The sequence below is a fragment of the Amblyomma maculatum genome, chromosome 6, assembly GCF_055883805.1.
Source record: "Amblyomma maculatum isolate TAMU_Amacu chromosome 6, ASM5588380v1, whole genome shotgun sequence".
Classification (NCBI taxonomy): domain Eukaryota; kingdom Metazoa; phylum Arthropoda; class Arachnida; order Ixodida; family Ixodidae; genus Amblyomma; species Amblyomma maculatum.
This window is the reverse complement of record NC_139349.1, coordinates 43,600,066-43,744,244: the sequence shown is the minus strand read 5'-3', so window position 1 is coordinate 43,744,244 and position 144,179 is coordinate 43,600,066. Positions and strand designations below refer to the sequence as shown.

The window sequence follows — 144,179 nt, the reverse complement described above, 5'->3', positions numbered from 1 at the left end:
CTCTCTGAAGTTTGTTAATGAGCTGCTATGTAAGAGGCAAACAAATTGGAATATTATATTTGATACTTAATCATTCTATCCTTAAGCTAATACTATAGTCCTAAGTGGTGAACCTACAAGTCGTCGTCTGATCAAAAACAACCGTCTTAAAGCGGATGACACAATACTGCTGTTAAGTGACTCCCATTTGAAAACAGAGGGTGCACCAACGGTTCGCGTCTTTCTTGAAGACTCCTAATCACCCCCTTATTTTTTATCATGCAGCAGATATTGTACGCGCATGTCAAGATGTGAAATTATCTACAATTCTGCTACAATTATCAGCTTCCATTTTGCCCATTCGGTACATAAAATGCATATTTAGGCGCAAATGTTTTGTACTTAGAGCGACCTATATATGAACGTCACCGTTTAAGACAGTGAGTTTAATTGCTTTTATTTGCTTAGGTTGAGGCAATACATGACATTTTAAGATGGTGCAACTGGGAACACCTCCTCAGTACATTTCCTCTTAATGACACTACACCACGCGCAAAGTGCATAAGGTATTTTGTGAATATGTGGCACTAAAAATAAAGCGCAAAGAAAATTAAGGCAGAATGACTTCCTTTCGATTACGTCTATAAAAGGCTGCTGTTAGCGAAGCATTAATGAATGAGACGCAGGCTAGTCGACGCTTAAAAATTCCCCTTAAAGTTCATGCTTAAAACAGAGCTTGCGTATAGAAGTGAACGAGTGCCAAGTAGTGTCAAATTTTAATCTCCGTTCCCGCGCAGGAGATCATAGCTTCAGGCGTACAAGCAACCAGCGCTTTGGTAGCTACCATAGGAATAACTGTTCGTAAAAAAAAAAATAATAATAATAACCTTCTTTCGCTAAAGTCTAACACCTTTCACAACACCTTAGCACACGCTCGTTTTCAAGCCGTTTAAATATTCAGACCCAGTTTGGAAGTGCGTGCAGTGTTTTAAACCTTAAGCTTTAAGGATTATGCGTTTCTTTAGTGCCCTGTTTACGGTTTTAAGGCGGAAAGAGGCGCACTGCACGGCGTTGTCTCTGTCTTCATACACGCATCGAACGACTAGAAATGGTTTTAAAGTCTGCTTTCTTTTTGTAGCGTTTTGCATTCTTCATTTCTTTGATTTTTTTTTGTTCTATCACCATTCAATCATAACATAGCAACTACTTCTTTATCGTCTTTTTAATGGCGAATGCTAAAGAATACATGACGTAACGTTTATGCTTTAGGCTGCGATGGGAGGCAATTAAAAGCAAGCTAGCAGCCAATAGTTAAAACTTGCAATGAACATTTTAGCGAATGGCTGTATTTGACGAAAAGTTGAAATAACAACCCTAATAAAATGGGAAGCAAGAAAAGTAAAATTTAGTGGGAAGAGAAGCAAAACTGTAAGCTCCATTAAACAGCGTCTTCAGGTAAATGCTGAGCTCGAAAATGAGGTTAATTCACCTAAGTGCTGCAGATGTTCCAGAGCTGAGTAGAACGATTTCGTGGCAGTGTTTGTGCAAGACCTTTTTTGAGCTTGCTGCCGTACATGTAAAATTCTCCTTGGAGCTTATTTTAGCTCTAAAACAGTTTAGACGTAGGGATGTCAAAATAGAAAAGGAAACATGATATTTAGAAAGCCGTCAAAAATTCATAATAGGCATCAGAGAACATCATTAAAGCGTTGCAAACAATTGAAAAGCTCAGCGACTTCTTGCACTTCAGTACTCAGTCTCTGCGGAATGTCCATCTATAGTATAAAACGGTATTTCCGATCGAGTGAGATCGCGATTTGATTCCAGCTACAATAGCGCAGTTGCGAACACATGCAACATACTGCCCAAGTAGAACCGCGTTATCACCTTGTCGCCACCTGGAAAGCAGCTGTAAAAGTAAGCAATTTCAGATGACTACAAATACTCGCGGGAACACTTCGGGTTACGCGCTTTCTTCTGCACAAAGTGCGCCGAAATCAGCGCAAGCGGTCGGCCGTTTTCGCGCTTTTATTTGCTCCACGGCTTCTCCAAAATGGTCTGCTCCGAAACAGCGGTGGCCTGCGAAACGACAACGCAAACACGAACATTGCGCCGCGTTGAACGGTGCCGAAAACAAGCTTGGCCAGCCCTCTTCCTGCAAATGGACGGACGCGCCGCGCGATCAAGCTAGAGAGAGGGCGAGAGAGAGAGAGAAAGCAATACAGACGAAAAGTAATATTGTGCGAGCGCCGGCTGAAGAGGAAGCCGAAGGGGGCGCGTCGCATTGTTTGCTGTCGGAAGCGCGCAGTCACGTTAAAGAGCGGACACGATGCAGTCGACGACTCTGACTGATGGCCTGCCAAAAACGTGCCCCTCGCGGGCGGCACGTAGGCCTCGTTGGCCGGCGTTAATGCTCACTCGGCTTCAGCGTCGGTGGTGCGGCTGCTGTCCACGATGCTGCCGTCGGTTCTCTTTCGCTGCCGAGCTCACACCGAAGTAGTAGTATTAGTAGTATAGTGGTACAACCTACGACTATACTACTAGTCGGCCGTAAAGCTCATCTCCAAAACCCTCTTCCCTGCAACCCACTCTACTGGGCTCATTTTAACCTTCCACTCATTCCTGGCTTCTTTGACATCGTCCTTCTCTTCCGACAATCGGCCCTGGAGATCCAAACGGAAATTGCTTCTGCCTTTCATTAAACGCGGTCGCCATTAAGCATCGGGACGCCGGAGCTTGGTGATATAAGGAGTCTGCATAGCTTTCCTTCTTTCATTCCGACACTCTCCTACTTCGCTTCCTTCACTGGACTTCGTGGGATTGCTTAGTACTTTACTTAGTTCATTTTCACCCACGCATTCACAAATTCAACCGCGGATGGAAGTTAGGGTGCACGAATCTTGTCCTGTTTCTGCTGAAAGGAGCGCGAGCCCGTGGTGATAAAGCTCTTCCGTAGAAGCAACAATGTTTCATATTTAGCAGCTCCTCACACTCTCCATCTATCTTCAGCACACTTCCTTTCTTTCATCAACCTTTTTTTTTTTTCGCTAAAGCACGCAGTGAGATGTGTGCGAGAGAAGAGGGGATGCTGCAGCAGTTCTATGAGCCGCTTTTTGAAACGAGGAACAGCCGAGGTTTCACAATCGGGCGCCGCTTCTATATAATAATGACGTCTTTCGATGAGACGCGCAGAGGTCGCTAGAAGGGGGGAAAATGAGAAAGTCGTGCTCGTCAGAAGACGTAACGTGACTACCGTGTTTTTCTACCGTGTTTCGATGTTTGCATAGTCTGTATCACCGTAGCGGTTACCCGCGCAAAGCTTCGGGAGTTTAATTCACCCTTCCACTTCCCACTTCGCTCGCTTAGGTCTTCCGTTTCTGATATAATGTTTACTGTTGCAACAAATTCGCTCCTGGCTTCCACATTCACTGATAAAATTAGTAATATCCATAACTACTATGGAGTGCTTGCAGATTGAAGTCTAACAGCATTATAGAGTTCACCATTTGCTGACCAAAACTTAGAACATGAATTGTATTCCTCGAACAGGCAGTCATTTCGTGCCATGATATTTTAAAACAAGACAGCTAATGCCAGAAGTTCACGACCGATATTTCGTCCAGTATTTCCCTCTTTCCAGTTTAGTGATCTAGAATTGTTTTGCCGCATAAGTATTTTTTACACATGATTTTTCTTTTTTCCATGCTAGCATGTAAGAAAATGCGCTAAGCCCTGTGCTCAAAACTTCGCGCACGCACATTTTCGTCTAGTTCAAATAAAACAAGGTATGAAATTACAGTTTCATTGTTCGCCACGTGCGGCTTCAGATGGGCCAGTCGATAGTAAATCGCGCTATGGAGAATGCCGCCATCGCCGCAATTCTACAAACTGAAAACAATAAAGGCGTCTCTACAGTGGAAAAAACGAAGAGCAGACAAATAGACCCCCAGACTGCAGAAAATATCGCAGTGAAAAGCGCTCGAATAACGCAATAACGATTGTTCATACGCGACAGGACGGAGCAAATTCTGACGTCGTTCAGTGTCTGGCATTCATATTTACTTGCTACGTTCCCATGCAAGTGGACGCGTCCAGCAGTGCGGCGAAAAAAGAAAGAAATTATATTTACGCAATAAACGCTTTCAAAGCTGGATTCAACCAGGGAAAAAAAAAATGATTGCGAAAGAACAGACGGCGGAACAACAACAACGGCACAAAAAAATATGACGCGCCGAAACAAGGCAAGCGTGAATTCCCTTTGCAGCCGCGTCGTGCTTTTTATTAGGCAACGAAAGATGCAGCGGCAACGGCAGTGCCAGGCCAGCCACCGCGTTTCTAGTGTAGCGTGGTGACGGCGGCACGCACACACAGAGAGACAAAAACGATAGGGCCCAGCGTGTCCTGCGTACACTCGGTCGCGTGGTGTAGAGAGTAGTACAGCGAGGAGACGGAAATAGCCCCGGCACAACGAACAGAGGCGGCTGTCTTCGGTTTCCTTGTCTCACGGCGCCCGCTTCAGCGGCGTTTGGTCGCTCTTTTTGCCCGACCTCGCGTGTTTCTGGCGCGCAGGGGTGGAAGAAGATCGTTCGGATGGCTGAGGAAGCGCGGAGACCTCACGCTCGGGCCTCGAAGAGAATGCGGGGGTCGCGAATACAAGAGCCCGTGACTGGCAACGAACATCGGTGCAAAATAAAATAAAACAAACGGAAGAAAATGGTTCGCTGGGTAGAGAACGAAAATATTTCCCTTGCTGTCTCAACGATTGAACCTATGCGCAGCAGCGGCATCCGGGGGATCAGCAGGCACACGGTTGTCTTTATCCCGGGCAGCGGTTTACTTGAATTCTTACACGATTTGCTTCGCCATTTTTTGCCCGAGACGATTGCTTTCGGCTTTTCGTCGTCTTTTGTCTGCGCTCGCAGGGTCATTTTCTATCTCCACTTTTTTGACTCTTGGCCCGAAGGCGCCTCGTTCAGACCCCGGCGTGCGATTTCATCTTCCGTCCCTTTCGCCGCGTTCTCAGCGTTTTGTTTCGTGTTTGTCAGACGTGCGTGCGCGTGCCAAACCCTGCCTCCATCTCTATTCCAGTTCCTCCCTCTTGTTCTGCCGCGGTGGCGGCGGGAGGCATTGCTCGCAGTCCACCGCACCCGTTTGTTCCTTCGTCGATGCCGCCGCCTTCGCCGCCCTTGGCCCTGTTAGATGGCGCTTTCCTATTTTGGCAGCTCTTTTCCTACCTCATCCTCCGCCATCACCCCGTCAAGGGCTTGTAAGGCCCCTTGTCGTGGGGAAAACGTATCACTAGCGATATTTCAGCCGCCGCACGGCAGGGGCGCGTCAAGCGATTGCCGGCGCCCTCCTGTCTGTCGGCTGTTAGCATCTCCATTCTTTCTTTCCTCTTTTCTGTTTTTCACCTCGAATGTCTTCTCCACCCCGCACTTGGGTTCTGTTTTATAGCCTAGCGATCGGCGGCCGGCTCTTTTTTGCGTGCACGTTGACAGCGCGTCGGCCACAGTGACGTTTGCTCGAAATGCATTCTTTGCGCTGAAGGCTCAGCGATGTCGCCTTTACGTTCATTGGCTGGATTCAGAATTAGAGCTGTTGCGAATCGTCGTGCTAGTAGTGCGTTGCACAAGATTAGGGCCGTCGCAACAGCGACAGCTGAGGAAAGAAAGTGGGCCGAAGACGTGGAGCAGGAAAATCAAGGGAAAACTGTATTTACATATTTACAGCATTGAAGGGTTAAAAAACGCAAATTCTGAGCTGAGATGGCTGCACAGGGAGCCTCTCAGGAAGCCTCTTCGGAATCTCTCTCGATGCGAGTGTTGGGCGCTTTTAATAGCCTGTCTAGTCGTTTTCTCGCCCTTTTTTTCGCCGAGTCATAGAAACTTGATTTTGGTCACCGCCTTAGGGTGGGGTCAAGAACGCTCCTTGGTTTGCTTTTTCATCTGACCGGGGTGTTGCATTCAATCACACCGCCCCTCTCTCCATCGTCTTCCTTGACCGAGTCACAGGGCTAAAACTCTCGAAAGTTCCTTCTCCCCAGGCCCACCTCTTCGCCGAGAAGTTGGCGCGCAGTGTTTTAACACTATAGCTGGCTTTTTGCTAATTAGGCACCGATGATCCAAGGGTGGTTCAGAGCCTCGTTTCAAGGGCCTCCTGAAGGCAAATACCTCCGGAACAAACAACGCCGAAGAAAGATAAGAGCGCGAGCGACTGACACTGACTTTCCTCATTGTGGGGCAGCAGGCGTTGCGCGATACTTTCACGGCTGTGCAGCCTAGTTCTAGGACCGTTTCTGCAGCGTTGGGTGCTGCCTAATAGGAGCCAGCTGAGGCCGGGACACACATGATAATAATCACACTGTAGCAAAGGAGCATGGACGAATGCAGTCGGCCAAGCTTGGTGTCCGCGGGAATGTTTCGGGCGTAGCTGCTATTTCCATGGTGGTCGCATGAGAGCCAGTACGCGGAGACGCCCTATTTTAGCATTATGATCCCGAGAAAGATCATAGTAGCATAATCCCTCATTGCCATCTTGGGTTGACTGAACTGAAACTTCCTTGGCGGGGACAGACATCAGGGGGGGGGGGGGGGGGGGGATTCAAGACACAAAAGGGCTCCGCGACAGTGGTACAGATTTTTTCGCCCGATAGCTTGTGTGTGTCTACACGAATTGCAGACAAGAAACCGGTTACTCTGCACGACATCCTTGCTGTTACTTGCGCCTGCGTGGAACCTGCTTGGAATTTAGAGGTTATAGGTTATAAATTTTCCAACTTATTCAAAATCTAAGTGTGAATGCTTTGCATGTCATTGTTATCAAGCGGCAGATAACTGTTTTCACTGTTTCTGGCGGTTTAACAGCCTATAGCGAGGCTTATTATAAAAGAATGCGTGGCTATCAGCAGCTAATTGCTTTTGTAAATGCATCACAGGGCTTCAAAAGGGAAATATTGCTCAATCATACCCTTTAACGAACCGCCTAAGGCATGATTCTCTGCAGCTATATCTTAAGGCCCCTTTTCCTGCCCTGTAAACATCGTGCGAGTGCATAATATTGCAAAGTGGGCTTACGCAAACCTACGCTGAAATGCCTTGGTTCTTTGGTACGTTGCAAAACAGAGCGTTTGCGAGGACGTAGATGCCAGACTTCAATGCGATCAAGGACCCATATTCCACTCTATAAACACCAGAAATCATTAATGTTTAATACGGCAAACGGCTGGAAGCGCAGCGAATAATTGAGCAGAGATTAACAGTGCGACAATCCGTAGGTACATCTTCACAGCATTGTCAATTATTCAACTCCCTCTACTTGATCCTGAGCTATCCGCGGCGTTTAATGAGTGCGATCCGATTGCATTATTTGATATCAAACCTCGATGAATTTGCTTAATGTATATTTTCTCTTTATGAACCCAGAGATGCAATATTGACGGCAAGATTCTGCTGATCGCATGAGATTTTCTGTTCGTTAACGACAATTCTTCATTGAATAAATTGATATGATGTTGATTTGATAAAACAGCAGCGTTAAGACCTTACTCGCTGTCGTTCAATACGCACCTACCCACGCGATTTCTCCAGCATGACCCTCACGAAAAAGATCATCCGGGTCTCTGTCATCGTTCCTTGGAGTGAGGCCAACTTTCCTCGGAGGAGAAAATCGTCGGTATTCGAAAGTGTACGAATACACTGAAACAGGCTATTATCGATATCCTATACCACGTTAACGACAGAAGCGTCATCGATTCTTCGTGAGCTTTCCGGAATGCCATAGGTAGCTTGTATTTCTGAACGCTTTCTTGTTTTGCTTATCGCGTGCATATATATGATCGAGTTCTCAAAAAGTGCAAAATATGTGATGACAGTTTCGATATTCTTTACGTTTTTCTTGACTTTCACAACTTCCATGACGGCTACAGACGAAGAAAATGGAAATAACCAGATAAAATGATAGATGGTGTTCGTCTCGTTGACTTGAGCTATGGCTCGGTCTCCATCGCTTGAAAGCGATTATCAAGCACTATAGCCTTTCGCTTACTGCTTTGAACAGGCTGTACACTTTTACTAAGCACTACAAAAAATGAAAATTCTCGCTTTTTTGCTGACACTGTTCGAGAAAAGTTCTCTTCAGATGCTGAAATGACAAAAGTAAATACGAAAATTTTGTTACATCTTATTTTAATAATTTCTTGATTACAGAAAAACACGTCAATACATCACAATATTTTAAATGCACGGTAGAAGCAACCTGGTTTAAAATTTTGATGTGCATGTCTGGTTCCTTTACAGATGGTCCAGAAATGTTAGTTTCTGTTCGATTAACGACATTGTTTCTTATTAATGTAACATGAAATCCGCCACTTCTGATGAATATTATTTTGCCACATACCTTAATTTTACATTTTATTTGAAGAAGTTCCGTACAATATAGTATGCTGTAAAGAGTTGCTCTATTATATAGACTAGCATGAAACGTTATTACAAATATAATGCCGGCTGCAGCGGCCTCTTTTTATGGAGGCGAAGAGCAAGGAGCCCGTGTTGTTTGCGATGTCGGCGCACTTTAATGATCCCCAGGTGTTCGAAATTTATGGAGTCCTCCCCTATGGCGTCCTTCATAGCCTGAAATGGTTTGGAACGTTAAACCCCAGAAACCAAACGAAACCAAATGTAATGCATCAGAGTTCATAGCATTCAATGTCTGCCATTCTATCTTCAGACAACCAAAAAACGCGATCTTAAAACTTGAGAGGACGTTTTTACAGTCTAGTTGGCGCACTACTGGACTTTGATTTTAGGGTATACGGACAAGCGAATGTAGGAACGAGGTTTCTTAACGTTATTCCATTTATTACGCGTCTCCATAGCATGAGTCGCTTTGGGACGTTTTAGCCTATAAACCAAACCATTTATTAGCCGCAATGTCCTGTCGGCTTCGTTTCTTCTTGTTCTTCTATGTCAGCGCCAAAAGCAAAGCCCAGTGAACGTCAAGAAGAGAAAAAAAGAATTCTGATAATGCTACTACTGATGCAGCTGGCTAAGTTTAGAAAAATGAAAACCTTGACTGTACTCACAGTTTTAAAGCAGCGGTATCAGAGTTGAATGAGAGTCACAGGATGTTGGCATCAAAGCTCTTCAACGTTCTTCCAGAATCTCCAACAAATGTGTAATTTCCCCTACGAGTACGCGAAAAATGAAGGTAGCCGAAACACATTCGTAAAGACAAAAACAAACTAAGGGTGTGTTAAAGTTCGGAATTTTCAGACAGCGAATTGAGCAACGTTTGATTCGATTCTCTCAACTAATCAAATATATCGGTATTAAATATATAAAAAAAAATAAAATTCTATGCCTAGCTTTTATACTTTTCTAGTAATAGAGGCAAAGTTCGAATGAGGCAAGTGTTAGGCTTTTTGAACAAATATTGTTTGTGAATTTTACTGCATATAAGCCCCTAAAGTTGCGCAATGTTATACAGCTCACCAAGATTAAGGAAACAATGCTTTCATGCTAGATGACCATGATGCTGTCTATTTGATCAATATAGAATTGGTATTAGTTTGTTCGCTGCCGTCACTGTAGCATAGAGTGATACTTACGTTCGTGTAAAATGACGATCATCAAGACTGATTCCATATTGCGTATTACGTGTTGGAGATCACAGTTGCGTTGTTCAAAAGCTAAAGCTTTAATTTCTTAACTTGTCATGTGGCCGCCAGTGCTCAGTTTGGTAGCATTATTATTCTCTTCGTACGTTATTTCCCTAAGTAGCAAATAAATACAGAAACATTCGATTCGATTCGCATTCTATTCTGGTTTTAACTAGAATATTCGTCTTCCGCAACAATTCCCCTAGCCCTAGAATAAGCACGATCAATGGCTCAATGTCTAGTTCCCGTCGAGTGAAGTGTATATTTAAATCAAACATTCAGCTATAATGAGGTCTGGCTGCTACCAGGCCTCATTATGCAGAAAAGCAGACTGAAGCTTCATCATGCGTTTATATTATTGCCGTTCCGAGGTCCACTCTAACATGAGCGGAAATGATGGTGTGCGAGAGAGGTTAGCCGCTAATAATAAAAACAGCAGCAATTGCCGAAAAGGGCCGCCACAAAGAAGCTACAAACACCGTGTAGCGTTTAATCCCTTCATGAATATTACATACGCCCAGACACCGTTTCCGCAAAGCCGTAAAAAGAAAAATTGTTTCCTTCGCCCCGATTACTACACGAAGTGAGCTTACGAAGGAAAATGATGGCTTGTACCTCGTTATTCTGGAGGTGTCTTCTAGTTTGTGGTTCCATGTCTTCCCTTTAACCTAATCAAACTTCCGTTTGCATAGTTTTTTCTGCACTCATTGACTCCGTCCTGTTTCAGTTCTTTATGATCTTATATTTCAGAGAAAATCTACTTTTACCCCGTTTCTGTCATGATGCGATTTAACTGCTTTTGCCAGGAAGCATTATTATTCCCTCACTGCAAGGCTCATTAAGATTTGAAAGCCGTAATTACAAATTAGTGGGTGCGCTTCATTAAATTAGCGGTTAGTTGCAACCTGAGGAGCATCATAAAGCGAACCTAGAAAAGCTAAAAATATTGAAGAAATGCAACATGCCCTTTTCAAAAGCCAATATTTTTGTCTATATCTTGTTTAGTTTTATATAAAATCTCCGGATAGCTTCAAGTGAAACTTGACTCTTCGTGCCACAGGGGTTTAATACGCGTAATTTGACATGTGTACGCATATTCATCTGTTCTGCGCTTGCTTCTAAAGGGAGCAAAACGTGTTGATCGAGAAATAAAATTGATTGCTTTCGTTTTTGCGTAAGTAAATACGGGCATAATAAAGGATTTAGTGAGCCATCACCTCACACAAATGCGCAAATTTGCGCTTCAATGTTTTCAGGGGTTTTGCACAGTATTACTTTATTCAAGAGTGGTCGTTATGCTGTCTATCGGCGTTTTGTAATGTTCGCAAGTCGCTTTTAAATTTACGAATTTCGTTTTCAGTTCACACACTTTTAAAACAGACTCCCCCTAGACGAAACTTGAATTTCGATAGCTGTTGTGTTTGAGATAAAACAAGAATATTGACTTTCCTTGTGATATTCCTTCCCTGAACTGCTTAGGACAAAAACGGTTTCTGAAAGGACTAAGTATATTTGAGGGATTGGCTATTAATTCGTGTGTACCTCGTGCAAGGACAAGACGCAGCTCGATAGAGACGCTGGTATTTGCGCATAAGCTTGTTTGTTGTCTGATTCGTACGTTACAGCACTGTTGCTCCCTGTTTTAGAATTCGCCAGAACATTTGAGTAGCTGCATCCAGAAATCGTATTATAAGCACAGCTTTTGTTTTTATTTTATTCTCTCCCCATGCACTGTATTCTATTCTCATTTTCTGGACATGGTCTGCGGACCCATTTTAAGACGGCTTACCGTAATGCTATATTCGAACTGTTCAAGTTGCCTTGTTTCTTCATTGGTACGATACTGGGCCGTATCCCCTCAATATCTGCTTCGCTCGAGCTACAGCGCTCAGTAATGAATACGAAGTTTTTTTGAGAATGGTAGCGTTTCTTGTACCGCATCCCTTGAGTTCTTTCTTATTCCCATTTTGACTTTCATACTAGCGTACTACCGCTCAAAAGTGAATGTAAATGTTGGAAGGCTGTTTTAAACAAGATTTTATATTTAGGCCCAGGTTGGTAATAGCAAGGCATTATTTCCGCACCGAATGAAAACTTTGTGCTCGAGGCGTGTGCTTTTAAGTTATTTCTGTTCAGTTTTCTTTCCCCCTTGTAGACACGCAGGAATAGTAAATTGCAAGGCAAACTAACAGAGACCCACCTTTGAACACCAACTTTATGAGCGCACATAGAGCAGGTAGGACCAGGTAACCGCGTTTGCAGTCAGTATACAAATTAAGGACGGTTCCTAATTTTATTGACACAGCTTTCTTTCGCGAGGCATTCATCAGACGGCATTAGGACCCATGGAGGTGGCTTCCTGAATGGCGTGCTTTGGAGGCTTCTGACATGATTGATTGCAAATGGCGGCGGCTAATCTATTTTCGGGGTGGCAGTCGGCAGCGTCTTTAGCCGGTCTCCGGTTTCCCGTTTCGATACGCGCCGTCCGATTGTTGGCGGAACGTTCGATTCGCGCGCACTGCATTAGCGAGGAGAGTTCCGCGCTATCTCTTCCCACTTTTCTATCTGCCTTCCTTCTGCTCAGGGATTCTCCCGCTCTTATTGCGCACTCTGTTACTGCCTTTGATTTTCTAAGTCTGTCTTTTGCGGCACCTACAGATCTTAGTTTTCTCTTTTAAACCGCTTCGTAAAGCTCGACCGATCCTTAACAGCGGCAGCTGCTTCCTCCTAAATAACATTCCGTGCATCGGATTCGGTGCCCGGAAGGCGCAAGTGGCAGCGCCGCATTTCTCTTCCCCGTACATCGCTTCGGGGCCATTCAATTTCGTGACCCGACTGATGACGCTCTCATTGGCGGTGCGCGCGCAGAGGATTGCCGTCCGCACAGAAGTGCGATCGTAATCTGAAGCCTGCGGGAGCACAAATACCCTCGATCGGAACCCATTTGAGGAAGACATTTACAACACTCTTTCAAGATAAGGACTGCTCTGGCTCATTGTTTTCTGGCGCTCCCCTTTTGTTGCGTTTTGGGGAAGCGACTCTTTAGGTGTTTTCTTTTCCCTTTCGAGCCTCGGTTTTCCACGAACTGTCGCATTGCATATATGAGAAAGTTCAACGTATCTGCAATCGATTCTCTTTTGTTTGAGCGCATACAGCTGTCGACGTCAGGCCTGAATGCCACAAAATATCCTAACTTAAAGGTACTATCTTCGTGATATGCTCGGGAATATAAATTATACGTGCGGCTCACACCAGTGTTCACTGGAGTCTGATAACATTTGCGACAAAGTTTACTGCATCTCGATGACCTCTGCCAGGACATTTGCTTATGATTGTGCCTTCACTGTACAGCTAAGTTAGTTCACATGCAACAAGGTTTCTTTTGTAATTGAGAGGCTCATTCGACAAAGCCTAACTAAACGGCTATTAAATGTAAACTGCTTCCTCTTCTAACTTGGAAAGTTGACTTCGCCAGGTTTGCGTGCATGCGTAAAAAAATGTTCGTTCTAACGTAACTCCACTGCGAATATGTTGGATATGTGTATTTCACTTAAATTTTTTGCATTCGGTTTCTTCATCTGGAGAACGGGAGCTCTAATCCTAAGCTATAACTTGGGCCAGCGACAAAGAACATCTGTGTATGCTGTGTGATGTTCACGATCATACAAAATCATTTCGCTAGTGGAGTAGATGGCAAAACAACATGGAGTTTCTCTACCTGTTTAATTTGCAGCCGGACCAGTCCTAATTGGAGTAGTGCATATTTCAGCACGCGTTCTCTAAATCGGAGTTATATTAACAGGTTCGATTATTTACGGAAGTGACGGTTTTCTATTTACGATGTGTCAACGCGCTTTTTCGTTTCACCTCATATGGTACCAATTTTTGATCATCTCCTTTATATTCCTCGACTGCACTTTGTTTCTCAAACACAAGAGAAAAAGAAATAATGAACGAAAGAAGAGGTTGCGCAACATGTGTTGAAGAAGGATAACACGCAAGGAATTCGAATGATAAACACAACAGTTTAGGACCTTAGAAGGAATAAACCATTTGTTGTCCACTTTACCTTAGACGCGGCATCCTTTTTCAGTCGTGGTGTTGATTTTGTTTACTTCGCATAAGAAATAATAAACGCTGTGCTTCATGGATTTTGTTGACATCGGTATTCAACTTCAACATTAAAACAATAGCGACCATTTTTTTTTTCGACCATTTGCTTGGCAAAAATCAAAGAAAGCGGTGCACAACTCGCGTAACCAAATTTCAGCATGTCGGGGGAGGAAGAAAATCCCTCTGCCTTTAAAAGCCCAGCTCGTGTATATGGTGCCATCCTGGTACAATATAACTACATACCATATAAACATATACATTACCTGGAGGACACTTAGTGTCCTTGCGCGAAATAAATAGGGATAGTTATTTTGTGAGAACAAACTTCGTTGTAAATTAGGTTTTACAATTACAGGATTTAGAAGCTCTCCTAACGTGGCATATGAAAAAAGAAATAGCTGCATTACTGTGCACAAACACGAAATGTCGCTTATAACAGCTCCGTGTGAAACAAGCAGAATACGTTTGCCTGATTTTATCAGGATGTTCAACATGGACAAATATGTATAGGGGCAAAAATAAAGAAAGAAGAAGACTGGAGGTTTAGGGATTGCGTGGACAAATGTGCAACAAAATAAAGCTTCTTCAGTGAGTATTATATCCATCCAGCCAGCGTAATGAATGGACGCGATGAGCGTGCTTTTGGCAGTGACGGCACAGCAATAACACGCGTCCGCCAAAGACAGTGAACATACACATCGGACATATATCTCACCTATAATGCCCTCGCTGGAGCCGGCCGACACGTGGACATGGAAGAGCAGTCGCATCGCCGCCCCCGCCGCCAGCACCGTCCACGTACAGAGAAACGACATCGACATATCCAGCCGATAAGTTGGCGTGGCCACTGCGCGTCAAGGCGCCAACCACGCGCTGACAGCGAGCAGAGCGCGCGAGGCTGTCACTACGGGGCACGGTCTTCGGAGCGCCGCAGTTGGGAGAAGGCAGCCGTCAACACATGTGACGGGGAAGGTCCTCCGCCTCTGGTCATGGTTGAGCGTAGAAACGCCACAGAACGTCACTCACGTCACTTGGTTTCTGCCTTTTTGGTTCCTATTACCACCGCGCTTGAGGTGGACAATCCTAATCGTTCAATCGCGAAGGAGGATGTCAACAAAGGGCTTTTCTCACCGCCCGTAGTCCTGAGATGATCACACGGCTTCACTTCATTCCCACTCGACAATTCCTCAGAGATTGATCACTGGTGTTTGGAAAGGTGGTCCAGCCCACATCAAAGCAGTGAACCCACCGGTTTCCACTGAAAGGGAGATTCCACGGGTTACAAGCAGACACAAATCAGCACAGCCGTCGCACACGCACACTGCTTTCAAAGCTCGCGGCTCCGAAGTGGAGCGGGCGAAATGAACGCGAGTCCCGGGAGGAAGGGAGAACGGGAGGTGGGCGCAACTCCGATGCAGCGGCTGCGCTGCCACAGCGGCCCGGACGGAGCAGTCACGCTCAAAGAGAGCGCCGCGGCGACGACGACCCGGAGCCAACTTTGCGGAGCGCGAGGCGCATCGCAAAACGGCGTGGCGTAGCGCGACGGCTTCTTCGCGCAGGCGCCGCGGGTTCTCTGGACGAGTTCGACTCCGGCTGGGGCCTTTTAGCGCCCGCTCAAATGTTTGCGCCGCTGCCGCCTCCACTGCTCCGGGGCCTCGCCGCGAGCAGCGCCGCCGAGTCCTGCGGTGGCAGCCGAAAACCCGGTGAGCGGTGCGAGCCGCGTGCGTGGAGCGGCATCGGTTTCCTGACTTGCGGCTGTCGCTTTTTTTGCGATTAAAGTACCACCGTTCCTGGATCCTAATAATTACATAAGGATAGCTTCTGCCGCATCGTAGTTTTCGGTACTTCGCCTAATAGCGATGCACGAGACACAGATACAGCTGGGGAAGCGTAAAACAGAACTGGAATTGTGCGGTTTCGTAATAGGAATCTACAACGAATCAAGCGTTTCCCCTTCCATGATATCTGCCTTCAATAGCTTAATACATTCTGGTGTAATTTAGTGTAATTAAATATTACTTCATGAGGCCCTTTATTTGTGACATAGAGATGACAGAGGTGTGTAGTACACGGGAAGGCCGCTGCTTTTACGCTCCTAAACGATATTCAGATTCAAATATTGAACTCTTTAGGGCTAACTAGTGCAGAGTTAGCCCAGATGTGAAACCGGACTAAATTTCGTCCTGATGAAGCAACTGCTTCTCTGAGCCCTTTTGCGAACATGTCTATGACGGATGCTTCATTAACACTTCATTTTGGGCGATTTGGTTTATTTTAATAGTTCATTAAAAAAAAAAAAGCAGCGCTTGTGTCTCATTGTTCACCTATCTTTTGTGGTTGTGAATGTTAGCGAGGTTTCAGATTTTCCTATAGTTTGCGCAGGAAATCGGCATAGCTTAAATTCTTCTCATGAGAATACCAGAAAACGAAAACATACTTTGCCGCCCGGGTACTATAAAACAGAAATGGAACTTAAAAGGAATAGAAGGGTTCTAAACTATATTTTTGAAAATACTTTGTGGCCACTTATTTTGTTGTCTCCAACAATCATATTTGCTCCATAGCAGGAGCTTTACCAATGAAAAGAAAACAGACGGACTGAGCAGATAAACAATTCGCACGCTTCAGGTTTGTGAACAAAATTTATGCATATGAAGATGCCTGGCCCTTGTTGGGTGACGGGTTGCTTTGATCATATTCGGAATAAAAGCGATCCGACCATAGGGATCCGACAAAGAGTCTTAGCGACCGCTTTCCAACAGCGGGGTCCGCGCCTTGCATATATATGCTCATCCCTATCAGGGCTTCGAAACCGCTCTCCCGAAAGCGCTCTCTCCCTAACGGGTGTTTCCCCGCAATAGCAATGTTTTCTGTCGCTGGTATGTTTTACTAGAACAACACTATGTAAATTGCCTTGGCAATTTTAGTGCCGCGGTTGAAATTCTTTCAAGTATACGTGGCTTGCATCCATGGGAGTTGCTTTAGACCTTGCAACAGTTGGCCCAATGATTTGATGCAGACGTGATCTTTCTTTTTTGCATTCACTCTGTGTTTCGTCATACTGTATTACTGCTTTAATCTAATCGTCCAGATGACAACAGCCTACACCAGGCCCGTACATCTGAATATTTTTCCCTCCGCTGCTTTCTGCTATTAATACTGCTAGTTGATGTAGAGAAAAGTGGTGATGATGAATCCTTTATATTTTTCCGATGTGCTTTCACGCTACTTCAATTGCAACAGTTCAATACGGGCGCCATCGAACCTCATTTTTTTTATTTATTTTCCTTAACACTATTCCTACTTCAGGAATCCTAGTTTCGCAGTGAGTGAAAGCTGGTGTTTCGATATGTTCTTTAAAATGTGCCAAAAGTAGCAGCCATTATACCCACGGTGTATTATCCCTCACGCTGGTGGTCCTCCAGACATCCTTTGCATTTTTTTTTTCCGTGGACGCGGTCAATTCTTGCAGTGCATTTCTTTCCGTTAGTTGCGTATGCAGTGATTAAAATGACCTTCTTAATTCTTTACAAAAAGCCTCGCTTACAAATGCGTTATGTAACTTCGACTGTGGTCTATTGTAGCTCCCCTCTACAATGCATTTTCTGAAAACTTTATGCTCAGTTCTAGGATCTCTGTCTGATGCTGTTTTCCTCACTCCCACAAACATCGTCTTTGAATCACTCGTTAGTGTTGGTCTGGTTTTGTTTGTGGGGTTAAATGTGCCAAAATCTACTCAGGCCAAAACAGCCTGGGGTCTAGAAGAAAGCTCCAGAAATGTCGGCCACCTGGAGTTTTGGGGACCACAGCATACGGGCGATTTGCGTTTCGCCTCCAGCTAGAAGTGGCAACCGTGACAACGATTCGAACCTGCATCCTTGGGTGTATCTGCCGAGAACCCTAACCCTTGCTCAACCACGGCGCGGAATTCATTAACTTTTTCTTTCTGTGTCTCCGCTCGCAATAAAGTAGTTTTTGTTTTTCTTACGGCGAAATACGTAAGAAGCTTTTCCGCCAAACGTTTTTGCTCACATTTCCATGCTCCCAAGAGCAAGTGTGCTTGGGATTTCGATCGCTTTTAAAGGCACCGCCAACCGGCTTCGGGCTGACCGTAAGGTGGCGCCGCCGGGTGTGCGGCCAAGAAACTCCCTGACACCGACAGTAAACCAGGAGCGCGCCTGGCGCGATAGCAATCTTAGAACGAATGTGCTGCATCAACTGCTCAACCGTGATCGCGCATTTCGAATTGGTCGCTATTAAAGAAGATAGGCAGTATCTGGCAGTGTCCGCCAAAATCGTTCCAGTTTTACAACTGAATTCATGATGTGCATGATTTAATAAGTATTTTATAACCTGCAGTGAAAAAATACCACACGGTCTTTCGAAAATCGACAAAATGTTTCGTTGTTCTGCAGCAACAAAAAATTTCCTTCTACTATTAGAGCAGTTATTTTTTTTAGTATGGTAGCAGGGGGGGGGGGGGGGGGGAGGGGTTCGGAAGCGCGATATTAGAGCAAGTTACGCTGTTAAAACAGAATTGAAGGCTGCTATTATAGGGTAATAAACATACTGCAAAAATAGTGTGTTGACCATGAAAAATGTCGGTTGGGTTAGTTAATGTTTTAGTCAATGTACATGTTCTGTACCTGAACTTATGTTTATTAAAGAACTACAATCACGTCAATGCCGCTGAGCCTTTTCGATCCTGTTGCCAGCAAAAACAATGAAGCCACGCTTTAGTCATGGTGCGTGATTGCGTGCGTGCGCGCGCGCTCGTAAGGACCAGCCGAATGCAAAAGAATCTTATAGTCCGCTGTTATTTGTACTTATAAAATGAGGCTTCCAAAAACACCACATGGCTGCAGTCTTTGTACGCTGCCAATTTTTCTCAGATAACAGAGGTTCTACAAATCTGCGCATCTAAAAGTTGGGTACTTCACAATTCAGTCTTAATGAGTGAAAAAAGAATGCCATGCCTAAGAAATTGCGAGCAGTGCTGACGGCAATATATGGAAAAATGAAATGACTAAAATCTAATGCGGACACATACGCTGAAGGATCAGAGGTCTATAGAAAAGAGCTTCTGCATAAAAACTCGCGCGCTTACAATTTGTGTTCGTGATCCCACAAAACTGACAAGTACAAACTGCAATCTGCACGGATAATCATCGGTGGCGAATGAGAGATTTAAAAGAGAGCGTGACTGTATTAAAACTCCTGGCGTAAAGTTACCAAGGCTGTTGTAATTCATGAGGTCTACTTCTTGCATCTCGTCACGTCTCACAGCAGAGCTAAGCGCCTGCAGCTTAGCATCAAGCTGCAGACTTCTTTTTTTTTTTTTTTTTTTTTTTTCTGCCAAGGTTATCGGCCAAACTCAACACTGAATGTTTCCGCCCGTTCCATGCTGGGACTTCTTTGGTTAACTCCATATTGATTGCAAATTTTCTTGCTTTCCTCGCTAAGCTTACCGTACTTCGATGCCTAAAGTTATAAATGACTGACTTGCGTGTGGGGAAATTAAAAAGTAAAGATTCATTATTGGACGTTAGGCATATATTTTAGTTTTGAGGCGTTGTATTCATGTGCTCTAATTGTGTTACTAGTGCATGTTAGGACCCATCTTGAAAAAAAATTGATTGATAAGAAGACCGCAGAGCCACAATAGACGGAAGCTTTATTAGGTTGCATACAACAAGAACAAGAGCACCTTAATGTATAACGCTGAGAAAGGGCAAGGCACAGAACCGAAGCAAACAATACGAGCCCATAGTCTCTTGCTTTTAATCCTGCACTCGTCTTGTCTTTATCTGTATGCCTCGTGTCCTGCTCAGTATGCCTGAGTAGAATTTCGTGCAACTATCCTTTCTCGCAGTGTATACACTCGTGGAGCACAATCAATAATGTAATATCATTGAATAAAAGTTAAGACAACTCTATTCATAATAATAAATTTACACGCGGCCAAATATTAGTTATTAGGATAAAATGTTTGTCGAATATAACGAACAGCCAGTAAAGCAACTTTCCTTCTAAAGCGTTCGTCGAGTTTTTAAAAAAGAACACTTGGTTTGGCGCAAGGGGGACGTAAAATCAACTCAACATGAAACAGATGTATCCTGTACTTAGGGTTGCGCATGGGATCAAACCGTGCGCATGACACGGTTAGTAAAATACGCTTACTCTTCGCTTCAGTAAGATCTCTTCAGATGGCAAGAGCAGAAGCAGGTACTGCAAGTTAGAGTACAGAAACGTGCACGTGGATAAGCCGTCTTCCAGCATAAGCGCAATAAAAAAGTGAAGTTTCTGGTCAAATTTCAACTCCAATATTGTATGGTACAAAGACAAGTGCGTGCTTATACCACTCTGCGAAGACTTACTCAATCGCACCTCGGAATCCAGTGAACACCATGCAGGACAAACCATCGCTATTGTTTCCCTTTTTTAGATTGCAACAGGCCCATAACAAATGCGAAGAACATTGTAAGCATTGACTGGGTTCGAAAGCGTGAGCATCACATGCGACATATGTCTAACGCTATTAGCCACAGGGGGAAGGGGAGGGAGTGGCATGCCCTCCCAAAGCTGAAGAAAAAGAAAAAGGAATAGGTCTCCACAGGCAGCTGGCGAAAACCTGTCCGCAGAGTGGAGCTGCGAAAGTGTACCACGAATCTGATCGAAAAAGTCGGCCTTTAAAGCAGTTCACAAAGTTATTTTGTAAAGCTTCTTATATATCATGTAGGGGGTGCTTTTTTTATGATCATTGTTGCTTTAATTTCTGAAAGCTCTTTCGATCAGAAATCCCTCAAACACCTGCCGAGCCGCCTCTATGTTTACAAAATATCAACTTCGGACAATAGCTCGGGCCGGAGGATTTCAGCACGGAATGATAATGCCGCAGCGCCCAAAGAGCGTGTTAGTGCGTTGTACTTTCATTATTTTCTTCTTTACCTGAACTTTCTTATCACCGGAAGTACCAGAAGCGCCCCAAGACACATAGCCGAAAGAGTGCACCGGGCTGCTTCTTAGCTCAGAAAGTTTTGCTTCTAACTGAAGAGTCTTTCATTTATTCTATAAGGCTACTTTCACCTTTAAACCCTCCCAAAACCCCTGCGACACTGGTCTGTGCGAGTGTCATCCCTGGCGTCGTTTCGAGATCAGCCCGAAGGGGAGGCTCCAGTCCCATGAGACGGAAAAGTCGGGTCCAGGATGCGTTAACGTGGATTTATCACCGTTGCCGACTCCACGCTCATCTCTGGGCCCGCGCTGAGATGGCGTTATTTTACTCGGTTTAGTTTCTCTCGGCCTGAGGTTAATCTGCTGAAGGGTGTGTGCTTGGCTGTTTTGGATATCCCATGTTTTCCACTGTTTCTCAGGATGAAACGATTTCTTCGTGAATATGCCGGAGAAATAAAAGTTGTCTACTATTCTCAATTTTATTATTTCAAAAACTATATCCACACATTCGTAAACTATCCTTTCGATTGTCCTTCGAAAAAAAAAATTAAAAATAATAAACAGGAGCTATATACCAGAGAAGTTCACCAGAGAACATAGTTGTTTTGACACTTGTGTTCTTTCTTGTCAGTATATACATTGCGAACAACTTTACTAATAAGGCAAATGGTCCGTGTAAAACAGATTTATAAACAAAGCCCGTGGGTTATTATACCGGCAGAACTGAAACGAGTGTGGTCACTGATAGGCAAGAAAGAGTCAAGAAAGGTACGTGGTACTGAAAGTTAGGGTCCTGCGGCCCGCAATACAGCAGCTTCTTGTCGTGGGAGTGATCACTTTTCAGCTAGATGCATAAATTTTAAAACCGAGCCTTTTGCTCATTGAGCACAACCTGAGTTAATTGAACATATTGTGCTCATGAGCAGAACCTGCTCATGAGCACAACCTGGTTGGTTGAGCACCTACGTCGGCAGCCGTATGTTGTTGGAACGAAAATTCAGCAACGGCCGCACATTAACGCTTAATCGCTCGTCAAAGACTCTGCACAGTTGAGGTTAATTACGCTTCTTACACAGTGGCGAGTGCCGTATCGTACCTGCTGTATCGCTTGCACCATATATTGAATACTCAGAATCTATACCTAAGCTCACAAAATGTCTTCTTACAATAACGATGCGAAGTACTGCAGGCATATATCTCCTGGCCCATTTAAATTAGCTCTTCAGGGCGACAAAAAATAGGCTGTTAATGTAATTATATCGTTTCTCTAGACTGTGCACGTTTTTAAGAGTAATCCTCATTGAAATTTTACTGTAGTTCAATAAAAAGAAGGTATTAAACGGCGGGATTTATCACCTATCAAAACGATTTGCCAAGTATTAAGCCCATAGTAAGCGATGCTGATTTTTTTGTTTGCTCGCTATTACCAGAGCATTGCTATCAAATATATTCTCACACTGAAAACAAGCGCCTGGTTTGACTCACTGTACTCCACCGCTGCCTTAAAAGCTTTTCCCTATCAACCTTTTTGTTTCAGTACCACTGCTGATATCCTGAAAGAAATTCTGGTCGTATTTTCTTCTTGGTGATGACTACACTCAGAAAGCCTAAGCAGTTATCTCGAGACCGTCATCATCGAAGATGAAGAACTCGTTCCCGTTCTGAAGTGTAGTTCTTTAGTTTCTTTTTCGATTACTTTCCCCCTCTTATGTTTTCCCCGGTGGTAAATTTTATCACACTTATTGTTGCAGGGCACTTTGCCTCACCTATCAGCAACTTTGACAAGCTATTTCGCAGTTCAATTATTTCAATCTGCAGAAAGAATTTTCTCCTACTTTCACAGGAAATGAGGTAGAGCACTGAATATTTCGTGCTTACGTACAAGCTGTGTACTAAATACGAATTTATGAATTAATTGTTACGCAAGTTGATATGATCACAGCGCACTACGAGGAGTGGAAGTAGTCTTTGTAGCACCGGAATAGCTACAAAAATCAAGCTAGAAGTTGGTTGTTCCTGAGTCAGAATAAAAAAAAATGCTGACGATTACGTTATTTTCTAATGCGAACTTTGAGCGCAGCTCTTCACCTGTTTCACCTTTTCGATAGACAATATTTCGAGCAAGACACTTATGTACAATTGCAGACTTTTTTTAATTGTTCACACTTATTCCTTCAAGAAACACTCCACTAACAGTTCTTGGCTGTCATGAAAGAAGCTTTGTGGTCGGAGAAATGAAGAGAGCATTTGAGTTGTCGGGAGGTTGCGGGAGGCAGCGCGTGGACCCATAGGAACGTTGCGCGACGAACAGATAGCAGCGACTGACTGATGCCACTGACGCCGTGGAGCGAGTGAAGAGAACGTGACTCTGCGTTTCGGCTTGGGATGCACGCACCGTGATCCGCTGATAGCGAACCGGCGTTTTGGCAACCAGAGAGCACCCTCGCCGCCATGCAGGAAGAGGAGGGGAGGGGGGTATAAGCATCCGCGTACGGGGAAACGCGCAGCACGTGTGGTCGGCGTCACGCAGGAAGAGGGAGGCTGAGCTGGACTGAGCTGAGAGGCCACCTGCGCCACGCGTGACGTCACACGCGGCACCGACGAAAGGTCAGGTGACGGACTCGGCAGTGGCTACCTGCGCCGTGCGTGACGTCACTCGTGCTCCGACATACGCGGTGTTGACTAGCTTAGTGAAGCTTTTCACTTCGAAACTGCGTCTTAATTCTGGCTCCAGCGGCGGCTTCGTCCTTGGCTACAAACATTTGTTAAGTTAGTTCCCTTAGCTGTGCCCCAGTCCGCATAAATTAGACTTGCAGATGCTTAAATGAGAGAATCGGGGAGTAAATAAATAACGATTGCTGCTTCTAGATAAATAGGCATACAATACCGAGATAGCGAAAGTTGTATGGAACAGGGCCTTTTCTTTCAGTATACAGCAATTCTGCACTGATGCACGTAGAAGACCACCAGAAAGGTCACTGATGGTGGAGAGGCCCAGGATGCTATCGGTGTTGCTAAACGACTATTAGTGTGCTTTTTAGGGAACAGCGAGCATGTAACTGTTCTTTCAAGATTGTCGGTTATCGTGCTGACTCTTTCGGCTGACACTCTGGTTTGAGCATTTTTTGTATTTATTTGGTCATTTTCGCTTCTTTTTTTGCGTGAGGTTCTTTGGCGCTGTTGAGAAGGGTGTGACATAACGCATTGTATTTGGTGTTTTATGCCAAATAAACCACTCTACGAGGTTTAACCGGCTAACTGTGTCTGTGTATATCGCCAAACTGGCCCAAGATGGCAGCGCCTACTCGGGCTTCGCTATTACGATGGGAGGATGAGAGCAAAATCCAGCCTTCCAGGACTCTTGGATCGCGAGATTGGCATGTTGCACTTGGCAGCGCAGGCACGTTCGTACGGAGTGGTTGAAGCGGCACTTTATGCGCTTATGGAAACTTGAGCAACTTACATCATGCACCATCCCACTCAAGAGCTTTCCTCAGGCAATTGATCGCGGCAAGAGTGTGACAGCTTAAAATACATATACTATCTACCGTAATATATTGGTGATTGCGCACGTTATACTAGCCTTATTCACGTTAACGCACAAAAATTTGTTTTCTGCTTGCGCTTACTTGTCTTACTGTGTATATGCAACCCCTTTCAATTGTGACAGAAACCTTGCAGCCAACGCTTTGTGGAATCCACTCTGTGGATCCTTTTTCTTCTTTAAGCCCATTGATCGATTAGAAGCTGATTGTGGTCAATATCCACCCAGGTCCCTCCTCAGAGTGCTTCAAGAATAATTGACCTGCTGCAGAAATCTTTGACAACACACTACTTTAAAAAGGATGAAGCATTCGCCGTGCATCCGAGGTAGCTCTGTCATAAATTAGTACTGGTCGCTATTCCTTTTTGATCAGCCCTTGCAGAGAGCGAGGCATTTTCCAGGCACCAAAAAAATTGTGGCTTTAACCGTACTGGTATATAGTGCCTACCGTCGCAAGCGGCATCGTAGCAGAAGGAATATGATTTAGTGAGGTTTTCTTTCGGGTTAATTGGTTCGTTTTTAAAAAACGAAACAACTGCGTAAATCAAGAAGGACAAAAGGCAAAACAATGAATTCAACCCCAGGGGTGCAGAAGTGATTTGTCACGGAATACTTATATCTGAGATTAAGATGAGATTAAGAAGTTCGCAGGGGTCAAGTGGATGCAGCTAGCACAGAACCGGGTTAAGTGGAGAAATATGGGAGAGGCCTTCGCCCTGCAGTGGGTATAATCAGGCTGATGATGATGATGATGATGATGATGATGATGATGATGATGATGATGACTTATATCTAGCTTCTACCTGGCAATACCAGTGACGATGGAGCATATAATAGTGCAGCTGGCGCGCACTATTGAGTACGATGCTCGACATGTTGCTCAGTAGTCCACTTTTCCGAAGAACCACGTTTTGTGAGCAAAGGAAAGGCTGGTGGATTTTATCAGCAACAATGTACAGCAATTTTATTGTAGATGTTCTACTAATGAAAAATTACAGTTTATCCCCACAACGCTTTTCTATGAGCCCTATAATTCGAAGCGTAAAAAGGATACTTATGGCAATGTGGGAGGATAAGGGGGGGATGAAGGGGAAGGGGAGGGGGCGTTAGGCTCTCAAGCTGCGAACTTGCTAGGAGTGGGGCCGTAATCGAGAGTTTAGAATCAATTTAGACAGCTTGAAGCTTATTAGAGCGCAGTGAAGTCCTACACTGTAAGGGTGCGCCTGTATTTGGCATCCATAAAATCCCAGTCTCTCCTGCCTAGTTTAGAAAAGACGTGATAAAGTGGCTTTCAGAACCGAATGCAGTTCAGTTTCGCTGCGTATGATTGCGTAAATGACTGCGAAAAAGTTTCAGGAAGTTTTCCTCTCCCGTGAATATGCAGCGAGCGAATTGAGTGGAGGAAGTCACAGTTCACTTTATTCTTGTATTGCAGAACGCAGCGTTGCGATTTCAGGTGCGCAATGTCGAGTACTGCTTGTGCATAGCCAGTCATGCAGCGTGTGACTAATGAGGATTCCCTGTGTAGTTCGCGTGCACACTCAACTTTGCTACGTTTGCTCAACACATTCTCGGTGCTTGCCACTTGGAAGTTTATTCAAATATACTCGCAATCACTGAAGCGCACCTTCGTGCATGCACATAAGCATCAATGCGTATGTGTATGTGACACGCAAACTTCGTGGACACAGGAATTCGAAGTCGTTGGGCTCACATTTTTAAAAATACAGCAGGTCTTTTGAGCCTTCTTTAAGCGTGAAACATATTCGCTCACAAAGCCAGTCGGTCGCATCTTTCAGCTTTGAAACTGGCTTGGTGAGCCTTCTTTTCTTCTATGTTTGCGTGTGCTGCGTTAAGAATTCCACCAAAAAGACCGACTGTGTTGTGTAAAGTATAGCTGCTAAAACGGGGGACACTTTGACACGTGCCTAGCACGGTTTCGCAACGTTTTCCAGTGCACTGACAAGAGCGGCGAAGTAAGCAGTGTCTGGTGGCAAATACAGCGATAAAGCGAAGAACGAACGGCTTGTTTCTTCACTCGAGCGTTAGATCACACGCATAGGTACTCCCCTTTCCCCCCTAACCTTAGTCTGGCACTCGCCGGAAGCTTTTAGTAATTTTTTTTTTTTAAGCCGCTACCGCGCTCAAGAGATATCAAGAGCTGCAAGTGGGGTTCATATGCTTGCCAGAAGGTACATTTCGTAAGTCTTCGTAAGGGGATTTTCCGAGCTTTCCTCTACCTTCAAAGATTGCGCGTCTGCTATCGCTAATACTCGCTTGATGGCGTAAGTTAATGGATAATTACCTGCGATTGTAGTCGTTGGAGAGTTACAGTTCCTGAGCATTTTTTTTCCCCTGTTCGCTGATTCGCAATTTGGTGAAGGGCCGCGGTAAAGATGACCGTAATACTGTGTCTAAGGCTTCACTTCGGTAGGGTCTATTTACAAATTGTTTATTGCACTCTGAAACGTAAAACCGCTCTCACTCCTGGCCTCTTTGGCGCTTGCAAAAAGTATTCTTTTATTTATTTCGTGTCGTAGCTCCCACAAATTACACTTCATAGACGAGCCTGATGCGACTTTTTAGATAACTTGTCTCATATGTACCATTTGGCTTAGGCGTACCTAGACACTTTTCAACTCAGGTGTTGGCAGCTGAATTATGCAGCCAACATGTTTGTGCCGTTTCATAGAATAGGTAGATGTCCTATTCACGCCTTACACGAAGCGTTGTTTTTGCTCACATGTGGCACAGGCATATTGCTACATCCAAGTACAGGAGACTTGGGAAATATTATAGGAGCAATTTGAAATGAATCCCCATATTCTATTTCGTTATTCATGAAGTCAACTGATGTGACGGCATGCAATCCGAAATGCAGAAAGCGGTCACTCATGAAAATTGTAACGCAGCGAATTTCCCCGTCGATGATCGCTTTTGTCGCTCCCTGCACGCGCCGGTTGCCATTGACAGCGATATCCAGCCAACGGCTGAGTCTGGACCCGAACGATCGTATGGCCCTGTCGCTTCCGATAGAATGAATGAATGAATGAAGCCTTTATTGAAAGGAAGGGATGGCTCTCGACCGCTCTTTGGGTTCTTGGGGAGTTAGGAGGGATGGGAGTGTAACTTCGTCTTAACAGTTCTTTAAGCTGTTGCTTGTTGCTTGCCATGCGGCCGATCTTCGCGCTGTAAGTCGACCTCTCTCACTCTACTCGAAGCAGGCCGCTCTCACTGTCGTATGTAGCAATGGAGTGTTGTGTTTCGGTGCTTGATATAACCTGACCTGCTAATGTGGGCATGTCGTCGTGTGGAATATGCGTAATTTTGTTTCTTCCTCGTGAAAACGGTGGACATTGCCATATAAGATGTTCTAGGTCTGCTGTACACTGTTCCTGACAGTGCGTGCATATGTTGTGTTTGAGTGTTTCGTGTCTTCGGAGAAACGACTTGTCAAGTATGTGCGGTGTGTAAGCAGCGTTTGTTATTACTTTGTTGAGAAATATCTCTTGTGGTCGAGTGAGCCCTTTCGTGTCCTCAAACACCGGCGTTGGTGTCGCTTCATGTAGTCTAAGTTTACTGTCGTGTTTTATTTTGGTGCGTACATAGTGCATCATCGATCTGCCAGGGGAGCCTTTAGTGAGCATTGTTTGGTAAGGATTTAAGTCTATCGGTTTAGGCATGGAGTTGGGGTGTGGGGAATTGTACGTTTCAGCAAGCCCACCCGCTTGCGCGGCGGCCGCTTGCGCGGCTGCGTTTCCCCCGTCCGTGCCAGTATGTCCCAGTGTCCATATAATTTGAATTTCTATTCCAACTTCCCGCATTCCCTTCAGCCTCTTTCTGATGTCCTTGGCCACTGCGTCGTCTGTAGTTGATGCCGTCAGCTCTGCAATCGCTGCATATGATTTGGTTAAAATTCGATATCCATTGAAGTTTTCTTTTCTGGCTGCAGCGGTCGTAATGGTATTTATGGCTCCCCATATGGCAAGCAACTCGTAGTGTAAAATTGCTCCTCCAGGTAGGTGGCACGTGTGCTGTCCGTTGTGCTGAGGCGCTGGCACACACACCCATGCCACACTCACCCTTTCATTTCTAATTGCAGTGTCAGTGTAGATGTCTATTGTATTGAGTGGTCTTGTGAGGGCAGTTCTCTGTGCTCAAAGTTGCCTAGCTGCCCCATTCCGCCTACTAATAGGTCGTTGTGGCCTTAGTGCGATTACCGGCGCCTCCCACGGGGGTGAAGTGTCTGTCCCCAGGGGCCTCGGAGCAATGTTGATTCGGTTGTCCCATGCCATGATCTGCTGCCCTTGGGTCGTGTTTTCCAGTCGGGATCGCATTCCTATTTTTGCTTCTCATATAATGTCTTGTATGGGTGGTATGCTGACCAGCTTAAGCAGCTCTTCATTACTCGTGTGCTTAGGAAGCCCAGTAATGGTGCGAAGAGTGGCCCTGTGTAGCTTTTCGATGTCTTTAACGTCGCGATTAGAAAACTCATAGACAGGTGCCCCGTACAGAATCCTGCCGACAGCAACCGCTCTAGACAGTGTTTGGCACGATTTTTGCCGGGCTCCACCGTATTTGTTTGAAATCCGGCGAATCATATGCAACATCGGGGTCCAGTTACGTTGCAATGTACGAATCCATTTACGAGATACTTAAAAATCTCAGCTACGTGAAATAACAAATGTGACCAATGCGAGAACGTCAAATGGATACGAAATGAGAAATGATCGAATACATCAGTCAAATATATGTTTAATTTGCACTGCTGTGGACAATTTCTGAGTTGTACTTAACACTCAAAATAAGCGCCGGAATTTCAAATGTTCGATTCGCCTTACTTATTCGCTGCGAGAATGGACAGAAAAATGGTAGGGGTATAACGTAGTTTAAGCGAGCAGGAGACATGAAAAAGTTTGTGCACAGGTGGAGTTGATGTAGAGGATGTGCAATGGGCAGCGAAAGAGTATGTTGCAGTTTCAGTCGGATTGGGCAATGTGTAATCTTAACGCTTCACTTTTAAACAAGGAGGACTTTGCTTAACGAGTGAAGACAGCTTTGAACTGTTATTTCACAATGAGTGTTATTTGCAGCTTGGGATTCGTTTTAGCAAGAAGTTGCTGGCATAGCAATTGAGATTATGTGATGGGTGTTATTTCAAATACGGTGTAGAAAAACTGCAACTTCAGAGCTTTTATAATTTTTGCGAACTTTATTGCGAATCTCCTGGTTTGTACAAAACGGAAATTTCTATCGTAAAGTGCTCCATCCAAAAGATTTTTGCCGGAGGCTTTTAGACAGCAAATGTTTGATCGCATAGATACAGTGGTTTGTAATCTAAGCCGAGTAGATAAGTGTTGCTTGACGAGCGTAGCTACGCTGCTAACCAACGAGTCTCGGAATTCCATTTTGGCGGTGCCTTGCTCAAAAATTGAGACGTAATAGTAACCGAGTTTACAGATTACTACACCTCTCTGGTTTTTATTCTATAGCTACAAGATCTCCTTAAGATTTTCAGGCAGAGCGCTTTGCGTCTATGTTTAAATTGTTTTCGGAGTATGGATGCATGGCTGTAAGTTCTGAATTAACCTTAACTTAACTGGAAGAGGCAATGACGTGGTTCTCGCTTTCTCGGCATGTGATGGTCTTCGGGCGAAGTTTTCAAGGCCTTTGAATTTGTTTTAGCTATCTCTTACGCCGAAGATTTGATATTGATATTCATGTTGAATTTTTGCGCCACAGTCATTTTCAAATAGTCCTATTGTGTTAACTTCATACGATGATGCGGACAAATTACGATTTGTAGACGACTAAAGACACATCACACTTTGAAATATTCACTATTAGATTTTCGCTAAATACATCTCAAATAGGCTACAACTTCCACTGTCTTCTTTGATTGCAACTCATCACACATGTTGTCTGAGTATTCCGTCGATACAGTTTAATCTACATGTGGACGTACGGTTTTCCAGCATCGCAGTGACGCTCACGAGCCATTTACACCGCTGCATATCAGTGGTTTTTTTCTTCTATTTTAGATCATATCCAACTTGATTCATTACTTTCTACTGAGATACGCTTTTTTTTACAAAGAAGGCTCCACGCTCTTCCTTGTACATGACTTTGGCAACCATTTTCAACCGGACCCTCCCAAAAACAAAGGTGCCCACTGTTTCCACTCTTGTTCGCTCTGTACTTGAAACCACATTGTATAAATGTTATAAACCGCAAAACAGCCAGTAGTTTTCATATAATGGGTTACGAACATAAGATAGTAGCTTACGCAAATGAAATCGCGCTTTTCTGGGCTAGCCAAACGTACTTGAGGTTATTTGTTTATTAGACTTTGACGCGGTCTTAGGTGCTCAGATTAATCGTCCCGCGAGTTGTGGTCTCCGACTTGGTATGAGGGTATCGACACCTGGTGAATATGTTGGTGTGGCAAGAACAGTTAGGCCACCCGAGTGCATCGATACCCCTTTGACTGTCTACGAGCATAGTACGCATTACTTGAAAGATCGTACGTCACCTCTTCAGAGCTACGCTCAGAATTTTATTCCCCATGATCTGTCTCTTTTTGGTACGGCGAACGCATGTGACCTTTTCGTCAAGAAAATTTGTTACGTACTCCAAATAATTGACTTTATATCCGGAGTTTATGAAGCGTACATAACCTTCATCGGCCTGTAAGCGCTGGTGGCTTTGGTTGAGCCTGCATGTGTGCCCGATAGAAAATTTTATATTTCATGTTCTTACATGACACTTTCCTCCCAATAGTAGGTGCATTTTTGCAAGTAAATTTGGCTCACATTCTACCCAAAATCATTGCCTCTTGGGGTGTTTGTGATCGTCCGTATTTATGGGGCGTAATGCGTGAGGTGTACTTGTCTACTCGGTTATGCAAAGGTGAAGTCTTTGAGTTTATGGGGCACTTTGATGAAAATAATCATTTTATTTCACAACATTCGATAGTTTCAGTTGTTTAAAAAAACACATGAAGAGTCCAAAAAAAAAGCCGATATTGCGCTTTATTTTTGGGGGCCCGGCGATTTTAGTTCACTTTCTTCCCAAGCGCAATTCAAGCTGCGCCCTGGGAAAAGGTAGCGAATAGAAATTATGAGAATTTCAAGGTTATTTCGAGCCCCATTTCTTTTTAGTGCGATTAAGCGCCGTCTAATGGCCAAAATGTGCAGTGCTAGGACGAAAATTGAATATAATAGCTCACTTCAGAAAGCGTAAATGAAGCATAACTGGAAGTCAGCACTGAAGCGCGACAGGTATACGCGTTTTTTTGTTCCAGATCTCTTGGTGTTCATACACACTTCACGTGTGTGGCTGAGCAATGCCAAAATGGTCGTTAAAGGTGGCTTTACTAAAGCAAGCGTGCGTAGCAGCAGTCAACTGTAATAGCATACCGGTTGTGAAATCTATCAAAAACAACAAAGCATAGGAGTAATATATAGATGATTAATGCTCGTTCTCACGAAGCCCTGAAACGAACGATTCAAGCGTGCACTTGCTACACATGTTGGTATGCACGCGAGCTCCTGAATGTAGATTTGCTTACGTTTAATTTTTTTTTTTTCAGCTCGAGCGGTGCCCTTTCATCACTCTTCTTTTCTCTAAAATTTGCGAAGTCCTCTCTGCGCGTTTGGAGCAAGTGAAAGCGCATGAGGCTAAATAACGGGCAGTGGCATCTTGAAATGCTGCACTTTGACGATAAGACGGGCGGCCGGTAGCGGTAATGTGGGTTGGTACGCATGTACGTGTCCGGATACAACTGACTGCTTTAACGGACCGACGAGTAGGCTGAATGTTTTGGGCGAGACTGAGCTAAAAGCGCGCCTACCATGTCCATTTTGCTCAGTTCAAAGCGCTACGCACACTATCCGCCTACTTACATTTCTGTTGCCATGTTTTCGCGGAGGCCTCGAAATGTGTGCAGTACGTTCGCTTCGGCCATACATTCAGGACCGATGTCCGTGCATTCATCACCCCCCTTCCATAGACGGCGCGTTCACGTCACGGCCCATTTAGACCGTGCCGCTGGGCTTTGAAAGCGGCCAGACCTCCCTTTGGTGTTCTTCTTTGTCTTTCTTTGCTTCTTTTTGATGTTTCCCTGCACTGCTGAATGGGCGGGGGCAAGACGAACGGGATTCGGGCCCAAGGACCATCGTTTTTCCCTTCTTGGTATGTTTGGTGGTTTCCCTTCTTTCTCTGCGCATCGGGCAGCTCAACGCGCATCTCATGAGAGCACATGGATTCATTGGCGTGGTGTTTTGAAGGCGGTCTTCCCAGAAGCGAGCATAAGCTTGGCCACTGTGTTGGGCGTCTGGGGCAAGCTCTGTCTCTATGTATTTTGTTCCTGGGTGCTTTTCTGTTCATGAGTAACGCGTGGACTGTAGAGACTAGCCATTTGCTTGCTCTGTGACACATCGAGTGCGTTGATGCCGAACGGGAGGGTGAAACGCGTCTCATGCTGCTGTACCCTGTGTGACCTTAATTAGTGGCCCGCGAGAAATGGTTTATTTTCCTCAATTTTTATTGATTCAGAAATGAAAGACCTCCTCTTGTTGCTACGGGAAGTCCTTCATCATTAGAGCGTTTGCTAGCTTAGTAATGACTCCACGTACGTCTGTGCTACGGTGCACCGTGAGAAAACAATTATGTGATGAGAAATATATGTATGGCATCCATCACTTTGGTAATAGCGCGTTTCCACCAAAAATCCCATGTTCTTCGAGCTATGTGCACCAGCATTTATTAGCATAAAATAGAAAATAAGAAACTGTTTCATTATTTTAACAACCATGTCTGTTAATATCTCAACTCCATGCTGGTAGACTGTCGTTCAGACCGTTTTCTTGCATACTGTTTACCTCACATCTTCCCGAATTTGCTTTTACTTGACAGTGCTTTACATTTCTTTTGCCTTTTTTATTTTTATAGATTTTCTCTACCTAAGAGCAGAGTTGCAATATCTTTATGTAGTTTAGGTACTTTTTTATTGTACCAACCCCTACTGTAATACATTAGCACTGTGGGCTCTTTGATAAAATAAATAAATAGACGAGTATACATAAATAGATAAAATATGTAACCTTCACCTCACAGTTAATATCAGCGCAAGTTACGTGGTCTATTTGTTGTCTTTCATCTCTTCTTTTGCCCTAAGTCTTTTTTTCTTGTATGTTTCTGCTTAAAATATATCTGCATGTACTGTAATTTTTTTCGAAATTCCAGCTTGTTATTTCTGATTGTAGGCGCTGCCCTTCAAACCCGTTGCGGCTTTGGCAGGTCTATCATGTAGGGCTGCTCTAAACTCTCTATTTGAAGTTTAATAATATTAGTTATATTAATACATGTTGCTTCCTTTTTCAAGTATTTTGTATTTACATCGCTTGGTGCTTTCCCTTCCGTTAAATTCTGTGTATACTCTAAAAAAGTGCTTATTCTGTTAATTATTGATATTTTAACAATTTACAGTGTGTATTCAGATCTGAGCCCTTGTATCGCTTCGAATGATTGTAATTCCTTATTATATTGAACTCTGTTTTGTTCTTGTTTCTTTTGGATGCTTTTTTTGTGTTCTCTTTTTCAAGACATTTTCTTCATTATTTTCAGTCTCTACGTGTGTGATATTATCTGAATTCCGTTTCATTTTTTGTTTGTTCTTTCTTTGCCTTCCATCTCTGTGTGTAAAGTTTGCGTCTGCATTTGTTTATTCTTATTTGTGCACCTGTACCAAGACTATATGTTTGTTCCTGCGCACATTAAAATAAATAAATATTGATTGATTGATTGATTGATTGATTGATTGATTGATTGATTGATTGATTGATTGATTGATTGATTGATTGATTTATCTTCAGCAAGACAGATTTTCTTGCAGCGTCTTGAAGTTGTGTTCAACAATCGCTGATTGGTGTACATATTCTGTTAGTTATTATAAAGCGAGCTTCTTCGTTATTCTGGGCTGGGAAACTATCTGTTCTCACTGAATATCAAATGTTCAAAGCACCTTGTTTGCCAGATAAAGAAAAATGACACAGTAACGCTTCGTGGTAAGATATCTGAAACGTATGATGTTAACGGCCAGACTTATTTATTCAAGACATTCCTTTTGACTTGAAAGAGGTAATACAACCTCAAAGAAGGTAGAGTAAACGATGTTTACGAACCAGTCCTTGGATGATTTAAATTAGGAAAATCGCTATGGGGGAGGAAACATATCTCTCTAAAATTTCTCATGTGACCTCCGGTAGGCGTTAGCTTATCACTTATTGCTTCTAAGACTTTTATGTTTCATTTAGACACAGCCATAAAATGCTGACAAATGAGAGTTTATTCAATAGAGTTATGCCATTAATAGATAGCCTAAAAAGTACAATAAAAATAAAACACATCCAGTATGACGATACAAATTCAGTAGTTTTGCCACGGACGTAATGCTCACAACAAAATACGACCATTCGACGCTAATGCACTCGGAGCAGGATTAACTGCCTGTGCTCAATTTATGACAGCGCGCTCGTAGTCGACGGAAGTGCTCTGCTCGCTTTGAACTGTACTCGGTAAAAAGAAGAAAAAATAAATCTTGTTCGGTGGCGGCCAGTTCACGACGGTGCCGTGGACAGAGTAGTGAAATGCACCTCGATCGCCATAGATTTCCCGCAGGCGCTTTCAACCCCTGTTCTTTGATTTCTTCCGCAGCAATCCGATGCCACCACACCAAAGGACGTCCCGAGTTTGTGCGTCTTCCATCTTAACTTTTCACTTTCGCAGTCCATTTTGTTTTTCTTTTCTTTTCTCTTACTCAATGACTTTGTAACCCGTCCAGCAATGGTTCATCTTTGTTTTGGCTTCCAAGCGAGCTCCCTATTTCTCATGTGCACAAAGCCGCGGAAGGCATCAGGAGGCGCGTCGAGTTTCCATCCTTGTAGCCTCTTTCATTCCCTCATCCGCCTTCGCGTCCCCTTTAGCATCTGCCAGCCCATTTGTTGTTGTTAAACTTTTCTTTCTTTTACTCTTCTTCTGCTAGAAACTTAGCGAACAAAAGTTACGCTAAGTAAGAGAGGAAAAAGTTCACCTCCCGTTTTGCTGATGTGGCTCAAACAGAATTTTTTAAAAGCAGTCCACCTACACCAGGCGTTGCAATAACATGTCCCCCCCCCCCCCTTCCCCCTTGCCCTTCGTAAAACTCCACCCTGATCTGCTCTGGATACCTGAGAAACCTTCGACCCGTTTTTCTCCTTTGTGGGTCTAAAAACACGAAATTTGAGCCTGCATTGCCGTCGCTTTTTCCGACACAAGATTGCTACGAACATTCTTATTGGGTACTTCTAAAAGTTTCTGCCTTGAATGGAAAGATCACAACAGTAAGGTGCAGAGAACCGCATGTCTCTTTAGCCATAAGTTTTACAGGCAAACTCACTCGTGTAAAGAAAACACCGACTAGCTACTTTCATGAGTTACACTTATAGCATATTACCAGGGAATGGTGGACCGTTTTATTGGAATGCGTGTGAAATCAGCGGGGAGGGAAGGCGAGGTAAAAAATTATTAACAAACATGGTAATCGCAGGGATTTTCAGCAGCAACACATGTTCGAATAAAAAATAAACGCTCCTGTTAATGCAAGAAGGCGGCACGTATATGCATATCAAGCAACAATTGTTGTGGCAGTCGTTAGCCACCTAACCCCCCTGCCCCCTCCCCCACCCACACACACCCGCGCACGCACATACACTAAAGAAAGGATGGACGGACGCAGGTAATTCTTTATTACATCCCTGCTCGAACTACAATGAGCAGTATCCGCTTTAGAGGCCCCCTGCGCTCTAGGCAATTGGCTTCATTAGTATTTTTATTTTAAAATACCTTGCAATGCGACACGAGTACTACGGCCACACTGTGTCCCTTGTGTGTGTTTTCTTAGACCCCACCAGAGGGCGCATTACAGAAGGAATACAATTCATCTTATAGAAAAAGCCATCCATATGTCTTTCCTATTCATATTTCGTGCCTGTGTTTCAGCTCTTTCTCTGTCTTGCTGGTGGTAGCGATCTCTTTATTTTAACGCAGAAACATAGCGTGGCTCATCGGCTACAAAACGGCGTGGTGTTCAGAAACGGATCATAAATACATCCCAGCCACCTGGCCTCGCACGGGAATTTTAAGTATCCCACTTCACTCCCTTCAAACATGACGTCACGCTCAGAGTGAAAATAATTAAAACGGGCCACAGAAAGCGAATTACAAGCTGCATCATGCCTCAGAAGATGTGACCTTAAGAAGTCATTGATTTTGCCTCGAGATATATTTTCTTTACAGTATACAGTTACAAGGTATTCATAGAAGGAGCCACGCTACTATGTAGGTCACGCAAGGCACTCATCCACGGATTAGGAACAAGCGGGGTTTATACGTACGCCCTGTAATCGGCGAGCCTAACAACGGAACTCCCTACACGAGACATTAATGCTTTCGAATTAACAGAACAGAACGTTAGGTTGGCCAAAGTGCGTTCCATACATTCTGTATTGAAACATAAAATAAGTTGTCCTTGTCAAACTGAGCTGTTGCTCTGCATTTACCGGCGAATGACAGCCTTCGGTCGTGTTTTTTCGGTGGTTTATTTCAACCACAGTGACAGAGTGTTAATATGAGTCTTTTCAGGTCCGCATGCACGTTATACTTACACCTTTCCCCTTAATTGAGCATCTGAGCGCAGTACAGTTTACTAGGTTATGTTGTTTAACGTTAAAAAGAATATTTGACTACGATTGACGACGCAGAGGAGGGCTACAAATATTTTTGACCGCTTTGGGTTCTTTCATGTCCTAATGCACTGAAATAGTATGAGATAGCTAAGTACACAGACGCCTTGAGTTCTCACTCTCTCAAAACGCGGTGTCCGCGGCCAAGAACGAACATGGGGCGCCCAGCTTAGTAGTTGAGCACCATAACCACTCAGCTACCGCGGCTGCGTGCAGTACTGTCTATATGAGTAATGTACATAGTGACCTCACTTTGTTTATGTTACTTGACAAGTATGTCCACCATCGACTCTCATTTTTTTGCCCACCCCTGCGGCCTTCCTTCTTGTAATATTTAGCACATGGAATCATGCGGCAACCTGGCTTTCTGCGGCATAACGGTTTTTTTTTCTTTCGCTGCTCTGGGAGTGTCTGTCTTCATTCATACAAACAGAAGGAACATTGCATGCTCCGTCGAGACTCCCTAGGGTGGCTAACAGCCTGTCTCCACCTTTTGGTCGCTGTCTCTTCTGTTTGAGAAATAAATATGTTTTTATTCCCAGAATTATTTTCTTTCCTCCCTACCTTTATTTTTTTCGCTTTCTTTTTCAGCGTAGTGTCTCACATTGTTTTCATCTTTGTTAGAGCTCCTTACAGCTGCCATGGGACCATGGCCCCAAGATTAGGAAAAAGGCGATCCTCGGCAGCGGCGGCGACACAAGATACCTTTATGCTGAAAAATAAATGGACCCGGGGGGCGTGTCAGTCTTCGTTTGGACTTGCTCGCGTTGCCCCCCCCCCCCCCCCCCCCTCCGTCCTGCCTTTTTATAAAGCAGCGCTGGAAAAAGGACAACAAAAAAGAAACAATGCGAATGCTGCTCTGTCACAACTAAAAGCCGACTCGTTGCTGAAACCTCCGGTGTGCCTCGAGAACACAGAAAGCTCAAGTTTGAAGGAGAAGGAAGATGGTGGAAAGATGATAGAATGAAAAAATGGCAAGGTGCGTCAAAATATAGCGCTGAAAAAACCTGGGTGAGAGCATTGTACAAAGAGCAGGATGGGCAAGTTATGAGTCTATCCTTGAGTGCAAATCTTTCATACAGACATTTGACCGACACCGTGATGGAAGCGTGATTCCGTCCCATTACTCTGTAGCACTGTAACTTCCGTATTTAGTAGTGATATTTAGGTTTTCTGATATGAGTATTGCTGCTTTTTTTCGGCGTATTAAAGAGCCTTGACAGGTGTGACGTGTGGCTAACTATTCACCGCACTGCGCATTTTGCACCAAGCCTAAGCGTTGATAAACATCGCAAATACCGCCGAGAAAGTGTTAAGTGCTGTAAATGCGCATGAAACATGGGGCAGGAATAAACATTGCCACCATGAGCAGCTTATGTTCGACGCCGTATCTCTGAGACATAGATCTAGACCCCACGCCCGCGCCTCATGATGCTTTAAAATCGCCACATTTTCAAGTCAGCTTTGCAGCTGCCTTTGGTAGTACTGAAGTCAATTTTTCTACCGGGCCAGAATTAGGCTTTCTTCAGTTGTTCCCTTGCACATTTGCGTAAATCTGACCTGCATAATGGGTGTATGTTCTCATTGGTTTCGAATATTTTGTTTCACAGCAGTAACTGCGAAGGGATCTGCCTGTGGTAAGCGCTGCTTCAATAGGCACCCATCTTGTCAACCTCTCAGCAGGGCCGCTTCGCGGTATTATTGCCACAGGTGAACTGTCCATCCTGAGATACTAAAAGTCTACCATATATCCCACGAATCCTTAAACCAACACGAGAAGCTACAGAACAAACGGGCAAAAGGAAATATGTAACAACGACAGCTCCAAAACAACACACCGGAACAAATTGATCATGCCATGAAGTCTTTGTGACAGCTTTAGCTTTAATATGGCTACGCTTGGCTGAATTATAATAAGTAATTAGTCTTCTGTTACAAATGTACCACTCCCCACTGCCCCAAGCCCCGTAAAGTACTGGTGAACTACTAGCATGTGGTCATATGGAAAGATCGCATTCGATATTAGCGATTACAACAAATTGATCGTTGGATGAAAACGAAACTGCACACATATATCGAAAGCGTTCACAACGCAATTAACCTTAAGCGCCTTTTTTAGGATAGAAGTATTAGAGGGCTGAACAACGTCGCCTTCTCGTCATCCTCTGCACAGACACCTATGTGGGTTTATTTCCCATCTCCGTTGTCGTTAACGCCCAGTTCATGACCATTTCAGGGTCACCAACTGCGTGAGTAACGCTCGGGTATCACTGTTGTACTTTTTTTGCGGAGAAAAATGGGCAATTTTTTCCTTCTAAGGAGTAATATTTTATTAAATTGCACTGGAGAGCAACTAGTGTTTCATGTAGGTATCTTTAAACATCATGAATGATTAAAATTTCACAGAGAACGAAATCACAATGCATTCAATGAAATCACTTTGGTATTTTCTTGCAGGTGTCAGCCTAATTACCCGACCGAAGGATTTATTCATTGAGGAATCGTTCTGTGCTACTGTAAAAATGATTTGTATCCTCATTTTCTTCCTATATTATCTTCTTAGCGAGCCTTAAAATAGGCGTTGTTAAAGTATTCGCGGGACATTATACTGTATTTTGCAAAGCTGTGTCGCATCACTTTTGCTCTTCACGACTTCGTTTACTTATGTGTACTTCGTACCATAAAATTCTCAGTGGATGTCTTTGTTGTATTTAAATCGGAAGCTACACCAGCTACACACTACAACGTCGTCTTGGCCATGACCCCATGGCCTAACGGCGCAGGCTTGCCACCCGACCATAGTATATCCTCGCGACTAAATATTATAGTCATTCTCTGCAGTTAGCGAGAACCTCTACGAGTGCCTGCTATCCCTCTTCGTCACCCACATAGTTTTTGGGGCGTGCATTTTGATTTTATTTTTAGTGCATGTTTACAGAACATCACCCCCCACTCCCGGAAAAAAAAGAAAGGTTCAAAACTACATTCGCCTAACGTGTGCTCTTTTCAAGCTGCCTTCAGTTTGGGGAGACTGCATATCCATCTTTTGGCCTTGGCGTTTCCACTGCAGAGTTTGACGCCTGAAGGATGAAGAAAACCAGAGGCCGGATGGCAGAGCCCGACTGGCGGGCCGCTCGCAGGCAGCAGCAGCAGCGGCGGAAGAAGTAGGAGCTGTGCTACCGGCGCCGCTAGATCCGCTGTAAAACAAAGCACGTCGCTGCTGCAACTGCCACCAAGGGAAGCGTGATGGATTGTAAAGCACCGCTGATACTCGAAATCGTGCCACGGTTATGTTCAGCAGTGGTCACGTGTGTACGTATCTCACTATATTATACTCCTCTTTCTTTGTTGCTCTGCATGGCAACGTTCAAGTAAAGAGCTTTCTCCCCTTTCAAGCAGCATCGAGAGAGAAATAAAAATAATAACGAAGAGAGATTTGACGATCGAATTTATAAAAGCGGGGGTGGTTAAGCGTAACAGACCTCCAGCTTCCCATACGTCACTCGCTGGAGCTACGTCCGATGGGGAGGGCTCGGATTTCAAATAATTCGCCTTGACATACGCCAGCCGGTGTCCCACAATGCTCGTCGTCCGCGTGACGTGCAGCGAAGAGAGAGAAAAGCCACGTATAGACTGAGCTCTGTTCCTTTCTATGCCTCGCTTGTCCCCCCCCCCCCCCCCCCCCCCCCCTTGATTTCATTCCTCTCTACCAAAAACGTCTCTCCCGGGATGAGAGGCGCGGATTTGCGTGTCCAAAGACATATTCAGCGGACAGGGTTTGTTACATGCATTAGTAGCGAAGATAGGTGTCATTTGACACTGATTCGCTCTTTGCTGCGTCGCGCAGGGTTTCCCTAGGCTGCTTCACAGGCCGTACAACTGTGCCGTGCTTATTTTTTTCTTTTTTGTACGCTGCGCCACTATGACTCCCAGATTTTTAGGATTTCCAGTAGAAGAAAAAAAATATTTTTACATCAATATGTGCTCCTGACTTTCCGGCTGACTCGGCTCTAGGCGCTCATTAGGCGTCTTAGGCCTCTCGGTGGATGACATGGATCCAGAGAAACTCATCTTTCTTTTCTAATCCTCTCCAACTTACGTTCGTTGTGACTGAAACCGTAGGCATAGCATTCGTGCTGTCGCCAGATTTTGAGCAGCGGAAAGTCTGATTTAGCGTTTTTTTATTCCTCAAAATAAAGAAAAAATCCCCACATGCTTCTTGCAACACGAAGCCGTTCTGAGCTGCGACGAGGACAGACGTCGTTCTTCCAAGCGCAAAATAAGTTTTAGGAACTGCTGACACACCGCTATCTTCAGGGAACAACAAAAACAAAACAAAGAAAAAAATACTTGCAGAAAAAAATAATAATCAAGCTTTTTTCTGAGCGATGCAGTCGTAACAAATTCATTATTTGTATCCTAAAGGAAAAGCGTTCGAAAACAATAACAAGTCTGCTTTCTACTCATGTTCATAAAGTCAAGATGTGTTCTTTTCGCATTGACGTTACCTGTATCTTTTCTTTTAATCGTGAGTTTGAAGTTTCATTGCCTATTACTTTTTGTAATCAGAATTTTATGAGTTCGCGCTTTAGTTGCTAGTTTCTGTCTAACGAAGTCCTAACAGCAGCTCCTGAAGCAAGCCGCTCTAATGAAAATTATATAAAATAGGCGTTAAATTGGAGTCTGGTGTATATGTTTGGTTATTATAACGTAGAAGGTAATGTGGGTAATGTACAAACATCAGCAGCAAGCCTGTAATATTACTGCATGTCAGCAAAATGTCATAAAAACTGTTATAATTATAAAACAGTGTCAATCGCATAGAAACGTCAAATTCAACAAAGCAAATCAAGCCAAACTTCGGAAATGACTTCTCAAGCAAGCCTTATTGAGGCGGATGGTAAAAGAGTCCTTACAGTTATTTCTTTTTCCCTAATAAAGGAAGATAAGCAAGGTAACAATCACACGTAGGAAGAAAAATGCTTCAGGTTGACAAGCAAGAGTCAAGGAATAGTTAAAGTGGACATGGCGGGAAATAATTAATGTTATATAGCAGACATATGTGCGATTAAGAGCATGACCTGATAACATAAAACAGTACCTATAGAACAGCTGGAAGGATGCAGAATGACATGGTGGTTTGACCTCAAAATGCTCTGGCCCCTCAGTGCAGAGATGCGTTCTCTTGCTTTGCAGCCACGGTATAACGATGAAACTACGATCCTGCTATTCTGATTTCTTATACGACACCACAATGCAGACCAAGTTTTAAACCTAAAGTCAAAGGTGTTGTCTCCAGCAGACACGAAATAATTTAACGGACGTTCAGTGACAGACTCTTATTTAGCAGGACAGCAGAGGCTTTTCATCATATAATCCCCAGTTTATCACTGTCCTTTGAGAGCCCTCTCTGCAGCATGTATTTTCATAATTGATCTGTCTAATATGCAGCAGCAAAGACGCAGTGAAGACTCAGTTCAAACAAACAAAAGAAAAGAGGCGCGAAGCATGAATTTGGTGCGGCTGCTTTCTCCTTTCCTGTGACTACCTTCCTCAAGCAGTGCTTTAACTCACACCGCAAAGCGATGAGCGGAACGACACCTCGACTTTCTTGCTTTCGTAAGATGGGCAGAGTTAGTGTTTGAGTAAGCGCCCTCACATTCGCCATTTGTGTTGATGTCCTCTTCTCTCTATCATATCGCATATTCTACTTAGAGCCTGTATGATCGGCACCATTTGTCTAGTCTTCACAACAAACGATGAAAATATGCAGATATCTGTGGAGAAAATGGACAAGATGGCTTTGGGGCGCTTTCAGACCGACCTCGCGTTTCCGACAGTAGAACTAGAAGTGGCAGAAGCATTCTTAAAAGACAATAACTTGATTTTTTCATATTCATAGATCAAATATTGCTTGCACGAGGCATCAATAAATCAATTCGAAATTATAAAAAATATAAATTTCAATGTATATTCTATGCGACATTTCAATCTCCCATGTCAGATTTTCACCTGAATGCAAAGTTGCTCTTTTTTGTAAATCAAATATTTACCATAAGCGCAAGGCAACAGAAGCGACGACACAATATAAAAACGCTGTGTCACCACTCTGGAGATCCTTGGAAGCCTCTAGAAGCCTCTATGGTGAGCTTGTACGCCAAGTGACGTCATCTAGGCATGCTTTCCGAACGACGAGCAGCACGCTAAAGCATTCGTCAGTGCATCGCCGACTGGCCTATCGCCACTGTGGGCGATAGTTAAGGGTTGCCAGGGGAATCAATGGTGCGTCTTCTGCGAGATCAATGGAACTATGGTACTTGATAGCAAGCCGTCGACGTCAAGAACACCGCAACTTGACCAGTCAAACGTTTAAAAGCACCCTTCGAGGCTTCGTTCTTCAGTGGACAAGGCAACAGCAGCAGCGATACAATGTTAAAGCGTTGTCTCTTTATCATGCAGGTATGTTACCTTGAGAATACCGGATGCTTCAAAACTGACAATCGATCTGATTTTTTTTTCTGCACTTAGGGGGGGGGGGGGGGGATAAGCGGCTGATTGATATTCGAACGAGGTGTATCTGTCGCGTTGTTGCTGAGTGTAGACGTGAAGCTCAATCCAGGCTCTCCTAGGTCACTCATCAAAAAAAGCCGGAAAGTTTGCCCAAAAGTAGTGAGCAAAATGACAGTCAGTCAATACGTCTACGCCCTGAAATAACCACTCAACCTTCGGGTCCTGCACCATGTTCAACACAAGCTGCTAACATCGTGACCAGCTTGCTAAAGTTCTCGAACGACAAAAGCAGATGGCCTTGGACCTCAGTAATATTATCATTTCAAGCTTCTGTTAACTCACATTTTTATGCTTTTGAAAACCGCGTGATAGCATTTAAATCTCTTCATCAAACGTAAACGTTAACTCAAATGTCCCGATCTCTTACGGTTCGAACTTAAAACCTTAATTGAAACTCTAACTCGGTTGGTTTCAAAACAACGATGACCTTGATAACCGTTCCCACTGCTAGGATATTATTATACAATGCCGTGACGAAAACCCGCATGAAAATGAGAATATCTTTATTTTCAGTATTGCACATATAATTTCCGATACACTGAAACATAGGCACCCTTATATTGAGCGTTGCTACACAATCGGTCGAAAGCGAAAAGAGTATACACACCCTGTCATTATTAAGCTGCTGAAAAAACTAGCCCGCACTTCAGCTTTTAAAGGCTAGGTATATATATTCAAGAATATTTTTCAGCCATCGTTCGTGCTATTAGGAAAATAATTTGGGATTTTTCAGCACATTTCGAAGCCACTTGCTATAATCAAGCTCCGCCATGATCATGCTTTTTACGGCAACTTTTGCGACGGTTAGGACGATGTGTTCAGTGATCTTATCATAGATCCTAATTTTCTGGTGACTTGCACTTGCCGACTCCATTCTCGCGATTCCTTCTCAACAGATAATCTTCCGAGTCGCCACATTCCCCTTCCCCCGTTGGTCGACCGCAATTGCGATTGTAGCCTTTCAATTTTGTACCTAAATGCCAGAAGAACAACAAACAAGTTCGCGCACCTTTCATCTTTATTCAACACACTCTCACATTTAGTTGCTTTCACGGAAACTTAGCTGCATAATGACATGCTAGATTCAAAATTCGCGCCTCTTGGCAGCGTTGCTCTTCGCAGTGCGACACACAATAAATGTGTTCTCATTGCAGTGAATTTTCTTTTTTGACCTCCGGTTTTCAGCTTTCTAACCACCAAACGGCTTAGAATCAGTATTTTGTAAGCTTCATACGGAAAAAAAAAAACAAATTGAGATTGGCGTTTTCTGCCACCCGCCAAGTTCCTCTATAGATTAAGTTCAAACTCTTGGTCGACATGTTAAAGAACAACTCAATGCGGCACCCTTATCTGCATGGCTGAAATTAGCGCCCCCGGCATTTATGGGCCTAATTAAAAATTTGTGAAAGAAACTTTCATTATTAGACAACTCCTTTCTATGTTATTTCACCTTGTTCAGGTTAGCGATAAACCCACAATGGGCTACGTCTCTTGATTCTTGGAAATCAAACTAGCGCACTTCAAAACAAAGACACAGGAAGAGAACGACAACACAGCAGGTCGTTCTCTTCCTGTGTCTTTGTTTTGAAGTGCGCTAGTTTGATTTCCAAGATGATTTACCAGCTAGCCCGTTCTTCCACCCTTGCAAGTCTCTTGATTCGGCTTTCGCTATGTCTAGCACTGCTGGAAAGGGTTACTATTGTGATGTCACTGAGAGAGTCTCTGATTAAATGGCCGTTGTTGCCTGGTCAAGTTCTTGATTATAAAGTGAATTCCGTTTTGTGTTTCACATTCACCGATTTTAATAAAGCTGATAACATTTCAGTAACTGGCGTTCTGACTGATGGATTTAAAGAATTCGTAGCACTGAGTACTGCTAGCGATATTGATGCACTGATGATATATATCGAATCTTTAGTTAAAACACGTATGCAGTGCTTAATTTATATCAAAACAGAAAGAGAAGAGAAACAGAAGAGAATTCCGCGGGATATATGACATCTTGGCATGTGCACAGACATAGGCGTACGAAGCGCTCAAGCAATCAGGTACCCGTGACACGTTTCATGAAAGCCGAAGAACAGCTCCGCTTGACAATTAAAAGCGCTAAGCATATTTCCTTCAGAGTGTCGCTAAAGGATATACTAAAGGCTAGCCGCGTAAGTTTTCTTTTCCTCTCTTTAACCACGTGATACAACAGCTATTACGATGATAACTAACAATAAATAAAAGATGCAAAGAGTTTTATAAAAACGCCCAACTAGGTTTTCACTTTAGCTGTCGCGGGAAGTTGTGCACGTTGCGGCAAATTTTGCTTTCGCCTCCGTCGGAAAGAGGCCGACACACCGGGAGAGAAACCACGTCTTTGTGATCAGCGTCCGTGCGCCGCAACCGCAGAGCCACCCTGGCGGGCTCCTAATGAACAATCAAAGCGTTATTTTTTGCTGTCGCTTCTACACTGCTTTCCGTTAAGGTAATCAAAGACAATGCGTTTAGACATTTTCTAAAAATAGATTTCACTTCTTTGGCGCTGCCTTGTTGAATAGTTTTAAACGTATTTTGAAATCATTTTTCTCTAGATTTAACATGCATTCTCAGTTCTTTACTATTCCCTCCAGAATGCTAGACGTAGTAGAGATGCTTGTTTCCCAAGCTTCATTGTCGGTTCCTAAACTCATCGCGTCGCGCCTGCGCCAGGCTGATTGAGTGATCGGGAAGTGATTTGTTACTACACCGACGACCCCCGCTGGCTCCATCGGCGCTACTTCATTGTGTGGCGCGACCGCCGCCAGTCCATTGAAATTTTATATTTTTCCCTCCACCATTCCTTCTTTCTTTCACTCAGTCCTCTTCACAGCCGCTTCAGCTCTTTCTCTTTTTTTCTTCGCACAACCATCAATCCACTCCAACTTTGTTTCTTTCTTTTCACTTCGCTTCTGCGGGTCGTATCGTAACTCCATGGGCTCGGCGGGTGGCTCCCCGCACTTCGGGTTCGTGGCCCCCGGCACGCGTTCCTCTCGCATTTTTCCAGCCCGTGCAAAAGCGCCGGGGGAGGGAGAAGAACTGAGATCGCTTTTCCGAGTTAACGCTTGTCGCGCCGGGTCTGTTCCTCTTCCTTTTTGGCCCCGCCGCATGAAAACAGAAAAGCATAAAAACCAATGTGTCCGCGACCGTTCTCATCCTGTTTGTTCAGTTTTGTGTACTTCGTCATTTCACACTTTCCTTTATGGCTTCTCCCGGCGAAAGAGGGAACAATGGGCGCAGAGTTTACGCCCGGCTGCCGCCACGAACCCTGAGAGCTCAGAGGGCGGGTTTTTCAGCGCTGAATGGTGTTCTTGCATAAAACACCCTCCTTGCCTGTGGTTCAAATCGAGAAATTCACACCAGGCTGGCGCCCTCTACTGCCAGATTGTGGCTCGACTCCGCGAGCAGCGCTGGCAGGAAAGTCTCTTTGTTCCGCATGCGGAAACCGCTTTTCTTCGCGTTTCAAGTAGCTGAAGGTTTCTGTATTTACTTCCTGTCTGCTTGTGTCAATTCGGTTTGTTTTTAGAAGACAGAATTGTGTAACCCAAGCCATGTAGTTGACTTTCATTAACTTCAGCTTTGTGGTATTGTATATATAGCTTGCTCTCTGGAATTAGGATTGAGAGGTGTTTGTTGGCGATGTACAAAGCGTGTTTTTGATACAGAAGCAATGAAAAAAAAAAAAAATATAGCTGCCACCGTTGATAGGCGTTAAAATGTAAGAGCGTAAGCTGTTATGTTTGAATGTTGAACGCGTCCATCGCCGAGCTTGCGATGTCGTGCTCGTTGCATGCGTTGCTTCACTTTCAACCCAACGCAAGGGCGTCCCTCTGCGACGGAGTGACGTCACTCTGCGACCACTGGTTCGGCCACCACGGCCCTCCGAAGGTCGCCTTCATTATGGTTTTGAGGACCAAAGGCTGTCACTTCTAGTCACTCACACATTCCTGGTCTTATCTCGACTAGGAATTCTGAGCTCCATATTATACCAAACCGTCTGCCACCATTCCGAACTCTCAGCGACGAACGGGTGGGTCACCATTTTGACACTAATGGTAGCTCTACACGGCCAAATATCGGCACCCGTCCGGCTTGGCATATATATAAACCCCGTGCAAAGCGACGGCCACGCCACCGGTAGAGGAGCTGATAAGGGAATCCGGGAGCAGAATCAGCCGCTTCATCTGCTAGCCGTGTGCTTCTATACAGTCATCGCGTCATAGCTCATTTCCCCACGGAGTTTGCATCGTTGCATAAACAGCATCTGCTGCCAATGCACTGTTGCACAAACTACGGGGCATTCCCAGTAATATTTTTCCTTGGGTAAATGCTCGAAACCTACAACAAAAGGCTGTATAGATTATATTTGCTCGTCCCAGCTAGTTAAGCAATATGACCGATAGAGTTCTGTTTGAGTTCTCTTCGCGCTATAAGCCGCTTGTAATTACTGTCTAATATTTCGATATCAAAGGACTTTGAAGAATATCGGTGCGTCATTGTAAATTTTCTGGCCGTGCTATCATTGGCGTTTAGGCACAAGAAGAATAGTATGTTGGTTACTGCGTAAATGTCTGGTATTTCGTTTATTTATTGCAGCACTGCATAATTTTGTGAAATTTAATTTTCCAAGTCCTTTCATAGGGCCTGGGTGCAAAGTAAAAACGGGTATGATGAGCGTCAGGTACGAGATTTGAGGAATTAAACACAGGGCCCCAAACGCGTTGTACATTACAGTGAATGGCCTATAAGCGGCGATTGTTAAGAGCTGCATGTCTAAATAGTTTGTCCTTTTGCCAAAGAGCGCAAAAGCTTTACGAAGCGCATAATTTTTTGAAGGTTGTAAGCGCTCACTTAATCACTTTTCACCGATATCCGTGTATACACGCTATATACTTTAAGCATGGAGGCACCCAATTAAGCATCGCCAATTAAGATCAGAACACGACTGGGTTCTTGGACCCTGTTCGTGTTACAAATTCAGTAGGTCTACCTTTATTCAGCTTGAACCGCCGTATCTTCACGACATGTGAGCGTGTGTCTGTCGCCCAACACGAAAGTCCTATATTCGAATTCCACCATTGCTCAAAGTTCACAGGTTTTTTTTTTTTCTGCTCAATTATCTTTCTTTCTTTACGGAAATTTATTATTAACTATAGCGTCAGTCTGAACATTTCAAACTCCTGCTGAATTTTCCGTCGGGGTGTTTCGTTCACAAAAAAACATCGCGAAGATGCCGGATTTTTTTGCGATACGGGACACCTTGCGATGTCGCCTTAAAGTCGTGATATTACACGAATGAAGCGATATACTTGTAAGACAGGGATGCTGGCACGATGTAACGGCCTGTGGTGCAGAATGTGTCATATATTGGGTCGAGGCGCTCAACCACGAGAGCTTGAAAAGCAAACGCAGGGCAAATAAAAAAGAAAAAGTAAAGCGAATATTGTGTTGCAGTAAATGATCAGTCGATGCAGCATATCTACAAAAAGCAGGGGCTCAACATTTCCGCTGGAAATTTAGCGTTTGTTTGTAGGAGGCACCCGGAGCGTGTACGCATTAGTTTCTCCAGATAGCTGCAGCATCTTCAATGTTAATGCTCCTACGGAAAAAGTTAATTTAATTGTATGCTTCACGCCTTCCTTGAAAAAAAAAAAATCAGCAGGAGCTGAAAAAATTGGCAGTGGCTTAGCTCGGTTAAGCCTGGATATCAGAAGCAAAAAGCAGTGACTACCACGGGATCAGAAGAAGTTAATTTCTCCGATCTTCTGCGCCGTACGCCAGCAGCTAAACTCCCGTTGGCTTCCATGTCGAGCGAGTCTAAGTTCACCGACGTTCTATAATTCGTTTACAGGAACGGAAAGGAGCAGCATCTGTCACTCGCGGAAGTCAAGAAGCGCCGCCCGGCGGCGTTCGAGCGCACTCGTTCCCACTTGGTCCTCAAAGCTGTCGGCAGATGGGTGACGTCACATCCTTGACCTAACTGAGTGGCTTAACTATTTTAGTCTTTGGTATTTTCAAATTGCGCGCCAGTCGCAGTATTTGCCACTCGCGGAATCCCGCTATGATCCTCACGGTAGACAAGCGGAATTATGAAGAGCGTTTCACGACCCGTGGCGTCGCTGGGGATCCAAGGAATGGAGGTTCGATTCTCGGATGGAGACTATTTTTTTTTTTTAAATGAGGAGGAGTCGCACGCCTCTTAAGCGTTGCTAGGCAACGCCGGCAGAGCTTGGCTAGGGGGCAGTGCAGCTGACCTTGACTGTGACGTCACGTGGTCACGAAATACGGCATAAACAGCGGCAACTCGTATCCAGAAAGGGCTTTTGAAAACGACCGCTAGGCGCCTTTCTCTGGCGCCCCTATAGGCTCGACGGCCGCGTGCGCTCGAGGGGGGAGTCTAAAACACGTGCTGATGTCATCTTGGGTGACAGCACTTAACCTAGGAGGGCAATGGGGCGGCAGCCATCTGAGGTTGCACCATGTGACCTAGGGTGGACTTCAGGGCGGACGCCATCTTGGACGGCTAGGGTGGCAAGCCCCCATTGCGAACACTGCTTCGGGCTTGAGAGAAATTGCTAACTCAAGCCTTTGGCAGTCACGTGATGCATCCGCCATCCTAAGTTTGGAGCCTCCTACAGACCTGCAGAAATCGTCGAACTTGAGAAGTAAAAGCTCGCGCTCTTGAAAAGGGTTACCTGTCATTGTTAGGACCTTAATATATGGCCTCCTTGCGTTTTTAGTTTTGTTCGGCAATTCAGCACAGGAGAATGCGCGTATATATAAGCACAGGGGTTTGACACTTAGATAACGTACCGCTGCGGGGATTAAACAATAAAATAGGCGGCAGCGACTAGAGACGAGTTCGCAGATTCTATATTGCCACTCCCGGAGTGGCATATTAATGCAGGCAGAGCATGAGAAGGCTCGTGTGCTGGATGGTAGGTGCAGCTTAGAAAAAAAAGAAAAAAAAAAAAAACGAAGCTCCGGAGTGCTCATAACAGGTTTCCGTTCTTTGCTGTCCGCCTGTATTAGCTGGTCCACGCAGAATTGCTTTGATTGATTTCTTTGTTTGTGGTTTCCGCTTTTTATTTTTTTACGTAATTTATTCTTTTTGTACGTGTTTTTTGTTATTTTCTATTTTTTCATTGTGACGCGCGGGAAACGAGGAATTCGAAAGTATAAATCAATCAAATCGAAATAATTTTTTTTTGTAACACCTTTCTTTATCACACCATGACTCGAAAACAGGACGACGTACGTTACATGTTGGCGCAGAGGGGGAAAATGTTTACGGCAGCATAAAATAACATTTGTAATACATTCGCGTCATCAGGGCACGCCAGGCAACTGTTATGCTTTGACACGAGCATAAGATAACTGCCTTGGTTTTTACAATCACCACGGCAGTCAGTTGTCGTCTTGACAAAATAAGCAGCGAGATCATTGATGCCAATTCCTTTTCTGCCCTGAGTAGCTGTATACTTCAAGAAATATAATGGTTGGGCTCATCCTCGGCGCCGTAATAAAAAATGTGCTCGGGAATGAACTGCGGTGCACCTGCCATAAAAGTAGGAATCAAATTTGGGCCAGTCTATTACGACGAATGTAGCACTATATATAGACTATAATTGATATAGTACAATTACAGATAGTGAAGAAAGATGAATTGTTGGCTGATCTTTCCTTAACACCGAAAAGAGACGCCAGCTGCATGACACAGAGTAATGAGGAAGTGAAGATATTTTTTATCGGCGTGTTGTGAGAATTCCTTGTTGCTTTCTTTTGTTTGAGCCTCAGTGTGAATTAGTCACTCGGGGGTAGCTGGTATACTTTCACGTGCCGAAACAAAAGCAGACAGGAACGTCGGAGTTGTACTCTGGGTGATGTATTGTTTGTTTTTGCAGAAATTGACTGCAGGAACTTACGCGGAAACAGGGGAACGTTCCGCTTACTTTTAACACCACATTTGGACATGTAGGTATTTGCCTAGCGAAGAGGCTTTTTGATGCACACAGACCTACCAAAACATTTAAGTAAAAAAAGAAAACTGCCGCCTCCCGCCTAGTATTGCTGCATTAAGTGGTATTTCGGATGCTGGCTAGGCTTCCGTAATCATGCTTTGATTATTACAGAGTGGCAAATCCTGGACTGAAAATAAAGTTTGTGTGACACTTCGGACCACTGAAGTGCGATAATGCGAAAGAGTTTGTTCGAAACTTCGTTGATTCCTGGTTTTACTACGTCGGCTTGTGCAGGTTGTGTGGTGCGGCGTTCGAGGAAGCGCCAAATAAAAGGCGCCGCACAGATCGGAATAACGCGATAGCGTAAGCTACTAGACAGCATACAAAGTCCTGCTTTAAGTGAGCCGTATGAGATATATATATATATATATATTAATGGCAACAGAAGTTGTCTGCCTGGTGGTGAGCCTAGCATGCTACTCCTGATGAGGGTTGAGGGTCACAAAGTGTGCGAGGGGAGGGGGACCGAGCCGTATGAACGTGCCTACGTGGCAGGAATAAAGTGAATGCAAGGGTCTTGGCAGGCTGATTCTGATATCACCCTCCCATATGAATGAAGAGGCTCGAGTTGGCAGCGCCTGAAAAACGCAATGTGACGAAGCCCTACGTCCAGTTAGTGCTCGGCAGTGTCAGCTGACAGCTACCGCCTCCCATGTAACGAAAGTGTATTACCTCCTTTGGGAGACGTGGGCCCAGGGTGGCCCACCTTGATCAATGGTGGCCGTCATCTTGGGTGGCATCACATGACCTAGGGTGGCCGCAAAGTTTGACACCTTCTGCGAACGACAGTATGAGCCATTAAAGGTTTTCGTCTTAAGAAATTGTTGTGGTTTAGCTGAGATTAACTCTAGGTAAATTGCGAAAGCAACGACGGAAGCTTCTTTTGTAGGCTACATTATTCCCCTATCACGCCCTACCAGTGTAAGTTGCTACATTATTGGGGACACTTAAGAGCATTCTTTAAGGGTATGACGCGAGAGCGTAAGCTACCAGCCCACATATAAAGTCACGCTTCAATCAAGCCGTGTGGACGTGCCTGCGTGTCGTAGGGGTAACGAGAATGCAAACGGTTCTGGCAGGCTGATTCTGATATCACCCTCCCATATGAAAGGAGCGACCCGAGTTGGCAGCTCTTGCGCGTGGCATAGAGGTAACGTGAATCCAAATGTCATGGCAGGCTGAGGAGACCATGGCTACGCCTCTTCATGACATAGCTGCGGCCACCCGAGGTCTCGCTTTGGTTGTCGGAGTATTGCTTTCGCAATAAAAATTAGTTACGCGTACGCCTTTAAGGTGTGTCACTTGCCTTTGTTGACACTTGCCTTTAATGGCATAACGCGTGAGAGTTAACGCCTCCTGTCACAGGCTCCCCCAGAGTAGCCTCCTTCACGTACTTGCACTTTGCAATTCGCTTCATTTCTAACCCCCCAATTTGTTGCTCTGTTGCACCAGTATTCATTACCATACAGACGTAAGCTACAACGCTATATCAACGACCGTCCGACACAGGCATCAAGCCCCGCTTCAACCAAACCATACTAACATGCCTTCACAGTTTAGGCTATCGTGTCTACTTCGGGATACAATTCTCATCTCAGAGGAGCTTCTCAGTTGGCAGGTCCAGCCAACTTGGCTAAGTCAATCTTTCTTGCGACGTCACATAACCCGTCAACAAATCAGTGGCTGGCGATGCCACCTGCCAACTGCCACCTGTGAGAGACATGCTAGGGACTTTTTCGCCCACGCCCCCAACTGCGCCGACGCCATACGTTGAACAGAATGGGGCCTTTATCTTTACCGCGTTAAAAGGGCGCAACATTCAATGAACTTTTAGAATCGTTCTGCTTTGTACGCCAGTTTCACGACAGAAGATGAACCTAGGTATAGAAGGCTCCCTTCAGTTTGAGGATGAACAAAAAATAAGAGAGACAGAAAAGAGACTTGAAAAGCAACTTGGAGTGCGGGACAAGATATTAGCATAAAAATACACAAATGCCGCAAATCGCAGCACCGTACACTGTAAAAAGCGATAGAAACGTGGAATTTGTTTTCCTCGGCTAAGCGAACCGAGAGCGCCGGCTTAGAGTCTCATCCGCTTCGTGGCTGCCCTTTGCGCGCCTGATCCCCCAGACAGCAATTAACACCTGCGGCATAAAGAATGAACTCGCACTGTTACCCGGTTCCCTCCGCTCCCTTCCCCGCTCCCCCTTTCTTTTCTTCCACAGATTGCCGGTCCCTCTCCCAAATGCTCTTGGGCTCATTCCCCGGCTCCTCTCTCGATCTTCGTGGTACCCTCTTTTGTGCAAGGGGAGTCGGAGATAATCTTGAATCGTGCTGACTCAGGCGGCGAGAATTCTTTTCCCATTGTTTCGCAAGGTTTTCTTTTTTTTTATCTAGGTGACCGCCCTTTGCTTTCTGACAGCAGACTTTTTGATGATTTTGCGCGGCTCACTCCTTTCCAGAATAACCCTACGAACATTCGCCACTCGTTCCTTATCACTTCCGAGCGTTATTTAATGTCTGAGGAAGGCGACGCCATGTGACTTTGTGGTGTGCGTAGCCGCTCATTACTTCTTTGTTGGCGTGCACTTCCGAGAACATTAAGCAGAAAGTTATTGCTCCCTTATGACAAAATGTTTATGCACATTTGAGTTGCCCACCACGCGGTGAAATTGTTAACTGTGTGTTCCTGTAGCGGCAAGGTGAGGCTCAAAAACCAGGCGCTGCGCTAACTCGAACAGGCGGGCGGCGAGTCAACAGAAGGCATGGTGGGCATAAATTATACGTCTACTTATAGTAAGCGCATTGCGGTAAAATGCACTCATCCTCCTAGCCATTTCGCTTCATACTTTCCTGTAGCATATTGGTATGCGGCGGCGATTAAGGATACACAGGTCGGATAGTGGAGTAAAGGGGGCGACGGGATTACACTAACCACTTACAAGGCTGTACCTGGGTTTTGCATTTGATGTATCTGCGAAGAGTGAATCATGTATTCGTGCTTAAAAGCTGTTCGTAATTGTAAAATTAAGCATCTCTTTACTTAATGAATGTTCTACACTATATGAGGCGTGCGACTTCATTAATTACGGAGCATCATGAATATGCTGTGTCGAAAGACCTCGTGCACAAGATCGTTTCCAGCGTATATCTGCATGGCTTTGTGTACATGCAGCGATGGCAATCTAGTTCTATGCGCCGTAATCACAGCCTGTTCCAACTCGGTAACAGTCGACTCTTTGGGCTAGTTGACGCAAAATTTTGACTTGAAGTTTGCGGTCAGTTGCGTACCATTTGATTGGTGCCAAATATTTTGTGAGATGTATGGCGGTATGCGACATAAGTAAGCATAGATAAACGCAACGACGTGAAATTCAGTCCTAAGTAGTGAAGTCACAGCTCAAAATACGCATTAAAATGATCAGACAGCAATCAAACCAGGTTCTCGATATCGGCCTAACCACTTCACACTTGCTTCTTCGCGATATTTCCCTAGAAAATCGAAATGCAGAAGTTCCTAACGATCCTGGAATGCAAAGGATAGATTTGACAACTAACAATATAATTTTACAGAACAGCATTTCAAGTTGTCTTATGGGGCTGAACGTCAAAAAGCGACATAGGCTATGGTTGACGCCATAGTGGAGGACTCCAGATGTTTTGACCACCTGAAGTTCATTAACTTGCGCTGAAATTGTACAGTATTCGGGGAATATAAAATCGAAAATGATATTTATTTCCAGCTTTCGGTCTCTGTTTTCTCAAGAACAAAAGACGGTGCATCAAGACACGACGGCCAAATAGACAATGCAAGGCGCATTCGGACATAAAGCGTTTGGGTTATAATGCAGTTTTCTAATACACAAGCGAATGAAAGAGCCGTACAGAGATGTAAAAGTAATTGGAGCAGGAAGGATAATTTTATTTCTTCCAAAGGTATAGATGACACACTCGAGCAGTAATTCCCGCTTGCATAGATCAAAAAGGCACATTTTGACCGCTTTGTTATGCCTTGCGCAATGTCTTCAAGATTTTGGAGTTTTAAATTATTATTCGCATTCTAAGTTTTGTTCTTGCAAATACAATATTAAAGCTTTGAGACAAGTACATTATTTTCAGATATCTCTCTCCGTGACTCTCCCTGGGTGTTCACGCTGGCTAACCCAAGTCTCATTGCAAACAAAAGGAAAAAAAAAGAACGTGCAATCACTTTTCAAAATGTTGGCTGTGTGCCTAATGTAGCCAGTGCTATCTTTGTCTTGAATATATCTATTACGCATGGAGAGCAAAACACTGCGAACTTCCCAAATCAATTTTCGTCAAATATTTCAAAATAAGTACCACCCAGAACATGCTATAGTACCATATTAGTGGATAAATTAATTCACTGTTCAGACAAAATGTAACTACAGCTTCACGAACGAAATGACATTGAAATAACGCCATTAATCATTGTTACTTGAACAATAGAAGACAAGGTTTAAAAAATACTACGCTTCACCCCCAGACCCTGCATGTGAAGAAATTGCTCTCAGTTTTAAGGTTCTGGTGTCTTCAGTTACAAAAAAAAAAAAAAAAAAAAAAAGGCAAGAAAAAACAAACGAACAGAAATGAGCGCTTTCGTTCATCCACAGCAAGAACAACCCCACTTATCAATAATTAGTGTTTCAGGAGGGCTTCGTAACGATTGATAACTCTAATGGGGACACTGGCTCTATGCGCATTTTTCAATGTCGTGTGAGGTAGCAAACCAGAAATAAACTGCGTAGCAGAAATTCATTGCAAGTATCTAAGTAAAAGGTTCGTTGACAATTTTTTTTTTATCTTCGATTAAGAATAACACGAACATTAAGAAAAGGAGAAGCATGCCCAACAGATAATATTCAGCGCCAATCTGCCTCGAGGCTCAGTGGAACCGACATCAGCGTAGTTAGAGCACGGAGCGCCTTTCGACTTCATATTTATACACGAAACTCAGCGCGGGCAAAATAAGAAAACGAACTGCAGTTCGAGCCAAAGAAAGCTAGAGGAAATAACTGCGAAAGGTGCCAGTTTGCTCAGGGGCCAGCATGCTCTCCGGAGTGCTATATATTAGCCCTTGCCCGTGACAATTCTGAAACGCTACGTGATTGCAAAATCAATATCTGCGTAATTTTCGTAACTCGCTCGCCGGCGCAAAGTGGAAGGAAGCAAGGAGAACGAAAAAAGAAGAAAGGGACGGGATGAGAAGCGGGCGGCGAATGAGGAGGGCTGTTCGAGCGGCATACCAGGAAAGGGACGAACGCAGGCAAGTGCGAGCAGATTCCGGGACAAAAGGCACTATCCCCGTTGTCCTCATCGTCGGGGCATCTTGCACCCGGCGGCATGATGCGACCGCCGATGCTCCGTGCTCCTAATGCCGGCCGATCAAGCCCGTAAGAAAAGAAAATAAAAAGAAAAGATAACTCATTCCCAGTCGACGAGATACGCGAACTCGCTGCTGTCCGCGGATTGCGATGGTTCCCCTTCCGGACCGGAACCGCATCCTCATTCTTCAGACCGCTTTCGACGCATCAGACACGATCCTGATTCTACGCCTAACTCAGTTCTGTTCGCGCTGCTCTGTTTGCGAGCATATTTAATCACCACAAATAGGTCTTCTTACTTGTTTCTTGCAAATCGGCCTTCATAGCGCGAAAGCGTACGAATATCAGCTTGTCAATAGAACATGTTGGAGATCTAAAAAAGAAGATATTAGGAGTAAGCGCGCTTTTCCTCCATTTTTTTTTTCTGTGACGCTTACTAAGCAGCGATGACTTGTGCGCTTGACAAGGGGTAAACAGCAGCTTCGTTAGACATGCGCTTTTCAAAGTTTTATGAAATGTAACTATTAATGATTCACTTTGCTTATTGCCGAAGTAGTTATACCGGCGTTATCTGCAGAGGCCAGACACCACGCGATCGCAATGGGGTTGAATAGGTCTTGGATAAGGAGAAACAAAATAATTTGAAATAATGCTTTTCCCGATATGTTTTAGGAAATAGAACTGCTAAAGACGGTAGCCTCCTGAGGGTTTGTGGGAAAGTAAAGAGCCTGACTGTAAACAAAGAATTCGAGAAGAGTGTTTGACGAGGAAAAAGTAAGTCTGCCTTAAACGCGTAGAGCACGCGAGTTCATCTACTACAGTCGCAGTAAGCAGATACAGAGGAGCAATAACTTGCGCAATAGAAGGAAATATTTTTATGTAAGTCTAGATACTGCATTTTATTTCTACTTTATAATAGGGTTAGCAGAATTGCACCTCCCTTCGCCGTCATTTAACAGGGAGTCTGAAATGGAATACGTTACCTACTTTACAATGAGTAGTTAACTAATGACCCTCAAGCGATCACGCTATGACGATCTATTGTGCCTCTGCACTAATGGGATTCAATCGCTGGTCCACTAATTCGGTGACATTCTCCGCAAAAAAAAAAAAAAAAAAGCTCGTTTACCCCGACTACAGGAACCCGCCATTTCACTCGATATGCCGCGAAAATGGGCGAAAAAATAAGCAAATACAAAACGGCACGTTTCTACATACAGTGCCTCTGCATCACAACTAAGCGCGTAAAATTCAAGGTCGATAATGGTTGGCCATTGATGTTTCTCTAACTACAGTTTTCTAGAGTTCGGTGCACCACTGATCTAGCTCACTTGCAAGCTCGTCAAGTATGAGTCTTTTTTTTTTTTTATCCTTCTTTGCAAGCAAAAAGGAAGGAAAAGCAAGTCAGGCGCGATAAGCAGGTCATTAGCGTACCAGCCTATTGGTTCAAGCTTTGCTTTTATACTTGCGCCACAGGGGAAGATAGACTAACGTTCTTGCATAGGGGGAAAGTAATTTGATTTCCGTATGTCGTTTTGAGTAAAGCAAATAATTTCGGTGCGCCCAAAATGTGGGTGGAAGAGCTGGCTTCCATCAATTCTTTTGGATCCGTGCAAGCCTTTGCTCAGCTTGTACGGCACACCGGAGCGCTCTGCAAAAAGAGAATTTCAGATACGTGACCTAAATGCCAAGCCTTGTTAATGACATGTACCTAAGGTGCTACTCTTTTTTTTCCTTAATCTTTTCATTTTTTTCACAGTTGCTGAAGGTCACGTCGAAACTTTCTTCAGTGTTCGGATTAGCATGATCAAGCGGTAATAAATCTCAGTTAATAGTTCCTCGTTTTGCTCCATCCAAAGCATGAAATGGTTGGCAATACGCAACACACTTGGAATAAATTATAGCCAATTTGGCAGTTATAGAAGAAGCATTTCTATTTAAAGCAACAGCAGCTAAAACCAATAATCAAGTGACATCAAAGTGAAAGTGAAAATGAAGTGAAAATGAATTGACTGACTTGGAGATATTCGCTCCTTTGATAGCAAGGAAGAAGCACGAGTTACTTTTGCCGTCCCGCTCTTTTGACTCTTATTTCAATCACGAAAGCGTAAAACGCAAATAGAAGGACAACATTAACTGAGAACATTCACAGAATTCTTGATACACAGTGCGTCTTTCAGACACTGTTATTTCACATAGCCACGGCTGGCTGTGAAGTAAACCCCAATAACGGGCTGTATTTATGTGGATTCAGTTACAGATAAAATACGTCGCTTTTAAAAACCAGCTGACTTAACACGGCACGTGTCGGACAAGTTTCGCAACAATGGCTGGGCGGCGAAAAAACAGACTCGCGGTGAGGCATTCGGTTCCAAGGAGCATCTAGCCGATCGATTGCACAAAGAGCCAGGGAAGCGCTTGCATGCAACGCCGTTTGCCTTCGATACAGAAGAGAGGTGCAGTTATTAATATCGGCGGCGCCCAAATATGTGCCGCAGTTCGACGGCCGCTGATGGATAAGGGCCGCATAAGGATCCATGCACTGAATGGCGACATTCGGTGGCAAGACGAATGGGACCGTGAATGTAGAGAGTGGTTCTCGGATTGATCGCTGAATCAATATACGCGTCTAGAAACTCCATCAAAGCATGTGCAGTTTGGTGGTTTTTGTTGTATTATGTCCCGGAGTTCTCGCTTGAACTGAGTGCTACGAGCCACGTCTTGAGAAATTGCTGTCTTTCTTAGTGACGGCTGTGCACTCCTGGCCGAGCCCACCGAACAGTGATGCAATCGTGACGAGTGTTTGATCAAGCTTGCAAACTTTTGGCTAGAGTTTCTTTTCTTGGAAAGAAGCTGACCCGAGGTGTAGGTGGGAACACTGACCCTACCTAATGTGGCCCACGCTTCCTTTGCGTTGAAGTGATGCAAAGCTCACGCGTAATTTTTGCTGCAGGACTGCACTAAAGAGGACGTTAATGAGCAATTATAATCTCATTATTAATAGAAGAAATTGGATCGCGAAAGAATCCTACGCAACCAGAATTTTGAAAACAAGATAAGTTTGAGTTCTGAAAATAGCTTTGGTTCCTTGGCGCAACGCAACTGTACTTTCCTGTTGGCAGTTTCAATGCGAACACTCAGTGAAGGCGGCGCAGAATACAAAGTGTCGCCGAGTCTGCAATGCAAAGTTACATTCCACAGTATTTGCATAAACACAGCCTGTAGTAAAATTCAAACTGTAATGAAATATTTCTTTTTGAATGAAAATAGCAGCTGTGGAAGATTACACAGTAGTAACAGTTGTAGTACAAACTTAAGGAACAGAAATTTTCGTCGCTACCAGTCTTACATCGATTCCACGTCTTTGAGAACTGTGACATTTCAGAATTGTTTTTGTCAGCTGCACTAGGCTTCTGGGTGGATCAACGCTTTAAAGAGTCGATGCAGTGCGCTTGGAACGTTAGTAAACTTTTCATTTTTTACAACAGTCCTTAAAGATTTCCGCTTTAAAAATAGCAGTCAAAAACAGCTCTTTGTATTTCAAGGCCACTGTACTTTCCTCAATAGTTGTCCGCCATTTTGCAAGCAAACTTATAGTGAAAGTCATATTGGAGTTTTGGATTAAGCCAAGATTTAAAGGCAGCATGTTTATGTGAAAACATCAAGGCAGCATTTTGAGACCACGCGAGGCCAAAGGAAGTAAGTTTCGGTGAGAGCTGCTCCCGCCCACGTGACAGACAAAATACCCTCTCAATGCGCTGTCGGGCAATTACGGCGAGCGGTCACGACAAAAGCTCGAAGCGAAGAATCACTGCTGCCTGCGCATAACAAACTTGTAAGTCATGACTGCAAGCGCCGGGAGTAGTGCAACAAAAGACGGTTGCCTCAGTACGTTTCACATTGTTCGTCAATTTCTCTTACGAAGCAATGACCGGTTCCAGTTGATAGCGATCCCGAGCGCCACTTTTGCAAATGAAGTAATGAGCAAAACAAACTGGCGACGGATTCTCCTATTCCCGCTATCTGTGATGGTGAATGCGGGATAAATGCAACAGCTTATCTGGCGTGCCACGACAACGATGGAAGGAACCTGAGATAATGTATTTTTGCTCGCCACGTATTAATTTGCGGCGTAAAGATGACATGTAGTTGCGATGGCGTTGCGCCTTTCAGTTTTAACATAGAAGAAAATACTGAAAGCCCTCCATCGCGTGATACAAGAACGACATTTACAGCCGCATTTGTACGGAAGTATTGACGGTGCCGTTTTTTGAGAAGCAACAACCCAAAAAAGGCGAGTGCTTAGGATTCACTTAGCATTAACTCAAGGGCTACATGCCACTGTAAGTTCGGGCCTAACCTATGAAGACACGCGTCTTATCGAAGACAGTGCATCTCAGTCAGGGCCCGGCTGATTGAGGCCAAATCTCGGAAAACAAAATCATCGCACAAAACGAAGGAGCGCCTCCAAATGGCCGGGGACCGCTAAGAGGATGCGTTGTGTGAAGTAGCCGAGCCTTCAGGGTTTCCCGCACCTCTCAAGGCTCAAACTCCTATAGCGGTCCCCTGCGCGCATCAACACGACCACCGTGCTGCCCCAATCAGAGCGCGGAAACGATTGGGGTGGATGGGAAGAGCGGAAGAGAAGAAAAGGGAAAGGTATGCTCCGCCTTTCGTCTTTGGCGGTAAGGTTTTCCGGCGCAACTCTCCCCATTCTTCTAGATACTCTTCCTGCCGCCTTCCTATTTCAGGGCCTGCGGTCGTATGTCTTGTCGGCTGAGAGACAAGTAACCGCCGGCTAGCAATGCGATTTCCGGGGAGAGGCCTCGGTTTCTGGTACGCATTTGTTTGGGCGCGTGTAATTACGGTCGCGTGATGGCCACTTGCTTTCCACTCTCCTGCATTCGGTTTTCCCTTATTACCTTCCTCCACTCTTCAGATCGATGGGGCTGTTGCGGAAGAAACAACTCGGCGGACACACTGCGTCGTACTCCGTGCCATGCAAGCAAGACCGCGCAATCAAGGCGACGAAGGGGGCGGTTTGTTACACATCATGCGCCTTCGCCTAAAACGTGGGCGTTTACGAATCAGGTGTTTGAAATCTGCGCATTACTATTTCAATCACTCGTGAATTTATCATGAGATCATTTAAGCTTCTCAGAGGGAGTAGCGGCTCTATATAAAGTGGCCTTAGAATTTGTCATATCTGTATACTGCGCATCACGATAGAGAAATTGAAAAGAAACTATGCCAATGTGAACAATACGCACCTGATGTTGCAGTAGAAGAACCTGAAAACTGTCTTACGGCTTGGACACTGAAGTAGTGAATGCCAGGTGAAGAAATAAAGCTGGTAGAGATGTCTGTGGAAAGGTGATAGTGGCAGATAATTAGGATACTTCGTTTTGCTGTTGTATCCGCTAGAAAAAAGCATAAGTTTGCAATATCAGGGCTATAACTGTCATTAGTAATACTGCTGACGTGATTTTACGCCGCTGCCGGAAAACACTAATATTCATTCTAGCTGTGTTAAGCCTTTAACGGTGCTTGCACAGTTCTCTCGGATGCCTCTTCTCGTCGCCCAGTGTACGTCGTGTCCTCTCCGCTTGTTACTTGGCAATAAAGTTGGTTATTTCTCTCTATCATCTTTGTTTCTTTTTCTCAGACGAAAAAGAAGCAGCAAGCGAGCAGGTTTAGTATTAAGGCACGGAAATACCCAAAACATATGCCATTCATACGTGGACACCTTAACAGCGCTTTGAGAGAATGAATCCAGCAGAAAGTGGAAGGAAAGGAGCTTTGTAGTCAATGGCTGCACTGTCGCTTTGACAAAGTTGGAATATTTGGCATAACAGATAAAAAAGAAGAAGAAAACGTTATAGAATGGTGTCCGCAGGCACGTAGCTCAAAAACTGGTATCCTGAAAAGTTGAAAGAATCCTGAAGGCCACTGACTAGATGTGTGTGGTGCTCTGAAAATATCACCAGCATTTTTAGAACACACGGCGTAAACGCGTTCTGCGACAAGCCCAGGGGCTGCAAAGGGGCGGTTCGGTGCTCGCAGCATGTATACGGGAGGAGGTGGGTTGAATGAATGAACTGGGGATGTTGCCCTAAAGTGATGCTTAGCTGCAAGATATGTTACATAGCTACATATATCCTAATACCGCAAAAAGCTCGTTGGATCCTTTTGATGCTGTAATAAACGCCATACTCGTATGAATATATGTGGCTTAATTATTGCAGTAATTATCTCACTGACAAGTCCAGCACTGCTTATACTCTTCGGGTCAGTGGTTTTACTTCTTATGCACACTGTCATCATTGAGGTGCGACAATTGTGAGTCCATTCTCCAGTGTCTCGCGAGAAAACTTAATTACAGCTACCGGAAAGCAGTTTCTGTAGAAGGTGGCTTTATATTTGTGGCTTTCGTCCAAACCACAATGCTATCAATGAAATGCACAAAAAGCAGTTCTTATCTGTACTGGAAAATTACAGCCTGAGAAAGCTTATGTCTTGTTTTTTAATCGCAAGTAATTAGCTGATTGGAACAAGCAGAGTAACTGCTGATACGAAATAATAAATATGAAACAGTGGATAATTAGATTAAAAACAAGGAATCTCTGAAAATGTGGCTTTTGTCAGCTGGGGACTAGACTGAGTGCCTTCAAAAGAGGCGATGTTCAGGCAGTCGGTCTGATACAGTGAGTAAAAACACCAAAATGAAAGCCCTGTAAAGAAGACAAAGAACAGAAAAACGCTGCGGCATCGCCATCACCATCGCTTGTCTCCGGCGCCTATCTCGCTCGCGCTGAAGCTGTGCCCTGCGGCTGGTAATTCGACCCTGCTGTGCCCGAAGTACTGCCACTGCTAGACGTTCCAGCCAACCATTAAATCCACATTTCAGCCCATATATTTTTCTCTCTAATTTCACTGCAGTTAGCTGTTTCAAAAAAAAAAGAAAAAAAAAGAAAAAGGAGGCCATTTGCTGCTCACTTGGCCAAGGAACATGCTGTTTGAAAGAAAAGTAAAATAAAATAATTAAATATAAATGGCAAGTCAGTGCCTCTATTTGACTAATCTTGCAAACAGCCACTAAAGGTCAGTGTAGAGGTATCTAAAACATAAGGGAAACTGTAAACAAAACAAAGTGGAAATTTTATGTTACATGAAGGGAGGAGGTGGGCCGTTCCATAAGGTTAAAATCTGACAAAATATTTCTTTTTTAACATTGAGAGACGGTCCTTAAAAGCAAGGTGGATACGGATTAGAGCCGTATCTGCACTAGAGAATTAGCTCTCTGCCAAGAAACGACAAAAATAGAATAAGCAGAGTTTAGTTTTCGCAATCATGAATTACATGCAGAAATATTATTTAGCGGTTGCGCAGCCAAGTTTTGTTCGTTTAGCCCTGCGTTGCGAATATAAACTTGCGACACTGGAATGTGGCGGAATATAAACGCTCTCGGCAGAAATTCGAAGAGGGGCGTGGCTTTGGCGGTCTGCGGTGTCAGTATCATCAGCTTTCTCGGTCGAAAAGGTCACGGTACGCTTCCGGAGATCGATAATGGCCCCATACTCTCGGAGAAAATCGACACCAAGGATACAGTCGCGGGAGCAGTCAGGTATCACAATGCAGCTGACAACAAACGTGGAGTTGCGAATTTGGACTCTCGCCGTGCACTGACCGCTCGGAGTTACATGTCCGCCAGCGGTTCGAATCTGCGTGCCAGACCATGGCGTCATCACTTTTTTTAGAAGCATCGCTAGCTTCCCGCTTAAAATCGAAAAATCAGCACCAGTGTCTACCAATGCGCTAACCTTATAGCCGTCGAGGAGCACGGGTATATCGAGCGAGAGTCTGTCTTCACGTGTGCGAATTGTCGTCGGGGCCGTCAAGTCGTGGTCGCTCACAGGTCGCGTTGTCGGGGGGTCTTCGTCGCGTCGATTTAAAGCGACCTCGCCCCCTGAGGTCACTGTCTTTAGTTTTCCCGGCTCGGACTAGGCGACCGTCGCTGCGCCATCCCGGAGGAGCTGGGCTGCGAGGATGATCGGCGTGGAGACGGAGATCGTGACTGTCGTCTAAAAGTTGGCGCCATGCGCTGCTGGGCTACGTAGTCCTCAATATCCCGGGGTCGTTGGCCTAAAGGAGGGCTACGCATGTCGATGGGGAAACACTTCAGTCCCAGTTGACGATATGGGCATTGTCGATACAAGTGACCGGGTTCTCCGCAGTGGAAGCACAGGCGCTGCCGATTTGGGGCACGCCACAGGTCTGCCTTTCGCTGGGGTGGTCGGCGGTTGTCGATGCACGGCTCGGGGTGGGCTGAATACAGTGAGCCTTGGTCGGGTGGCAGTAATTGTGTGGAATCAGTTGGGGGACGTCGCAAGATGTCCGCATACGTTGGTCGAGAGGACTCGCTGGAAAAGGATGGCGAGTTAGCAGATGGTACCGAAGGCCGAAGTACTTGCTGGAGTTCTTCTCGTACAATGCTAGCGACAGAGGCGACCGTCGGCTGGGGAGCACCGAAAAGCTTCTGGAGCTCTTCGCGTAAAATGGAGCGGATGATATCGCGAAGAAGATAAGGACTAGCCCCGAAGGCCGAATGCGGCTCCGTGAGCGAAGCGGCGATTACCGGCCTGTCGTAGGTTGTAGACCGCTGCTGGAGCACCCTTTCCATCGTGATTGCTTCCGAAAGAAACTCGGCAACTGTGCTCGGCGGATTGCGCACGAGCCCAGCGAACAGTTGTTCCTTAACGCCGTGCATGAGATGGCGTACCTTTTTCTCTTCGGGCATGGCCGGGTCAGATCGTTGGAAAAGCCTAGTCATGTCCTCCACGTACATGGTTATGGTCTCGTTCGGCATCTGTATGCGAGAGCGTAAAGCTCTTTCCGCTCGTTCTCGGCGATCCGGGCTGGTGTAGGTGTCCAGGATGCAGCGGCAGAACTCGCGCCACGATGTTAGGGCGCCTTCGCGATTCTCGTACCATGTACGAGCGCCATCTTCCAGGCTAAAGAAGACGTTCCTGAGCTTTGCGGCGTCGTCCCACTGATTAAATGCGGCGACCCGTTCAAACTGGGAGAGCCAGTCTTCGACGTCTTCCGTCTGACAGCCGTGGAAAGCCTTAGGCAGTCGCGGGTTCTGCAGAGTGTAATACGTCGGAGTTTGCATGACAGGTCGAGGGGCAGCTGCGGTGGTGAATTCCAACGGCCCGTGCTCAGGTGGTAGGCCTAGGTTCCTCCGGCTAGCGCGGTGAACCGGAGTGTCGATTGGCACAGGACCTGAATCCTGGGTATGCGGAGGAGTTCGGGACATATACTGGGATTGATACCCAGCACTTCCACCAAAATATGTCACGGACAACAGGGCTTGACTTGACTAAAACGACGGGACGAAGCTGTACCAGCAGGCAAACGTTCGGCGCACAGCACGAGAGTCAACTTCAGTGTCCTCTTCTTCCAGGCGCAGCTAGAACATGGGGACACCAGGTGGCAATATTTAGTCAAGTATTTACCGCGTTCATTAGGCTTTTACTAAGATAAAGCTGGCCAAATTAGGTGCTTCTTGCAACTTCTATAGAGGAGATAAGGTGACTAGGACTACAACGTACGTTCGAACAGCAGCGGAAAACCCTGGCGCCTTTATATACGTAAGGAAAGCGCTACCGACATACACAGTAATAAAGAAAACAAACCCAATTTGTCGAGTAGTCGAACACAGTCGCCAGTGAAGCCGATCTTTTGGGTTCGACATTGGTTAGAAACCCTGTTGCATGCAATCTTTTCTGTTTTTCTTATCATTTTTTTTATCAAGCGTTTCGCTGAAAGGAGACTTCACAACCGCCTCAGCGAAATCCGAGAATGTGGGTAGTTATGCTCCAGTACTAAAGAAACAAATGAAATTGGGATATTTGCCCACGACAGCACGATGCCGTCTCATGTTCTCTAAGGAAAAAAAATCATAAAGGATTATCAGCGTGAAAAGAGAGCTGCACTGAAAGACGAGAAAAGCTTAACTCTCTTTTCGGGAAAGGGGCACCGCTTGAACCGGCTGAGAAAGGGGGATCATTATTCTGCGCATGACCCCTTTTGATCCCAAGATTGATTAGGATCCCGTGCGGCTCGAGCAACTAAGTGATCGATCACGAGGGCCCGGCAAATGAATACTTAAACTAGCAAGAGCCTCACTTCAGCCGCACGCTGCACGGAGGTCTTTCAACAGGCGCGTCAAAAGTGGCTCGACCCCTACTTTCGTCGAAGCTTAGCACGTCCACGCCCACTATTAATCCATTCGGGGGCTGACTTTGCTGTTTTTGTACAGGCTGCTTTAGCTGTACTTCGCCGGTATTCTAAGTAGCCTGTCATCACTGGCGGGTGATACAGCTTGCTTCGTGCTTTATTTAGGAGAAAGCAAGCGGTACATTCTTTTTAGTCCTACGCAAAAGGTGCGAGAAGCGATGAAAGTGGTGTGACGCGGATTAATAACGCCTCACGATCGCCAATGCTGGCGCCCGCTAACGCTACGTCGAGCGCGTGACAGAGCGGCTGACGCTGCCGCCGCCCAGAAAACCCGGAAAGTTACTTAGCTTTTGCTGCTGTGACCTGCATGCCTTTATATAGTGACTGCGACGCGAAGCCACGGCGCGCGAAGCTCTCAGCCGGGCGCAGAGGCGGCGCACCCGGTCGCCTCACCTCACGTATATATAGGCGCTGAAGTTCCGCATCCTCCGAGATTGCTTTCGGAGCTTGCCGTGGCGCACAAGACCGCCGCATCGCTTGTGCGGGTTTTCGCTTTTGAAGGGGAAGGTGCCGGGTAAGCAGAGGGAAGAAAGAATTTAGGGAATAACGGGAATTTTGTTTTGTTTGGGGGAGCGCCGGCGCGTAAACAGTAGGCTCCGCACCGCACGCGCAAGTAACACTACCTTTCTTCGGGAGTGCAAAAGAGCAGAGCATTGCGAGCGAAGCGAAAACTTTTTGCAGCCACCCGGAGTTTCACAGCGATTTCATCATTTTTCCCAGCCTGTTCGTATCCTTGTTCATTCCTTTCATTTTTCCTTTACATGAGGCAGCATAATTCTATTTATTCGCGCGCCAAGCGCCTCTCTGCCGCGGCATAAAAAAATTATATTCTTCTTTCACTCCCAGTTTCTTTAGTAATAGTTTTTTTGTTTATACCTTTTTCTTTCCAAACACCTTTCAAGATTCTTGAAGAAAGCGTTCTCCCTTTGTGATGCTTGCGCGATGAAAAGATGCAGAGTCAGCAGTGGCGAGGTAAGAACAGGTGAACGCGATATTGGAAGGGAGGTGCAATACCCTCGACGCCACCTTCCTGTACTGACCGATTCGCGGTCTCAGTACGCGTTCCGCTTTATATTTTGGCCATGCTTCGCGTTTTTATAGAATGCTTTCTTCTTTCCATATTTTTGTTTTGCTCTAATATGCCACCGCACTGTGTTGCATGCATCAACAGGAAATGATGCCCTGCTTTCGCATTTTTGCAACACACTGTCCTTTCCATCACTCATCAGGCAGGCCTCGTATATCTAAACGCTTTATTCGATTGCCCTCAAGAAGCTACCGCTATCGTGCGTCGAAGCAGGCATTTCACTTACTTAGAAAGAGGGTAAATGCTAATGCAGGAAAGGAATTTAGAGTCTTCATGCGCCGTTTGTATTGCTATGTAATACAAGGTTTTGAAAGTCCAAGTCATGCTGAATTTTTTACCTAAACCATTGCTCAGAATCTGCGGTGGCACCAGTTTTTGGAATAAATTATGTTACTTATGCATCAATCTCGAACTCGCTGTAGTCACTGTCCAGCCTACGTCGAAAGGAGTACTTTGAAAGGTCGCAGAGAGTCAAGGAAACTGTCCATCCCGTTACGCCAGGTTTTTTTCTGTAAAACGAATAAAATGAAGAATTGCAAATCAGCTTTTCTGGCTTAAATCACTAACATTTGGTACAGTGGCCACGTCAAAGCTCCTTTCGTTTTCAATGCATTGAAAAGCTTCTTAAAAGCAGTCATCTTAAATGTATTTTTTTTTTTTGTATGCCGCTATATTGTAATCTAAATTCGAACTCTGCGCCGGATGGCGTTCGGCCTAACTATTTTATATATTAGTCTGTGCTAGGCTTCTTTTTTTTTTTTTTTTTTGGGGGGGGGGGGGGTCTACTTATGAATGTTTAAATATTTACTGCACTTCTATTTCAACAAGTGTCTTCTATTCAAGAGATCCATAGCCCATGGCGCAATAAAATAAAATAAAAATATTATATACTAACTGAGAATACGAAAAAAACACATACGCGTTCTGCGTAAAACCTGATTTGTCCTTAGTTCGCTATTCAGTGCTAACCCGTTTGTCATTCATGTCAGTATTAGGCATTTGCAAGCGTTTTGGTCAAAATATTATTCGTTAACAGATCGCCGGCTGCCATGTTTATGACATAAGGAACAAAAGAACAAGGAAAAGGGCTTCAAAAATTTGAGCTGGCTTCCTTTCTAAAGTGCGTCATTTTAGAAAGCGCTGCATTTTTTGCGCTGACGGCACGAAGTCATTTCCACACAAACAAGCTCAGATGCATTGCATACAGCGGAAAGGCGGCGCTGAATATGGGGCACGGAGCGAACGATATGTATCGTTCCGCTCTCGTCGGCTTATAGGGCTGGCGGTTAAAGGCGACACTATACTGCTGAGACGGCGACGGGGACGAGAGCAGCGTTTACGCTGCTTGGGTCAGAGAACATGCTCTTTCAAACGCTGTTTTCTGGCCGAAATCTCGTTTAGCGAAAAGCTGCATAAAAAAACAAACAAGAAAAAAAAATGAAGTCAGTAAAAAGGCCTAATGTGTTGCCCAGCGACGAGAATGTCGGCCGCAAAGTTTATGCTGACATTACAGCCTTCTTATCGCGGTCTCTCTCATCCCCAGGCCAGAGGTCTCCAAGAATTTTTGGAATTTATTATACTCAAATTGACGGCTTTCTTCTTCAACGCTAGGCGGGATTGCTTTCTCCTCGGTGTAAGAATGGATCGTCGAGGCCTCGGAGGCCTCCACGATGCCTACCAAATTTCCGCGCTTTCTTTGTAATGCGCGCAGAGAGAGAAGACGTACACACTTGAACGGAAGAGTGGTCAAAGGAGGAAATTAAAGAGAATGTTATATTGTTATCCTTCTTGGTGTGCAGTGACCTCACAAGGAAAAAAGGAGTCTGGAGAGCAAACTTCGGCTTCGCTGCAGGAAGCGAAAAGAAACTCAGTAGGAGAAACGAAGAGAAGGGTTGCACGGGAAAGATAAGGCGAGGGTATAAGTAAGGAAAGAAGGAGGGAAAGGAGGGAGAGTTATAAGGAGGACAGTGCGTATGCTGAGTGCTCCTTATTTGCATTTTAATCACCCAGGGCGCTCGCATCCGAAGCACTTGCCTCCAACAAGAGCCTCTTGCTTTCTATGCAAGAAAGGAAAAAGTGACTCCGACCGGCATCGTTCTACTTTCTAAGAGCTCCTGATATAAGCGAGAGTTCGTGCTGCTTTCATGGCCGGCGTCTACAGCTCAGTGCTATTCCTTATGCACCATAAAAAGAAATTTAAACAGCCCAAAACTGTCTCTCTAGCCTCCGGTCTACGCGGACTTTGCCACATCCTTTTTGTATTTCTTGGAGTCTTCGCAAGGAAACACCTGCTGCAACTAGTATAGCTCTTTCATCTAGGCGGGCGCTTTAATGCTAACTAAAATACATCAGTTACTTTCTTTCGCATCTTACTCCTCAAAACCTACGAGTTATGCGGTCTAGGAAACAGCGTTACTCTAGCATGCGGGAAATCCTCTAAAAGAGGACTAGTCTGTCTGCTGGAGAGAAACGAGCCCACGAGATTGCACCCGTCCCCTGCTTTTGATATTGCAGGAAAGGTAACTACTGCAAAGTAGCCATCACAAAAAGATGAAGCTGACTAGAGGATACTTGTTTAAATGTAAAACGCATCGGTTACCAGATGTTCGGAGCTTCAATGAGACGAATATTTTTGATTTCTAAAAACGCTACCATTTTCTTCCTGCGCCCTACGTTGCTTCAAGAAAAGGCTCCGGAAGGAAGAGAAGTGGAATCGACTCTGCAACAGATCCGATACAAAAAAAAACGAAAAAAAAAAATGAAAGAGCATTTAAAGCGCGCACGTGGCGAAAACGACGACAGCTTTCGGGGTCTTTACGCGGTTAAAAGCCAAGCCAAATGTTTGGAAAGCAGAAAATGTATCTATATGTGTTTTTTTTTCTGGAGAAGAAAGGAATAAGGAAGGATAGATCTTTTATTTTTTTTTTAGCTTGGCGTCGAAATACAAGCTCTGACTTTCACGCACACGCACATACACAAACTACCGAGCTAGAAAGAACAAGTCTACAATTTGGCTCTTTCTCGGAGGAGCGATTCAATACCGCCGTGCGCGTGGCATTTCGCAAAGAAAAATCGCCCGCGCGTTTGTTAGGGCCGTGAAGAAGAGGAACGCAGCTTCTTAGACAAGCTGTTGCTCCTGGAGTTTCAGTATTCGGCTAGGCCTTGATATTTTTGGTCCCCATGCTGAGAAGGCTTGGGTCGTGTCTCTTGTACTGAGGAAAAGGCAGGACTGCGAAACGGGCGCCACTACAACACGTGGAAAGGTTTGAGAGATTTTGGTCTTTCGCTCTTGATACGGGTTGCTTAGAAATGTGGAGAAAAATAAACGACGTCCCTTATAACAACCACTCACTTGGTGCCTCCATCAACGGTGTACAAGAGGAAAATGTCGAGTAACAGACTGCAGAACGTCGACTGGGGCTGTCGTTTCAACTAAAGAACATATTCTTTGTTTTTTTTTTTTTGTGCGTAAGGTACTTAATGGCCGAGCTAATAGCGTGGGTTACTCTATATAGTTGTTTCGATTGTTTTTTTTTTTTTTTTTGGAGAGATTTAACGTCACAAAGCGACGCAAGCTAAGAGGGACGCCTATGGGGAGGGTTTCGGAAATTTCGACCTCCTGGGGTTCTTTAACGTGCACTAAAATGACGCAGCCCACGGTTGCCTTGCTTTTCGTCTCCATCGAAAACGGCGGCCGCAGCCTAGCTGCGATTAACGCATCCTTGGACTCAGTAGTCGAGAGCCCTAACCACTGCACCACCACCGCGGTGCTGAAGTGTTTTGGGAACCGGCAGCTGTGTCACATAGAGCTAATAAAAAAGTAGAGCTTTGAGGTCTGTTAAGTGTCCAGAATGATCGACCAGCGTGATGCACGCGTTATATAGTAATATTTTGACCGGTATACATCACTACCTTGCACGCCAGATGCACATAAGGTACTTTTCTCACGCAGTGAACCGTGAACGTGGAGTTTCCAGAGACTGCTTATGAAAGCGAATGTACTTTACTTAGTAATAGCGTCAAGAATTTCATGATTCCTCGAAACAAAGGCTCACGTTTGTTCGTTAAACGCTCACCTTATACAGAGATAAAGAAACAATTCACTAAAATAAAAGGCTTCGTCAAAAGAAAAGCATACGGAGTCAGTTCTTTACGATAGGAAAGTGGTTCGTTCAAAAACACTACGGTAGTTCTAGCTTGAAGCCGACTCCAAACTGAACTGACAGCAAAGTATTTATTGCAAGCATAGGACTCGCTAATCTTCCTAACAGAACTATGGTGATGCCGAAAAAACCAGAGGTTGAGAAAGGGTGCAATAACACTTTCATTCCTCAGGGTAGAGAGCTAGATTTTGCTGTACTAAAAACAGATTCGGAGGTTCTTGCAGGGAGGTCTTTTGTAGCCATTAAGTTAGTAGAAACGGACCTGAATTTTCGTATCTGTGCGCCTAACTTAGTTATACGTATTCAAATCAAGAAAATCTCAGGAACTAAAGCAGGCTGAACAATGTACACGAAAAATGCTATGTGATCCGTGAGGACTACTCTCTTCACACCACACTTGATGATTTATAAATGGGTGTTCTTGCGCTGAAATGTTATTTCAACAGTGCGTATTTGTCAGCACTGTACTGGTCTTGACCTCTCTTTCAAATGCGAACCCAGTAAGGATGTTTGAGCTCTCTGCGTATGCAATGACTATACTTTTGCCGGTATAATTGTTTTTAAGTACATTAGTAGTCCTAACGGTATCTCAGTATAAACAGCCAGACGCAGAGACTAGCTGTATTATATTCCATAACCAGATATTCTGCGGAAATGCTGTAAATGGTTTGGTTTGATTTAGGGGGTTTAACGTCCCAAAGCGACTCAGGTTATGAGAGACGCCATAGTGGAGGACTCCGGCAATTTTGAACACCTGGAGTACTGTAACGAGCACTGCACACGGGCGCCTTGTTTTTCGCCGCCTTTGAAAAGCGACCGCCGAGGCTGGGATTCGATGCTGCATCCTTGTTAACAGTAGTCGAGCGCGTAACCACTGCGCCACCCCGGCGAGGTTGCTGTAAACAGATCTTTTACTTTTTCTGCATTCGAAGATTTTCGCCATGTATTTCTTGCTGAATCATGTAATTTAATGCCCCAAACAATTATGTTACGGCGGGATATATTCAGATGCTATCCCTGGTTGTCCTCCTACGTTAAGGCTGTGTGTGCCCCTCTTCGGCTCTGAAAAAAATTGTCAAATGCCTAATGTGCTCTCTTATCACATTCAAGAAAGTGAGAAATCTTAAATGAACACACTATTGTCTAAAGACTAATTGCTGAATACATACGTCATTTTTCGAGAGTCTGCAGAGTGCTTAAATATCGAGTGCCACAAATTAGACCTTATTAAATTGCTTTTCAGCCAACTGGGGATGTATATAAATTTTTATTGCAGATGTTTTAGGCCTTATATTGGGTGTTTAAAATTATTAATTGCACAATAATTGTGCTGGTTCTTACTGCTCAGCTTTAGTAAAAAATTCGCGAAGAATTTGCTGGTGCTGTGTGTACAGGTAAACTGTGGAAAAGAGGGTCCTACTGGATCGCTAGTGCGCTATAATAAGGATCAATTAGGTAAAATAACAAAGCAACCTAAAATTTCGAGGTTTTAGGGTATAAAATTATATAACGAATCTGAAGCCTACTGCGAAAGTATGTGAATCCAGTTTTTAAAATACCTGAATCTAAGCCGTAGTTTACAGTAGCGAACGTGAGAAATAAGCCTCTGAAAGCTTCGCAAGTTAGCTTTCTCAAGTTACACATTGATAGCATTATTGACGCAGTTTACGTCATTGAAGACGTTTGCAAAATTGCAGCGACAGTATCATGCACAAGAATACTGTTTTAGCGATGCGCAGTGCGATGAAGCGAACATAGCGGGCTGCAAAAAAAAAACTTCATTTTATAGCGAAAGCAATGCCTAACACGGGCAAACTTAACCAATATTGTCGTCGATTGGCCTTGCCAGGCTAAAAATATATATAACCGTCAGTGCACCGGCGTGTTAAACTTTAATACACTCCCTCGTTGGGGATTGAGCATCGTCGTCTTCATCAGCATCCATCTGTGCGCAAAAGCTTTTGCACTTCCAACTGGGTGCAACTACGTTAAAACCTTGTCATTTATCACTTTTGATAATTCGAGAAAAGAATATGATTCAGCAATCTTTCAAACTTGGCTCATCGCTGAAGTTTGAAGGCATTAACATTTTCAATATAATGGTTTGCCCTAAAACCAAACATTTAGGAACCGCTTGGTCATTTTTACTAAGCATTCGCCTTTTCTTTTACGTTACAGGGCAATTGATGTCCGCCGTTATGCACTTAAGCTGAATAAATTGCAGCAAAACACTTTTCTCATCTTTTAAGAAAACATCTTTTTGAATAACATAAAACATGCGGTATATGCGTGCTCCGTTATATACGCGCCTAGCATATATATAGTGGAAGATCCGCGAAATAAAATGCCGGACAGATGTGTATAAAACCTCGTTTTTTCCGCTGACGATCAATGAGTGGAACCGGCTGCCAGCTGGCATCACTGAGTGTTGCACTGAAAATTTATTTCGGGCTTTTTTATCGGATGTGTGACGTGGCGCCCAGTTCTCTTGCGTGTGTTTCCTTCATTACTTTGTTTTTTGAGTGTTTTCATCACTTTGTTCGTCGCGCAGTTTCCCCCTTTAGATGCATGTTTTTCATTCCGCATTATCACTTGTGTCGTGTTATTTTCTTCATTTTTACGTATTTTATCACTGGCGTTCCCAGCAAGATTACTTGTAATCTCCCCCCCCCCCCCCCCCTGCAATAATGCCTTCGGGCACTGCAGGAACTTGTAATAAATAAATAAAAGGATATTAACACACAAAAAAAGCACGTCTGCATTTTCGCAGTATATATACGTGAGAAACTGAGAGAGGCAGCAATGCATACCTCCTCTGTATGCAATCTACATCGGATGACATGCAGGTAGCGTATTACTGGGGAAGTGTATAACGGGCGTATTTTCAGCGGTGCCTCTTTTACGACACGCTTAGTCATTATGGCGTAGTCGGAATGGTATCCACTATTACACATTTGCGAGGAATCTAGAACGCATTCTAGTGGTTTTGGCCAGCTATATGCCCGCAGAGTCAGGCGGACTCAAACAGAACATAGATAAACGTGCAGCGTTTTAAACTAGTTAAGGAAGCTCGTGTCGGCAGCTATTTCACTCGCATCACGCAGTACCTCAGAACACCGACAATATATTTGCAGCCAGAAAAAAAAAAAAAAAAGAAGGTACCGGAATTTTGACTAACCGGCTGTCGGACCAAGTTAGCTCTTTATCGCAAAACAGAACCCTCCATAAGCTTTCTGGACAGCCCCGGCCAAAGCAACCGACTGCCAGCCGAGGTTTCCCATCTGTTCGGAGCCCAACGCACCCCATCTCGTTTCGGGGGGCTGGTTTGTTTGGCGAATGAACGCTGGGTGCGCACGGCTCAATTAAACACATTCCGGGATCGCGTGCAACGCGGGGCCGTCCCCCGTCAGTCGAAAACAATCGCAGCTCCTCCGTTCCTTACTCCTCTCCGCTTTCTTTCGATTATTAGATTGAGCGTTCTAACAAACGGCCTTTGCAAAGTAAGCACTAGCGTACCATTCCCGCTAACCTGGCTTCTCCTCGCGCGTTGTACTCTATTTTTAATTTTCTCTCCTTGGATTTGTTCCCGGCCCCTGTGTCGCAAAGCGCTTTGCTTCCTACACCGCTCCTTCATTTCTACCGGGGGGAGTTAAATTTTATCTTATTCACACCCCTATTTGGAGTGTGGAGAAGCACTGCTGTTTACGAACAAAACTACAAATCAAATTTTTGTGCCTGCTCTTTCAGGCAGAGAGGAATTTCGTTGCCTTGGAAAGGAATAGGAGGGTCGACGGGGCTTAGATGATGAGCCGCAGAAAAGGAAAGCACGGGAGAACGGTGGCGGCTGAAGAGAAAAGGCGGACAAAAGGCCAGAAAGTCGGATAATAATCGCAAGATTATAAATTCTCTCTGCTTCGCAGTCACATCCAGGCAGTGAGCGCAAGCACGGACGACTGACGTCCGCACAAACACAACGACACCGTTGTCTTGGGTTCACTCTCTCTTTCGTGCGCTGCCGGTTTGTTCCTACTACGTGCCTCTGTGAAAATTTATTTACTCGCTTCGCCCGGCCATGCCGCCCTCTACATTTGCACGTAGTCTCTTAGCCGAGCCGTCGCTTCCTCTCAGTCCTTTCCTCCTCTTAAAACCCGCCCATCTCATCTCGCTGTTGCGCGGAGCGCCAAGCGAGGAGAGGGTGGGGCGGGCTAGTGTGGGCGCCAAGCAAGTCTAATCCGACGTATGCAAATACGCCGCCGGCAAATGAATTCCGCTCCACTGCGGCGCTCTTGCCGCTGCTCATGTCGCTGACCCCGAGCGCTGGGGGCTTGGCGGCCCACGTCTTCATGCGATGCTACTCCTGCAACCCTTTATGGATCCCTCATTTCTCTCTTTGTCTCCCCACCTGACTTACTTTCTCTTGGCGCCGTGTCTCTACAGGTTTGTGTTGTGCACGATTATGAGGAAGTCTCTGCAGGTAGCTTCAGTCGGCCCCGCTCAGTGCGCTGTTTATTTAACTGCTTTGCACTCGAATGCTTCAGCGTCAGCTGCGAAGTCAGTGTCATATATTATATTGTTATAAGTAAGAATGATTATGAATGTCCACAATAACAATAATTATTGCATTAATTCTTAAAAATTACAGGAATGTTCTTAACCATAAAGATGTAATAATAATGCTTGCATTTAATTGCAGCCAGGAAAATGTATGACGCAAACTTGTTATCAGAATATTCAGTGAAACAATGGCACCGATATACCTATTCGTAATTATTCACTACAGATATTTTTCTCTTCAAACCATCGAAAGGTACACCACTACAGTCTATGCAGGGTCATTGTAAAATAGGGTGAACATTACTTGCGTGGTACACTGCAATATAAACAAGATTAATTATCTAAATAATTTAATCATCTTTTTTTTTTACCGCTCGCTTCAGGCCGCATGATTAAAAGGCGAAGTTGAAGCCTTTGGAAATAAAAGACGAAGCCCATTGATTGAGTAATAAACTCTCTCAAATTAAATGCAAGTTATCGGAAATGGTGTAGAAAGAGGTGGGTGAGGCACTAGAGCGGTCCGCAACTGATTCTTGGCTCGCTGCATCAGGGTCAGCTGGCGTTGCTGCTCTGAGCAGTCTAGAAAGTCCTTCCACTGATTCTAACTAAGACTATCTATTTTAAGCATTATGGGGCTAGCTTTGTATCCCAATGTTGTGTTGTTTAACTTAGTGGTGTTTCCGCTGCCATGTACATTCGCTCTTTTATTGTGTGGGCCATACCTTTTGGCATAGAGCTCTGTTTAGATACCTGTCGGTTTGCAGGTCTTAAGTGCAGTGGGGTTCTCTCGGATTAGACTTTCACGCGATAGTGCGTATTTTCTACGCCTCGCTTTTCTCGCTAGAATTAACTATCGGATCGTTTCTGCGTAAAACGTTCAGAATGCATACCGTAGTTTGCGGTAGCAAGCGCTAAAATTACTTTGAAGGCGCTCGGGTTGATCGTCCCACTCTACTCACTGATAAAATTTCTTTGCTTGGCTGCAATACTGGTGAAGTGTACGTCTTTTATGACGTAGAAGGCGTTTAATTATATTTAGGTATGATGGCGCTCGCAGGCCTGCCATTTCAGATATGTACACCACAACAAAGTCAACCTTACTTGTTGTAAACATCTTATTGTTAAAGTTGAGAGGTTTCCTCCACAATACCCGTGCCATATTCCTTCAACTGCGCTTAACTGCTGTGTTCAAGGGGTCCGATTTCGAATTATAAAATTAAGCTCTAAACGTGCAAAATAAAAATGCCGATTAGCAGTTTTACTCATTTATTCAGTCCTCCTATTGCACATTGCCAAAGTTAACGCCTGCACTGCAGTACAATCAAGCCAAAAAATATATCATTCTGACGTATTTTTCACTGCATTTGAAACAAAAATTCCTATTGAATAATTTAAAGCTACCCGTATTTCGCAAAAGTTCACAGCCAAACGCTTAATGCCGCATTGCAGAGACACATCTACCAGCAATTATACGGTTTGCAGTGGTGTTTAAGATTTTGTTCTGAGTGTATATTGGTACAACCTATTGGCAATCTATCTCTTCAGAAGATTGAGATCGCAAGGAAAAAGTTTTCGTCCAGTGCTAGTGTGTGTAGAAATGATCGGTTCGGTACCCCGCTCATCTAATACTATCTCAGGTCATTGAACCTGTTCGGAACCGGTCAACTTATTTTATTCTTTCCACCTACTCAAGAGCGCCTTGTGTACCTTCAATAAAAATGATCCTTATTATCCCTGATCTTGTTCTCCACAGAAGGCATTTTCGGTTTTGTTTCATAAAATATACAATAAAGCCCAGATGATTATTCTATCCTATTACATGCCATCGCGCATCGATAATCAGTTAGAAGTAAGGATTATGCCGTGACACACCCACAATAATCTAAATTTCTTTTTGCTTAATCACTACCATAACCAATGCTAACGCTTTCAAGAAGTTTGGCAGTGATATTGTGTGCCCCTTCTTTCTGAAGTGCCATTGAGAATAAATAAATAAATAAAACAAAAACAAATAGATTATAATAAATAATTATTAATAATTAATTGTTTATTTAATTTGTTATTATACTTAATTTGCAACAACGCACTGATGTGAGACCACAGGAATGAGGTATACCTGTACATTCTAGTGTTCTGGCATAAGACCAATTGAACAGACAAAATCTTGAAAATTACGCAGCGCAACGCAAGTCGTTGACTGCCTACCACGAAAGCTAAAGGGGATCATGAGATTCCCGTCTACACGAAAACGTTCACCTTCTTTCAAACCGTCTTAAGGAGCGATTTAAGGATTTGTCGCTCGAAACATCCTCTGTTTCAAAAAAATATTTTGTGCCAAGTATAGGAAGCCTTTATCGTTATATTTTGATAGATTGATTGACTGCATATTCCCTATGATTTGATCGCTGTGGATGAGGACCGTTCCATATACCTGGTAAACTCGTTTTGTATAGCTTGTTTTATGCGATTACAGAGCAGTCGCAAGATTACCGGATAAATTTTTCACGCAATAAATAAAACACAAGAAAATTATCTCGAACTTCCTAGAACTTGCTTATTTATTTCCATTCTATTTTTGCATGCATACCAAGGCTAAAATAAAGAAGCCCTTTCACCAATCGTTCAAGCCTGTATACAGCAAGGTTTTCAAAAGCAGCCTACTGTCCGCCTTATATCTCCCAATATCGGCCTAATTATTGTATGCATTCTTTCTCTTTTCAGCGGGATAGAGAGGACGGCGAGTGAAAGTTGGAGATCTGTTCCCACCCTTCATTCCCCTCATATCGAAGCCACAGTGAATAAGAGGAGCTGACAAGCTATTCATTAGGATTTGAATAACCTAATAATACCGCCTCACTTCAACGGCCGACTCCGCCACAGTTGACAGCCCGCCTTGCGGTCCCTAGGGAAAGCGGTCTGATAAAATATCGTCAAAGGGGAAGAACGCGCCCTGCCGGTACGAGGGAGAGAACGCTCCTTCTTTCACTTTGCTCCATGTCTTGTAATACATAGTGGCCTGACGTTGCTGGCTGTGACGCAATACGAAAAGGCTCAGGACGTAGTTTTTTGGGTGTCACGAACAACAGATCCATTCGATGCTTTTTGTTCGCAATAATTCCAAATTTGTATGCTTCTTTGAAGTTAAATTATTGCGGAATAGCTAATACATAGTGAAAGGCCCACATTATATAATTTATTAAGAAGCTTGGTGTTTTTGAACGTCTGCTTAGATTTACTACCTATCAACTTTTCATGAACATGAATTTGTTTTGGCTTTTTACTGGCTTCGAAATTAAAAGCGGTGTTTTTTAAAAAGTACTATAATTTTGAATATATATAATAAAATACTACGATGCCACTCTAGCGTAAGGAACCCATTGGATATTCTATTGCTGAACGTGGCTTGATATTTATATACTAAACCTGTGTAAGTGGCTCAGCACTCATAATAAAAGACTGGTTGCTCACTCCAGAGCTTTTAAAACTCACCCAGTTTTTCAATCACCTCAGTCGCATTCTATGTGCGTCTAGCGAGCTGATCTGAGGACGAAAAGGCTGGTCTGAGTTGCGGAATAACGCACATCTTATACGTCGGAGCCCGGGAGGTAAGCGCGGTCTGCAATTTCGCAAATGCCGAATCTCAGCACCGAGGTTTCTTGAAGCCCACGTATTCTCACGCTTCCATGCGTAAAACCACGACTTTCGTAACCGTGTTGACAGATACTGTTGCAAACGTTTACCGTTCTACAAAAAATGGAAGGCTCGGTATGGTATGTGCATGCTTTACAAGAGAGCGGTGGCCCCTTCCATTCGATCGAGTTCATTAAAAATGGTTTTTATTTTGGAAAACGTTTTCAGAATGTATTAATTGTTGAGAAAGGTTGGAGCGACCACTGCGAAGGATATCATGCACTTTTTCGCCTATTGCCCCAAGTCCAGAAAGGAATGAAATATTGACACGAGATCAAAATAAAAAAAGATCGAAAAAAAACGCTTGATACAGTAGCGCCTTTTACTGCTCGCTGTTCTTTTTTAGATTTTCTTTATTAATTCAGTCTTTCTTGCCTTAGTAGGCACGACGGGTGGAGCAATACATATTAAAGTAATCGGGGTTAGCATTGTGCATACAAGTTATGAAGGGAAACAAGGAAACGGCTACACATGCATGGATTTCGCACGTAATAAACGTAAACTAGCACTTATAAGAAAGGGGGGCGTTCCGAGCTGGAAAGAAACACGCTGGAAAAGGCAAAACAAATGGAGTGAAAAGTCACTAAGTTTCCCTTTCACTCGAGGTTTTTTGCAGTGCCACATGTTTAGACTGAGATTTATGCAGTGCGATGGCCTCAGCAGAAACAAGATGAAAACAATAATTGTCCCTCCAGGAGCATTGAACTCTCAGTGAAGGGAAAACGAACAGCAATTTCAAAGTAGAAATGTACTCAGAGAAAAGAGGCTATAATGGACTGCGTTAGAAATATTGTATACAGGCCTTTGCACTGCACAAGATAAAAAAAATGCAGGTTAGCGTCAATAGACCACCCTTTCCTTCCATTCCTGTTCGGAAATAAACGGCAAGGCGCTATTGGCTCTATTCAGCTTTCCATAACGGCGGCAATAATGCATCCTTGCTTGCGCGCCCCTTGTCACCCCTTGTCACCCCTTTGCCATTTCCATTGCCTGCACAGCTAGCTTCGTGTTAGTCTACAAGGTCTCTTACACCGCCAATATAATCACGCCAAATAAAAGGAAAGCGCCACCGGAGGCCAAGGAACGGTATAGTACTACCATAACAGCTGCGCCATATATCTCCCAACGACCTACAGACTAAAATAAAAGAAAATAGAGACAAAAATGTCAACCTCGTTTTTCATCGCATGACGCCTCTCTTCGAGATAGAAAACGTTATGAAGCGTTGCGGCTATCTCGTTCGACAAACACGGCGCCGGCGGCCGCTGGCTTCGCAGACCTCTTCACCCTATCTTCTAGCGCTGTGCGGGAATTGAAGGAAAAGGCGAAAGCGCAGTTGACAAGACGCCGAGAGAGAAATGCGGTATGTGGAGGCAGCGCCAACCTCTACAGAGTCTTGCTGGTCCGAGGACGAGAACCAGGCTCCAAGGCGTCCACGTTATCAAAGAAAGAAGGGCGGTGGGCAGGGCTGGCCAAGCGAGATGGGCCTCCGCGAATCTGGCAGTGCATTCACGCCGCTGTCGACTCCTGCTTGACGCATGCGACCGCTACGGCGATGCACGCGGGCCCTGCATGGCGCCACGCTGCTGCTCGCCTCCAATCGCCGCGACGCTGATGTGCTGCTTTTGGAATGAGAGTCCGGCCAATAAATCTTCCTTTTTTTCTCGTCGGCCAAACCAGTACCGCATCATCTTTCCCCGAGCTAACTTCTTTTTCTTTCTCGTTTCTTTTTTTTTTTTTTTTGCAACTTCCTTTTTGCAACTTCTATGTGAATAGCGGCTTGGTGTTTGTCTTCGAGGTAGCGACAACTCCCTTTCATTTCCTTTGGGGTACATTAGACTCGCTGCGACTAGTTGCGATGACTGGTGACCCTTTGCTTTCCTTGTCTCCTGTCTCCCAATATATTAGGAGCCCCACGTAAAACTTTGTTGGCGTAATCCCCAACATCTTTATCTACTGAGCCATATTGGAATGGCTCCACGTTTCGAAGGGTCACGATAGGGAGAGCGGGTATAGGATGATTTGTTTGGCTGTTTCTATATAGCGTAAATTATTCGGACCATTTGGTTTATTTTGCAAGTTACACTTTGACTCCGGACTATCGTAAAATTGCTTTGTTTCTTATATTGCTGTCTGGATAGACTTTTCTAAACGTTCTTCAATTTCCCGTGATTTGATATTTTCAGGGTAGAAGCGTCTAATGTTCTTTTTTTTTTTTGTATAGCAGTGGAGGCATTGAGTGTTTTTTTTTTTTTGGCTTTCGTTACTGTTTTGCCGGTGACAGAAGACATACTTTTTGTTGACAAGATCGCGTTAGGAAATGCGTTTCCACCATCTGATAACACGTGGGACGACCACACTGAAAAATTCGTTGGAGGCACATAGATCTCTTAAGTGCGATAAGGCAAAAGCCTTTCCTATTACTCTGCACTCATTTGACTTTTCACCTATTTGCTTCTTTCTTTCTTTTTGCGCCTTTTTCACTTTTCTCATTTTTGCTCCTTCTTCTGCTTTTATTTGCCAATTGGCTTTGCTTTTACTTATTCTACTTTATCATCTTTTGGTTGTTTTTCTCGCTGTTTGTGCACTTCATACTGTTTTGCTACTTTTTTCCTCTTTTACTTTTGACTGGCGGTTTTTGATGTTGTAACGCAATGACGAGGGCTGATATTAAAGTTTTGCAACGTTTTTTTTTTCACGTTTATTGCGTGGTAGGCGGTAGCTGGCAGCTGACATATGGCCGAGCACTAATTAGACGTAGCGCTTCCTGACATTAGTCTGGCCGGAGGTGGCAACTCGGGCCTCTCCTTCCATACTGAGCGCGGGGGGGGGGGGGGGGGGGGTTATCAGAATAAGCCTGCCAAGATCCTTGCATTCACGTTATTCCTAGCCACGCAGACATGTTCATAGGGCTCGGTTCAAGCGGGGCTTTATATGTAGGCTGGTATCTTGCACTATCGCCTCATGGCGAAGGTGAGAGTGAAAACACAGAGAATGAACTGCCGTGGTGGAGGACTTGGGATCCACCGCGAGGTAATGGCTTTCGCCTCTTGCAGTTTAGTGATCCAAAGTGCCCCATAGAATTATTTTTTTTTTTGTGTGCATGTGTGAAAATCGAAGATGCGAAGAAAAGTTCTTTTAGCCCCCCTCTAGTCTACCTGTACTAATCTAGCTCGTCAACGGAAATGGCCAGAACCCAATGCTTAGTCGGTGGACTTTGAAGCCTCTGGCTCGTCCTTCATTACGAAAGCACATTTACATAATGACAAGTTAATAGTCTTGAATAAGGCAGATAGTAAAAAAGAAATAGCTCCTAAATGCACTAGCGTGAAGAGGGAGCAGAGTCAGATTTCGGAAAATACTTCTTGCGCCGTGAAACTGCAGCTACCTAGCGAGCGCTACTGAAATAGATAAAGCAGAGAAAAGACGCCGCACTGTAACAATAAGCGGATATAAAATGAAAGGTCGAAAGCGAAGACAAGGACAATGTTATAAAAGTTGCGTAAATGACACAGGCTGGAAGCATTGGGCAACGGCCGTAAATCTAATCAGTCACCGAAAGCTCTCAATCTCATTTTTGCCCTCTGTCTGTCCCAACTTTCTCTTTTTTCTTGGCACTCTTATATTGCGTTAGCTCGGTAGTTCTATTTGGTTTCTCTTTTGAGCAAGCGTGCTGGTCACCTACCTCGGGTCTTGTCGTCTTTGCTAAGCAGAATCGGGGCTCAAGTCAGTTAAAGCTTTGCAACTTTCTAACCGGCCGATTTATTATCTGTCAACCTCCCCTTTTTACGCCATCTCTAATCTGCAGTTTAACGCTTTGGTGCTTTTCTGCTCACATCGACAATAAAAAAGCATGTGCTTGCGATGTATATGGTGGTTTTTCAGTGTGTGTTATAAGTGTTGTACCTGCGTAAGATTATCTTAGCTTGATCTGTATTTAGACGCCAGAGCATAACGGTTCATGCTTCTCTGGGAACAAGGGCGAGCTCAGGATTTGGAAGCGAGCTAGGGTGCAGTTCACTTCGACGAAATAAAATCAACAATAAAAGTGCGCTTTTTGAAGATATGACACAGCCTGAAGGGAAGCGATCATTTGTGTCTTACCTCTAGTGCTTTTCACTATTGACGCGTTTTGTTTTTCCTTTATAGCTCTTTCATTCGCCACAGCATTTGCGGTTGTCTGCTTGACTATATAGCAAAGACGAAGATAGATACGCGCAGTTCTACAGCTAAACTTTCAATGGGACACTAGAGGAAGACTGAGAGCAGGAAACATGAGAAATGGGAGCGACCCTTTTCAAGAGCTGTGCGACACCGAGATTACTGGTTCCCGGTTGTGTTGTGACATCGTGTGTGTGCCGCCATTTTCCATATGATTTGTTTCTTTGACAGAAGGTCGATGCTCCTATTGCTTCTCAAAGCAGGCACTTTTAGTTTGATATCCGTTTTAACGAAAAGTCGCACGTGTAGTGTTTATTGACATTTTTAAGTTTTCTTTTACCTAAACAGTGAGCTCCGAAAGTGTCTGAGTGGTGTTTTCGGCTGGGTACAGTGTGTATGGTTGAAATAACAGAGTTTTTCATTACTTGTTTTTACCCATAAACAGGCACAAGGCCGGAAATACGTTCAGGCTTTTACGTAAACGTACGCACATGATGCGATGCTCACCTGTTTTGTTATGTGTCTCGACATGGCACACGAAAGAAATAGCATATCTTCTTCAGCGTCCTCCTTTATTTTTCTTAATCTCTGCGCTTTATTCTCTAGAAGAAAAAACAAGAGACGATTGTATTTATAGAATCGAGAGGAAAATAACAGCAAGTGCTATAAAAATGACATGATATGGAAATACCTTTTTAGAATGTACCTCCGTTTTCATGATTTAGTTTGATTCATCTGTAAAAATTAAAGGTGCCTAGTTAACTTCAACATTGCACTGATATTCATTAAGGTCTGCCTAGGTTTGAAGCCGTAATATCTAAAGCACATCATAAAATTGCATACATATGAATATAGTTTAATGAACCACTTCTTAACGTGTCAAGCCTTTTTTATACGGAACTTCTTTCAAGACGAGATTGGAAGCCAGCTATGCTTTTTTCAAGTGTCTCTTTCGATGCTTAGCATGAAGATATATTCCGATCTTCTTCAACTGCATGCCATCTCTCTTTGTTTCGACGGTGTCTGGTAACACCGCACTGCTTCTATTGAGATGGCCATGTCACCAACTGTAACGCAAACTATTATGCTCTCGGCGCAAACATCGGCTGGAAAAGTTCCAAGGCTCTAAAAGTAGCAGCTTTTGTTTCATGCTATCACTTATCTCGTAAAACTGCTGTCTCTCGAGATCGTGAAGATGTCTCGCTATCGAAAACCGTTTTTCATTTTGCAAACTTGACCGCCTGTAAAGTGTGCCTCGCCACAATTAGAGTGACATAACAAGGAAGCCAACTTGTATCAATTTCATGTTTGGTTTGGTTTGAGTTATAAGGTTTAATGATCCGAAGCGAGTCCGGCTATGTGAGACTCACTAGTGGAGGGCTGCGGAAATTTGAGCCACCTACGGTTCTTTAGAGTGCACTGATAACGCACATGTGGACATCATATATGTCAATATCAATAGCAGCATTTAACAGGGGGCCGCGTTCTCACCTAATGCTATCCTCTTAGGTGCGCAGGCTGAGCTAAGCTCGCTTTCAATAATTATAATATTAAGGCGAAAGCCTTTAATGCCTCATACTCACGGTATCCGGCGTCCCGTTCCACTATAGCTGTCAGTCATCCTAACAGCCATGCCGGGCACGTGCGAAACGTACCAGTTCTCCTTTTCTAGCGTCATGCCAGCCGGTTGCCATGGAGACCACCACCGCAGTTTTGTAGTAGATAGTGACCGATAATGATAATGTCACGTAGTGGTGACAATGCCGTTTACACCTAAAGACGACACAGGCCTGATGTTACTGAAATTAACTCTTTATTGGGTTGACTTGCACCCGCAAAAGAACTAAGCAATTCGGCGGCGGCGATAGCAACAAACGTGCAGCTAGCGACAGTGACCGCGATGATGATAATGACAGAGATAGGTGACTATGTCATCACGTGGTGACGTCATGACATGTGACCTCATGACTGGATGTGACACCCGTGTGGCGTCTTTCGTTTGGAGCAACTTCGAACGCCGCACCACACAGCATACAGAAGCAGACGCAGTACAGCAGGCATCAGCGAGATTTCAAATTGGTTTACAAAGAAGAAAATGCGTAGTATCTGCCACAATTCTCCACTTACACCTTAGCCGAGCCATAAGGAAAAGGAGTAAGGTGGCAATGAAAAAATAGATAAACAGTTGCTGTAGTGGAGGAGTTCGGACAAATGTTCAATATAGGCTCTCGCCTCACCGCACTTTAGTAGTCCAAACTGCACCTGAATTTTAACATCACTGTGCCTTCACTACTACATGACGTATCTTCGGAAACGATGATGGGAAGGACTCAGCAAGTCTATCCTTTTTCGTTAATCTAAGCAATAAATGATAACAGCTTTCTTTTCATTCAGTATAGAATTCTGTGGGAGTGAGTGAACGGGTACGAGATTGGTCGTACGAGGGCGTACGCGAACTACTGAGAGCAATACAAAGGTAAACAAGTGGTACGAACAATTTCTCCGAGCTGTCTTTTTTGGCATCGCAATTGAACGGCAAATAATCACAAAAAAAAACTGTAGGGTTACGGGCTTACTTTATTATAGGTTCCTTGCTTTGTCTCTAATAAGATTTTGTCTCTAACAGGACCCAGCATGTACGCACTAATGATTATGCGTCCAGACCTTGTTCAGTAACCTCCGGTGTAACGCAAGAATCGGTTCTGGGTCCCTTGCTTTTCCTCATCTACAATAATTACCTTCCCGACTGTATCTCTAACTCAAGCATTAGGCTGCTAGCGGACGACCGTGTCATCTACAACAGAATAACTAACCTTAATTATTCCAGTAAACTTCAACATGGTCTGGCTAGTGTATTAAATTTGTGTAACAAATGGCAAACGCAGCTTAACACAACTAAATGCAAATGTGTGCGTGTTTCCGTCCGCTCTACTCCTTTTAATACGCCCCTTATTGTATTATTGGTACTGTCCTGTGGGTTGTTAACATTTATAAGCTTCTTGGCCTGCATATTACTAGCAATTTTTTATGGAACATGCATGTTGAATATATCACTAACAATGCTAACCGAACCTTGGGTTACCTAAGACGTAACTTTGTATCACTTGCAACCTCACAAAAGCTTACCATGTTCAAAAGCTTACCATGTTCAAAATGCTCGTCCGTCCCAAATTAGAATACGCTTGTGCCATACGGAACCCTACTCAATCAATTCTCATAAAATCATTTCAAAACGTTCAGAACCATGAAGCGCGCTTTATTCTATCTGATTACTCACGTTATCTTAGCGTAACCTCATTGAAACAACATTGGATCCGCCTGACCTTTCACTACGTCACAAATACTCTCACTTTTGTCTTTTTCAAAAAAATATACTACTTCAATCCTCAAAGAAAGAAAATAGCGAGTTATATATCATCTCGCATTGATGATCGACTCAAAGTGGAAGTCCTATCTTGCCGCACTAATTTATACCATTCTTCTTTCTTACCAAGAACCGCCACTGATTGGAACCTCCTTCCCGCCATCCATTTATGGCTGCACTAATTTCAAGCTCGCTGTTCCTTCATTATTTTTCTTCGTTCTGAAAGTAGTGTAACTCCACCACTCCGTTCTGTTGTGACTACTTGCCTTGAAGGTATGCACAATAAACACTAAACAATATCTTTTCATTAAAATTGATTTGCCTCCTTCAAGTGCTTATTTTTCCACCTCGTTGTCTCTTTGAGACCTAATCTGGCTAAAACAACTACAACTGTAGAATTTAGAACAGATATTAAAGCAAGTAAAATGGAGATCTTAGATGCAGAAAGTATTCTTGGTAGGCTAGCAGAAAGCGTATTGAGTAGCTCTACTTAAAATATTGTCCGCAGTGAAATCTTCCCTGAGCAAATCTTCCACTAAAATCAAAACCGTAGTGAGAACATTCGAAACGAGGAAACTGATAAGCCTGAAAATAAAAAAATGATCTTCTATTCACCCTCATTAATGGAAGGTGCGGCTTCTACAGAGCATTACTATTTAAGTTGCTGTAGAATCCCTGTACCAAGTTGCCTTAATAAATCTGAAGCTCGAATGGTACATCCCTTGTGCTTCCGACGGTATATAGTTAATAATAACGTTAAAGGAGAAAAAATTTCATGTCCAATGAAGCTCTTTAATTTATTTTCCTTCGTTGTTTTCATTGTTATAATACTCCCTCATGCTTGTGCGAGTCGGTGTATACACGTGTACGTGTCTACGACTCTACTCGAGCGTTAAAGAGGATTAAGGTGCAACGGCGGAAACTTTCCATTGTTCCTCTGCTGCCTACCTCTCGGTGAATAACAGCACTAAGCCAAGAGAAAAGTTCATTGTTCGCGGGAGTTTCGTGATGAAGGCACGCAGAGACATCAAAGCGCCCACAGTCTGGTTAGGCCGCTACGCCGCAGTGTCAGCACGGCCGCCTTTGTGTAGTGGCGTGCACGATGCGTGTCAAAGCGAAGTTGTTTTGAGGCGTACGAAGTTTCCGCTAGCATGCACTCCGGCTTTATGTAACCATGCTTTGTCGCAACCTGTTAACGGCTCGTGGTAGTCACTAGAGATGTTCCAGCTGAACAGAGAGAGCAAAAAAAAAAAAAAAAGGTTGTTGTAATGGGCGTGTACGCACACGTCAGGCCTCGCGCAGCTTATAACCTGTGACTGGTAGCTTGCAACTGGTGGCCATGCACTTAATGTTGCACAATTCACGGGCTCTACAGGACATCCGTAATTGGTGTATTTGCAAATAGAAGGATTAGAAGCATGCGGAATTAATTTTTCGCGTACGTTTGCCGTTAGGCGGTTGCAAAGTGAGAAGTTATTTGATGTGAACGTGCCGAATAATAGAAACTATTTTTACACGCTTGTAGCATGCTTCTCCCAATGCTTTCGCATATTCAGAATGAAGGAGTCTGAAGTGCACATCTCTAAATGTTTATGTTACGTTCCAAAGCAGCCTCAATTCTTCGCACTGCGGAGGCGATGAGAATTACCCATTCCAAAATCTAAATGCTGATATCGGTATTATCTATACTGAGCTCCTAGATTGTCAGTAAAATAAATGCCAAAGAATGAACGTTAAAGCGTTAACCGTATGATTTTACTCATTCAGTGTGCTAGTTGACGCGACTGAGACTTATTTCGACGCACACGACCACTGACAATGCTTAGGAGAACAAAACGACATTCTAATTTAAATATTTGATTTACAAACATTGCTTCTAATTTTGTGCAAACCATCGTGTATTGTATGAAGCCTAGTACTTGACTTATTTGGCATGGCTTTCTCCAGGCGGCATATAAAACGAGGAGGAGGAGGAGGAGGAGGAGGAGGAGGAGGAGGAGGAGGAGGAGGAGGAGGAGGAGGAGGAGGAGGAGGAGGAGGAGGAGGAGGAGGAGGAGGAGGAGGAGGAGGAGGAGGAGACATTTATTTACGATGATATGATTTGGGAAGGGAGGTGCGTTTCGCTGTGGAGCTGAGTGGCAGACCCTATTCGGGGACGCCATTGGCCGCCGCCGCTGCCCGAGCTCTCTGGACCAGGACACGCTGGGCCTCCAGGTCCGAGCTGGACAGGGCCGCCTCCCAGCCCTCCCTAGTTTGGCTGTTTTATTGCTTTTAGTTTTGTATTTTGCTGGCAGGTCCACACCATGTGGTATAAATCAGCATACTGCCCGCAGAATTTGCACCTACTCGTGAGTGTCGGGTTCATGTGTTTTAGTATGGCGGGATTTAGAAAACACCTGGTTTGGAGCCGTCTAAGGTGGCACTTCTCAGATCTGTAGAGACCTTTGGCGGGTACCGGGAGTGCCCTCCTGCAGAAACGTAAATAATTTATAATGTCCGCATAAGTTATGAGCGGGATTGGTATGGTTGCCTCGGTAGAGCAGCAGGATTGAGCGGACATAACAAAAAGGGGCTGATAATGTTTACATCGAAGCCACTGCAGCATATATTAAATTCCAAATAAAAAATATTTTTTTCACACTAACACTCATTTATTAAATCTAGGTTGTGGCTAGTGTTATTTACTTCAGCTTTTGAGGCCACAGGGCCTCGTGTAACTAAAAGCTAGATTAAATGCACAGTTCAGTTCAGCGGGGATACAAAAGTCTCTGATGCATTAGGAATATAACTTTGGATGCTCACGTATCGCAGATGAAGGTCTTGGTCATGCCCAATGATAAATGCGTTCTTGCGCTAAATGCCCATTTCCTATCTAAGAACCGCTGCTATCCAGAGTAAGTATCAAAGTGCTAGCTGTAAAAAGCAAGATCATTTGTAATCAACTTATAAGACCTGTGTACAGGAGCAAGTTTTCGAGGGAAGATAAAAGCTTTGTATGAGCCAAAATTTGCATAAACATATACTTTAGCCTGCCCCACAGACAACTGTATGCTAATAATAAAATAGCGAAGCAGAGATAAAGAACACTCAAATCTTTTGCGATGGGACGGGATGGGACACTAACACACAGAAGCGCCTCTGTGCTTTGTTTAAAGACATCTTAACAGCTAGTTGAAATTGTCCTGTGTGGATGCACACTCTTATGATGACAGAAATTTCAAGAAAAAAAATTAACTTTTAAATTTAAAAGAAAAAGAAAAATGAAATGTCCGTGTCGCCAAACACCGGCCAGTTTCGCAAACTGGGGCATATTAACAAGTTGAACTCGGATCTCGGAGGCTTGGTTCCTTCGCTCTTGACTTCAAATTGACACATGAAGTCGTTTTGTGCGTGGCTGTCACTACCTTTAGTCAATCGCTGGGGCTAGGTCTTAAAAGTCACTTATTTGACAAAAAGCGCGCAGTTTCTTTCGAGAGAATCGGGAGCTTACCCATAATAATTATTAAAAACAATTTTGACCAAGAATAAAATAATGTTAGAGTTTACCTCAGTGTCATCTCAAGCATACAAGCGCAATCGTAGGCTAAGCCTGTTATACCATCCCTGAGAAGAGTTTGATCCGGCACTGTCTATCGCAGGCCTATCGTACTCCATACCCTCCTCAGCCTGAACGCTTGTATCATTTCTCTTTGTCTGAGGACATAAATGATGGCGTTCGGAGCGGGGTCCATGATTCAACCTGAGCACCCCCACCGTTCATTCTTTTCCTCCTTCCCACTGCTAACTTGCTTCGATTGGGCACTGTCGATCGCGCCTGTGAGGCGGCCTCTTTGTGTAGCCTCTTGCGCCTTCGTGTACGAAAACGCTGCGCCAGCCGTTTTGTTCACCCGCAACGAAATACGGCGCCAAATAATTTGCCCCGTCTGCTGCATTTCTTTGGTGGCGCCATCTGGAGTCGAGTTGGGAGCATGAAGGTGCGTCTAGCTACCGCAAACCTGTTCCTGTTTTTCATCCTCTAACACGAGAGGCAATTATTATTCGCTGATGCTTACGAGTTCTTTTTGCTTTTTCAAACTTTCGGGCCTCAAGGCGAAGTATGCCCTGCCATAAACTATCAGTGTACATCGAGAGGTATTTATGTCATGGTTTATCCTTGTAGGTTTGAATAAAAATGCGGTCAGTGTTCCTTTTTTTTTTTTTTTTGCCTCTTGCCATGTTTTGTTGATCGCACATCGGCCGCATCAGTACTGTTGACCTGGCCCTCATTGCGTTATTTTCTATTTTCTTTCTTGCTATTTTATTTCCTACGCCATCTTGGGCAATATGTAGCTCTACGTGTGATGGTGGCACGCCACTAACAAAACAACATTTCACCAGAGCTCGTTTCTTCTCAATAGAAAAATTTTGCTCACCTACTGAGCACATATTTTGGAAATTGTAGCCATGCATAGGCGATTCCGGAGGCCTGCTATCTTCAATACTGTGGCCTATTTTCTGCTCCTCGTCTTCTCTGTTCTTTAGCTATGTTATAATAAATACAAATTAGGGTCTTCTTCATTATTTGCCAAACACATTTTTAATCAACCATCCCACTTTGGCAACAAAGCGGGAATTATATAAATGTAGCTTCGGAAATAACACGTTGGCATCTCACCAGATTTTTAGATTGATGCACATGTTAAGTTAGTTAGGTAGTGAGCTTGCCGAATTAATTACTGATTATCTAATATGTGGAAATTTCTTTGGGAGACGGGGAACAACCCCGGATACTTTGTCTCTGCAGCCAAGAAAGCAATATGACAGAGCCGGACTCGCAGCAACAGGCTTAAAGCTGAAAAAATATGTAGGAAGTAAGGACCTAGTGAGAACTGTCCTAGGTACCTTGTAAAGGTTACAAGGAGTAGGTACCCACATAAATAACAAGAAACGTGTGCTGAAGGCTGGATTGAATGAGTGCACAGAAAAGTGTGTGCGGATAACCATGAAGGGCTCTGAGATTATTCCACTTAATCTACTACACAAGTACTTGAGTGAATTCAAAACAGTGAGACAACATTACGAGCATATTTCTTCGCTAACACTCTCGTAACTACCAGGCTTGAAGCTGTCTCTGAAGCCAATAATAAGACTTCAAAGCGAGGAGAGCAGCATATGCGATAGTAATGGTTAAGTGAGCTGTACGCGACACAGCAATATGTTTGCAACTGATACTGCAACACCTAATTATAAATAAATAAATAAAAATAAATAAATAATCGAACCCGATTAGTACCCATGCAGGAGAGTAGCTTTGACCCCGATCTATAATAATAACAAAAAACATCGCGACACTTGGTATGCCTCTGTATCTGTTAACTATGTTAAAGTCTGTTAGCGTCTAATCGGTAGATTCATCTCGACCACGTAATTACAACACTGCTGCAGGCGGCAACAGTTTAGCGTCTATCGTAGACTGAGTTGCTTTGGAAGTTAAACCCTACAAATCACAAACCGCAACAGTTTAAATGTGCACACCAAATAGAACAATTAATTATCTCGCGAAGTTTAATGACGGAATAGGAGGCAGGAGTGAAGAAAGCCGCACAAATACTGCTTGACGAAGCCCGCCACACCCTTACTACAACTGAGTCCTATAAAACGACCTCAGGACGACCGAGGACGACGCAAAATGGGCGTAAAGCAGGTTCATTTGAGCTATCGATTGCACAGACATGTGTGGTTTCGTCAACAGCTACAACTGGGGCTCATTGCACGAGAACATTGTTCTTCGAGGCGTTCTGCAAGTCTTGCTCAACAAGCAAATAGCAGGTGCCTCCACGACTGTCGCTAGAGCAAATCAGAACGCTTGTAATAGCGCATCCTGCGTGACGCTTAGTGTGCCGTCGCGGTGATCGATTGAATCGTCCATAAAGCGATTAAGCGTACTTCGTCAAAGAGAAATTTCACCAGTGCTTCAGTCGAGTGTGGCCCCGCATGAATTAAAAAATCAATACTTCATTTACCATCAGGCTGGCACGACACGCAGAAAAGTTTTAAACGTTTTACTAAGAGTAACAACAAAAATACAATATATACCAACAGTGGTGCAAAGTTTCGCCTCTAAACTTGTCCCATGGAAACAATCTTTTGTCCAAGATGTTGTTTGAATTCAAGACTCATCACAGATACAGCGGGATCAGTGTCTGCCAGACCAAACGTATTTATTCCACAAAGATACACATACACTTTAATCTTTTTTTTTTTTTTTTTTGCATAAAGAGAGGCAGATACAATGAAGAAGACGACAGTTCCGTGGACTGACCTCCACAGACCAGAGCTGTTAGTTTTCCGCAAGTGGCGATGCAGAGTGGTAGCATGGCGGCCACGAACGACCAATTTTCGCAAAACGGGTGGTGTGATACTGCGTTCCGAAACGGGCTAGCTGTTGCGGGGTGTTCTTTGGAGAGTTTTTTGTTGCGGGTGCCGTGAAAGAGTTGGTTCCAGGGCTGGTGGTCAGGGAATGCCAGCGAGGGTCATGTCGAGCGATATGCGTAAGGTCGTGGATGCTGGCGAAGACGGTAGAAATACCGATAGATGGGGCCATAGAGACCACAGCGAGAACAAACCGGAGCCTCGCGATGCGCTTGTGGAACAGGAAACTCATTAGAAGGATCGAGACGGAGGAACAGTGAAGTCATTCGTGGGTGGTAGTAGCTGCGATGCGCAGATGCCTTCTATTACATGGGGTGGCTTGAAAGCCGGTACTGCAGGGGTCTACGGCCGGATCTCTACCGGTACTGTGCCATGGATGATGTTACCTCTATCAGGACAAAAAGGCAGAAAGTGACATCTGGAGTGCATATTCATGATGTGGAATTTATTGGCAAGCTCTTCTTTAACAATTCACTAGATGAAGCACGACATCTCATCACAGCTTTAATCCGCTGCAGTGTCAACGTGGGAACTTTCTAAATGCGGCTGAACTTGAGGGCAATACGCAGAGCCTTTAACGTCTCAAACGTTCTGCAAAAATTGGCAATATCAGACGAAGTGGTGAGGTTCTCTTTTGCGAAGAGAAAGAAGTATACGCAGTCAGCCAATCCTTTTTTAAAGGTGGCCAAATTCGCCCTGAGTTGCAAAGCTTGGAGATTTCTACGTATGCTGTTCAGGTTTTGTTCGGCTGCTGGGAACGTTCGGCTAGGGCTTACTGAGCACTCTTCATTCGTGACAAGGAGCCCCAAGCACTTCTTAAGTTCTTTCAAGACACTTTCCCGTATGGTAAAAGCTTCGTCGTGGCTCTGGAACCACGAGCTTGCTGTGCCCTCAAGAAAGAAAACTAGATTCAGCAGCTTTGTGGTTGTGTGCCAGCTGTTATACTTGCTCACTCACTGGTAACGTTTGAGCCACTTTTTGACCGAGATGAGAGATATGCCAAGAATTGTAACTCGCCTGCATAAATGGCCCTAAACCAGCCTAGTTACACGATGACATTTCTCATCATTCTCTCATACAACTGTGCTTTCCTTGCAGCATTTTTCTGCCCTCAATGATTGGTGCTGCCTTGCTTTCAAAGAAAAAGAAAGTATAAATAATAGAAAAATTTGAGCGTAAATGCCATTTTTAAAGAAGCAGAATATCACAGCAGAAAGAAAAAAAAATGCATTTGGCGAAACTCTGACAACACAGGCTCATTTTTTGCACTGCTTGAACAAAAAAAGACAGAATACAAGTTGTAACATCGTGTTCGCATCAAGTGAGGCCATATGGCGATAGGGCCAAAAGATCTGTATTCATACAGTCGACAACAAAACGCAGTAAATAAAATGACACGAACCTTTGTGATTGATGATTCACACTTTCCGAGAACGTATTCCGCAGAGACAACTGCGTAGCAAATAGCATACCCCATGATTCTGCGATGATTATTTCCTTCACTCAAAAGAGATCCAGGCATGAATTGGAAAAAGAAAAAAAAATATAAACAAAATGCTTCCCAGGAATTTTGCTTCATAATACCTCGCTCGTTTCCTTGTTGCCACGAGATAAATGTATGTGGTGGAGCGCGCGGAGAAACTGGAATTAGTCAGTGTCTGCCTGAGCGTCTGTAGCAGTCGGCAATCATTAGGATTAGGGGTAGAAAAGGGCACGAAAAACAATCAAGCAGAGAAAGAAAGGACTCTTATTATTTTCTTTCTCTCAGAAGCTTCAGTTTTTGTGAATACCTACAGCGAGGACAATAAATTTGCGCGGCTGGGTATTACTACAAACTGACAAGAACCAAAAACCCTGATAAATCTTCGTGTACTTTTATTTTAAACGCAACTCATTGATTACAAATCGTTTTTTTTTTCATCAGTTAGAGCCGATTTGTCATTTTGTTTCGCTTAGCAAGACAGGTGAAAAGTAAAATAAGAAAAGCATTCTTTGGGCAAGCTTCGCTGCGGTTTTACATTGTTTTTAGGCAAGGAAGAGAAACGGGAGAGAGTCTGACGATACTGTCCGACTCTCAATCCGCATGCAGAAATTTTCAACGGGGTAAATTATCTAAGGTAGCGCACCAAATCCTTTCTTCCACAAGCGAGCCAACAAAACAATGCACTCAAACACTAGTGTGGATTCCGGGGCATGCAGGGGTCACGGGGAATTTGTACGCAGACAGGGTAGCACGGGGACATGCAACCTACCGTGCGCCCAACAGTCTCGGGACAGAGGACCTGATTCCGCTTGACCCTGACTACACCACAATACTACAACACTATAGAGGCTTGCGGAAAGTATATCCGGAGCCGCATAAAAAGCTCAGCAACGAGGAGGCCATAGATCTGAGGCGGCTACAGACGGGCACCTTCATTAATTTACACATATTACACATGATGCATCCCACGACATTCAGAGACGAGTGCCCGTGGTGCGGGAAGACCCCTACCCTGTACCACATAACATGGAAATGCAGCTCACATCAACTACAAAAAATTGAAAACCCAAATGAAAGACAGTGGGAGGCTTTGCTGGCCAGCTCTGACCCGGAGGCTCAGCTCTACCTGGTCACAAGAGCTCGCAAACTGGCGAAAGCCAGTGGTGCCCTGGACTGGGGGCGCCAACCGCTCGTCAGCCTCGGTTGAAGAGGCGAAGAAAAAGATCCCCGAGCAGTTAATAAAGTTCACTCACTCACTCACTCACTTTTAATGCGGCTGCATTTGTCGCTGTCATTAGCGGTTAATTTGGGTTCTAAGTAGTGAGGAAAGCAGGCACTAGTGAGTCTAACTACATGACTTACGATCCAAATCAGACAAGGGTTCCGGATGCTGTCAATTTATTCTTAAAACCGAATGACCGCAGTTTTACGTAGTGTTGTCTGTCAAGGCTATGAACTATAGTGCATCAACGTTGTTTTCTACTGAGAGAAGTTTCGTTTTACTTGAACGGCGGTTACACCACTGGCAATGAAGGATATCGCCCTAACCAACGTTCAATAATGACTGCGCACAGAAGGGTATTAGCCGTCCTGTATGCCTGTACGGTGCCCTTGTTCCTACCGCCTTCCTTCTCCCACTGAACTGCAAAACACGAAATGACTATCAACACAAGCATGCATTTACGTACAACCTTCGCCCTGTTTTGTAGGGGAATTTGAAGCGAAGCACAAGGGTCGGACGTTGTGCAAGGAGTGGTCACTTATTTCCAAAGAGCTCTAATAGAGCGGCACCCCATGATGGATACCCGCTTTCCCATCTCTTGCTGTCAGTCTCATCCTCCGTCTCAACCTGTCTCCCTTAAAAACTGTCTTGCACCAAAGTTTTCGGCTACCACTACTAGAACTACGACAGGCAGGTGTGACAGGTACCCTTCGCGTTAACGCCAAGCTTTGAGGTGATTATAATTGTTACATAAAAAAAACTAGATTCTTTTAATGTGGCATTTTTATGCGCTGCACATAGTTCTCAAAAAGCTAGTTTAGAAAAGAAAGGTGGATGTAATGTCCTGCAAATCCAACGCGCAAGTTTCCGGACTATCTACTAGGGCAGGAACGTTAGGAGTGAAAATTGCACCTTCTCACCAGCGCTCTGCATTTACCGGCATACGAGTTTGCTGGATATTGTATATATACAATCCTGGTTCCATAAAGTAGAAAGGGCGACTCCACGAACACCACGGACTTGCCGTCACATGTGCTCGCTGACCCCTTCTTTGTGCCACTCAGAGGCACTAGCGCGTACTCTGTGGCAGACATGGCCGCATGGAACTTTATTACAATCCTCGCGGGAGCGGCACGGAGCGGCTCATCGCCCGGCGCCGGTCGTCTCAGTGTCAACAGAGCGTTCTGAGGCGACGCGGAGCCACCACTGCAAATAAGCGAGCTCTCCATGCTGGCCGCCACTTATTGAGTTTTGGATGCCTGCGACCGCAACTCGTGCGGCGATTGATTTATTTGCATAAAACTCCCCATCCACTCACTTCACAGTCAGCCGGTTTCCTACGCTTTCGATCCGTCTTCGCGTCCTTCCTTTATCACGGATCGCACTTATTTCCCCTCGAACTTCTTGCCTCGCTGGGCATCTAACATCTCAATGCCGCCTCTTTCGCATCGACTATTCAATAAACCCGGCATCTACGCTTGCACAAACGTGCCTGAGATAGAAGTTCTTTATAAAAGAGAATTTCCAAGCACTGTCTGCAGATGAAGAACTGCGGCATATCTAGATGTTGCTGAAGTGAGGTTTGACTCGCCTCTAAACCCAAGTTTGATTCATAATCCCGACTTCGCAGGTACAAGTGTCTCTGGCATGGGTAAGGAGGATATAGAACGCGTGCACGTATACCGAAAGTATGTTCAACGCGCAAGTTTACCGAGGAACCGTCGCACGGGAGATCTTTGGTAAAGTAACACTCAGCAAGCTATTTTCTCGCTCTTCAGGCTGCCCGAGGCTCAAGGGCTGTGAAATTCGCAAGTGTGCCTCGAGGGAGTTATTGAAGACTGTAGGGTGTTGCGTTCGCATGCCTATCGGGAAAAAGGGGACCAGGGTTCGAAAATGTCTGTGTCAGTTATTTGCCTGTGATAAAAAAAGTTTTGAAAACACAGTCTATTCATGGCTTGATGTCTTCAACGAAAACGGCTGGCGATACCAGCTACGCTAAGCATCTTTGCGAGTATGCACTTTGGGATAACACGAAAACATGTTTGCTCATAACGTGCCGTAAGCTATAAAAGTGAAGGCTTCCACAGGACGCAGCGCCTTGAAATCCTTGTAGCGATCTTGATATTCAAAATTAAAGATGATCAGTACCTTAAAGCGCAAGCCGCAAACTTGGTCTGCGAAAAACATAAGCAAAACATCGTGGCTGCTCCACCTCCTCATGTACAGCTGCTGCAAAGATATGCAAATGCATTAGCTTTTCGTTTAATGCTTAAATGCTGCACTTCGGGCTCGCCGGAGGCTATGGTAGACGTTCAAGATTTCGAGACCAACTCAATTTCCATCAAAGCTGTTTTCAGAATCTAGGAGGCAGCCACCGAGTCTAAAGGGCGCCCTTAATATGTGCGTAATTTCACTCAAGCAGTTCTCCTTTTTTCTCTCTCACAACACGTTCATCCGCGTCCTTGCTGTGTAGACCTTATACATATACTAACCCAATCTCCACTCGAAGAAACTCGCTCTAGGTCTAGAAAACTCGTTTTACGTCCTTATGCAAATGAGTATGTGTGTGACATTAGAGGCTCAAATAAGGAGATTAATGATTATGCAAGCAGCAAACTACATCTACGTCAATGACTACCTGAGGACAGCCGCTCCCGGGAGCCGTTAATGCTGCCATTTCATACCATTTAAGAGGGAGGTTAAGCATCACCAATATTGTTTCTATTTGATGTATGGAAGAAAACTGTTCAGCGATGTATATTTGTCGGAGTGAAATAATGATGCATGAGCTTCAAATATTTAAGAATTCTAAGAAAGCTATATAAAATTGATCTGAAAGTGAAAGGCGACAATTCAGTGCAAAGCATGCAATATCGCCGGCGTCATAAAAGACGATGCCACTCGGCTTTTAAAATGTGTGTTAAAAAATTTATCGAAGGTGACAGGCGAGCTATCTTTGGCGACCTTTTTTTAGCTATATTATTAATTTCATAGAAATTACCCTCTGTACCTTCGACATCTCGTTCTAAAAATGCGCTTCGTAGTAAGCATTCAAATAAATCGTTTCTCAGTAATCTCAAAGCAGCAGCTGTTGTGTCTTACTTCCACGTCAAAATTATGCTTTACACTTAATTATTTTGACGTTGAAGTTCCCAGAACAAGCTTTAAGAGCTTCACTGCGAGTCATCTGTGCGGTGACGCACGTATGTCACTGAAAATAAATGCTTTCTATATGAATACATATCAGATGCCGCTGGAGTCGTATTGTTGGGAAGATAGGCAGTGGCTCGAGAGAAGCCCTCGCGCTTGGTAAGCCATTAAATAATCTTTCAACCTGTCAAGTTGTGCCGTCTTCTCACTTATCGCCACGTAACAATAGCGTGTGAGCCGAAAAGTGTAGAAATTGTAAGTTTTAAAGCAGGAATAATGCGAAAAGGATAATTTGTTGCAGGAAGGAAAGTAATACAAGCCCATTGTATAACCCAAGGATAACAGCGGCTCATCCTGCGCGATCAAGGATATTCCAACGCGGTTTAGCGTGTGCCATAAAGTCAGCCAGTGATTTACCAGTGCTACTGAAGTGGTGAATCTCAGCAATGCCAATATTCTCCAGGGAAACCATTGCAAAACGCGAACTGGTTTTATACTAGAAGACGGTGGTGGATGGTGACACTCCCCTTTTTGAGGTTTTTGCGCTTCATCTGAGCTTAGTCTATGTTCTACCAGATGAAAGGGAGAAACGAATGAAAAGGCACCAATTCTGGTGGGGCGTCCTCTTCTCAGTGTAAAGCGAGCAGACCTCTAAAAAATATAAAAGACTATTCCTATTAACAGCGCAACATGAGCGGTGATGGCACCACTTATACAGTGAAAGAGACACATGGCAACATTCGGGACAACTCGTGGGTGTGAAGGTGTGTTTATCTTGGTGTGGGAAGTTTTAGAAGCCAATAACGCTAGTTGCAAAAAAATAAAAAATAAATTTGAAGTGTTATAGTTGCATGCGCGTTTGAGTGTGTCTGGGTATATTAAATATGTTCCAGCGGCCGTTCAGAATGCTCACTGCTGTAACTTTATTGTTTTAAGTAGCAGCATAAAATTAACGCAGAATGTGTGACGATTACGACAGGATGCATCACGTTTTGGTGCATTTAGTACTTGGTGTTAGTAAGTAAACATTTAAAAAGTTCCATGTGAAAAAGAGCGCCTAACATTTGCATTTGATGTGTTTTCCCAATCACTACGAGTTGAACAAATGTTTGCTTCATATGCAGACGTCACAGAAGATTGAGTCCCGTTCCTCTAATGCCGGAGTGCGTCCATAGCAACAAAAAAGCATAGCTTTTTAATCTCAGTAGGGACCCATGAACAAAGCTAAAGCTGTGTCAAAAATAAGTCATGCTATTCATAAGTGCTGCGAAGTAATTTGGGGGCCAAAGTAGATCCAGCAGTGAGGTGGAATCAACTCAGCCATGGAAACAGAAGAGATGGCAACGAATGTCTGCGTAAAAATGTTGCAATAGATTACTGGGCTGCCGTTTTTTTCTGGGCCTTGGTCTTCATTTCTTTCGCGACAAATACCCTCAATCTTTATGTCTGCAACATTTGATTCTGGAAGCTTGCTGCCCTTTATTTATGTCATCTGGAAGGTGACATTTGTGAAACAATGTCCTAACGTTGTCCTTTATTCGATAAAGTACTTGCTAGACTCCTCCTTCGGGCACTAGTACCTACTCGCCCCCTAAACTTCTCCCATCTTGTTGCAAGGATATTTTTGGCGGATGAAAAAGGCGCTTCAACTGTACGTCTGTCATACTGAAGTTAGCCGCAAAGGAATCGATGGCCGACGTTGCTACTGCCCCCGTCGCGAGAGTCTCGAGTTTGAACTAGGAGCTTTCAAAATTGACGTGTTGGCGCCGAGTACACCTGTCAATCAAAACTATAACCCACGCCCTATGCATGATGTTTAAATTTTACGCGCGTACCTGGTGCGATTGTGCCATTCCCAACGTGCTTACCAGCTCCACCAAAACCAGGCCCAAGACAACAAGAATCATGGCAGTGTAAACATGTAGCAGGTTCTTGCTACTTCATCAAAGATGCATCTGGGCACCATTGTCGAATACGAACGAAGCGTGCACTGACTATTGTCTGTTACGTCAGGCTGCAATGGCACAAGAGTGCTATAACCTGCGTTGTAACTGTGTATCATCTAGCAAAATGCGATCGGAACGTCATTGAAATCGCTTCCAGGGCATTAACCAAACACAACGAGGATGGAAGTGGGGGGCTACAGAGCACGTTGCATTCCCCAAAAGGAACGTCGTAGTAGTCAATATTGGATGGTCGTGCTATCAACGCTGATGAAATTAGCGTGCTGAAAAATTGCGGCCACCACATGGCGGATCTCTCCGGTTTAACCTCGATTTGTGGCACTGCCACTCTATTAGCAGAAAAATTGATGGGTTCTGCTCAATACGAACACCAATGTATCATCTTTATTGTGAAAAGTTTTGGCAGATCAGAACAACTTGTAAAGGCCATTATAAATGATTCTGGGAGCTGAACGTCCCATATGTGTCAAATATGAGCGGGAACGCTTAGCTTATTTAGTCGAGCAGTATTCTTCGATCGAATATTTATTGCGTCAAAAGAAAACGGTTGTTTTGTAGCGCTAGCACTTGAAAATCATGGCGTCGTAAAGCTTATTGTGGTATACTTGGGTTTATCTGATTACAAAAAAAATTAAAATATATAGACGTACAAAGTCAGCTTGTAGCTATCGCCCAAGTTCTCTCTAGTAAAGGCAGCCAACGGGATTGGCACAGCAGAATCTCTGGTGGCATGTCATCGCAGGATACTCCTCGTGAGTTCGACGCGTTTGACAGCTGTTCAAACGAATTTTGTATCTAACATACGTCGGCAGCTAGTAAGCTGTGGCTCACTGACACCACTCGCGGCACAATGAGCCAGTGTCTGAATCGAAAAGCTTCAGTACGCTAGTCAATAGTGCACTTCTCGTGAGCCGGCGTATGTCGGAGCACGAGTGACGTCACTCACTGCGCAGGTGGCCGCCGCCGACTCCGCCACAAGAAGGGAAATGCGCAGTATCTGTCACACCTCTGTGGACATTTGAACAGCGCCGTAAGGGAAGGGAGGAAGGTGGGAGTGAAAGTAGAAAGAGAGAAAGGGGAGTAGGTAGGGGAGGACTACGGATTACTTTCGACTACCTGGGAATCTTCAACGTGTGCTGTACGATGTCAGCACACGTTAAAGATCCCTAGGTGGCCGAAATTACTCCATAGTCCTCCGCTACGACTCCCATTTCACTCTTTGCACTTCACTTTCTAGCATCCACAGTTTTTAGACAAAAAAGCATAGCGCTGTGCTAGCCGTAAACATGATATTGAAATAAGAGTAGACACGAAGCGTCTTTAAAATGCCGCCGGTACATACTACTGATACGGAAGTGCTACCACTAGAGTTGGCTGAAAAGGAGCGAGGAAATGAAAGGCTGAAAGCTCAACGAGTGTTTGACACACTTGGATAACGAGAAGAACGTCTCGTTAAACGACGCAGTAAAGCCGAGTCTGAAAAGCCTAAAGCATAGCCATAAGCTAAGCCGTAAGCATATCCATAAGTTAAACCATAAGCATATTCATAAGTTAAACCGTAAGCATATCCATGGCCTAAATCATAAAGCATAACCATAGGCTAAACCATAAGCATCACCCAAGCTTTTCGCGTCGAAACATGCAGGCTTAACCTTAGCTAAGCCCCAGCCAATTTTTTTTTCGCGTTTCTCTGATCTCGTACAGCATTGGGCAACAGAGGTCCTCTCCAGAACATCGCAGATGCATCCTTGAGGTATTTCACGCCCTCTCCCTACTTTCTCCATCGCGTCCAATTTGAGGAACACCATGGACATGGCTCATTTGTATGATAAAAATGGGGGTACATATCGAGTCTTGCTTCCCCGTGCAATTGGCAGCATTCCTCGGCAGCAGAACATGTGACTCTGATGGTTTCGACAGGCCAGGTTGTTTATCCAGAGTCGTACGATGACCATGGCTTGGGGGCATAAACGACTTCCAAACCCGGGAGTGTAATGCGAAGCGGCGAACTGGCCGGCTGTGACGCCAGAGCACTCCTTTCGCTGACAACGATACGGTCGTGCTTTAGAAATGGAGTGTCGTGCTATGAAGGCACAACGAAATTATCGCTTGTACCACTGTGTGTGCTCTCTGATATATTCGTACATGTACAGCTGATGCCTCATCCTTTAATTGGCTTTCTCAGCAGTATTTTCCACGTGCGAACCTTTCGTCTACTTAGTATAAATTTTGTTTTCAGTTTTTTTTTTCCTGGAAATTCCATCAGATTTCGGATTGTGTAAAAGTGGCGTTTCTCTGCTGTAAATGTTAATGATTTCGTTTATTGAGATAGAATATTGAAGACGTTTTCCACTCAGCTGAATTCTTATATAAATGGCATACATTATTCGTCTATACGTTGTTTGTTTTGGACTTCTTTCACGTATTGAAGGCATGCTTCTTAAAGAGTCTCGTGAACTTACAAAAGTCCCTGTAAATAATATGGCAACGATGCACAAAAGTATGAGGCGATGGTCTGCATTCATCTGCCGTATCGAAAGGTTCAGCTTTTCTTATTCATATCTAAAACATTCAGATGCTCCTGAAGGCATGGCTGGTGCGACTGCTTTTTGATGGATGCGGAAAGCAAGGCGTCCGAGTACTGAGTGATGTCAAATACATCCAGGTGGTCGAAATTTCCGGCGTTCTCCACTACGGCGTCTCCCACAGCCTGAGTAGCTTTGGGACGATAAGACAAACAAATGAAAAAAAAAAAAAAAAAAAAAAAACGAACGAACGACCAAACAAACAATAAGAAGAAACTAAATAATTGTTGTGGCTGTAGGAAGAAGGAAAAGGAAATGCACTGGCCTGCTACCTGCTCTGTAGCTGAGCCACCTCCGCTGCCTCGTGCACACAGCGCAGAAAATAGAGAAGAAAGAAAAAGAAGAGGGAGAGAAAGACGCGCGCCGCAACAATAGCCGTCGTCCACCACCTAAGCGATGGCGGGTGCAATGACGGCCTACAACAGAAAAATTCGGTGGCTGGCTAGCCCCCGCCGCAAGCGGCGTTGATCTACCGTCCCAGCCTCGTAGGGCCATTAACTGCCACCCTTCACCACCTCTCTCCCTCTCAAACAAACTAAATCTAGAAAGCAAACCGGTGACAGATGGCGCTAGATTGCGCTGCAAATTGGGTTGTTTTGCTCTATAGTGGCAGCTCTAAACTACGTCAGAACCCAGATATAGGTGAATGTCAATGTTGTGGTGTGTAAAGTTATATTTATTTCTACTCCCGTTATTGAATTTGAAGAGATGTAGGCCAAGGCCCATGACACAAAAGCGCTTTTTCATCATTCTGATGTTACAAATCTCTTTATTGAACCTAAATACAGGTAATTGGTTAAACACCATTATGGTCATTGTTAGGTTTTTTATGCACTGTGTGGTCCACTCATAGCTTTAATACAGCCACTGCTTTGGAGTAATAATCGGTACCAGGAAAGGAAAGGCGTAGTACCATTCACTTGTACCGTTGTCACCTTAGCCGCGCCGTAAGGAAAGGGAGGAAGGTGGGTGTGAAAGCGGAAAGATAGAAAAGGGTGCCGCAGTGCACGGCTCCGGAGTAGGTTTGACAACCTGGGGATATTTATTGTGCACTGATATCGCACAGCACACTGACGCCACTTCGTTTAGCCTCCATAGAAACGCAACAGCCGCCGGTTGGGATCGAACCCGGATGCTCCGGCATTGCAGTCGGGCGTCGTATCACTGCACCACTGCTTTCAAAGCAAAATTAGATCCGATCATGACATGAAATAAAGGCAAGCGGCACACCATGCGAAACACTACCTCTAGGTCCGCGTGTGCATGTATCGCTTTACTTCGATGTATGTCTGCGCGCGACGTAATGTTGCGTTGAAAGCAGTGATTATGTTACAGCGTTAATTCGGTGATCCTGTACCTTCGTTACCACGTAATTATAACGATGCTTTTTCAATCTCACAGTTATGGAATTCATTAAATATATATAAAAAACAGTCTTTCATCGAGAAAAAGTTTATAGCACCGCTTTCTAATTATGAAAGAATTGAACCGCGGTCTTGAATGTCATTTCCTATATTTTTAGGGCATAAAACATTTACCTTTTTTTTTTTTTATCGCTGCTTGCTCAGGAGCATTCTAAGGGAACGTTTCTTTTTTAAAATTTTGCCTTTAGGTTTTCATTTTAGATAATAAACAATTGGAGCGTATCGGTAGAGCTTGACTTGAAGTTACATCTTAGATCAGCGAACATTTAAGCCAGTTATTCTATTAGTAGAAGAAAAAAGATGCATTACTAATATTGACCTGTCAAGGCATCACCTGCTGCGCCTAAAACCGTCACGGATAATTAAAGAACAAAAAATGTGTACAATATGTTGGAAGACGGACTTCTCAAAACAGCACACAATCGTAAGACTTAAAACGGAGGTTGAACAGGGTAAGAACAGAAGAAAAACGTAACCTTTAAAAAGCAGCAGGGCTCGAGATAACCGGAATATACTTCAGGATATCAGTTTATTAGAAGTAAAGCTGCGGCCTGTGGAGCACCATTATTTACGTCTATGCGTCTCTTTCTCTGCTAGGGACGGAGCCGTATTAAATTACACGCATGATGAAATCTTTTGTGCTAATTTAGCTGATTGAATGAAACAGCTGAAGGTAGTTCTGTGCGCCGCAGTTTAGTCGCCGTAGTTCCTCGAGAACGCACAGCCGTAAAATAGGTGAAACCGAAAAGTAGGCAGTTTGTCGTAAGCACTTAACTGAGAACATGAGAGAACGGAACAGTGCTTCAGGTTGGAAAATAAATTAATGACTAATTCCGCACTGCAAAAGATGCACGACGGCTACGACTTAGCTGTACTGAATACGGACGCATTTGCACTGCGCGGAAAAGCTACAACAAAGAATAAACAAGAACAAGTAGATGCCACACCTTTTATGTGTGCGGAAGGAGAAATTATGTAAACTGTAATTAGTTGCGGTGCTCTTTTTATTAGCAGTATTAAAATGCGCTTTAGCGACGGACATTCCAGGGAACAGTTTTTCGAAAGTAGTACTTATGACAAGGAGAGGTTGCTACCGGTGTACAAAAGTACTTCGCACACGTGAACTATGAAAGCAACGAATCGAAGAATGGGAACTTTTTTCCCCTTATCAACCTAAGAAGGCACCAGGAGCACAATTGTCCGCGACTTGCTCCAAGCTCTTTTTGTTCCTCTTCGTTTTCTTTTTAACCTGTCCTTTTCAAGGCCTAAAGGCAAGAAAACGAAGTCCAGGTGCGCCTACATTCAAGTTCTACACGTGGGCCGATAACTTGTCTAGTCTCACCGCTGTGACACCTGCATTGTGTACGGGCAAGGGAAAAGGTTGAGAGAAAGAGGGAAGGATGTGTTCCTTGCTAGCCGGTTCTTTTGGGGCGCGTCAATGGTGACCGAGACCCTTATCAGATGTCGCCCGCAAAGGCTGTTGTTAAAGATCCGTGGTGCCGAACGACGCGCCCGCTGTCGGAGGGGAGTTCCATTGAAACCGGAGCTGCTCCAAGCCCGATAAGAGGAGCTCTGGCTGTGTATAAGTGTCGACAGAATGAATGCCTATAGCCATGACGAACACAGCGAGAGTAGAGGGATCTCCAGAAGAAATCTTGCCTATACTGCGGTTATCAGGATACCTGTCTAATGTGAATGTCTTATGTCTAATAAAACTTTTTTTAAACACACCTTCTTTTCTGCTCTGGTTAGGTGCTTTATGTTCTTGGTCAACCGTTAAAAGGTTACACATTAGGGCTCACTCATATATAGCATGCGGCGTATTCTTTCTGAACATGTCCTCTAGCAGTTTCTGCAGCCGTGGTGGCAAAGATGCGCACACATTGAAGAATTTTGCGAGCTATCATCATCATGCACTCGCAATGAGTAGTTATACCTTGCACGAGAAACATAGCCATCCAATATATATGTCCTATTTCCTGGAACCCAGAAATTCATGAATGCGGCACCCTATTTTTCCCAAACCGCTTCTACCCATCGCAACAATTCCCGCTCATGGCAATGAAGAGGACCGGTGTATGGTCCTTAGCGAATAAAAACGCCGAAGAACGTCATGATTAGGGGGAGGTGAGGAGAGATCTATCACGGGACAATGCACCACATTTATTTGTTCAAGAATCAGATGGTGCCCATCCCAGTAGAGACCTATCCTACAGTGTGACCCGTGCCTTCTATCTAAAGAACATGCTGTGAAGACGCCAAGGTGAGGCCTTTGTTGCACATAAAAATGAGCTTCAGGGCGCAGCTTTCGACGAAGAGAACGGCCAAGACATGCAGTTAGCATCGCCTTAAAATTTGTATGCGTATCAAAGGAGTAATGATTGCTTTTGACGTGTCCTTGTTTACAGCTGAGAAAGGTCGACATACCACAGTCTTTGTAACACCACCCCGGCAGTGTAACGCGCTCTAACACCGACCTGACGCGTATAGAAAGTGAAATTTTAGAGCAGGGGCCTGGTCCAGGGGGGGGGGGGATCGGCAATGATGGCACTAAAACGAACGCATGTAGGCATACTATTTGCAATGAAAACTTCACTGAACCACTTACAGAGCAGCCCAGCCAATATCTCACTTTGTTCGCTTCGCAGAACATTGCTTCAGCGCTTTAGACAGTGACGGCTGTACTTTACAACACGTCCACCGTATTCGCGCTCATGGCCTCACGCCGGCCGCATACATATTGCTTCTATGTTCCAGTAACTTAAGACATACCTCTCGTCGTTAAACTACGTGCTGAATGAAAAACATCGGTTGCTCTCACACGTTCAAAATATTTGTGCGCTAGGTGTTGTGCCAATCCCCACGAAGCTTGGCAGGCATCGCCGAACCTTCTCTCCGCCACCCTCCTCTCACCAAGCGGAGAGAAAATCATTGCACGGTCCGCGGAGTCGCGAAAGTCCCGCGGCGCTCTGTGCAAAAGCGCGCGTGGCTCACTTTTGGAGCAGCAGCCCGACACTGCTGGCGCGCGACTCGTCACCGGCTCCCGCGCGAGACCCGGGTGAACGCAAGAGCTCTGAGCTGGGCAATTACCGGCGCGGCTAACCGTATCAAAAGTTCGCACCGGAGCAGCGCAGCGTGAGAGGCCGATTCTCCGCGCGAATCACCCCGTACCGGGAGAGGAGTGCGACAAGGCAGCCGGCCAGATTGCAGCTGGAGGGAGTCCCCGCATGCGTCCTAACAACCTGTAGTTAGGCGTCCACCCAAATTGCGTTACACGGAGAACACACAGAAGCCGAAATGACGGCGCTCCGTATTGCGTGCACATTTTGATTTCTTTTCTTTTCTTGGACATTCACAACATACCCTGAAGAGGGCGAAACCTAAAGGCATGTCTACTGCTTGCCCACGCGGCCGCCAGGGACAAGCCGTGAAATTTCTCACAACGGCCTAATGCGTGTGTGCGTTCTGCAAATTAAATTGTGCGGTGAGGGAATTGCGTTATTGGGAAACGCGGCGAGGCGAGCAGCAGCGGGGTTGCCGCCTGCCGTGGACTGCAATGTGAGGTGGTAAAACGATGGAGCGATCCCTCTGTGTGACATTCTTGCAGCCTGATATTTTATAGGAAATACGTGGCAGTAGATACAGTGAGAAGGATGGGAAGAAGTTGGACGGAAATGCGTGGCTCGCCCATGGTTCACGTGAGTGGGTAGGGATATGTGGTATTTTACATCTGCGCCCAGATTTGTCCTTTCTAACCGCTATTCTAAAGTAGTATTAATGTAGGGTTTGCCTTTTTGTAAGATAATAATTTTGTGATCAAAGTACCAAGCATTTAAATCAAATTTTATACCATGGCTCTGCAATATGATCATGAACAGCCCACTCCATCACTGCATACTTTCACTTCATGTCGCCGTCCACAAAAATAAATAAATAAAGCGACTATTTCCTGTTGAAGCAAACAGCCTGCTTCACTGCTTGGTTATCGCCTGCTTTTTTATTTTACTTAATTTTTTCTCATACTGCCAGCCTGTCGTGTACACATAGTGCTAAATTAATTTAAGTGGCCTCTAGAGTGGACCTATCTCGGTGTTCTTCCATCATCATGACTGCCAGGGGTTCTGCGCGATATGCACAAATAACCCATTGGAATATACACCTTTGTGCACTAATCTTGGCATCAGATTGCATCAGGGCTTCGCATTAGTCTTCGAATGAGATTGCATTCAAGTCACAGCTTATTTTGATCCTCCAGTAATAATTAACTACACCTCTGATGTGCGATACCCGAATTCTACGTGTTTTCTACCTGCCTAGGCGGATGGCGTGAGGCTGTGAAATCGAAACAAATCTGTCTGTCCATCTGTCTGTAATCTGTCTGTAATCAAAAAAATCTGTCTGTAATCTGTCCATCGATGCCTAAAACCGTTCTCGCCCACGCGCTTGTACTGCGGTCGCGAAGCATCAATGTATCCTTGCGCGCTTCTAGTCGCGGAGTGCCAGCCTCCTATTCGGGTCTGCGTACCTGGGTCGGGGAGTAGGGGAACCTCCTGTATCGGCGGCAATAAAGTTTTAAATAAAAATGTACTGCATGAATGGAAAAAGAATGAAAATTTACGTTAACGATCTCTTACCAGCTTCACAGGAGTACTGTCTACCTTTATTGCTGGATATAACAAGAATTCGGCAAAACGTTTTTAGAGCTACAGCTCTACAGCGTTCAAATGCGAGTTTTCTTATCCCAACCACTACTACATCATGCGTTCCCAAGATGGCGCTGCTTACTCAAGCGACGCGTGTTCATTTCGCGCTACGCCGCAAACACCTTCGTCCTTCAGCGTCCTGTTCAGCCACGAGAGGACTATGCTATCGTCGCAGCTGAGTACGCCTCGTGCAAAACTGCAACAAACTCTCGCGTTGTGCAATAAACACCGTTGCCTTCGTCAAATACCCATTGTGAAACATTCTCGCTCTGTGCATTGACCGTCGTCGTCTTCATGAAGTGCCATCTGCGCAGATGAAACGTGACCGCTTCAGCTGTCGGCGCGCGAACCAACGTGTTTCAAAACGCAGTAGGATTTTGACCGGCCATTTAGGTGAGAAATTGTTTTCGAGGCTAAACCTTGGCTAAAAGCGTTCCACTTATTAAATTTAGCCACGTCAAAGACGTAAGTAAACTTGTGACAGAAGATGGGAGCCAAGTAGCGGCGCTCTCTGCCACAGCAAGTCGTTAAAGTACTCCATGCGACAAAAAAGAAACACGCAAGGTATGATACTAACTTTTTTTTATTACGCAAGCATGCCGTAAGGCGTATTATAAAAACCCACATAAATAATTTTCTGCAATAAGGCTCCTGCTCCTATCGTTGTAGGTGAGCGATTTGGAGAAGTCTTCTTCCCTTGTTGCGGTTGGTCCCACTTTCGGCAGATTCTGTGTCCTTGATGCCCTTGTCAGCAGGTGGCGAACATCCACTTCTGCAGCTGGCGTAGAACACTTCAGGCATGTGGTGGGTCCGATGTCTCCTTGAGATTCCTATCGGCATGTTACCGACGGGGTAGGGGCCACCTCAGCTCTTATCCTTCAAAGGAAAACCTCCTCCAATCTCGTTAAGTTTTGAGAGAGGGGCAAAGTAAGTGGGGGAATGAGTACTTTTCGTGTACTTTTCCTTAAAGGGGATTCTACAAAATGGGAACAGCGGAGCGGGCATCTAAAGGGACTGGTGGGGGGCGCATTAGAGTTTGGAACTTCGTGTGGGAGGTGGTCAAATTTTCTCTGCTCAGCGTTCACAGCATCGTTTTGTGTCCAATTTGTCTGGATGTGTATCTTTGCTTTTTTATTAAGTGCATGGATTTCTTGGGTTACACGTAGTGTCTTTGTCACAGTCTTCAGTTGTTTTATGGCGGCTAAGAAGATTGTATAGATGTGGGCTTCTGTTATGGAATATAGTTTTTTTATGGCCTCCTTAGAATCGCGGATTGCATAGAGTTACATCACAAGCGAGTCCGGTTATTCGGAAACTTATTCATTATGTACGTTTAGTTCACTGTGTGTTGGGTTGGTAGCTGATGTTCTACCGCCATTTTTTATAATTGACGCGTCTGTCTATTCAATACGGACGCAACAATATGCAATCCAGGTATATGCAATACCTGGAAATTCATCAACCAGAGGCCGACATGCCAGCTTTTCCTTACGACGAAGTGAAGTAGTCTTGTTTGTTGTAATAGTTTCACCCCAGACAACGCATGTAAGAAAAAGGCGGCCTCTTACAGTCTTTTAGGACAGCAAGGAGCGCATCTGTGATGCAAATTACGCAGAAATAATTAAAAGAGAACTTACCCTAGATAACTAACGAGCATGTTGTGCTTTCTGGTTTTCTTCCCTTGGCACGAGCGTTTGAGTACTGCTTTTCAAGTAGAACAGTCTAGGCTGTATAGTTTCACCGACCTAACTTTTGAGCCATTATAGCGCACGTGAGGTTATGTTAGGCTCCAAGAGAATCCTTTGCTATTATGTTAAACAGTAGTTGACAAAGCGCCTGTTAAGGCGCCAACACGCATCCGTCGTCGTTTTAAAAAGGAAGTTTCGAAATCACGTCGCAGCTTTCCCAGTCTTCTTCAAACTGCAGGCCAAGTGTCAACAAAGTTATTTGTTTATTTATTTATTTAGGATTACCCTCAAGGCCAGGGGCATTTTAGAGAGGAGTGGTTTTGAAACAAATAAAAGAATGATTAAACGAGAAAATTGAAAATTATATAGGCGTAGTCTTCTTATTATACATTTCTAGCTAGAATAGTAAGAATACAGCTGTACGTCCAAAGTAAAAATAACATAGGCAGTTGAAACAGCAACGACCACAATTGTTAAGAGGCTGAGTTAGCTACGTTAGTACGAAATCGTAGGTTGCCTTGAATGCTGGCTGTCGATCCGAGAAGGTGATTTCAATCTGCTGGTGCCCGGGTAATGAATGACAGCGAACAAGGCTTGGTTTTATATAATAGGATGCCGACTTTGTGTGCATGATCAAGCCGGGATAAGATGAAATATGGAGCAGAACTCAGTTAATCTCATAAAGTTGGACAATTGTAAAGCATTTTATGAAATAGACATAACCTTGAGAATTTTCAATGGGAGTCTAAAAGGAGGAAGATTCAGCGTGTTTTTCATGAAGATGACACTTGCTGTACGATTGTAGTTAAGGAGTACGAAGCGGGCAGAGTTGTTTTGCACGAGCTGATGGGAATTAGTTAAGTTAATGGAGCTGGGATCCCGAATTGCTGATGCTTATTTGAGTTAGGTGCGGACAAGCGTTTTATGCAGCGTTAGTTTTATTGAAGTAGGAACGGTAAGTTGTTGCGCAAGTAGCCCAACATGCTGCTAGCGTTGTTAATTAAGGTATAGACGTGGAGCGAGCTACGTGTGTACAAGGGTAAACAAGAAGAACTAAATATTTTATTTCTGTGGGTCGCGCTCCGTCAGGTACCCGTGGCCAGAGGTGACTCCCACGCACATGTGTCGCATTGTTTTAAAACGGCATTCCTTTTAAAATGACATTTCATATTTTTCAATGGAAGTCTGCACTAGGGTGCACGTGTACTCGGACTTTCTTCAAGAAGGAACAGCATCATGCGGGCAATTTAGAAATCATAAAAAATACTTTCAAAACATTTCTTTACGTTTCTTTCTAAGGGACGCAGTCCCACTCTGGACCTAGATGCGACCCCAGGTGGCGCTCACGTCGCTGTGAAATTAAATGTGCCTGGAACCTATAGTAATGGTAACGGTAATAATAATAGAAATGGTAATGGGAAGCTATAGTAACACGGAAGGAGCATGATTCTCTTCAGGTGAGTGCGATAGTTAAGGAAAGTTTCGAGCAAAAATGTGAAACTAATGAAAAGCACCTTACTACAAAAACTATGAGAAAAATTCAAGCAATAATAAAAGACCATACGGTTTTGTGCGTGGAGCTAAAAAAGTGTATTGTCGCAGGATAAAAATAACGAATACTCAAAGCCGCCGCCATTCAGGGGGATGGTGGCTTGAAGATCCGCTCACTAAGGTATAGATTCGGCTTCCTACTGCAACGTTGTCAGCGCGAAACTTGTAGCTGTAAACAATCCATTTCATCCCATTCTTCCATGGAGCCAGAAATCCCTCTTTCTTGCGGCGTCACTGACCGCGATGCCACTGGCTCAATGCCTTACGGACAGTCATTCCCGCAGCTTCCACACGCCGAGGGCCCACAGTCTCTCCGTAGCAATTTCCCTGGAGAGCCCCTCTCTCGCAAGGCCAGGGTCGGCTGACCACACTGAAATCGCTGGCGTGTTAACGGTGGCCACTGGGCCCTAACGAGTGGGGATAGCGGGCGATGCGCAGCGCCGTATGAGGAGGGGGCAGTAGAGACTCCAGTTTGGCGCCGGAGCTCTTTGCTCTCTCGCGAGCCGTCATGGTCTACTGAAGTCTGGCCCGGTGCAGGGCACAGTGAGGAAGCAGGCTAGTCGCTTGGGAGCCTCAATGCGTCATAATCTGCTTCCATCGAAGCTTAGTCTTTGGGGAGTGGGTGGACGCAGCAGCTTCCTTCGGGCGATGCACACTGTACCAGATGTGCGGAAAGAGGACTACCTTGCAGGTGCTGCAGGTATCTAGGAAGTCGCGATTGCAATACTGCGCATCTTTTTAAAACGTGGGTGCTCAAGTACTCTGAATTGTTCAGCGTGTACGTTAGCTGGCACACGTCTGGTCATTATACTGCTAAAGCATTAAAGATGGCTCCGTCCGCAGGTTTTCGAAAGCATTTAATCAAGCGGCACAGGAAGGCTATTGTGTATGATTAGACTTCCATACAAACTTATGGCGCAACAACATGTGAGAACAGAACTTGCATATGGAAGATATGCAAGTTGTACAAGGCATTAAAACTGATGCTATTTTCATCATGAAGTTTTCAAGACATTAATACTTTATCGTGATTTTCATCTTTGCGTCATAAATCATTTTATCATCATCATTTTTAGCATAGCATTTATCATATTAACTGCCACGAGCGAGATTGGTATACATCACTGCTTTAACCACGCCGCACGAACGTGCTTGCTTCGTCTAGGAACAGCGTGCCTATCTCGGGATCCAAGGTTCTGCCTGATTGGAAACGCAGGGAATGGTGACGAAGTAGCGCTTTCGTAATAAAATTAGCAGCATTTTTTAAACGTCTACCCATAAAATAATACTGCTTGGAGCACGCCGGCTCATCGTAAAAAATATCGAGTAAAATAAAAAGGAAGCGGTTCAAGATATGACTGCTTGCTATAAAAAAAAAAGACAATTCAGCCCATATATGTCCTTAATGATTGCCAAAAAAAGCTGCCGTTGACAATTGAAGTTGTTGCTTTTCATAGTTTGAGTAATGGCCATAAAAGTACTGTAGAATGTTTACGCTGCTACTCCTTGGAGATAATGGCTTTTTTAACCTTTGGCAGTAAGATTTCAACGCCATCCACTGTGTAAAGCTGTCTTCGTTCCACCTTTAGGTAGCAACAGTTTATTTATTTATTTTGCCCGCAAATTACAGATTGCATTGCATGACATTAAAAAAGAACACAAAACATAATTTATTCAACATTACAAAACAATACAAGTAAAAACAAAAAGTATTAGGAACAATTAACAACAACAATTAAGGAGAGCCCCAAAATAGCACAATAAGTCAATTATGATCACAAACACATCACTTCGTTAAATAGCGTTGTGAGGACACTTAAACTCAGTTGAATCACTGATACTAGTTAATAATGCTGGTAAGGTATTCTTCGCAGGGTATGGAAAATGTGATTGTGCCCACGCCACTGCAGTGTTGGGTCAAGGGTTGTTGAAGAAAGGGACGAGAGATTTAAGCATAACGCAGGCATTGCTGAAAAGGACGCTTCCCTCTCGCATCAACGGCATCAGCAACCACACTACATAAGCAGAACGTTCCCTGGTTTGCGTCGGCACCTCTGCGCCGTGGGGTCTGGTGGACGACACTTGTATATACGCCGAAACGCTCTGGAACGAGAAGTGGGAGTGGGGAAATGGGTGGGTCTTGTTGTCAACTGCCTCTCCCCATGGAAAACCCCCTGCTCGATATCAGCCGTGCTCAGGATCTGGTTTCAGCGGACCTGGCGTCAATGGACAGAGGGTCGGGCGAGGGGGACATCCCGGGCGTGTCTGCTTCGAATACGCGCTCTGGTAGATTCGCCTTTCTTTTTCTGACCAAGGGGTACAACATAGCTTGCGGTGACGCTATTGCTTTGTGCCGTACCGCCGCTGCGGTGGCTTGCCCATGCACGACCATTACTGAAGTTTTGTGAGGCCGGATTCGTGATTCGGCTTGGGATGTAACGTTTTGAGCCATTTCAAAACCACGGGAAAGGCGAAACGCAGGCAGTTACCTGGACTTATTCTGGGAGCCTGCAGCGCATCGATACTGAGCTGTACGTTTTTGGCGTAAAAATAAATTAACTGCAGTAGATGGCACAACCAGGCCCGTATTTCACATCCGAATACGTGCTGTATGGACCTCCGCACGGTTTGTTCATACTGGAGGAAGAAGTCGGTTTGAAGTTTATTTCAAGCCCAATTGCCACATTCTTAATTCAAGCCCGCCTTCACAGCAAGCAGCCTAAATTTTGCGACAATGATCAAGCAAAAGCTTTTATTTCTAATATTTTTCTCACCGCCACTGAACAGATAACCACAAAGTCGCGTCGGGCTATCTTTAGCGCTTGCTGTCAGAGAATAGCAAGCAATTTGCGCTATTTAAACATTGATAGTGTTCATCCAATTAAAGAGTCTGTAATGGGGTTTTATTCTTCTCATCACTTTGACGCAAGCAGACAGTTGGGTCTCACTTAAGTAAGATGTCTAGGCAACAAACGTACGTCCTTCCCTGGCAGGTCTCTTCCGCGAACCGTGAATTTTCAAACAGATTCTCGTGTGGCCCAAAATAAGTAAAATAAAATAAAACCTTGCATACAGATATTCGGCGCGGCAACATAAGGATAGAAACATGCAAGGTATTTCTTCATTTAGGGTGAGTGCCGTGGGGACATCCGGAAGGCGAAATGCATAATGCCTCACAATGACATCTCAGGACTTTTGGCACTCTCTTCTATGGTGTTAGCTCATTGACGACAAGTACATTCCGTTGAACGAGTTTTCTAACCTTAGCGATAAAATAAAAAAAAAAAAAGGCAAAGTCTTCTTCATGACGTTTCCTAATTACGTCTTCATTAATCTTAGCGTGCTTCCAGGCAACGAGACGAAGAAAAAAAAAAAACAAACGTTTTCATGTTGAACTCTTGTTTGGGCTAACTGGTACATTTTGATTAACAAATAATACGGCGCAAAAGACGAGAAACAAAAAAGGCATAAAGGTTATTGCCTTGTTCATGCTTTTCAACTTTTATGCCTTTGATGCAGACTTTGGTCTAAAACGACTTCTTTTTCCACTTTTTTTCCCACATTTCCTGTTGTTCATCTGATGTCACTCCTCACACGATTGCTAATTATTGTTTGAGGTTTTGATGGTTTTGAATTTTCACGCTTGTTTTCTTATTGAGCTGGTGTAGAGCTGCAAACTTTTTTTATCTTCGTTGTTTTCGGTTGTTTTCCTCCCTGATGGCCTTGTTAAATTTGATTTGGATGGTTTGTTGACGTCATTCGCATTGCCATTTCTTCTGTTGCTGTGATGTACTGCTTTAGTTTTTGCTTTATAAGCTTGCGATAGATGCGTGATTGCATATGTGATACGGCTTGGTTGACTACAAAACGACAACTCTTGATGTGAAATAAAATTCTGTTGTTAGTCGCTCTAGTCCTGTATTTTGCGTGCCTTCTTTGTCCTCGTCCGCGGTGCCGTATTATTTGGAAAACAAAAAACCTAACAAACACAGTACTGCGGTCGTCTGCTTGTACGAATCGTGCGCATGTGTCTGCTTGTGCGGTTCGATACGCGTTGCTTGACCAACTATCCCTCCAAAATACTTTAGCTTTTTCAGCAGTTGTCGAACGTGACCTGCTGTATTACTCTTTTGTTCCTGTGCCTGTTTTTTTTGCTTTAATGTGTTTGGGATAACGCGGATTAGAATGATGCCATAGAGAGTTATTAGATGGCCAGGCAAAAGAGAAAGCTTTTCTACATTGCAACATCAATATGTACTGCGAATATCTGTGGCATGTGAGCACTGATGCAATAATAATTGCGTATGTTCTCTTAATATCGACCATGCTCTCGATCGTCGACCGATGTACTAGGCGCGATTATTATGCAAATACATTAAGAAAAATGCATTGATTGGGCGCCCATCGTTATGGCTGGGTCAATGAGCTCAACGAACGAATGCAGGTATTCGTTGAGAGAGAATAATCACTGGATTATGCGTGCGGCGGCAAAGATCGAAGAGAGAGTTAGCAGAGGAGAGTGCAAACGTACTTTCAAGTGACCTGATCAGGACAGCATATGACATATTTTTACTGTAATAATTGTGGCACGGGCAGAGGCTCTTTATTTTTTTTCCCTTTTGCATACCTCAATATAATATATGTAACAATGACCGAGCTGTGTTTTCTCTGGACATGTGTGGCTTATATTATGGCTACTGCGGAGAGAGAGGCCCCATTGAGATTGTTTTGAGTGAAAGCCGTCTAATGTGATTGCATCTATATTTGCAAGGAATAAAGGAGAAATCTGCCCCAGACAAAAGTTTTTATAAGGGCTGGCATTGTGAACCTCGGCTGTTGCACTTCGCAAGGCGCAAATAATCATATATGGAGTCACAGTGAGCATAATATGTCGCTGAGCTACGGGTTGTAATTTCTTCCAGGCATAGAAAAGATTTTAATCAGCTGGTTATCAGGTGATTATTGGAAAGGATATTAGCCAGCGTGTTGGTGGTAGCGGAGCAATAAAAATGATTAGCTGACGAAGCCTAGTTCAAACAGCAAGGTGAAAGCAACACTGGACTCTTGTAGTTTTTCATTTAAAGAGAGACCCTTATTTATTCCTGCATCAGTCCTTAATTTTAGCACAACCACGCATACCGATAAAGTTACTGATACAGGAAAAACCGCGCAACGAGTTCGCCTATTCGTACAATATTCCACACATATGCAACTTTCAAGACATCAGCCGCTAACAGGGTAGATTTCTCAGGTGCTTGCCGCCAAAGCTGTAGGCTTCTTCAAACTAACCACTAATATTAGTGTTTTGGAGGAAAACCACCGTAACTTGCGTGCAACGTCGAGTTCTGCTCGTTAAATTATCGGTGTAGCTACGAACAGACAGACATCAGGGGCGAAAGTCTCCCCAGACACTGGCACCACGCTAACTAATGGCCACCATCAAGCGCGGAATGGCGGCGGCATATCACGAAACAAACGGGTGCAGCTTCGACAATAATCTTTGTTCGTACAGGCAGATGGCATGCATTAGCCGTAGAGTCCTTGGGAAACTGCGTATTGTGCTCTGTCTTTACGGAGCACGCATCTGCCGACCGAACAATGACACTTCATTCGCAGCCGTGGTTTCAGAGAGGACCCAGACGTAACCAACTCTTGGGGAAAGAGCGCATCGGCTGCAGGAAGACGATCCGGAAGCTGAAAAGGGGTCCCGATTGACGGGAGACTTATGCCCTCGAGGCGCCTGCAGGCGGCCAGACGAAAGCGGTGGTAGCTGCCTGAAAGGACGGTTTCTTCTCCGCCACGGCCCTTCCTGCGCCAATGACGACGGCAGCTTGCTTCGGGCCCGATGGCTCTCGATCTCTGCCTCAGACCAAGATAAACGTGGTCGATATCCGGTTGCCGTGCGTAACCCGGCAGCTGGCCTCACGCCTTCTTTCTTTGGGTCACTCGTTCTATGATTCATGATCTCCGCCGTAGCGTCAATCCTCTCCTTCCTTCCTTTCGGCAGATGCGAGCCCTTGCTCTCATCTGCGGAGAAGGGCCATTGCTGGTGTTGACGTATTGGGCACCCTTCATCACGCTGCTCTTGGCCGATTATCACGAGGACTGAGAAGGGGAGGAAAAATTAAGAACCTTTTCTGCCTTTCCTGTGCGAAGAAGGACGTGCCCTTCGGTTCTCCGAGGTTTTTTTGAACGGCACTGAGGTGATGAGCATTGCTATGTGCTTCGTAGAGATCACTCCTGTTTCTGGCGGAAGGAAGGTGGAGCGCAGCTGCTGGATTGTTGTGACGGGACAAGAGTATAGCATTTATTGTGTCCGCGGGAAAGCTGGGACAATTTACAGAATTATGCAATCGTCAAACAGCATCAGTTAAGGAGAATTGAGTTTCTTATATGGTTTGGATTTAAAGATTTTATGCCTTAGCTCACGTCAGGATATAGAAGTGACAGAAGTAGCTCTAAACAGTCTCCTCAAGGACCGGCAAACATCGCAAGTGTTGCTCGCTCGATAGGGCATGTTTTTTCAACATGCAAGGAACGAGCTCCTCGTCGAGGTTGAAATTCTTCATTCATTCTCCTTGATGTGCCTGCATACGCGAATTTGTATCCATTGATCTGGGCTAATAGGTTTCTTGCCTGCTAACATTTTTTGCACTAGTCACTCGTCCCTTTTGTAAGATAAAAGTATTGCTATAATCGAAACTTACTTGAAACACCACGATTTGTAGTAGCTCGAAGTTACGTATTGGCTAAGATTTAATGCCTTATTACTTAATGTCTTATGACCCCCCTCCCCCCACCCCCCATATTGAGAAATATGAAATAAAATACACACGCAAACCCTTATAAGAACTACTTGGATTCCAGCAAAGCTTTATCCACCACTTCGTGCCTTGATCAAGTGTTCAAAGATCTATATCATCCCGATGGCTTTGGGCGCCGTTTCCCTCAAAATCTAGCGTTGTAGTTTGGGCTGGTGTTGTGAGGGATAAGTCTCGAACACGCCACTGACGGGTGGTAGCTGGCAGGCGTATGCCCGAGGAGTATTACGTTGGCGGTTTTGTGACGTCACGAAGCCACTGGGTTAGTTGTCAGAAGATGCCAACTCGTGTAAGGTTATTTTAGATGAAAATGCAACTCTTCGGGACCCTTAGTCCAAATCAGAGTCCAAAGCAGCCGACCAACAGCAACAAGGTTGCTTGAGCTTGTAGCACCATATATCAAAACATTGTCCCGTACATCAGAAAACTCTGCAACGACGTCACAAGTAGCTTTTTTTTTTTTCCACTTAATCTACGTCAGTTTTTTCGCTAGCAATGGGTCCAGAATGCAAGAGCGAGCATTTCCACAAATTTAAATTAGGATTAAAATATTTTATAAACCTTCCTTGAGTATAATGTTTTACTGTAATTGTCTTCACACTCAAAAAGAAGCGCACTACAAGCTTTGCACAGCCTTGCAATTTGTGTCTCTAGCCTTTCAAAATAGCACGCATTACTGCGAAGAATGCATACCAAAGCTAAGAGATTTTTGGTTTCACGTGAACTCAGGATATTTAGCAGCGTTACCGCCTTTGGAGTGTTTTTACTCATTATAAGCGATGAGATGGAATTTACTAACTCTATAGAATACCCAAATAGCTATTTCGAAAAGCTTTCTTGCGTTTATGTGAGGATCTCGATTCAAATCGGTGAGGCATAGTCAATTTTTCAGGCTAGCCGGAGCGGGAGCGATCATGGCTCAGTTCATCTTTATATACGATAGATTGTTTCGTGCCTCGCGTTCTTCAGTACCATTTTGCACGCAACAGTCCATGGGCTTCTGCAGTTCAATATTGTATATTCTCAAATTTGAGGTTTTCTTTGTTTATGTGGCGTTGACGGGAAATGTATTTCGCTCTTTATTTTGCTCTAGTTCTACATCCTGCAGGCTTTGTTTTCGATGTGCGGTTATAGTTGCACGAAGATTTCGTATAGTAACACATGATGTACTTGGATCTTCACGAAAATCGCGTACTTGTGTGAGTGCGTTAAATGACACCTCAGGAAAGAATACCCGCCTACAAGCCTTAATACTAACGCTTCCTACAAAAAACATCGCTTTAGAAGTAAGGTGCCCATTTTACTTCGGCAAGCTAGCAAGGTAGCAAGCTACTGCATTTCTGACTTTCCTGAAACTACTCAACACTGCAATAATAGTTGTTCAGATGCGATACTATTAATGGGTGCTCTGCTGAGGACTTTGCATAGGAAACTTTATTTCATGTTTGATTCGGTGCACTAGTGTGCTCCCCTACACTACAGTCCCCTTTCTCCCTCCCTTGTCTGGCTCCATACTTCTTCCAATCATCGAGTTGCGGTTGAAGTTACCGCGAGTAGTGAGATCTCCCTTTCTATTGTGTCCTCAAAGCCTGTTCTATTTCTTCCTGTGTAAATATTCAATTTTTGTACTGAAGCATTGAAAGTACACAGATACCCAGTAATTGTGGGCGCATTTCTCGTCGTGAAGAGAAGATATGCGCAAAGAACACGCAATGCCTACGACGCCAGCGCCTAGGCCAACGCTAACGAAGGATTTTCTTGCGAACGGGGAATTTAACGCGGTCGTTTTACTAGAGGTAAATAAACGAACAGAAGCATACAAGTGCGCTCTGTACATTTTCTTCAATATCATGACTAGCCCTTTGAGGCCCACGAGGCATCGTATTGCATTTAATCAGTCCTAGTGGGGTTGTAGTTGGAATGCGCCTTGTCTCTAGGTGGCAATGAAGGTACGACTGCTGCCGCCTCATTATTTTCAGCTTAGTGGGAGTATCGCCCCCCTTTGACGGGGAGACGAAGTGGGGGCGTGGGGATAAACGCGAAAGGAAGGAAAAACAAAAGATGAGAGGTGACGTAGGCAAAGGGAATGCAAATGAAGAAAGAAGCGCACGGCGGCGGATGACCAGAGAACAAGCAAGGGCACCCCGCGCGGGGCGGGTGCGGAGACGCTCACATGAGGTGAAGGGGAGCTTCGCAGCGGGTCACTGGATGGGGCTGATGACTCATTGAAGCTGCTGGGGCTCGCCCCTGCTTCCAAAGCTACGCTTGGAGTCGGCCTGAGAGCAGCCGCATGAGCGGGCGCTATAGATGTCAACCACTGGTCGCCGTACTCTGCTCTCTCGCTCTGTAAGTCGAGGGAGGACTCAGCCTTTGTTATATGCGTGATGCTGCGATGGCTGAGCCTGACGAAGGCGCTCTGGCCGATGCTGCAGTAGAACGTGTCCATTCTTTCGTTCCTTAGAATCGTGTACATCAGTCTCCTGTGAACGGGATTATAGCAGTTGGGACAAAAGAGCTGACTTTTTTGCTGCCGATTGGGGCCTTCTGCTGACGTGTGAGGAAGCGTACAGATGCTTCGAGTGTTGCTGTGGTGACAGGTCTCCTGAGCAGCTTGGGTGTGGGGACAATAATGGCGACGCTTGCTCGGATGGTCCGCGCGTGTCTTTTCTGCCTGCCTCTGCACCTGACGTGTGAAAGGGTTTATGTGGAGTGAGCGCCACTCGCACGCGCTCTCGGTAGGCAGGCCAGCCTTGGCGGTTATGGCGAGTCAGGGATGAGTCAGGGAGACGTCGCCGGTAAATCACACATTGCTTTGTGCTCTTCTCCCTGCATGTGACACGCAACCGACCTGTTAGCGGGAGGAAGTGACTAGAAGCCCTGCGGTCAGCGTAATTTTATGCGAAGCTTTTGTTTTAGCTGGGTTTAATTGACACTGATGTAATAAGAGGGAACTCTGAATGGTGAAGTCGGCAGGTTACAAAAACAACTGTGTACACGTTAGCTTCGCAATTTTTTTTTTTTTTTTGAAGAGCGATTCCATCGCAGAAAATTGCTCCGAGATTTTGTTTGTTCCTACCTTGATATTAATTACTGCGGACCATCTTTTCCACGCACTTAGAGCCAGCATTTCTGTGTGCCTTTTCGCACGAACATCTAAATGTTTTGAGCACTCAGTGTACCTTAGGCAGCCGTATTTAATGTTCTGAAAATATTTGAAAGATGGCAGGAACCCTCGACAGCGAAGTTTAAGTTTCCCTGTCTCACTTTAACAGCCTGCGTAGAAACTTCCATTCTGGCAGCGCCGCCCTACGAAGCTTCATGTCGCCTTTCCTTACCTCGCTAACGGCGCAGTGTACATTTCAGTATGTTACGAAACAGCTTTGACGCTCAGGTGTCATGTTAAAAAAAACGAGTACAGAACACGGCGAGGCAAATATTTCCTCTACACATAGGGGCTGCAAGCGTCGGCTATTGCAATTTCTCCGTTTTGTGAAAAATGTTCAGTGTAATCGCTCCACACTCAACTTGTTGGAAATTTTAGACTTCAGTTTAATGCTGCATGTGATGCTCGAGCGCAAGACTCAACTGCCGTAGCAGATTTCCGTAATCTGGCTGTCTATGCACGCAAACATACCAGTGAATGAGTATAAACAATAAGGTTCTCTCACTTTAAGCCGGGGATGCATGTATTGGTATGTTTTATTTTGTGAATACATTAGCGAGTAGCACTCTGTCGGCAGTCTTCTGTAATCTTTCAGCCAAGACCGAAGGGATATTTTTTTAGGGTCAGGTTATTAATAATTCTCGCTGAAACATTTGCTTGCAGCCCCTACTGATAAGTTAGACGAAGAAAACTGCTCCAAAGTTTTTTTGTTTTGCGCCCGGGCAAATATATATATATATATATATATATATATATATATATATATTTATATTTAGTATAAGTAAATAGATGTACTTGGTTGCTAGAGGTTACATAAAAGTGAAAAATTGCTTCATACTGTTTCCAAGTTTATTTGTAGTCGACGTTTCGGCAGGGCTCCTGCCGAAACGTCGACTACAAATAAACTTGGAAACAGTATGAAGCAATTTTTCACTTTTATATATTTATATATATATACATATCAAGCTATTTTCATAATCGTATATTCTTTCCATATGCCATTAATTTATCAAGTTAGAATTTGATTTGGACGAAACCTCGGCAGTCCTGCAGGCATTGCAAAATGACGGGGTGGAAGAACAGTATGTGAATGTATTGGAATATATCAATAGTGCTTGCACAAAAACCATCGTATTGCTTAAAGAACGTAATAAAATTGCAATAAGGAAAGGTGTTAGGAAAGGAAACACAATCCTTCCAGGACTGTTCACAGCTTGCTGAGAGGAAGTATTCCGAGATTTGGAATGGGAGGGGTTAGAGATAAGGGTTGACGAAGAATACCTCCGTAATCTGCGATTTCTTGGTGAAATCGCCTTGCTAAGTATATCAGGGAATGAGCTGTAGAGATAGAATGATGACCGAGGAAAAAAAAAAGGAACAAAGGTACACTCTAAACCTGGTAACCCTCAATATTGGTGCACACTTTCACAAATTTGTGCACCAATATTTTTTGAAGTTTCAGAATACCGTGCGCGCTTTAGCGATTATGCTGTACACCTTTGAATTTACTGTCAGCCATGAACTAGAGGCAGGATACGCTGTAACCGCCATCTCTGACCGTTTTTGAGAAATTTAAAGGTTAAGCGGTAATCCTCATTCTTACCGTCAGGTGTGAATATTTTGCAGGTTCGGTTGCAACCTTTATTTTGTCTTAGTAATTTACATATTATACATTATCTGTCATTGTTCCTTTTAATTTATGGATTCGTGCACACACACGTGTTTACAACGAGTCTGGTATGGACGCTGAGCTTTCCCTAGCTGCACGCAGTCATCTCGTGCTGGGAGATCTGTTATGGTTTTTCGTTTTGCAAAGTGGCTATCCAGCTAATCCTTGGCTCATTTTCCGTCGTAATTGTACGATGTACACTTGTAGAACCACAGCAGCTCTGATGCATTTAATAGAGTAACTGTGGACTTAAACTTCCCCAGTCTGAGCAATTTGCAAAAATGAATAGTTAATGGCTAGAAAAATTTTCATCAGTAATCAATTATATACAAACAGACAAAGCTTAACACCCACAACGAGACTATTTGTTAGTAACCTATTGTCTTCCGGGAGATTTAATTTAAAAATGAACTGAAATGACTTTTGTAGCCAATTTAAATAACTGATCAAAACGAGAAATGAGCGCGAAATGAGTGCCTCAGCAATTACGCGTCATAACACACGGTTAAGAATTTGATTCTCTTTGAGGTAAGGAAATTGCGCAGTAATTAATTGCCTTACATCTCGGCGGACACCCGCGACAGGCTGTATGGGGTGAAAGAATAGGTGCCGATATAAACCAGTGCCCAGGAATAATATTGACCACCAGGAGATCTTCAACGTGCACTGACATCGCACACCCCAATGACGCATTTACGTTTCACATCCTTCGAAATGCGGTCACTGTGGCTGTTTTCGAACCTAAAGCCTTCGGTTTCATAGCTAAGGCCCCATCTTCTAATCTCAGAGCCAATACGGCGGGTGAAAGTTTCAACGAATAACTGACCGGCCCAAAGTATAAGCTATAATGTACTGAACAGTAGTGAAATATGTGCTCCAAAGTTATGCTATTGTTGCGTAAAACGAAACAGATACTTTGATGCCCAATTTTCTTTATTTTACCTCACTGCTTGTAAAGAATAATCATAATGGGAACGAGCCTGACTTTCGCTCTGTATAGATTACTGACAAAGTTTCGAGGCAGGCTCCACAGCCTTAAAAAATCTTATTCAAAGCAGTCAGGAATTTCCCCAGGCGTGCAGAAACAAGGGTTCTAGTAATAATTTTTCCCGGCAGCACTATTTTCTGCATCAAGAAAAAAAAATTGCGTAAATGCAAAGGGATGCTCCAAGTTCCTAATGTAATACATCAGAAGACAAATAATGCGCGTTGCAGACCACCACAGGAGAGACTCGGTTGACTTCGTTCTGGCTGCCAGCGAACACAAACGTTCCGTCTCTGCAAGTGTAGATGTGGGGAGCTTTCACTAGAACTTCACCTGCCGACAGTGGCGTCTGCAAAAAAATGAAAGGTAAAGGTTCTTGATATAGAAATTATTAAGCTGCTGTCACATGATACAGTTTAATCGTGCTCTAAGGGTCATAACACAACTTAGCCTCGACACTCATATCGTTGCCTAGTTACCCTAAAGCAGTTTTAAAACGGCTCTCCAGTATTTGGCAATATCTCGTCCGTGACTGCACATATATACTCCGGTGATTTAAGGTTTCAACATAAGCACAGGGAACGTGTCACTGCCACGGTTGCATGAGTCGGCATTACACTCCGCACTTGGGAAATAAGGCACAGAAAGAATAAACGCTTGCATTTAATGACAGGCTTGGTTTCATGTTCCGAGTAATTTTCGTACGATTAATCTGCCGAGAGTGGTAACCAGAAGCATTTTTTTAAACGTAAAGCTAAAAAGGAACTCCAATATCCACCCCACTTCCTAGCATCCGATGACTGTTCCTCCAACTTAAATTAGGGCTAAAAGTGCAGCGATCATGAAGCTACCTAGAGAAGAAGGAATGTTGCTTCCAAAATGTAAAGTTCAATTAAGCCAACATTTGGCTCGTAGTAATACGCCGTCCGTAATATACACAACAGTCGCAACCAAAAGCGCCATTGTGACACCTCTAAGGACAGAAATTCTAATGAAAGAAAGGAATCCTGCCCATATGCATTCCCTATCGAGTTGCTGACCTCGTTGTTTCATCCCAAAGGTTTACTCACGAAGCCGCGCTTAGCGGACATTAATGCACAGGCGATAGTATCATCATCATCATCATCAGCCTGATTATACCCACTGCAGGGCGAAGGCCTCTCCCATATTTCTCCACTTAACCCGGTTCTGTGCTAGCTGCATCCACTTGACCCCTGCGAATTTCTTAATCTCATCCGCCCACCTAACTTTCTGCCGCCCCCTGCTACGCTTCCCTTCCCTTGGAATGCAGTTTGCTACCCTCAGCGACCATCGGTTATTCTCTCTTCGCACTACATGTCCTGCCCATGTCCATTTCCTCTTCTTAATTTCAACTAGAATGTCGGTAACTTGAGTTATTTCTCTGACCCACTCTGCACGCTTTCTATCTCTTAATGTTACCACTACCATTTTTCGTTCCATAGCCCTCTGGGTTGTCCTCAACTTAAGTAGAACCCTGTTGTTAGCTTCCACGTTTCAGTCCCATAGGTGAGTACAGGTGAGATGCAACTGTTGTATACTTACCTCTTGAGCTTATCATGGAGGTTGCAGGCATCGTAATTAGGCTTAATAAGCGGTATAAACTGAAGGTTGTACAGGCCTATGCACCTACATGTAGTTATGATGACCAGGCAGTTGAAAGCTTCTATGAAGATGTAGAATCGGCAATGCGAAAAGTAAAGACGCAGTATACTGTACTAAAGGGCGACTTCAATGCCAAGGTAGGGAAAAAGCAGGCAGGAGACAAGGCAGTATGTGACTATGGCATTGGTTCTAGGAATAGCAGGGGGGAGTTACTAGCTGAGTTTGCAGAGCGCTCAACTAGTAACTAGTAACCCCGCTCAGCAGCAGCAAGCCATCGGCCTGGCGGCTGAGGCCGTGAAGCAACAATGCATATTCACCAGACCTTAGTTCGCGAGGCTCCTCAGTAAAGCTCCATCAGGCCTGCGTGCCGAGGAGTCCGAAACGGAGCTTCTTCTCGGTGGAAATAAAGGTTTTCAACAACAACAACGGGGGACCGGCTCGCGCCGTTGGTTGCGGTTGCACGCCGTGCGGACCACGTGGTATGGTGACGTCACACCACGTGATACGCTTACGTCACGACAGAGGAGAGACGGGGACCGGCTCGCGCCGTCGGCTGCGGTTGCACGCTGTGCGGACCACGTGGTATAGCGCAGGTTTATATAGAAAGGGGAGGCTGTCGGAGCCGCTGCTGCCGCTCTCCGCTACTGCGCGTATATATAGGAGCGCTTTGAGAGAAAATGCACGGGCCTGCTATTAGCTACAGAACCAGTAGCAGGCGCGTGCATTTTCTTTTCCTTCTTCCTACAGCCACAACAACAACAACGCTCGCCTCCAGTAGACCCTCACAAAAGGTGGCGCTGCCTCCATGTAGTGCAGCCGAGCGGTGGAATGAAAAGCGAAGGCTGCGGCGTGCTGCAGAGAGCCCGTAAGAGCGGGAAGAACGTTTGGCCTAGGAGCGTGCTCGGCATGCGGCTCGGCGATAACGATTCTCCACTGATACGAGCAACGTAAAAGCACGTGTAACCAAGTAAAGAAAAGTTTAGCCAAGTGTAACGATGGAAAGCCGAGTTTAGCAATCAATATGCTTCGCATCTGACCAGGCTTAACCAAGCTAAGCCTCAGCCATTTTTCTTTCTTCTCTGCTTTCTCTCTTCTGTCCGCACGAGGCGGCGGAGGTGGCTCAGCTACAGAGCCAGTAGCAAGCCCGTACATTTTAACGCGATAGCGTTAAGGGTCCCGTGTCGCAGAAAAGTCGGTGTTGTCGTCGGAGGCCGCCGTCCCGCGTCGTCCGGCGTTGACCGTGAGCGAAAAATTCCAGAAGCATTAATAAATAAAAACGAGTAGGAAAAATCACCGACCTAAGGAATCGAACGTGGGCCTTCGGGGTGCCACACGCTAACCACTCCGCCACGCCAGCTAGATGGTTTGAAATGGACAAAGGCGCGTTTATTGATTGCGGTGTTGTCTCAGAAATGTCCCTTAGAGAAGTGTATTGTGGCGTATAATAATAATTATGAGCATGTAAATTACAAAATTACAGAACACGCAGTTGAGTGACTGGCAAATTACTTTTCCGCTGTACTTCCTCTTCGCTTGGCGTGCACGTAGCGCCATGATGCGTGTGGCGCACGGAATAAAATAGACAGGGCATGGCCTGCGAGGTCTTCATCGCGCCGGCTCCTATCGGCAACGATGTTGCCGACGAACTACGACTGCAACTTGAGGCCCGCGCGTTCCAGCAAGGTGGCTGGTAGCGCTTCTACGTCCTGGAAGGATTAATAAATAAAAATGAGTATAGCAAGTTGCTGTATGTAGGAATTCGAAACAAAGCCTCCCTTCTCAGTGCACGCCTCAGCCGCATTGTAAGCGAAGGAACGCTTGTAAGCGCGAACTGGAGCGGAAAGGTTCTCTCGCAGTGGCCGCTAGGGGAGGCGATGACGTCACCGCTAGGGCATGAAGCGTCGGAACATGAGCTCGCTCTTGAGAGGCGTGTAATGAAAGCGGTTGCGTCTACCAGTGCCGGGCGCACTACGGTGTCCCTTGTGCGCGCGAACTGTAGCGAAAAGTTTCTACTACTCGCACGTTTCAGAACAAGTAGTTACCAAACAGTCATGCTTTGGACAAGTTAACGAGTATTGTATCATGTGAACTACGTCTTTGTGTCTCTCAAAAGCGTGACAGGCAAATGAGTAGACGCTGCGAACGGGGCGCGATAGCGTTTCATTGTGAAAGGCGAAGCTTAAGCATCCTCCAAACTTTTTTTCCCTTCTTCCTACAGCCACAACAACACATGAGTGGCGAGTATCTAAGATCCAGGATACGTATCGCTTTTGTGACCCATTCACGGCACGCAGCATGCTGACCTTCAGTCAGAATACTTGTATACGTGCTCTGACTGAGTTCCTACACTGTGGATTGATAATTTTGCTCGTATGTTTGACGTCATTGGGCATCCCTTCTTAGCATTCCCTTTGCTAAGGCGAGAATACCTCTTACTCGAAAGGCGGCGTAACGTATCGAAGAAATGCAAATTAGGGGATAGCAAATGATACAGCAGCTACTTCACTTCTTAATGTACCTCTCAATGGTGCCTAAAAGGGAGATGTGAAAGCAGGAGAGTGTAAAAAATTTAGGGGGCACTTAGGTTCACCAAAGAGCTTCAAGGCGGAAGCCTTCCCCGCCGCGCTGCTTAGGCATTGACTGCGAGACCGTTTGTGACTACAATTGCCACATACTACGCCTTCTCTTTGCTGTCAACCAATTTGAAACGCCGCTGGTGCCTGGAAGCTCCAGCTGAAAGGCGCTGCCCGGACGCCTGGATCGAACGCCCGGCGGGGTCGGCTTCGGATGTGACGTCATGATCCGATCATATTACGTCCGATGACGTCACCATGGGACAGTTATGGACATCCAGAAACGTCTAATCATTACTATTGGTTACTGAGAGTTAACCATGAGTCCATGACGTGCACTTTCTGAGCACTAGTTACTGTCTGGATAGTGTTAGTTAAACACCCCTTAACTAGTAAGTGATAGTTAGAGATAGTTATGATGACCTCCAAATGCATGGGTTGGACATCTGCTTAATTATTTTATTATTAGTCGTAAATTACTATGAAATTATCTTGAAATGCCTTAAAGCATGTTCCGATATCATCCGATTGCGATTAAGTATCGATTCAATGGTAATTGGCATATGCCCATATAAGGCATTCACCCGAAACACGGGCACATTTGCTAACGACAGTATGAGGCATTAAAGTCTTTCGCCTTAAAAGAGCAAACTGTAACCTCGGTAGTGCACAATTCCCAGGAGGCTGAAACTGATACTGAATTCGGTGTCAAATAAGCTTCTTCTTGGGAGTTCGTTGCATAATGTCCTATCTATCTTCGCAACCGATGAAACAATGCTCGATGGTTGCTGAAGGATCACAAAGGCATTAATGTACTGTAGTTACAACAATGAAATTTTTCCTTAACCGCTTTTTAACGGAACGAATCTGGGTGTTTCATTGTGTCGCTTAAGAGAAAAAAAATTCTTCGTACGCAGGAAAAGAGATATTTTATACTGTTTGGTGTACATCATGCCATCACACTCCACTGCCATTTGCTGATATGACCTTGGACACGTTGTTTCCGATAGGATTAGACAGTTTTTGGAAAACATGCATGAACGACCGACACAGGGAATCGGTTATTTCTGCAAAAGACTACTTCTGGTAGGATGAGTGTTAATTTACTGCAGTTTTATGCACAGGACGAGTTCGACCGGAGTGGCACTTACTATACTTACTATTAGTGATATGATCTGCATTGCCTCACTCAAGCATAGAATTTTGTTGACTTCATCATCATCATCATCAGCCTGATTATACCCACTGCAGGGCGAAGGCCTCTCCCATATTTCTCCACTTAACCCGGTTCTGTGCTAGCTGCATCCACTTGACCCTTCGAACTTCTTAATCTCATCCGCCGACCTAGCTTTCTGCCGCCCCCTGCTACGCTTTCCTTCCCTTGGAATCCAGTTTGTTACCCTCAACGACCATCGGTTATCCTCTCTTCGCACTACATGTCCTGCCATGTCCATTTCTTCTTCTTAATTTCTATTAGAATGTCGGTAACTTGAGTTATTTCTCTGACCCACTCTGCACGCTTTCTATCTCTTAATGTTACCCCTACCATTTTTCGTTCCATAGCCCTCTGGGTTGTCCTCAACTTAAGTAGAACTCTCTTGGTTAGCCTCCACGTTTCAGCCCCATAGGTGAGTACAGGCAAGATGCAACTGTTGTATACTTTCCTCTTGAGCGATACCGGTAAGCTGCTAGTCATAATCTGCGAGTGCTTGCCAAATGCGCTCCATCCCAATCGTATTCTTCTTGTTATTTCCTTTTCGTGGTCCGGATCTGCGGTTACTACCTGTCCTAAGTAGACATATTCGCCTACTACTTCCAGTATTTCGCTACCTAGTGTAAACTGCTGTTCCTTCCCGAGGCTGTTGAACATTACCTTAGTCTTCTGCATATTGATTTTCAAGCCTACCTTTCTACTTTTCCTGTCTAGGTCTTCAATCATTATTTGAAGTTCATCCCCCGAGTTGCTGAGCAAGGCAATGTCATCAGCAAATCGCAGATTACTGAGGTATTCTCCATCTACCCTTATCCCTAACTGCTCCCATTCCAAGTCTCTGAATACTTCCTCTAAACAAGCTGTGAATAGTACTGGGGAGATTGTGTCTTCTTGCCTAGCACCTTTCTTTATGGAAATTTTGTTACTTTCTTTATGCAGAACTATGGTTGCTGTGCAGCCACTATATATATCTTCCAGCACTTTCACGTACGGCTCGTCTACCCCCTGATTTCGCAATGCCTGCATCACCGCCTTACATACTTCATGCAAGTAGATAATTGTTTCAATGTAATAACCACTACGTTAAGAAAAAAATGGCAGTGTTAACGCTGTGGGCAGCGAAGCTGTTCTCTTTCTTTGGCCTGGTTGGCGATAGTATGACATGCGGTAAAAAGAGTTCTAATAAGTTCCTCCATTTCATCCTTTTGTTCACGTACGAACATGCGTGCATAGTTAGTACAAAACTGCATATGTAACCATGAGGTAAACGTTCCATAAAGATGCTCACCAATCTTGTTTATCCTCCCGTGTGCTGCCGAGCAGTGTCCAAAATATTCGTGCTTGATTATGAAGAGACAATATATTCCGGGCAGTCACAATGATTTTCAGTCCATCGACCACTCACAATGCCAAACAAGTCCTTGCTGTTCTCAACCATCTTGATTTCTGTTTTATTGTCCACTCGTGATACGAGGTGAAGCATCTTTGATGAACTTACCTAAGCTTTCCAGTTATTCTTCTCCTCCTTCTGCCCCTCTCCCAACGTTCTTAGATAAATGACTGTTGGAAAACCCCGCTGGCTAGCCGCGCTCGTCAGCTACCGGCGTAGTACGAGAGGAAAATCCGGTGCTTGAGGCAAGGCGACGTAGAAAGACGCACCTATCTGACAATGACATGTCCTATGTCACGCGTACGAACATCATGATTGCGGCTGCAATTTGAGAAAGGTAGCATTTGCCACAAAACGGGTTAGAACGTTCTATCGGATGCAATCGTTTACTATAAAATTCCCTAATTATTAAAACCTATTTCAGGAGTTTTGTAGGAATTGCTTGCAACACCAATTTTATAAATGGCTATAAAAATAAGCAAAACAATTCTTGCTTGAAAAAACGTATTACCTACCTTATTCAGACGCATACTGCGTTCTTCTCTTTTGTTGTATTGTTTATACTTAAAAATTGAAAACTGACCAGAGAACGATTATGCTGGCGATAATGGCTGCCTAACTTATACCTGACCTCTGTGGTGTATGTTTGTTGCTGTATTTATGTTCTGTGTCCGTATATGTGCTGCATCTCTGTTTTTGTTGCTGTATATATGCTGTGCAACACGGGTCCCGATATGCATTGTTAATGCAGTTTTTATGTAACTATGAAGTGGCTGTTTCTTTGTCGTGATGTTTTTTCAGGTTAGTCGTGCGACCGGCAGATTGTGTATCCAGTAGTGCAATCAAAAGAGGCCTCGCCAAGCGTTTAGTAAACGCCTTTTGCCTCGTCAACCATGGAAGTACTCTGTACACTACTTTGTTATTTGTTTTTGCGTCGTGCTCAGTCAAAAATAAAACAAGCAAACAAACGAACTCTCCTGCCCCATCCCTTCAAACGAGCTCCTGGCGTACGCTCCTTTTCGATAGCCCCGTGCTCATGGACGCTACGATGCTCACATGGTCTTGAAACTGATGTCCTCCATGCCGCTGGCATCTTTTCGCTCCTTGAGGCTTTTTTGAAACAAGCTAAAATTTTTCCTTTTCGAATTCTTGCTTAAGGGTCTAATTCAGTCTAAAAAAATTATAGAATGCGTTTTAATGATTGTGAAGCCTGATGCAGAGGAGAAAATGTGAACAGAGTTTAAGAAATGCCGAAAATGACTTTTTCTTTTCATAATTTCGCAATGTTCGGTGTTAGCTTGAAACCTGCGCTATCATTTCTTTTAAGTAGAGCTCAACTCCGAACTTTAAAAGCGACTTAACCGAATCAACTTTTTTTGTTTATGGCAAAATCGTTATGAATAAAGTTCGCGCCATCTGATGAAAAAGATCTTGAAATTTTCAGACAAGTGAAAGATGTTGTAGAGCCACGCATAGTATGTCTCGTCAACCGATTAAAAAGGCCCACAAAATGAAAGTGTCCACTTAGTGGACACCTTCTGAAGACGAGCTCTGTAGCACGCCCCGACTGCAACGTAATCGCGGTTGACAAATAGAACTCCTCATGTACCTCTTTTGTAGAAACGTGAATCAGGCTGCCTTTTTGTCTCTCTCTTTCGTTTCTTGAAAGTGCAGGGAAAGAATATAATCAGCGCCTCGAAAGGGTAAATTAACAATGCAGTAGCTAATATAATGAAAGAAGGCATATAGAAAGGCTTCCGACCTAAAATTCAGATTGTTGGCTCGTCCTTACGTAACCCGAACAAAGTGAATGAGTTCGAAGCTAGCACTGTTAAGAATCAAAAATGAAGATTTTACCAGTTGTGTGACATTTTAAATAGGTTTTGTTCAGTACGCACGTCCACGGCATAATTTGAAACGTTGTACCGTGATATGTGCCAGTTTTCAAAGCAATGAGTGGTTCACCAAGAAGTGCCTGGCGTAAGCAACAACCATTGTGCGATCGTACCGGAGAAGCACATGCAGGGTTGCATCTTCCAGCAGATAACGTTCAAATGGTCCCTGAAGAGCACGCAATGCCTATTTTGTTCATAGTACACATTGACTCCAGTTGAACGTTGCACCCAATTTGGTTAAATTAATTTGTTTGATTTATTAGTTGCCGTAAATAATTTATAGATTGATGTATTAGATTACCTTCAAAGCCGAACAACTATTGTTGAAAATAGAGTCGTTACACTCCCTCAAATTCAGGAACATATACATATAAAAGGAGAAAGAAAATATCAAAATAGATTAAATGGTTGCGTGCCTACACATTATTTTTTAGGGTTCTCTGAATTATTTGATCACCGTGGACGGCTGCTTTCTTTGCGGAAATGCAATTAAACTGGCGTATGCATCGAACATTAGTGGCTTAGAACTTATTGGCCCTGTAAAACGAAAAACTGATCTTTTAGCTGCTATTTACGCCTATTAGCGCCCCCAGGAATGCGCTGTGGACGGTAATGAGTTCACCGCGTAAACCTTTCTCTAGCAGGGGAAAGCCTATTTAATGCTGCAAGGATCTAAATCTTTCCTTGCACTCGATATGATTAGATATGATCACATGACGTCTAGAAAGGAAAGCACGACGTGATGATTGTTTTGCAGTTAACAGCGGCCATAGCGCTTCAGTTGTGCAGTCAAAGGACACCTTCAACGCGCGCACTTTACTTTCGGAATTGAATCGTGATGGGAAAAGAAATGTCTCATTGTTCTGGTCTTTTATTGCTGATGAAAAGCTTCATTATGGGTGCAAGAAGCCTGTTTGATTTTAGCCGTGGCTGTCGGTTGACACGAGCTAAGTGAAATTTGCTTTTGTTGTTCCTTACATTCCCGTTGAATCCTGGAGTGTCGTCCAACTCACCAATCCTTTCCTCCAGCCTCATTCATATTGAGGGCAATATCATAAAGAGAGATAATTAATTTATAACGCTATAAACCCTAGGACGGCGTGTATGCGTGCCGTTTTGGTTTAATGTGCTGGAAAGTCCAACTATACCATTCTTGCAAGCAGAAAAGTATGAGGGCATAACCTAAAAGCAAAGAGAAATCTCAAGCGAGAAAGAAAAATCATGTAAGAGAAACGAAAGCTTTGCTGCTGAGAGCGCGAGGGCCTCTTAGAAACTCGCTCGTTCTCTTGCAGTCAAGCGCTCCTGTAGGTTCGTACGGCCATCATTAGAGGAGACCTCTCGCGGATCAATAGGCGAGAAAGGCTTTTCTTGTCGGCGCCCGGTGTTTGGTCGCGCAACGAGGCGTAAATATTTAGAGTCCCCGATCAATGCAGCGCTTGTCGAAGCGCGGGCCACGAACTAAACACTCGCGGGAACTTCCTCCTCCGCCGCTGATGCACTAAGCAAAGGCCGTGCCTCTTTGTGTGCACTTACGTCTTCGCACAAGATGGCGTCACAGTGGCCCCCAAAGCGCGCTCTAGTCCTTTTGTTTTGTCGCTCTGAATGGCTTTAGGCACACGGCCACGACCAGCGAGAACAGCGCGCATAATCAATCTTTTCACTGGAGAAACAATTGCATTTGCGGTGGCAAGATTCTCTTGCCGTAGATGCACACAAGCGCCGACGTCAGATGGAAAAAAAAAATCAAGCGGAATATGCGCTGCCAAAACGTTGGTGGTCTTTCTTCCTGTCAGGAAAGTTGGCTCTGCATTGTAAGCATACATTGTATATTAGGCATTCGACGAAGCAATCCTAAGGGAACTGCGGTATGAGGATCAAATAACGCAGGAAATAATTTGATGCCTGCACCCTGTACGGAAGTGTTTAAAGGCGTCTCTCATAGCCCGAATCGCTTTGGGACGTTCAACCCTTCAAAACGAACTACTTTATGCTCGAGACAACCAATCCAGGAAGACTGTACAACTTAAGCTACAGTGCGTACGCCTTTGATCGGCTGCATTTAAACCGATATACAAATGCGCCACGTCGGCAGCGTCTAGCAGCTAGTTCCGCGGGCCGATTCGGTTTTCATTTCGAGCGGAAGATCATTTTTAGTTAATAAGCATCCAAGGTAACGGAAACAGTGACTATCCCACAGCGAAGTGCAGTTGGTTATACCTATAGGTGCTACGCTTCCGGAAGCAAGTGTTTCAATAACTCCGAGGGCTGTTTCTCGCAATCAAAGAGAATTGGTGGGCTTAACATAAATTTTGCGATATAAAATATCCACGTGGACTCTGAAGCAGGCCTCGAGAGAAGGCTGCGGGTTAATTTTTATAGACTGGAGCTGCATGATGCGTGAAAATGTAGCACTACACTGAACTGCTTACACATCAACTGCATCAAATAGTGGCGCCGCGCTGGTGTGCAAGCTCGATTTTTCTACTATATATTCCTGCACACACCATCACGCTTATCGCAAAAAGGTATCGCATTAATGGATGTACACATTTAGCTCATTGTAGGCTCATGAATGTTTTTATTTTAATTTAGCTCGCATGCGCAGTTTGCCAGGTATCATTTGGACTGTTTACCTCAAGGCCGGCGGAGCACAGCTATGAGACACAGCTTTTAGTCTGATAAAGCGTGATGAGTTCGCCTTGAAACTTTCCCCGTCAAAACAGGCGTTCGGCATTTAAGTGCTCGTCCCTCGGGGGGACCAAGTCTCGGTCGAAAATGAAAGCGTCAGGAGCGGTTTATTCTCGTCGTGGGCCAATCGAAGTGTGTCCATGGTAACCATGAAACGTCTCTCCCAACCTAAGCGGAACTCCAAAAGCAAAGGTACCCGTGCCACACTTTAGACAGAGACTACGTCCCTAAGTGCAAGCCTAGAATAGAGGCGACAAAGTGAATCCAAGCCGAGAGGCGGAATCAGGTTACCTAAGGAAACAGAAGTGCAGACGCCGATGAGGTTGGCGTGTGAGAGTGGCGCTGTGTTCTTACTTTGGTGAAGGGAAGGTGGGTAGTTCACCTTGTTCCCCGGTTGCTCTTGTGATCCTATGCTTCGTGGACAGGTTCTGTACCGGCTTGTTTATTTTTTTTTGTCTGTGTTGTTGTTCGGCCAGACTACTTCGCTCCTCCAAGGGCTCTACCGAACGTGGCGTTCGCGAAATAGGGGTTGAACGCACCACTGACGTCAATAAGCACATTTTAGCCTCACCCAATGTCTAGTGCACTACGCGATCGAGTGCTACTAGTTTTCCCAAGCCTCTTTGTGTTACCTTCTTGCCTTGTAGATTGGAAGAACTCTTGTAGCATGCGCCAAACGCTGCTGCTGTCGGTTCAACGTTTACAAGTTAGGTCGCGTTTATTTTTCAGTAGCCCACGTCCGATGTGATGTTTTCAAAATGGTATGAAACGTGTAGCCATGAAACTTCAAAGTGCCCTAACGAAGCCTATGGCCCATACAGACAACAGAGGAACGCGGACCTTACATGAAAAGCATGGGCATCGTTCGAAACACGAAAGGTTAAAACATGTCACACAATCTACATGTCCGCACAAACAAACATAGGACCGACACAGTTTTCTTCATTTACAACAGAAACAAAGCGTATCAAAAGAAGAAGCATTACACTGCGGACAACTGGAAGTAACTAAATCAGCAAGGACTTCTTGCCTTCGTTATACTATAGCTACTGGAAGAAAAGCTAAATAAAAGTTGGTTGGTGCTTGCTTTAGAATCTCTGGCAGGCAAGTTATTTAAAAAGGCAGAGTAAAACAAATTTTCGAGCGAAAAATCATTCGATATTTGTCGGCGTCTGTCTTCTATATGAACGTAGACCTCCTCAAAATGAATGTCAGTTGCACCTGCGTTTAACTCTCTCTACCTTTTGTAGCTTGCTTAGTGCACGGCGTGATGTATGTGATTAGCAGGAGCAGTCATAGACATCTGAGGGCGCAAGTTCATTCGATCGAACTTTGGAGCACCACTGCTGGAAAATATAAATGCATTTGTCGCGATATTGGCGAAATTCTATGTCCCCGTGGCTGAATATAAAACACGCTGGAAGGGTGAACATTTTTTTCACACGAAAATTTTTCGTGCGCGTTTCCGTAGTACATATACGCGATAGCTTTGGCTACTCTCCTCTATGGTGTGGTTATCCCGGTACTTTTGAAGGCGCTGATGGTGCTGGCCAGGACTTCGTATAAGAGAAGACAGATGCCCGAGTAGCTGTGAGGAATATGAGAAGTGGCTTGTAATTTCATTGCCCATTCTATGATTGGAATGTAACGTGACGTATACACCATTCTGATAATATTCCACATGATACACAGTGGTTGCTAAAGTATTTAGAGCTTTCTGAGTGCCTGAGGAATTACAGAGAGATTAAGTGCATACAAGCAATATTTTTACAACCCAGAAAGTTGACTGATGTAGCTCAAAATAATGCATGTCGTCAGTACTCCTGATCGGTCAGGAGAAGAGTCTAGTCACTAACTGCAGGGACTAAAAGAGTAATTCGCTGCTTCGTTCCTACATGAACTAATTGCTTCTTTATGTGAGTAGTCCAGGAGCGAAGAGTATGCATAGGCGAGGAAATGAACCTGGTAGGAGGCATGAGTCAGATACTAGATTACGGCATTCAGTAACTAAATTGGAGTAAACTGTACAGCCTAGGAGCCTGTAAAGATGAGCTTCACTTACATTTTATTCACAATGTTCGAGAGGTAGGTGAGTAGTTATGCTGACTAGATCCCGCGAGGCATGTTTAAGGGCGTTCGGGCTAGTTAGGCCAGTCTATGTAGGATAGCGTGACGGGCATAGACATTCTACTTAGCCATGAGCGATATATTCGAATGTGAGGAGTTTGACAGAGCTATGACGAGATGAGGCTACGAATTGTTAAACACGGTGCCAATATGAGGGGGTATATGATGTGAAAAAGGTATAATCGAGTTAACGGAATGATGTCAAATGCTTATTAACCTTTTTTTTTTTCCTGTGATTCCAGAGCGTGGATTGTTTCTGTATTCTTTGTTCATGCTCATTGTCGCGAGATGACGCTTTAACATTTTCTTTGTCTCGCAAGATACATCGAGATGTATCTCAAAGATTCCAGCCACTCGCGTATGTTTCTACAATGTTCCACGTTATGCTAGTCAACGTTCGCGGCTTTATCTAGATGTTTTTTCGCTGCATTTAAACTGAGCGTTGCCGTGTGCGACAGATAGTCTTTATTCGAGGATCACAGAGCGCGATAGTTGCTATAGCCGCTCCCGATTGCTTAGTTTTTTTGCGGGCGCAAGTCAGCCCAATAAAGAGTTTATTCACGTGAAGTTCAGGCCTCCTCATTTGTACAAACGGCGTTTTCATCACTACGTGAGGATATCAATGAGAATTTGAATGTCTCGATAAGATAAAAATCAATTTGATGGTCACAAGTGCCAGTATTCGTTAGGCAAGCCGAACCCACTGACGGTAAATGCCACGTCAAAGAGCAGAAGAATATGAGAACTTTAATTTTGCAGAAAACTTAACTGTGCCTTCTAAATAGACATTTTAGGGCACAACATTAGACATATCCTGTAGATTTTAACTCGATAGCGTCAAGGGCCACGTGTCGCAGAAAAGCTGGCATTCGGTGTTGTAGTTGTAACGAGAAAATCAGAGGAAAGTAAAGGAACAATAAAAGTTTTGCGGAGATCCGCGGAGTCGAACATGGTTCCTTCGCAATGCGAGGCAATCAAAGCAAAAAAAAAAAAAAAGAAAAAGAAAAAATAAAGAGCACTGCAGAATCTGCATTGCATTAATGCGAAAGCATGGATGCTGCTGTTTGTTGCTTCTGATTGCTTCTAGTTGCTAATTCACTTCTTGTTTACCCCCATTTTAGTCTTTCGTAATTTCTAACTGCGCCTCAGTCCCTTCCTATACCCCTTTTCGGCTCTACGTTGCGTGAAGTCACATCATCTACGTCACATTAATTCACTTCTTGTTTACCCATTTTAGTCTTTGATACTTTCACATTCCGCGCCAATCCCTTCCTATGCCCTTTTTCGGCTCCACTTCCGGTTGCGTGACGTCACATCCTTGACGTCTCCACTATGGCACCTCTTTCTGTCTTTCCGATTTCTCTCTCACCTTCCTTCCTTCAATTACGGCGAGGTCCAGGTGTCCATAGAACAAGTGTGACAGATACTTCGCCTTTTCTTTCCTGTGAACCATTTTCTCTAATTAATACTTAATTAATTTATTGACATAATTATTTTTTCGAACACAATATTACGTTACCCTCTATTGATTGACACCACTCATTAACCACTACCACTTTTCAATTACTCGCAACTGCTGCGGACACGATTTTGCGGACGCGTTGTGCGGACAGAAATTTGTGAAAATGGCGAAGTAATGTTTTCGCATTAATAAAAGTATTGAAGAATATCAGTGAAGTTCAACAAGGTGCATTCGCATCGCGAGGCGGGCACCCAACTACTCAGCTACACATTCGCATTGCTTCGCAGTGAATAAAGGTGGACTTTCTGTATGCATTTCCTTACGTTTATTAGCTAATGGTTAGGTGCGGCATTAGAAAGACATTAATTGCAGAAGTAATAGTTCAGCGAGTAGCAAATGACATTTCCGGTTTGCTTAACTGCGATGCGGCGCTCACTGGAAAATCACTTCGATCGTGCGGCGCCGCTGCAACACGTGGCTCGAGCCGCCGTCCGATACAAAGCTTTATACATCCATCCATTCTCTTCAAAGCATTGGGGTTTAAAAGCTATCGCTGAATGAAAACAAGTCGCGGAAAACAGACTCATGCTGTTTTTTGTATTACGGGCATTAAAGTTCGCTTAGCTCCAAATCTCTGTTGAGTGTTATTATTCCCTTGGCTTCAGTATGGAGAGGAGAAATTTAAAAACTGAATGCTGAATGAGTACTTTGGCAAAACAGACACGCGGTGTACAGAATAGGATTGTGTAAATGTGTGTCTGTAATGTCTACGATGTTAACAATTCTATGATTTCTGTTCACGCATTGCAAGCTTCACATAGAAAACAACGGGTGAAGGGACGGCTTGAATAGCTGTTAAAAATATCTGACCCGGACCGAAAGGGATCTTTCTAAGGCTTCTCACGGGAGAAGCGTATTCACCTCGTTGGTAGGGCTTTTATATGCCGATGATCAGTGCTCAGGCAGAAAAAAAAATTAACGAGACGAAAATAATGATTATCGTGTTGTCGGTTCCGTGAACTTAGCCCATACAATCGAACGCATTTAGTTGGACACGGACTAAGAAACTGAGCACAAACAGAAATACTGCCTTGCCGGGGTGGCGCAGTGGTTACGGCGCTCGACTACTGTTCCCAAGGACGCGGGATCAAATCTCGACCTCGGCGGCCGCTTTTCGATGGAGGCGAAAAGCAAGGCGCCCGTGTGCTGTGCGATGTCAATGCACGTTAAAAAACCCCAGATGGTCGAAATTTTCGAAGTCCTCCACTACGGCGTCTCTCATAACCTGAGTCGCTTTGGGACGTTAAACCCCACTAATCAATCATTCATGTTCATGACAATCGCTGTTTACCGCAACTTTTCACCAATATTTATAGATAAGACTAAAATACTTAAACGCAGGTAATTAACAGGAACAGCTAATCTGAGCAGCGCTCGACTATCAATTTTCACCAAAGTCTTTTTCTGTCGATTTTGCAACCTGGAAACTCAGTGAAGTAAGTAAACATTCAAACGCTATGATCTAGTGTCTACTTTCTATCCCATATCTCTGCGCAACATGCATGACTCGTTTGCATTATACTAAGCTCAGCCGTACTGCTCGTGTCGTTATCGCTGTGCTCTTTTTTCTTTTTTGTCAGATTTTGATCAAGATCAGAACTCGTGAATGCACCGGTTTTGATAGGCGAGGCTGGCCACGAAGGGGCGTGGAGTGATCAGGGCCCGGAAAGAGCAGAACGGTTTCTGACTGGCAGCGCCTAAAGGAAAGATGGCGAGCTGTGGTCCTGGAGCGCTCTGCTCCTTGACAAGGAACGACCACGCTTTCGGAATGGCACGTACAGCTGACGCGTACACGTTGAAATCATCGCTGGTACATTTCTGCCTCCTTTCTGATGGCTCCGGACATGTACAAATAGTCCCCGATCCTTCAATTTGCGGCCCCCAGGGAACGTTTTCACGCTGCTCTTTCTATTTGCTGCTCTTTCTCTCTCTCTTCTATTGCTTTTTTTTTTCGTTTTCTTATCAAGCTTCCTTCTGTTTGAGTATTGTGTAATAGGCCGTGTTGCCCTCGGCACATGTGCCCT

General features: G+C 44.5%; 2 protein-coding genes across 2 annotated transcripts in view; both read right to left on the bottom strand.

The window, feature by feature from the left end:
- LOC146185624 (B-cell receptor CD22-like) overlaps window positions 1-14,568 on the bottom strand; it is a 256,315-nt gene extending 241,747 nt beyond the window's left edge. Inside the window, exon 1 of the mRNA XM_084606536.1 lies at window positions 14,463-14,568. Within this exon, the coding sequence (XP_084462662.1) occupies window positions 14,463-14,568 (106 nt within the window). The remainder of the gene's footprint in view (window positions 1-14,462) is intronic.
- A 50,400-nt stretch (window positions 14,569-64,968) lies between these two features.
- On the bottom strand, window positions 64,969-123,753 carry LOC146185623 (uncharacterized). Its single transcript, XM_084607884.1, has 3 exons — window positions 123,481-123,753; window positions 65,827-66,276; window positions 64,969-65,739 (listed from the first exon to the last, which is right to left on the bottom strand). The coding sequence occupies exons 1-3, from the start codon at window positions 123,751-123,753 to the stop codon at window positions 64,969-64,971; spliced, it is 1,494 nt and encodes a 497-aa protein (XP_084464010.1).
- Between the last annotated feature and the right edge of the window lie 20,426 nt (window positions 123,754-144,179).

Bases quoted from the DNA above. Each gene is read 5' to 3' on its own strand.
- LOC146185623 (XM_084607884.1), bottom strand. From the start codon at position 123,753: ATGGACACGTTCTACTGCAGCATCGGCCAGAGCGCCTTCGTCAGGCTC. The intron at 66,277-123,480 runs GTGAGCGTCTCC...CCGCATACCCAG, and splicing joins GAAGCTCCCCTTCACCTCAT to GATTCAGGTCCTGTGCCAAT. The intron at 65,740-65,826 runs GTGGAGGACATG...CACGGCGTTAAG, and splicing joins ACGAGACCATAACCATGTAC to GAACAACTGTTCGCTGGGCT.